Raw genomic sequence first — 143228 nt, forward strand, 5'->3', positions numbered from 1 at the left:
ACTTTGCTGGCTTTCCATAGTTGTGATTGATCGGATCAATCGTACTCTTTGTACAACGGGGCCCAATGATCTCACTTAAAATCACAAAAAAAAAAATGAATTACCCTTTCCAATTAAACTACAAATCTATGAATCAGAGTAAAGTTTAATAAACCTTAAAAATATATACCGGTACACGTTTAATTGAAAGATGTGAATAATCTGTTGTTCTGTTTTTTCTCAAAAGAAAATTGAAACATTTTTAGTTATCTTTTGCAATGGATCAAATCAACCACAACTATGGAAGGCCAGCAATTGAAAAATTTAAAATATATCTATTCAAAGGGTTTCTTACATAAGATATATATATAACCATACATCCATCATTGTACTGGAAAATCAATGTACTCCTCTTAGTATTTCAAGAGGACATTGTTTTTGAAGAATTATGACATCGATGGGTTTCTTAACTTAAGATTCATCAGATCAATTGCAACTCATTACATGACCCAGGGCCCTTCTTACAAATAGTTGCAATTGCTCCGATCAATCGCAACCATGGAAAGCCAGCAAATTCAACATATAAAAATGCATGTTTGTTCAAAAAAAATTCTGGATATGAATGTATATCCATGAATTCATTGATTTCTTGACAATATGGTGTGTTCTCCTTTGTTTACAAAGGACATTTTGCAAATTTCCTTCAGAAAAAATTATGAAACTGATGGATTTCCATAGAGTTACAATTGATTGGATCAATCGTAACTCTTTGTAAGGCGGGGCCCTGGTCTCAAAACTACAAAATCTGGAACTGAGTGAAGATATTAAAACCTGTGTTCAGAAGCATTTGTAACTTTTTTATTAGATGCTCATTTTCACAATGTATGTATTGCAAAAGAATAGATGAGAATGAAGGATAGATTAGTTTTCCTTTTAGAGTGCTGGAAGCCAGAATTGAGGAATCATGGAAGCATTGTGCAATTAATAGCATTTATTCATAATTGCAGTATGGGGTATGGTTATTATCATTGTTTTTAGTTGCTTGTTTTTTTTACTGTTCTTTTATATTTCAGTTCGTTTCATCATATTCACAATATTTGTGTAGGTGCAGTATATCACCTATAGAAATAACTTTTTATTACTTTTGTTGTATAACTGATCTAATCAAGATTTTGAATTATACAGATTGCATGTTCGGATATTGATTAGGAATTTTATTATTTTTTTTGAAGTATTTTTAAGTATGATGCTATGATATCGTTTGTCTTCCTCATGTCTGATTTGTTTATTGGAAAGTGAAGATCATTTATGAGCTTGCATATAATGATGCAATAACTATTCTGCCACAAATGATTTATTAAAGATTTATTATTTTATTTAATCAATATTCCATTGCTCTCAAACTTTTTTGGGGGAAGGGGGAGTTGAAGGGATGATGGGGGGGGGTGGGGAATGTAGATGGATCTAAGAAAATCAAGATATGTAACCCCATAACTTAGGATAACCATTTGTATCTATCCAGAATAATTGCCCCCCTCCCTTGCTAAATAATAGATAAAGCTACATATAATGTTTACAGTGCTAATCTAGCATATGGATGTTTTTGTGAGGGGTTATAAAGTTCAAAATGTTTTTATTCAAGAAAACATGATAATTGACATACCATGATGTGGACAATATACACAAACATATGCACAGTAAAGGCGACCGCACACCTTACGATTGGTCTGCGACCCGATTTCAGAATAAAATGTAGTAGAATTTGATGCTGATAATGAGACTTGGAATATTTTACTGTGTAATGTTCTAAATCATCGTACGAATACCTATGTTCAAATATGTGACTATGCTATCATCCTTCTTAGAATAAAAGCAAATTTAATATCTAGTCGTAATGACGTCATAGCAGTCGTACGATTGGCTACGATTTGAAACTAATTTGGCCTTTACTCCAAAATAAAGGCTTGCAATTTTTCAAAATGGTTATATCAGTATTCTTTCAATTAATTTTAACCTCAAATAAAATGATATGTTCCATTCACATTTTCAAAATCTGATCGCGAACAGTCGTAAGGTGTGCGGTGGCCTTAATAAATTCATTGATCAATTGATTAAAGAGTGAGATGATTAAAAAAAAATGTGAGGAGTATAATCACGTTGCTGGAACTTGTGAAAGATATAGCTTACATGCTCCCCATGGAGTAGGTAATGTGTATAATAACAAATTAATTAATCTGGTAATTAAACAGGGTGATGATGATGCGAATACAGCTGCTGTAATAAGAGAAAAATACAACTATCCTACTCCCCATGGAGTGGGTAATGTATACTACATTGACCAGGATAACATAAACATAATGTGATTTGAGAATGTAACAATAATGGAATGTAAGAAATAAGATTTATTTAATTTTTGGATTCTTGAAAATGTAGCTTACATGTATTTGCTCCCCATGGAGTGGATGATCAGCGCAACTTGGCAGAATATGAAGAATAGCTTATACTCTGATTGCTTTATTCATGGGTAATGGTATGTAAAGTGTTATGATCAGAATTGATCTTGTCATGTGATAAATGTCTGTAGTGTACTGTATGTAACATTAAACTAATACATTCCTTATGTGGCTTAAACTTATTCATTGCTTGTTTCACAACACTGCCACAATGATGAACAAATCTTTATAAACCATGTATTGTGGGCGCTCTTTTCTTCAAAATGTAAAAATTGACAACATTTCCAAGTTTGTAGCCGCTTTGTAGCCTTATCATGTTAAGTTGACAAAATTTGTGCTTTTTATGCTGGTTTTCAAATGAGCTCAAAACAGCTGTAAAAGTGGAGAGAAAAGAGCAAGGGAAAAGGGCTAAAAATGGCCGCATGCTCATTGCGAACTTTGGTGTGTTTCTCTTTCTCTCCTGAACAAAACGTAGCAATGCATATCTTATGACTTATGTCTTACCTGCAACTCAATTAATTGTCATCATATTATAGTAAGGAGAATAATGAATTGTGTAGAGCTTAAGATGTACATTTTGACTCTCACTGAATTAAAATTGCAATGTGACTTTTTATTATTATCATAATTTTCCAGCCCCAAACAGAGGATCTAGAAGAAATATTATATTCCATGAATTTTTATTTGTGCATGTAAAACCCAAAGTATGTCCCAATAAAGTCCGCAACATGCCATGATTTGCACAATATCAATTGAAGAGTTGTGTTGATATCCTTATTGTTGTGCAGGATGAAATTGACCCAGGAAGAGTTGGAATCAGTTATGAAGAGGAGGACAACATAGGGAGTAGGGGAGATGAAGAGGATGGAAGGATAACTGAAATGTGTTGGTGATGATGATAATGATGATGATGATGATGATAATGATGATGATTATGATGATGATGATTATGATGATTATGATGATGATAATGATGATGATGATGATAATGGTGGTGATGATAATGGTGGTGGTGGTGGTGGTATGATTATGATGGTGATGATGATTATGATGATGATAATGATGATGATGATGGTGGTGGTGTCATGATTATGATGGTGATGCTGATTGATGATAATGATGATGATTATGATGATGATAATGACGATGATGATGGTGATGACGATGATGATGGTGGTGGTGTTATGGTTATGATGGTGATGCTGATTGATGATAATGATGATGATTATGATGATGATAATGACGATGATGATAATGATGACGTTGATGATGGATGATGATGATGAAGATGATGAGGATGATGAGGATGATGATGATGATGATGATGATGACTGTGATGGTAATGAAAGTGATGAGGAGGAGGAGGGTGAAACTTTTATACATTCAGCTTCCTCGTTTGCATGCTGACCCGGACGTATAACTGTTTTGTACAAATAGCAAATCTGAATATGCCACCAAAGTCGTATTTAACATCCTATTTTTATTTTTCAGAGCTATACTAGTCTCATATTCTTCATTTGTTCAAATAAACTTTTTTTTTGGACTTGCATGACCTGCCCTTATAACTTGGGCTTGACGGGGTTCAGGGCAAATTTCAAGTCGGCCTATTAGCTAATACTGAGGTATTTACAGAATAGCCTCCCCTAAATCATTGAGCCGGTCCCTGGGTAAAGATTATTGACAATCCAAAACATCCTCAAATAATTTCTAGTCAGCTTTTAACAGTTTAACATGTTCGGGAGATAGATTGATGAGAGAGGATTAGCAGATAATCTCCACTCTTCGTCAATTACAATTTGGACTTGCCCCTATTAATAGTTCAGCCGGAAATATGTATTTTTTTGTAAACATTTCGTGGAAAAGGGTCTTAAATATGATTCGGATTTCATATAATGGATATGTTTTTGTTGAAGCGAATAAGAGGATATATATATAACTTCTACTGGCAAGATTATAAGGGAGGATGGGAGCTATTTGAAATCAGAGTAGAAGAATCCGACCGATGTAAGCCTTATCACAACTAAATCAAATAGTTTTGACGATAGAGATTCAACAAAGAAAGAATACAATTTATATTTGAGAATATCTATGCAGAGTAGAGGTTCAAGGCCAAATATTGAATTGAATTTGAATTGAATATTATTACCAAATATCACTGTCAGGTACAATTACAAGAAATAGTACATCACATATAAACAAAACATTTGGTAATTGGAGCTAACATAATAGCAAGATGCTAATCGAGGTTAGCCCCAAATAATGTCATTATCATAGTTTAAACAATAAATTTAACTAAATCTCAATATTGTACATCAAATTCAGTACTAATTCTACTTATTACTGTTGCAGAAAATTTTGATCATTTTCAGTGAACATGTTTACACTATTTACAAGAAAAAATATCTTGATTATTCACAAAATCTTTATATAGAATTATTTGTTTTCAGGCAGCATTTTACCATACCAAATTAATTACAATCTTCCAGTAGCATTAATTTTAACGATTTGCTAAATATCTTACGACTGGGGTGTTTCTAATATTACTTGGCAAATGATTCCATAAAGTAGGACCAGAAAATGAAATTGATTGTTTTCCCAAATTGGTATTATTTTTGTCAAGATTAACATTTCGCTTTTCTCTATTTCTTGTATTGTAAGGATGGTCTATAAATGAAAAATAATCAATAAAACTATGCGGTAACCGAATATTCATTAAATCGTGCATAAATACTCCTAACAAATATTGGTATTGGGATTGAAAATATCGAGAATATTTAGATCATGAAATAAAGGAGCAGAGTGATAAGTATGATGGTTGAACGTCATTATTCTAGCTATTCGTTTTTGAAATAATAATATAGGGTTCAGGGTTGTTTTGAAATATACACCCCCCCCCCCCGATAGAATCCGAGGACAACCACCCTTATGGAAAGTACCACTCGGACAAGTGGCCCAGACACGTACCACGGGGAATTACCCCCTCTCGGAACAGTACCCGGACAAGTTCTTCATAGGAAACATGCATCTGAGCAAAAAAATACCCACGGACAAGTGCCACAAACATCCACCTTCTTTCACGACTTCTGCCCAGCTACCCCAGTGTAACTAATAATGATAATCACCATTACAAAGGCTGTTTAATATTTTGTTTTACCTATTAAGATATCGTTTACAGATAGAAAAAAATGTAAAATCCAGAAAACCATGTATTTCCCTCCAGAAATGGAGGCAAATGTTAGCACTGTGAATATATTTTGTTTGATGAATAAAGAAGACCAGCAATGGTTATTTTACCCCCCAAAAAACAAAAAAACATTACGATATGATCAGCGTTACTTTGTCCGACTGGATGGACAGCTTATGTATTTTTAGATTAAAAAGGAGAATAATTATTTCAAGTTAAACATAAAAAACGGCGCGAAGCTTTATAGTAACTATTTAAATTTTACGTTCAATTTGATGGTAATGATGATGAGGATAATGATGTTGATGATTTATTGATTGATTGATTTATTCATTCATTCATTTATTTATTATATATTTATTTATTATATATTTATTCATTATATATTTATTCATTAATTTATTGGTTTTCTTTATTTTATACCGCAGGGTAGGCCTGTCCAGTTATGCGAAACTGCTTTCCAAAGGCGCCCTGCAGTTTAACAAATAACTTAACATCATAGCAATTCAATGTATGTAACGTATAATAAAGTAAAAAACAGAATACAATATATGATGACCATTATGATGGGAATATGATGATAGTGGTGGCCTGGTGGGGGTGTGATGGTGATAATGGTGATGTTGTAGTGGTGGTGGTGGTGGTAGTGGCGGTGGCGGCGGTGGCGGCGGTGGTGGTGGCGGTGGCGGCGGTGGCGCGGCGGTGGTGGTGGTGGTGGTGATGGTAGTAATGGCGTTGAAGTGGTGATGGTGGTTGTGATTGTGGTAATTGTGACGATGGTGATGGTGATGAAATAATTAAAGCAGGCCTACAAAAATAAGAAATAAGAAAACACTAAATAAGATGTTGAAGAAGTGGAAGAGTGGGGAGTGGGACAATGTGGCGTATAGCCCTTCATTGGCAGGGATGTACATCAATGTAGACACAAGAAATAATACAAAATCGATTAAAGGAGTGATTCGATAACAGGAAACTGATCTAATTAAATTCATCGATCAACTGACACGCCTTACTTGCCTTAGTCAATAAATGTACACTCTCGCAACAAAAGTTTTCGTTTGTTGAAATGCGCTTGCTTTAAAGAAGATATTAAAATGTGTAAACTATAGGTTTTACACAAGATGGGACGATGCACGCGCCACTTCGCATCATTAGTGAAAGTCAGTCTGGCGTTCGCGCCTTTTTGTTGCTTCGCATTCCTTTAACTTTTCAAATGACATCTAATTAATCCCTCTATTTGGTCCGATTGACGTCATATAGAGATGGCGTTGCCGAGTAGGCAGGTAGGGGATCGTGATAAGTGCTTTTAATTAACCCCCTTCAAATGAGCTAAGTACAGAAAAGTACAAATCGTTTTATTGAAATCATGTTTGGCCCACCGCGTATTACTGTTACGTCATTTCGCGATAATATGAAGGCCATTATATACGGAAATAATTTTTAAAAGTCTCTTAATAAAAGCAGAAGTCATTAACATGATTAAGATAATTGGAAAGGGTGTTTTGTGTTAGTTTTATAACCACAACCCTCAATATTTTGTTTGTTGTTTATTAAACATGATAAAAAATGGAGGAATAGATTTTAAACAAATGCACCAAATAGATTAGTAACACCTAAAATACACTTAAAATTAAAATGATTTATTGTTAATGAACATAAAGATTTGATCATCCCCCGCCCACACACACCCTACAAATATCACGGTCTCACATCTTTGATAAAAAATAGTAAATATAGTGATAAATTTCTTCAATACATTTCATTATTTGAAGTTATAATAAGATCGCCGTCCTTGGATTCATCTAACATATCTTCTCCTAATATTTTCAGCTTTGCGCAAATATATTTGTTCTCTTTGTGTATAGGGCAAAGTGACCTTTAACGTGATGATATTAGAAGTATTATTTTTATTCATTTTATTAAATCTGCTCTTACCGGTCATAATAAATTAAGTGATCCTTGACTTATTGCCACATTTTCATACGTGGCAAAGCTTAATGGGTTTACATGACCTGAAAATTAAGAAACTATAATGTTCTAACCTTACCAACATTAAAAGAAACAAGGAATTATTATATTTCAAGTGGTTGACTAGCTTTCTAATTAATCTATCTAAACTCTATATCTTACTAATTATGATGAAACAAATTGCACTTGATCCACCATGTAAAATCCATACAATACTTCCACCGTATCTGCTCTGTTAATGTAATATTTCTTGGTTTATTGTTTACCTGTTGGATTATTATTTTAATGTTTCATGTTTCAATTCACAGTTGTGATTATAAACCACAATTTTGGTGATTCCATGCTAGAAAAATCAGTCATTTTCACAACACTTTTCAACCTGCTGTCCAAACAAATGAGGAACCTCAGTTTGTTTTGAGGTAATAATAAAGTGCTACTGGGTAGTCATGTAAAAAAAAAGACAACCAACAAAAATATGTTGACCATGGGTGAACTAGAGGTGAAAATGTTGCGTGTCGTACGGGACATTTCAAAATGTTGTCGAAATGTCCAGTACGACACGGAATCGCCCATTTACTAATATAATCATATACAAGATAAAAATGATGAAAACGATAATCAAAATAAATTAAAACATTGAAAACTACTTTATGTTAACAAGATGCACTTATAGAATACTTCCCACGCGAGCCCCGCCCCTCTTCCTTTAACACTTGTTTCACTGCATCTGTTGTTTCTGCTTCATATTTCAAAATCTACTATAACTTGAACCCATATGGCTCCAACTCTGCCCATGAAATTTGTCTCTATCAATATTGATCGCAAAAGACGAATATGACTCGGTGTATACATGCAGCTGCTATATGTAGTAGAGATATACTCAGTAGATAAGTAAAGACGGGTGGATATATTTTAGTGCCAAACATACTCATGACAATCTAAAACGTGTCGCTGCTAAGCCCATGACTTTCCGATTTTAACACCAATTGCTCATTTGTTAAACAGGGAGGGTCTATGCATGGAGCTATTACAGTAATAGTTATAGCTCCATGGTCTATGGTTGTTCGCGGGTCGGCCCCTCCTACACGTACAAACCATGGATAATTATAATCCCTGTCAAAATCCTTATTATACGAGTGTGTTTGATCATTTTCCCAATGATTTTTTCTTTCAAGATTGGGATGTGTAAGTTGCTGGACAAGTTGGTATGAAATCAGGTAAAGAAAGAGAGAGAGAGAGTCAAAATATCGTATGTGGCTCTTTTTTATCTTTGACTTAAAAACCTCTAAGTTAATAGCGAGTTTTCGCAACCAGTAGGCAGACAAGTTATGGAACGTTGAGAATATATTGAAAATCACAAGGTAAAGGCTTTGAGGTTTTTGTCGAAAACTGGTGATCCGGGACAGCAGATCGTCCTAAGATTCAGAGATCGAAGAATTGCAATTAATGTCGTTTGTCCAGAGTTCAGGAGGACACTGCTGTTTAAATTCACCGATTTTCGACAAAGGCTTCCTTGTTATGAAGGGCTTTTGACAATAGATTCTCAACGTTCCAGAAAGTGTCTGCGTAGTGTTGCGTAATTTCTCTGTACCGGCCGCACAGAAACGTTGTTAGCGCTATATAACACAGCACTAATAGTAAGCCCAGTTACATCTTTTGGATTGCGATGTCAAACGTTGATCACACACGATGTGACATTGAGCATCGCTGTGAATTAGGTGTAAAAAGCTTCTTCAAGCTTCTTCGAGGGATCCAATTGCATAAAAAGATATATATATATATATATCCTCCTATGTGACATTCGAAGGTTACAATTTTTAATCAAGCGTATAGGAAGCGCTTCGCGCGCTAAAATAAGGTTAGTCGCACTTAATATTCGTACACTAAGCCTGCTCACAATCGCATTTCCAAGAATCCATGACTATACGGGTGCTCAACTTTTGGATGACATCTAATTTGTTTAATGGCACAAACAAAACTAGCACCTCAAAAGTTATTTCAAGCATGTAAATGTTCTGCATATACGACTGAAATGCCAGATTAGCTCCGTTGAGAAGTTAGCTACTGACATAGAATTAAATGACCTCTCGTCCCCCTGTTATTTTGTTGAGTCATTTTCACATTGAACGGAAGCAAGATGAACTCTGAACGTCATGTTGTCATCATCACCGCAATGTATTCATTTTGTTGCTCACTATGCTTGCTATTAACCCAAGCTATAACCTCATATCATATCGTGTAGATCCGTGACCGCTCCAAACCCTCTTCCCCTGGCATAACCCAGCTCCCCTAACAGAGTGTATTAGCGACCGGGCGGATTTGGGATTTTCGAGGGAGTACTCTCATCGAAGTAAAATAGGATTAACAAAACAAGTAAGGGAAATGGAAATTGCCCCCAACATGACCGCCCAATGAGAAAGCCGAAGAATGATGAATGAAAAAATAAACGAAAGAAAAAGTCCCTTACCCCCTACCCCCCCAAAAAAAAATAGCAGGAAGGGAGAGAAAAGATCGAGAATGTTATGTATTTTTGTGTTATCAAAGCAAAAGAGGGTTGCCGGCACCAATAAGAGGGCCCGAAGCAGACATGGGGCTAAAACAATGACCCACAGAATACAAGGGCCGACCGCCCCGTTTTGGATACGCCATTGATTAGGGCAGCAGGCTGCCATAGGCTTTAGTCATTCAATCGGTTAACTCTGAATTAGTTTTGACGCCATTCATGTAACTCCAGACCCGGGTGTTTTCTGAGATCATTCCTAAAAGTCAAAGAGAGGAAGAGAGAGAGGGATAGAGAGAAAGAGGGAGACACCTTGCTGAACGCGCTTCAAACCAACCAATAGACCATATCTTTGCGATATTGACCAAACGACAATTGTCGGCAACTGGTTTTTAATGACATATTATCGTTCCCTCCTCTTCATTCAGCACGCTCTATCGATTGCATTCCGTCGTGTTTGACGTGACATCCATCGCTCAATCTTCTGGGGATATTTCAGCGGCATGCCTGGTGCCGTACCAACCGTGTCCTGCCTTTTCTATTTCGTTTAATTGAATGGGAAGTCTTGTTTCGAATCGACAGTCAATCAACCAACAAACGCAACAATTACATTCCGCGATAATCACTGATGCTACGAAACTGTATTTACGTTGTTCCACCCTCCTGTTCTCCGGGCTAAAATAACTCATTTGGCGTAATGCAGATTTTAGGAATTAATATACTTGGGATATTACTTCACGTTGCGGCGTTGGCAAACTCACAAAATGTTGGTAAGTTCATATTTCATTAATCTATATTCCATATTCCTTATTTTCTTATGAAACCCCAGGGGTTATAGCATGCTTTCTAAATAAAAATTCAATCATCTAAAATCGTTATCCCCGCAATATCATATTTTACATGTTTTTTACAACTTATAAAAAACTATATAGGCCCTATTAAAGTTTTCCATGAAGGGAAAGGTTTTTTCATAGTTATTCTATTTTCAATACTCGGAAAACTATTAGAGAAATTTGAAGAGATACAGTAAATTAGTTGACTGTATTACAAACAAAATGATATAATAGTATCACTATCCTTTTGCTTATATAATCATAAATACAGTGCTATATCTTTATTTGGTCAGTTTGATAAAACATTTCATTTCAAAATAGTTCATGGCGGGAAGTTATCATGGGCGTTCCTCAGGGTTCTGTCTTTGGACCCCCTTTTTAAATCAACAATTATTTCCTAAGGCTAAGAATTAATCACATTAAGACATTCATAAAGGTAACTGGGGTGATAACTCTGAAAGCAAAGCTTGTAGAAAGTGCACCATACAGTGCATATAAAAAAAAAACATTTTATATGGTTTTAACCAACATTACTGTATCCATAAGTTACAATTTGAAATGCTGAGTAAGAGGGGGCACAATAGTGTTTAGTGTTTTATATATTCGGATGCTCGTGCTTTGTAAGCTTATTGCTCCAAGTGAGCATGTAATTACTCGGGGATTAAGAAACTTTAAAATGGGATACCCCTTTAATTGTTAAACGTTTCCCATTATGATGACTGTGATGCTTCATAGCGTTGTAACGACTCTTTTTTATTTTTTATTATTAATTATCATATCACATTTTATGATCTTCATGGACTATATACTGTCCATGAATCTCGTATGTAATAAAAAAAAATAAGGCCAACGTGAATGCAAAATATGTGAATATGTATCCGCATGATTAGTAACTATAACATCATTGTTCTTGTCTATAAAATGAAAACGAAAGGAATTTGAAATATTTGGTTTGATATACAGTATATTACAATTAATATAAATTAATATTTATGATTGCAAATGTCATAATTGAATATTGTAAATACATTGCCTTTTCAGATGATGTGCCGCGTTCATAGTAATATATACACTAAATATAACTAAAGATATCCCGGGAGTTATTTTACCTTATCAGAGGGCAGTTGATATAATTCTCATTTAAAGAAAAAGACAAATTCTTGTAAAAAATAGATTCCATTCATTTAAGAGAATGAATGAAAGTGTATTTTTTATTACCATTGTCGTTACCATTATCAATCCTAAAAAATGTACATCATTATTGTTTTATTGTGGTTAAAATAATATTTTTATTATGATATCAGATTATTATTATCATCATCATTGATACGATAAGCGATCACCACTTTTGCTACTGGTATTTTTCAATAGGCATCGCTGTTAATAGTCAACTATCATTTCAATCATATTAAACACACTGACTCGTGCAGCTTATGCTGCTGGTCAGTCTTTAGATAACATTACATTAATGAATTGATGGATTGATAAGTAGATAAATAAATAAATAAATAAATGAATGAATAAATAAATGAAATATGTTTCCATATATATTTATATATATATATATATATATATACTATATAAAACATGAATTAATAAATAAACAAACCAAAAATCAATGAATATCTAATTCAATAAATACAATATAATAAATAATCAAAACAAACAAATAAATAAATAAATTGCTTATTGTTTCATTATTTATTATTTCTTTTATTACCATGTCACCCTTGTGGTGTCACGAATGTGGGCGCATCGGGGTATTTTACCCCCCCCCCCCGAAATTTTGTAAACTGAAAAAAAGAATGTATAGTAAATGCTTCTTACTCAAGCTGTAAAGTGTTCCAAGATAGCATTTTCACTCATTCATTTTTTGTAATTTTCTCATCGAGTCACTGCATGTTGGCACAAATTTTTCAAGTTATTATATAAAATTTAAAATTTCGCTCGCGCTTCGCGCTCGCAGTGGCTGTTGGTTGAGATAAATAAATGATTTGTTCAATAGGATAACATGGTCCTTAAAAATTCAGTGTTCGAATCAGTATGAAAAAAATATTCTCGTGATTTGAGTTTTCATTATCTTGTTTTAGCGAGATACACATCCCGCATGTTCATAGTTGCAAAATAGTGATGAAAATTGTCAGCTTCCACTACGCGCTCGCATAATAAATGATAATAATACAAACAATATAAACCGTTGCTTTATACAGAGTTTCAAAGTGCTATGAAAGAAAGAATAATATACAAGATATCCAGGTAAAAGAATCTGAAAGTGAAGATACCATTCCTGTTCATGGTTAAAAAGGGTGCTTATAGCTTTCAGTTCTCAGTTATCATCTCAGGATATCGCATTATTTATTTGGTGACTTATCATCTTCCTGAGTAACTGCAAGCACTCCTTAATATGTCCCTTTTCAAGTCAGTCGGGTCTTTATTAGAAAATTTAGCCCACTCTTCGCTCTCAATTTTGTGAGACAGGCAAAAATATTTCGTGTCCGCATTTGCCCCTCCCCAAAAATGTTGTTTTACCCCCCCCCCCACACACACCCATTAAAAAATTCCGGTGTCGCCACTGGTCATGATTATTTTTATCTTCATTAGTAGTTGAAGGCTTAGTTTGAATTATAATTAGCACTCTATTGATCAGTAGTCTGTCGCTATAGTATGACACAATTATGGTTACATGTCTCATGACAATGTGCTGTCAAGAGATATGATTACGTAATACAGTAACTGATAGGTTCTCATGTGAGCAGTTGAAGAATCACAGTCGGACGGTCGGGTAATGGGCGTCGGGTGCGGTCGGCGCGGCAGGCGCTTAGTCTATACCAGGGGCCACGAGTTCATCAATCGTCAAAAACCTGAACAATCGTCTTCTTCTTTTATTTGAACGCTTAACCCAACAAAAGTTGATTTGAATAAAAAGAGAAAAATCCAACAAGCATAATTCTGAAAATTTCATCAAAATCGGATGTAAAATAAGAAAGTTATGACATTTTAAAGTTTCGCTTAATTTCGCAAAACAGTTATATGCACATCCTGGTCGGTATGCAAATGAGGAATCTGATGACGTCATCCACTCACTATTTATTTTGTATTTCATTATATGAAATATGAAATATACTCATGTTCTCTTCATTGTCAAGTGAAAACATGTGGAATTAGTATTGTTTAATATTATATGGTTCAGTCAAGTTGGTCCTTATTGTCAAATCTGTAAAAAATGAAATATTGTATAATTCAAACAATAAAAACGAAAGAAATGGTGAGTGAAGGACATCATCGACTGTCTCATTTGCATGTCACTGAGTTGTGCATATCAATGTTTTGTGAAAAATAAGCGAAACTTTAAAATATATTATTTTGATTTTTCTCTATTTATTAAAATCAACATTTTTCTAGGGTGGACTTGATCTTTAACAAAGTTAAATTTCTTAGATATGAACGATCATGGACCTGTTAGAGATGAACAATCATCGAATTGTTAATGAATTCACTAACATGTGACCGTCATTGTGCTCTGAATGACATTCTCTTCATATTTGTCTACTTTGATCCTACCGTGTTCCGCCGTCAATTCGGCCATGAGTTGAAAGAAGCAGTTCGTGATTAGACATTGATATTGCACAAACTGTATGCGCAGAAGATGATAAACCACTTAAATCCTGGAAAATCGATGTGCAGTTCTGGTTACCTTTGACTATCCTAGTTCCATGTGTTTTATTTGGGAAAATGTATGCATATTTTAAGATAGAGGCAATATTGTGTTTGATTGTCTTTTATTTATAATCCAATTTTTCAAATTTTCCTCCTAATATTCTAGAGATACATGGCTCAAGAGCGTTTATCTCTTAATGTTGTTGAGGTCATTTTGTGCGTGCGGAAGTGTGCGGATTAATGATAACATTTTATGTCACAAAATCGTCTGCTTCTTAATTTTGCTGCTTCAAAACTAAAGCATGTTGATTGAAAAACATTTTCTAACACAGGGCATCAGCCAACAAAACCAAAACCAGGAAAGCTGTGCCTTTGTAAATAATCAGATATACGCCTTGATAGTCGCTATTGTCAAAACACCTCTCTGTTCTCATGCACATAATCACTAGGCTGCGGATCTCGTTCGATCAAATAAATGATAGTGTTGAATGTCCATCCCTAATAGGTCCATGGTACGATCAAGTTTTACTCCCATTGACTAGCATTAAGTGAATGTCCAAAAGAGTACTATGTTGCTTCAGGTTTTTAAGAAATAGAGTCATTGTTCAAAAGGACAACACTGTGCGCTTCGCGCTGGAGGGGGATATTTTTTCTCTTGTCCAATCTCTGCCCCCGTATTGGGTGGTCATTATGGATACATTTCTCACTGTTATTTTTCCCTAATTATATTCTGTCCTGGAGAGACTTAAAGGTCAAGTCCACCCCAGAAAAATGTTGATTTGAATCAATAGAGAAAAATCGGACAAGCATAATGCTGTAAAATTCATCAAAATCGGATGTAAAATAAGAAAGTTATGACATTTTAAAATTTCGCTTATTTTTCACAAATTAGATATATGCACAATTTAGTCACATGCAAAATGAGAAAATCGATGATGTCCCTCACTCACTATTTCTTTTGTTTTTTATTGTTTGAATTATACAATATTTCATTTTTTACAGATTTGACAATAAGGACCAACTTGACTGAACCATAGAATGTTAAACAATGGTAATTCCACATGTTCATGGAGAAATAAAATTTGTTTCACAGGACAATGAGGAAAAAATTAGAATATTTCATATTTCATGTAATAAAATACAAAACAAATAGTGAGTGAGTGATGTCATCAGTTTCCTCATTTGCATACCGACCGGGATGTGCATATAACTGTTTTGTGAAATTAAGCGAAACTTTAAATGTCATAACTTTTTTATTTTACATCCGATTTTGATGAAATTTTCACTGTTATGCTTGGAGGATTTTTCTTTTAATTCAAATCAACTTTTAGTTGGGGTGGACTTGTCCTTGTGGACTTACCTTTAATAGGGCATTTTAGTAATCACTTCGCACACGCTTTCTATTACGCAGGAAATCTTTTGTCAAAAGCCCTTCAATGACAAAACAGTCTTTGTCGAAAATCGGTGAGTCAAAACAGCAGTGTCGTTCTTGACTATGGACAAACGACATATTTGCAGTTTTTATCCGGTCCGAATCTTAAGACGATGAGCTGTCCCAGTCCACCAACATTCGACAATGACCCCTTATCTGTCCATTGTGATTTGACGGGTATTTTCAATAGATTCTCAATGTTGCAGAAAGTGTCTGAGAAGTGGTGCTAAAATATGCTAAACTCTCATTCACTTCGCCAAAGATCGATGGATTCGAAACTATTTCTGGCAACCATCGAGTATGAGTCATATAAATTGACATGAAAGATCGAACAATGTAATACACCCATCGACACATCTAGGGATTTACCCCAAACATTCAGGATATCGAATTGTAATTTGGCAGCAATTCCATATCCGTTTCGAATAAAGGAAATTGTTTGAGTGTATAACACATCTTTGCCGGAAACGATTCATTTGAGTTGGCCCCGGCAAGTCCTTCTTTATTTGACACCTGGTTGATGCAAGGAGTTTAAATGATTTAAAGGGATGGTCCAGGCTGGAAATATTTATATCTCAATAAATAGAGTAAACTTCACAAAGCAAAATGCTGAGAATTGAATCAAAGTCGGATGAAAAACAACAAAGTTATTGAAATTTACAGATTTGCATTATCCGGTGAAACAGTTCTTGGCATGTTTATATGAATATTCATTAGGTGGGCTGATGATGTCATATATACACTTGTTCTCTGGTATTTTAGTATATGAAATTAGGTTTATTCAAATTTGTCTACCAAGAATTCAAACAATTGGATTGACAACTGATCAAGTGCATTAGTTATTTATTGCCGCAACTTATTTCATCATAATGGAAACACATCATTTACACATGTATGAAAAAATGAAACATTTATGATTTCATGTAATAACATCAGAAAAAGGAAAGTAGGGATGTGACACCATCAGCCCACCTAATGAATATTCATGACGATGCGCATATAATTGTTTTCACAAAATATTGATAAACTTTAAAATTCAATAACTTCGTTATTTGTTACCCGATTTTGATGAAATTTTCAGCATTTTGCTCTAAATAATTTTTCTCTATTTATTTAGATATAAATATTTTCAGCTCGGACCATCCCTTTAATGCTTCCAAAAGTATTAACGTAGACATTTTTGTTAATGACCTTTGTGACAATGACAATTGTTGTTAACATGGGTCTAGGTTAACATGGTTTAGAAAAAGAAAGCCCCTCACTTTTAACACAAAAACCCATCTATCACCCACTCTGCATGACTCAGTGGTTAGAAAAATTGCCTCGTAATTGGAAGGACATTGGTTCGATTCCCGAATGATTCATATCAAAGATCCATGAAATGAGAATTTGTTCCTTCTTGACAAAAACATGTTATGTTGCGCAGGGTCTGTTTGAAGATTAACTAATAGCTGAGGTGGCAAGCTGGGTTGATATTAGTTATCATCAACAAATTACACATTTGGTATTATAGACAATCCTGCAAAGATGGTTGGTAATACGTAGGTAAGACTTAAAAAACAGGCTTTACTTTCACCCCTTTTCTCTCTGTCCACTATCCTCCCACCACCGGCTCTTAGAACATGATTCATAAGGGATAACAATTTGTAACCAAATGGGATTAAGAGATACAAATATACATCGAACGAAAGCATACACACTCATTGTGACGTAAACTACACCAAGGAGAAAGTAGTCACGTGATCTATGACGTAAACAATCTTAAATCCCAATTTATTTGATTATACCTGTACAAGTGATCTATAGATTTATTTAAATAATGTATGTTACTAATAGCACTGCACCTATAATCAACTGACGTAACAAAGTATTTTTATGTATACATTTGAGATGGTGCATATTATTAACATGTCCTTTATCATCCCCTCTCTCCTTCTCTCTCTCTCTCCCCTTCTGTAACTTTATCTCTCCCTCTGTCACTCTCTCTTTTGTCCCTCTCTCAAAATATCCTACTATTACCTTATCACTAGCCATGTATAAATTAATTGTATTGAATGTATTGTATAAACAAAAATTTGATTGATTGATTTTATTCGTAAAGAATATCATAGGATATAAGATACAATAAGTGAGAAGAATACCTTGACAGGATAACCCATGATAGCCGAGTGGCTTATGTCACCAAGAGGTTTTGAAGAAAAAAAATGTATTAATGGACCATATGCCCTATAAGAAAAGATAAGATAAAAGTAGAAAAATTAAGATGAGATAAGATGAGATGAGATAAGATAATAAGATAAGATAAGGTAAGGTAAGCTAAGTTCAGGTAAGATAAGATAAGATGAGATCAGATAAGATAACATAACATAAGAAAAATAAGATACAAGACAAAATAAGATAGATAAAATGTAATAAGATAAGGTAAGGTAAGGCAAGATAAGATAATATAATATAAGGTAAGGCAAGGTATGTTAGGTAAAATAAGATAAGATAAAATGAGATAAGATAAGAGAAAGATTTTAAGATATGATTCAACAATAAGACTGCTTGTAATAAGTAGGTTGGCATACGCTGGCCAAGTCGTCCAGGTGTGATAGCAATTTAACGACCAAAAAATGAAGAAAAACATCATGAGAGGGTGGGATAAAAAAGAAAAGGAGAACAAGATGACGAAGTGGGCAATAACTTTGTCAATTTCATTTTTTTAATATCTTTTTATATATATATATATATATAAATATATATATATAAGATAATATAATAAGGTAAGGTAAGATAAGTTAAGGTAAGATAAGATAAGATCAGATCAGATAAGATGAGATAAGATAAAATAACATAAGAAAAACAAGATACAAGACAAAACACGATATATAAGATGTAATAAGATAAGGTAAGGTAAGGCAAGGCAAGATAAGATAAGATAATATTAGGTAAGGTAAGGTTTGTTAGGTAAAATAAGATAAGATAAAATGAGATAAGATAAGAGAAAGATTTTAAAATATGATTTAACATTAAGACTGCTTGTAATAAATACGTTGGCATACGCTGGCCAAGTCGTCCAGGTGTGATAGCAATTTAACGACCAAAAAATGAAGAAAAACATCACGAGAGGGTGGGATAAAAAAGAAAAGGAGAACAAGATGACGAAGTGGGCAATAACTTTGTCAATTTCATTTTTTTAATATCTTTTTATATATATATATATATATATATATATAAGATAATATAATAAGGTAAGGTAAGATAAGTTAAGGTAAGATAAGATAAGATCAGATCAGATAAGATGAGATAAGATAAAATAACATAAGAAAAACAAGATACAAGACAAAACACGATATATAAGATGTAATAAGATAAGGTAAGGTAAGGCAAGGCAAGATAAGATAAGATAATATTAGGTAAGGTAAGGTTTGTTAGGTAAAATAAGATAAGATAAAATGAGATAAGATAAGAGAAAGATTTTAAAATATGATTTAACAATAAGACTGCTTGTAGTAAGTAGGTTGGCATACGCTGGCCAAGTCGTCCAGGTGTGATAGCAATTTAACGACCAAAAAATGAAGAAAAACATCATGAGAGGGTGGGATAAAAAAGAAAAGGAGAACAAGATGACGAAGTGGGCAATAACTTTGTCAATTTCATTTTCTTAATATATGTTCATATATATGCATAAGATAATATAATAAGGTAAGGTAAGATAAGTTAAGGTAAGATAAGATAAGATAAGATAAGATAAGATGAGATAAGATAGGATAACATAAGAAAAACAAGATACAAGACAAAACACGATAGATAAGATATAATAAGATAAGCTAAGCTAAGGTAAGGCAAGATGCAAGATAAGATAAGATAATATAAGGTAAGGTAAGGCAAGGTATGTTAGGTGAAATAAGATAAGATAAGATAAGATAAGATAAAAGGAGATAAGATAAGAGAAATGTTTTAAAATATGATTCAGCATTAAGACTGCTTGTAATAAATACGTTGGCATACGCTGGCCAAGTCGTCCAGGTGTGATAGCAATTTAACGACAAAAAAATGAAGAAAACACATCATGAGAGGGTGGGATAAAAAAGAAGAACAAAATGACGAAGTGGGCAATAACATTGTCAATTATTTTCCCAATATATGTATATGTATATGTATATATATATATATATATATATATATATATATATATAAATATTTATATATATATTATATAATATATAAATGGGTGTGGGTGGGTGGTTGGGTGCGTATGCGTGTGTGTGTAAATCAAGCAAAGGGCAATTATCCCTCTTTGTATTAACCTCCAAAACAAAATCCATTTGATTCCAAAATATTATTTTAAATTATCCGCCTTATCCCTCTCCAATGTACCTTTCTAAAATTAGATTTAATTAATCAATTTTGTTGTCATAAGTGGCAATGGCAAGTCGCTTTTAGCACCGGTTTATTTTTAAATGTTAACTTGTCGCCTCCTCTAATTTGGGATTGATTCATTTGCAATCAAATCAAACAAACTACTCCATGTCGGCAAATATATGTAATATTATTAAAAGGTAAACAGTGATTTCATGACGCAAACACGATATTGATGCTTAAAATGTTCGTGTCGTAAAATGGAAATCGCACTTTGAAGTCGGGCTATTTTAGGAGACGGCAAATATGTGACTCAATTACCCCAAATGTTGCATATTATGAATCCATTAAACCAAATGAATTGGAATTTGAGTGGATGTTGTTGTTAGATTGTTCACTCTCCAAAACAAAATTGTTGCTACATGTTTGCATGGTTTAAATCCTGCCGTCAATAAACTTTGAGCCTTCATTTAAAAAAAAAAAAAAACATGTTTTGAAGATTTTTTTTATTTGCCGGAGGCCATCCCATTTCGTTCTTCTTATTCGAAACCAATGTATCCGATACATTTATGTGACGACAACATAAAATTGGGTTAACAACTGACTTGATTAAAATAAACAATTCAACGTGGACTATTCTACCTTAAGTTGGACAGTTTAGTTTTGACTGATACAGATTTTTCATGCACTTAATATCTCAAAAGTGATCTCTAAACTAAAATGGGGCACCTGTCTGCCTGTCTTTAACAAATGTACGTGTGTGGTGAGACATCAAACGTAAATAGGTGAAAAGATTATTATTCTACATTATTCAACCTCAGAACGCCCTTTTATATAATTTGCTTCCGGTTATGTATGTTTTATCGTGGGGTCCCAAAATGGGTTAAAAAGCTTACTTTTCATAAAGAGATGTTTTACTTTTTCAGACCGCGAAAAGTTGCATAGGCTAAACCTTAATCAAAGAAGATTAATTCCCAAAATTTCTTGTCTTATTAATTGTGAGATTGATTTTGTAAAACTATTTTTAAAGGAGGTGTATTCGTGACACCATGCACCCTTGCCCTTGACAAATTGTTGTTATCACTTTATCAGGCAATCGTTACCTTTGTTTTGTTCCCGTTGCATCGTTGTCCTCATGTTTTTCTTATTTTTTTTCTACTTCTTCTTCTTCTTCTAATTACTGTTCTTTTTGTAAAGCGAACGCTTTATGCAGTATATGTATTTATATAAATCTCCTTATTCTCATTCATTTCTTTCTTTCTTACTTACTTTCTCAACAGCAGACGATGGTAATGTTGGAAATGAACTCATAAACCTTGATAATCAGTACAATTATGGAGAAAACCTCCACTTACAAGAAAACCATGCAAGAAGAAAGAGGACAATGGCCGATGAGCCGCCATTTTTACAAAACACTCCATCTCACGCATCGTCGCCGTTAGCATTCCTGACGTCGTCGTCAACGTCGTCGTCGTCGAGGTCAAATTCTCCGTCGTCGACGACCAAGAACAGTAGAAATCCCGCTTTTAGTGAAGTATTGGCGCAGTTGTTGGAGAGTTCGCGGGATGGGGATGGTTCCCCGCCAGCAAGAGTGCCTCCGGAGAGGTTAGCTCTTTCGTCGTCATCGTTGTCGCTGTCATCGTCGATTCCGTCGGTACCGTCATCGATATCACGTGTAGCTTGTGGCTACTGTGTTCGGAGACCGCGGCAGGAAACAATCGGCTACGGTAAGCTCAACATTCTTCAATAATTTCTAAAGTGACGTAATATGTCTCCTTTCACACCTTTATTTTTTTTAATACAACGCTGTAATGTGTATTTTGTTTCTCTTCTATTGGTTGCTGCAGATAACTACATTATATTTGTGGGATTTTCTTTCAATCTTAAATATATAGTTTAATTTTTGGAGTTGACCGATATGGGGGAGGGTGGTGAAGTGCGTCATGCAAATATTAACTATTAAATGTTCATGATTTTTCACATATTTTGTACACGTTACTACCAAAAAAACGGGGGGTGCAGCCCATCAACCCCTCCCGCAGTTCCCCGGCTATATGCTATACTAGTATGCTAACCATCTTGGTAATCTAATTTACTTGGCGTTCCATAACACCTGTATTATGACTTGTGAGCGGAATCGCAAAGATGTTCTAGACCGACTTTTTAAGCATTTTTTTTTTCAAATAAATGCTTAAAGTATTGTTTTTGTATGATACCATTATACATGTTGTGATTTATTTAATGATCATTGTTGTACATAGAGATTGTTTGATCAATACAAAGTTTGTGAAGAAGATAAAAAAGCTTGATTTTTCGCAAAGAACGCTTTTGTAAACAATTATTTGAATCATATATGTCAATAGCATAATTATAAATCAGCTTGTTGCAAACCCCTAAAAAAACCATTCCATTAATGAAAAAATTACATATTTGCATTTGATTTTGTTACTTCATATGAAGTAAAAAAAAAAAAAAAAAAATGTTTCTAGTTATCGAGTTATTTCAAATTATATATGTCTACTTAACCTTATGGTAATGACATCTGTTCCGGTTTTGCTCTATATTTTACATAATTATTTTAATGTGTGTATTAGTGGTGTACCTAGGATTTTCCAAAGGGGGGGGGGGCAAATTCGTCCGCCAAAAAAAAGTCTTCAACCGCAAGTAAAGGACATTTCGCACCAGAAAAAATAAAGTGACAAGAAAAAAAAAAGGTCATCAAGTTCAAAGGAGGGGCCCACTTAGCTCGTCGGGGATCAGTTTTGACTCGTCAGGGGGGGGGGGGGGGCAGAGATACGTCCCTTGCATGTGTTGTGACTCGTCAGGTGGGGCAGTCTGCCCCCCCCCCCCTTAGGTACGCTATGATGTGTATGATGCTTCGAGACATATCATGGAGCGCGGATTAACATCAGAGGTCGTGCAACCTCTTCACAGGTGAACAAAAAGTTCGAATAGAACGATTAAACTCCTCTTCACACTCGTGTCATTCTGTATCAAAGTCATTCTGTATCATAGTACATGAGTAAAGGCGGTGAGCCAGAGACGATTCTCCCCGAGTCAAGCATAGCTGTCTAGGGTTTTCCCCGAAAATGAAAGGCGCGCGCAGCTGCCCATTTTCGTTTTTGTTCAACGGAGAAAGTGTGTTTCCCTTTTTTTTCTGGCGTTCTGGCATGATGTTGAAGCAATCACTTCCAAACCGCCAATATTGGTCAGCATCAATTATCAGTCTGTCATATAACAGACGCCAGACAGGGCTCAGTCCAGGGCTTGAATTATGACGAAGAGCCCATTCATGCACTATTACTCCAACTCCCATAGCATTAGCATAATTTTATAAGTCTATTGAAATCAATTACGAAAAAAATCCGAACAGAACATATTTCGTGTATCTTTCTTTTAATCACTGAGGCTTTCATAGGGTTTCAGTCTAGATCTGGATGTGTGTGACTACTATGTATTGATAGCTGGATGCAGGCTAGAGAATAATATCATACATCCAGATCTAGACTTAGTTTTATGTTCATAAACACAAGTTGTGTATTTTCTTTGATATTTTTAGTTACATTATAATTATTGTATATTAAGGTTGATGTTATTGTTATGATTGATGAACAATTTTACTGTCTTTTTCTTTATTAATATTTTTTTAATTCATAATTGTAGAGCGCACATAGAACCGAACACTAGTTATGAAGCGTACACCATCTATTAATAATAACTACACACACACATCTTAACATTTGTACCCATATAAACTGCGAATCATCGTGTACTCATTTTAAAGTTAAACAAGCATTTTCCGCTTTCCGCATCCGAATCCGATATTATGTTTTCCAGATTAATTTATGCAAGCATTCATTCATGGCACCAGGCATTGATACGTCGTTTGGGTTTAAAAATGTAATCATGATTAGTTTAGTTTAAGCCCGTTTCACAATATTGGTGCATGGTGCTACTTCTTTCACCCGTTGCGATTGTGTGCAACAAAATTGTGGCCAAATGATCGTAAACGTTTGCACGATCGATTGTGAAGCCCCTGTATGAATAAGTCATGGGCAGTCGAGATCGTGCAAACATTACTAGGATATGCAAGAATTGGTTGTGATGTCGTTCCGATGTGAAAAACACTGAATAAAAATAGAATGTTGTTATAATTATAACTACAACCTTTATTTTTTCATATTTTTTTTTCAAAAGAAATATTTTTGAGGGGGCCAGATGTAGCGTATCGGGCAACATTTTAGAAATTACAAAGATCCAGATTTTGTGATAGATTTCGACATAATATTAAAAAAAACTGTTACCCTTCTCTATTTCTTTTTTTTTTTCTTTTCTCTTTTTTTCTTGGTCATGACAAACTTGAGGGCAAGTGCCCAAAGCCCCCCCCCCCCTGTATACGCCACTTGTACAAAAGTAGATGATACATTTTTAAGTCCTAGATTTGGTATACAAGCTAATGGTCTACTCCTCAGATAGTCTAATACAACATGGACCAAGCTCATTTGGTCTAATTGTCGTTTGGACTGGGCTTTACTTGGTCTAATACTATTGTTTAGTCCAATGCCCAATTAATCGAATTTTCACTCCGTCTTCTTATAATTTTCACTTTGTCAAATGAAAAATTCGTTCATGAACAGTTCATCAGATCATATATATATATATATATATAATATGTGAAGAGCTCAGTTGCAAAAGGGGTTAGGTCAATTTTTCATCAAATTTGAATTTTTTGTCTCAATTTATATATTTTTAGTAGCTCTATAAGATGATACCAAAGAAAAGTTGAAATTCCCATTAAAAAAGTGAACAAAAATGGCAAAGAAATATCATATATATTTATATTCAGTTGATTAGTGTATGGAATTTAGAGCGGAGCAACTGTCGCCAGAGCAAATGTCATGGAATCGGTTGCTCGTAGGTGACCGCCGCCGAGGCAACAAGCTTGGTCTGAAAGGAGAGTGTGGTCATTTAAATAATGAATCATAGAACGGCATTCTAAGCCTCAACAGGTGTGGAAATAATCTATTATTTAAAATCGCGTCACATGCTTCTTGATATATGACAATTAGTCCATATCACCGACCCTCCATCCAGGAGACTGCTCCAGGGTCTACATCTTCAATTGTTCATAGGGGTTACAATGACTCAGCAGTATTTAAAATGTGCACAATGTGGTACTGATAATGCCAATATCATTTCGTTTATTCAATGCATGATAAGAAATTAATTTTGATGCCTTGTTCCGGGGCAGATCGGAATCAGTTGCCTTTTTACTATTTTAAATCTAGATTGAATAATTCCAACCTTCGCTGATGTTGTTTACGGTACACCATGTGGAGTGTTATAGAAACAGTGGATAGAAGAAGAGAAGAAGACGGACAGTCAACCTGTCCGAAACGTCGAGTCTCTCTACTACTCATCATCTCTACTCGCCGACTCAAGCCAGCATCTCCTCATCAGCTCTACTACTCAAGCTGTTCTCAACTCATCAATCTTTCCTGGTTTACAGTCCTTTTCAGGACTACTTTCAAGAAAGAATACTCTACTCTCAAATCTCCACTTTCTCGCCTATCCATTTCTTCTCTTCTTCTATCCACTGTTTCTATAACACTCCACATGGTGTACCGTAAACCACATCAGCGATTGTACAAGCCACCATGCAAACCTATAAACAACATCTGACTTCCAACCTTATCGAACATTCATGATTTAACATAATGATTTTGTCGTACCTCCACTTTTTGATTATTTTGTTCATGTTATTATTCATATTCATATCTCAAGTCCTATTTTGCTTCAGTATTACTATCTTTATGATAGTACTATCTTCAGTATCACTATCTTCAGTATTACTATCTTCATGATATTACTATCTTCAGTATCACTATCTTCAGTATTACTATCTTTATGAAAGTACTATCTTCAGTATCACTATCTTCAGTATTACTATCTTCATGATATTACTATCTTCAGTATCACTATCTTCAGTATTACTATCTTTATGATAGTACTATCTTCAGTATCACTATCTTCAGTATTACTATCTTCATGATATTACTATCTTCAGTATCACTATCTTCGGTATTACTATCTTCATGATATTACTATCTTCAGTATCACTATCTTCAGTATCACTATCTTCATGATATTACTATCTTCAGTATTACTATCTTCAGTATTACTATCTTCATGATATTACTATCTTCAGTATTACTATCTTCAGTATTACTATCTTCATGATATTACTATCTTCAGTATTACTATCTTCAGTATTACTATCTTCATGATATTACTATCTTCAGTATCACTATCTTCAGTATCACTATCTTCATGATATTACTATCTTCAGTATTACTATCTTCAGTATTACTATCTTCATGATATTACTATCTTCAGTATTACTATCTTCAGTATCACTATCTTCATGATATTACTATCTTCAGTATCACTATCTTCAGTATTACTATCTTCATGATATTACTATCTTCATGATATTACTATCTTCAGTATCACTATCTTCATGATATTACTATCTTCAGTATCACTATCTTCAGTATCACTATCTTCATGATATTACTATCTTCAGTATTACTATCTTCAGTATCACTATCTTCATGATATTACTATCTTCAGTATCACTATCTTCAGTATTACTATCTTCATGATATTACTATCTTCAGTATTACTATCTTCAGTATTACTATCTTCATGATATTACTATCTTCAGTATCACTATCTTCATGATATTACTATCTTCAGTATCACTATCTTCAGTCTTACTATCTTCATGATATTACTATCTTCAGTATTACTATCTTCATGATAGTACTATCTTCATGATAGTACTATCTTCAGTATCACTATCTTCAGTATTACTATCTTCTTTAATCTTGAATGATTTTAACTTTTATTTTCGTAAAGTGGTTTGTTTGTTTAGGTTTTGTTTTTGTTATGTTGTTCAATTTTGCTGCGATAATTTGCTTTATTTGTACTATTTTTAAGACGTTCATAATAATACTATCGATGTAAATGTTATGAAAGCTAGACATTTGACTCAATGTGTCATTACACATATTATCTTGAAACGGGTTTGCAACTTATTTTAAAAAAAACCCGAATATCTCTTCGTTGGTATAAAAATATCATGGATGAATTTGAAATGAAACTGACATATTAATGATATTGAGGAGGCGCGATAGCTCAGTCGGTAGAGCGGGCGTTTTGGATTCTGGTGACCATTCTGATGACCCGGGTTCGATTCCCACTTGGTGCGCTAGTGCCATTTGGTAAGGCAGTAATCCTCATTACCAGGTCCCACAGAGAGGACCTTAAGCCGTTGGTCCTCTGGTTGCCTGCTTACCAGCACTCATGCTTTCTTAGCAATCAGGTCAAAAATCATCACCACCATATCCAAAACATATGTTTGCAAAGCAAAGAATACAAAAGAAATCGAAATATATTCTTAGAATTCATAAAATCCTTGATAACTTTAATTTATGTAAATGCTATGTAATATTTATATTGTATTAAGTATTTAAGTAAAGTCCCGTGATTTAAGGAGGAAAAATAAAGAATTTTCAATGATTTTCTCTTCTACCCCATCAGATACAAATGGCAATGAAATTAATCTCGATGTCGGCACCTGTCGGAAAAGAATTCGAAAGAAATTTCGAAGCCTTGATTCGTCTCGGCATCGGGTGAGTACATTATATCCAATATGATTTCTTTTTTAAATATTACATTTCTAATGAAAGCAAACAATAAAGGAAATAGGAATGTGATTTTGTTTTTATATAGAAAGTGTAGAAAAAACGAGTGTAATGTCGAGTCGACAAATACAGAGCACTATGGCCTTTTAAACTTTGATGCATTACTTGAAAAATGCAGGATAAGAAAAAGGGGATAAATGATACCTTAATAACTTGAACTATTTATGGGACTGAATAAAGTTAATATACTAAATAGGTTCATTATTGCGGATTTAAATAATCGCTAGAGGGTATTCATTTGTCTCGCAATCTACTATGGTCAACAAGGAAATTCGTGATCACTCTCGCAAAAAGTGTTCACTGGCTTTCTAGGAAATTCGTGATCACTCTCGCAAAAAGTGTTCACTAGCTTACAAGTTCACGAGCTTTCGAGTGCCGCTGCAACTCTTTATCAAGTGACGAAAATTATCTGATAAATAGAGTACGTTTTCAGATAATTTTCGTCACTTGATAAAGAGTTGCAGCGGCACTCGAAAGCTCGTGAACTTGTAAGCTAGTGAACACTTTTGCGAGAGTGATCACGAATTTCCTAGAAAGCCAGTGAACACTTTTTGCGAGAGTGATCACGAATTTCCTTGTTGACCATAGTAGATTGCGAGACAAATGAATACCCTCTAGCGATTAAAGTTAATATAATTTGACATCGGGAATGTCTTTTGATACCAGGGCAATTTTTCATGGAGCTGTTCCCCCTTTTTGCTTTGGCATGCCGAAATTTTTTCGATGACATGATGACAGTTGAACCAACAACATTTACCAGAGTAATTTTCCGACGACATGTGAATTTCGGATGATACGCGTAAAATCTCTTACAACGATTACTTAAATAACATTTGTGCCAACAACAAACAGCAGAATCATTCCAGAAATCATGGACGTAGTGGTGATTGACGTCGGAAATTTTATGGTTGAACCAATTATCGTTGGCATTTTCGCTGTTGAGTAGTCTGTCATCGGAAAATGTTGTCGTTGGACATGTTGGAGCATAAATCACACTCCTTCTCTTATACCTCTTATCCAGTGTTCAACGTGTAGTCAGTCATTCATGTGCGTACCAAGCAGTAGCCGCTTGGAGAGGCTTCATCTACCGACTGGTAGCAGCGAACACCGGGTCATTGATGAATGCACATGTCGAGAGCGAAGTCCGCCTCGATGCGTGAGGCGACCACATGTCGTCGTCTTCTCGCCGAATTCACGCTACGAAACGGCCATCGACGTCGGGACATGTGAAGGCACATGTCAGGGAGGTGAGGATTTTCGCTCATTGTACATTCGAATGACAAACATGGTTTACGATAGATGATTTACGAGATAATTGGGAGGGATGCAACGTGCAAGAATAGATGGTGTCGAGAGGGGAAGGGATGTGACGAGAATGAGAGGGTGAGGAGTGTAATTCGGAAGGTGTTGGGAGCAGGATGGTGTCGAGATGGGTAGAGCTCTGACAAGAATGAGAGGGTGACGGGGTGGTTTAGAAGGTGTGGAAGGTGTTGGAAGGTGTGGGGTGCATAGAAGGGTAGAGCTCTGACAAGAATGAAAGGGTGACGAGGGTAATTTGGAAAGCGTTGGAGTGGGATGGTGTCTATAACAATGGAGCTCTGACAAGAATGAGAGGTTGGCGAGGGTGGTTTGGGAGGTGTTGGAAGTGGTATCGTGTCGAGATAAGTGGGGCAGTGACGAGAGTGGTTTGAACAGTATTAAGAGTGGGGTGGTATTGGAAGTTTGACGGTGTCGAGTTGAGGTAGGTCTGTGATGAGGGTGAGGGTGAGGAGGTTTGATATGTATTGAGAGTTGGATGGTGTTGAGATGGGTGGGACTCTGACGAAAGTGAGTGGGTGACGAGAGTTGTTTGAAAGGTGTTGGGGATGGGATAGTGTCGAAAAGGTCGGGCAGTGACGAGAATGAGAGGGCGACGGGAGTGCTTTGAAAGGAGTTGAGAATGGGATAGTGTAAAAGAAGAGTGGGGAAGTGAAGAGTGTGAGGGGTGACGAAAGTGGTTTGGAAGGTATTGAGAATGATATAGTGTCGAGATGTGTGTGGCTGCTCCGAGAGTGAGAGAGTGACAAGCGAGGTTTGAAAGGAGTTGAGAGTGGGATGGTGTCGAAAATAAACATGATAAAGTATGACGAATTAAAAAGGATGAGATGCCGACATTTAAACATTAAAGGAGTTTGTTAGAAGAGTCGTTTGGAAGGTGACGAGAATGAGAGGGTGACGAGAGATTGTTTTATAAGATGTTGGGAATGGGATGGTGTCGAGAAAGGTGGGGCTGGGACGCAGATGAGGGGTGGCGAGAGTTGTTTGGAAGGTGTTTGAGAGTGGGATGGTGTCGAGAAGGTAAGGGCTGCGACGAGAGTGAGAGGATGGCGAGAGCGTGTTTTATAAGGTGTTGGGAGTAGGATGGTGTCGAGAAAGGTGGGGCTGAGACGAGGATGAGGGATAACGAGAGTGGTTTGGAAGGTGTTTGAGAGTGGGATGGTGTCGAGAAGGGAGGGGGCAGTGACGAGAATGAGGGGTGACGAGAGTGGTTTAAAATGGGGTGACGAGAGTGGTTTGAAATGCGAGGGTGGTACTGTGTAATCGGGTAGGGTATGACGACAATGTACGAGATGTCTTTGCGAGGTGTAAGAATGGTGTGAGATCGACATGATCGAGAGGGCTTAGGACTGTGATGACCATAAGATATGACGATATGTAGAAGTTTGTTAGGTTAGAAAACCTGAGGCCGCGACAACAATGACAAGGTGACAAGACTATTTTGTGGATTACCGGAAATGGCAGGGTGTTGTACTGGGATGCGATGGTGGGAAATAGTGAGTGGAATGGTGTCGAGAACACGAGTGTCGTATAAGGTGTCAGCTGTGTCGACCATGAGCGGGTGACGAGATGCTGAGAAAGGTACAACACCGATATCGTTCGGTATATGTATATATGGGTGATGGAAGGTGTTTGGTTTAGTGTTATGGATGGTGTCATGGGGGCGGTGTCTACATAAATGAATATAACACAGAATGAAGTGATGAATTTATATTGACCAACCTGTTTCAATATATATATAATTTTCGTGATTAATAATCATCAAACAGATGCTGATAGTCTTGGCTGCAGACCTGTCACCAACAAGACTGTGGCATTACGAGATCCGAATGGTAAATTCATGTTTCCTTTTTTCAATCATATCTATTTTCAAAAAGAGACATAATATGTGATGACATTGTCTTAGTACCACAACAGTATTTTTACCACAAAGTCCTGCCACGTAGAACGGCACATACACACACTCATGCATAGACATACACATTCCCTAATTAAACTTTCGATCATAATGCTGAATAATGTCATTGTGTTTTGGGGTTACTGTTTGAAATGTTTTCTTTCGAAGTGATAGGCGACAACTTTTGTTAACCGTTTTTTCTTCCTCAAATAACCATTTAGTTTCTTCCATTTTCACAAAATGTAATTTTTCAACATAATCTCTACAAAATCATTTGTCATAAAAGAGTATGAATATATAAAATATTGTTAACAGAAGAAGGCGTAATTTCCTTAAAGCATCACTTTCTTCCCCCACCCCTTGATTTTCTTGGCGAGTGCTTGATATTTTATTTTCCTTCATTATTGACAGGCGCCCGCACCGTGCAGACGATACAAGACTGTGCCTGCACATCCGGGTGTTTTCGAGCGACCCACATGGAATCTATCTACACCCTGAATACGACATGCAACCAAACACAAGTTGTCTCCGTGGTATGGCTTAATGTCAACATTTAAAATGAAAATATATTGTTCATAAGAACAAATGGAAAGGGCATGGGGAAGGGAGCAAAGACATAACGAATATAAGTCAAGGAAACTGACATTCCAGCCACTGATTCAAAATACATCTATATTTAACAGACATAAGAGTGAAAAATTCAATCAGAAATTCATAGGTTTGCAAGAATCGCTCAAATATCAACTCAAATTTTACTTTATGCTCTTGTATGGTTAGTTGTTACCCTGATTTAAAAAAACACGTATATTATATCCCAGATCTTAATATAAAAAAAAAATCTGTCTTCGTCTAAACCATTATTAGACAACACCCTGGGTTAGTTTTGTTCTAAACCATTCTCTATTAAATTCATCAAATAAATTGAATTTGACAATTAAATTAAAAAGTATAAAATGTACAATTTAAAGTACTGTATGCTGCATTAAATTTGTACAATAACATGAATGAATATTTATCTTTTTAATCGAAATATGACTAACAGATTTGTGTTTTTTTATTTCCTTTTCAGGATCTGGATGTTGGGAAATGTGTTGGGAAGTGTCCTCCGTCGGAGCATTGCGTCATACCGTAAGTTTGATGGTCTTCTTTACTAAGATGGTAAAGCGGAAGTTCCCCTGAAAAAAAGTTGTAAAATACCAGAAAAAAAAACAATAAAAAGTATTGGTGTGAAAGGTTTGAGTAAAATCTATCAAAGATTGAGAAAGTTATTTGAATGTTACTTTTTTGATTTGTGAGACGTTGTATACGAGCAGTTGCCTCATATTATGTTATGTACTATAAAGCGCATAGGTTTCAAAGTTTTAATGGTTGATCATTTATTTATTGATTTTCCTATTTTCCCATAATTTAGTTCAATTTTCCCATAATTTATTTCAATTTTTATTTCCTGCTTTATTGACTATACATGTAGTTTTCTTTTCATCTATGAATATATTTGATTAATATTACGTCTGTTATGTACCCATTATTTTATTTGAAATATGATCCTTTGCTTTTACTCAGTTGCACATGGTCTTATGTTTATTGAATTGCTAATAATATCAGTTATTTTGGTTATCTATTTATACATTTCAACCCTATTCTTAGTTCTGTAACTTTTTTTTTAAAGATTTAATTGCCCTTCTGGCTTCTGCCATGTCAACAGAGGCAACATAAACACTGACTTTTACTCTTTAACCTAAACCCTCAATCGATAATTTCTAAGTGAAAGTATTTAATGCTTAGTGAAATGTTTCACGCTCATTTATTTCTTTGTTATTTATTCGCCCATTTGCTTTTTTCCTTCGCAGGGGTGCAAATGGAACATGTAAAATGGCTCTAACTGTCCCATCAACATCCTGCCATGCCAAATCACGTCAGAAACACTCCTTCACCCTGCCCGATGGGCGCAAACGTAATATCTACTCCATCATCGACTGCGCATGCCCCGCGTCCACCAGGACATAGCCAATCAGAATGGTTGCTTGTCGTTTGCTTGCCGATGATTGGCGAATCAAAGGGGGATGCTGATGATCCGTACCCCACCCCCACCCCTTCCCCGCTCAAACCAGACGTCATTTTCACCTCTACGCGCGTGCGACCGATTGATTATGCACCATTCGGTCAAGATGTGACAAAGTTGCTGATTTATTGCTCGGACTTTTTTTTGACAAATCCAAGAGGCTGTTGTGGTGGCGCCGATTAATCAAACGTTATGGAAGCAAAATATCTTATGCTTGTTCTCCTAATTGACTAAAATGACAAATAAATTATAGATATTTTTGTCCGCTAATTCTAGGCTCCAGGGCGATTGCGAAAATAATTCGAGCAACGAACATTTTGTTCAGGGGAGGGTCAGTTGTGTCACCTCCATCCTTACTTGACGTTAGCGTGACGTCATTATCTATACCCGTGTGGTGCCTCCATGAGAAGGACATTTTCCCATTTTGACTGTATCACTTGCATGATAGAGGTGGTATCCAGTATCCACCTCTATGATCACGTGACATTGTATTGCCATTCCTCTCTCTTATTCATGGTATTGTGGTTAAGTGCGCCCTCTCAAGGTGACCAACAATATGAATGAAAAGGATTAGTGGCAACGAATTGTTAACTAGTATGTATTTCTGTGATTGGTGGAGCTCCAATGTCTCAATGGTGGAGCTATAGAAACTCATTCAGAGGGTCTACAGTCTTTGTTCAAATATGTGCTTGCCTGACAAAAAGGTTGAAAATATTGTCCGTTTTTTTAAGAACAGCACATGTGTGCTAATTCTATAAACAAAATACATTGAATGTTTACAAATTCCAAATTTTCACCGAATTTTCAAGGATTGAACGATCATGTTTACAAAACTTTTAGAAATTACAATTACACACTGCCAAGTCGCTTTTCAAGAACTATGAAACATCGGAAATAAGTGTGATGATACTTGAAAGGGGTTTTTGTTTGGAAATTAAACAATTGTGTCAGGCAACACGTCTCCGCTAATTTATGCGAATTCATTCATGATTTTCTTGGAATTCACAGTTTACAATTTGAAATACGAATTCTCATTAATTAAAGAGGAAAACAAATATTTCAGGTTAAAAACACATTCATAGTCCCTGTCTCTTAATAAAGAAATCTGACAAAAACATGATCTTGATACATACATTATGTTCTTTGGAAATGGGTTGCGCCCAAGGACCAAGAAGACGATTGCGTTCGGGTCAGAATCTGTATGGCCATTCGCAGTGGGGGGAAGGGGGCAGTTGAAAACTTACTTTTTTTTCTGAAAATGTTCTCTAATTTCACCAAAAGTACTCCCGAACTCCTGATCAATTTACCTTTGTAAGAGGCGAAAGCACCCAAATGAAAAGCTCGGTCACTTCGCGCATATGCTTTCCAATTTTTTTTTCGGAAAAGTTTATGCGTCCAGTCCCCCCCCCCTCCCCCTTTGCAAAAATGTTCTGCGTACGGCCATGGGAATCTGTAAGAAATTGAATTAATCTACTACAGTTTATTTACATCTAAATCAAATACTTAATGATGATTTTCTAAAAAATGTTATTCTATGATCATGATGATCTTCAATCCTAATATGTAATCTACAGGGATATGAAACTATTGTTGTGCAATTCTGTATTTTTTTTATGTGATTGGTGTGTTATATTGTGAGAACACGATAATTATTGTATAATATTGACAAGATATATTTATACATGTATATACTACTCATAAAATTTACATATTGATTTAATATCATAATGATATTATTTGCAATCGTATCTGCATGTGGCTGTAGAGATGTGTTTTTTTCATGTAGAGGATGAAATTGTTGAAAAGGCTTCAATCATTTTACAGTTTCCGAATTACTTTTTAGCTTAATAAATTTGTGTTTTACAATGAGGCGTATTGTCGAAACTAAAACATAGGCCTATTTCATAAGAATATACCTTTCTTGCGTTTTGGCTATCGTAATTCGATTTTCTGCCCTTGAGAGTTTATTTCATTGTAATTCTTACTTACAGCTGTTTCTCTTGTTTCTTTCCATTTTTTTACTTTGATGTAACACATTTTAGCTTTTATTTTACTGAAGTCGCCTCAACCGGAATCAGCTATTGTCGTTTAAAATTCATTCGATTCGAACCCTTTGTAAAATACATATACTTCTCTTTATCAGAATTACGTTTCTTATAAGAAATTCTGTCGAAATACCTCTATCACGTCTATATAGTCTTTTCGTCCAATTCATTACTAAATACCTCATTTTTGTAGCTGTAGTACAAAAAACTATCAGGGAATTAGTTTTACCTGCATTGTATTATTTATGTCATTATTCATAGAGCTAAAGATATTCAATAAGGCTCTGAAAAATAATTTTGTTTTGCTTATCGCACAAAATGATGATCATTTTTTTATGATCGAAAAAGAAAATGTGTATACGGTAAAATAACATTGTGTGAGAGCTTAGCTTACAATTTATAGCTGATATTCTCTTTAAAGCCACAATGTTCTATATTTTACAAATTATGTTTACACCTTACACTGCAAAAAATACCGGTGTTGTTTTAACACCAGCCCGGTATGTATATCGGAAAACACCAGGGAAGTGTTGAAAATAACACCAGTTAAGAATCAAACCGATGTTGGTTTAACACTGATTAGTGTTGTTTAAACGCGTATCTGGTGTTAGCCTAAAGCCGAAGTGGTGCGTGTTTCAACACCTCTCTGGTGTTCTCCTATTTAGATACCAAGCTGGTGTTAAATTAACACCGGTATTTTTGCAGTGTATTTAGTAAGTACTGAATCCAATGTATTCTTTTTTCTTAGTTGAATACTTGTGTGTCTTTTCTTCATTCTTGAGGATTAGGTTGCGCCTGTGTGGTATGTAATACTCATGCACAAATAATGTACCATGCCGTAATTATAATAACAGAATTATGTACTATACTGTATTACAGAGTGTGGATAGAATAATTAAGTATATGTGAAGTGTATCTCCATGCATGGGTTGTTTACAAAATATGAATAATATTTTACTTTCATTGGAATGACCATTGACTGAGATTATGATTGCGGGGGGGAAAAAGAAAAGAAAACATGTTGATTGTGATGAATAATATTATTTCATGCATTGTGTAGTTGAAGTTTACTGTACCTTTCGACTCTAGTATATCATGTATCATGTATTATGTCGCATACATTTACGATTATTAATGCTTTATGTATATATAAAAAAACGATATCATGTGTATTTAAATTATTAATCTGCCGTTGTGAATTAGCAGTGCAGTAGTACAAATAAAATGTATTATAATTGACTTGATGGTTGTGTTAGTCTGAGATAATTTCGTCGTTCTTTCAATGGTAATAGGAATAATTATTTTAACAATAATGATGCTATACTACTAGTTGTAGTAATGATATCAATGATAGTGTTGGTAAAATATCAATGGTTATAATAATTATAATGTTGATGATGTTAATTTTAATAATTGAATTATTGAATGATAATGATAATAAATATTATATTGATTGTGATGGAAAATGATGATGATGATAATGATGATGATAATGACGATGATGATGGTGACGACGATGACGATGATGATGATGATGAAGATGATGATGATGATGATGATGATGATAACAGTAACAATAATCATGATGATGATAACATTAATAATGTAAATGGTAATGATGATGATGATGATGAAGATGATGATGATGATGATGATGAAGATGATGATGGTGAAGGTGATGATGATGATGGTGAAGATGATGATGATGGTGAAGTTGATGATGATGGTGAAGATGATGATGATGATGATGGTGAAGATGATGATGATGATGACGATGATGATGATGAAGATGATGATGATGATGGTGAAGATGATAATGATGATGATGATGATGATGAAGATGATGATGATGATGATGGTGAAGATGATGATGATAGTAATGATGATGATGATGGTGAAGATGATGATGATGATGATGATGATGATAACAGTAACAATTATCATGATGATGATAACATTAATAATGTAAATGGTAATGATGATGATGATGATGAAGATGATAATGATGATGGTGATGATGATGATGATGGTGGTGGTGGTGCATGACGAATATGATGATGCTGATTGAGAAGGAGGATGATGGAGAAAGATGATGATGATGATGATGAAGATTATGATGATGATGCTGATTGAGAAGGAGAATGATGGAGAAAGATGATGATGATGATGCTGATGATGACGAAGATGATGATGATGATGAAGATGGTGATGATGATGATGATGATGGTGGTGGTGGTGGTGGTGGTAGTGGTGCATGACGACTATGATGATGCTGATTGAGAAGGAGGATTATGATGATGATGACGAAGATAATGATGATGATGATGATGGAGGAGGATGATAATTGTGAAGATGATGATGATGATGATGATGGTGAAGATGATGATGGTGAAGATGATGATGATGACGATGATGATGATGAAGATGATGATGATGATGGTGAAGATGATAATGATGATGATTATGATGATGAAGATGATGATGATGATGATGGTGAAGATGATGATGATAATAATGATGATGATGATGGTGAAGATGATGATGATGATGGTGTAGATGATGATCAAGATGATGATGATGGTGAAAATGATGATAATGATGATGATGATAATGATAATGATGAAGACGACGATTACAATCATCATGACTGCGGTAAAATGACATCAAGAATTTCAAAGTCAGCGATGAAAATAAGCAAATTTTTGTGAAGTATTGAAAATAACATTTGATAATATATAAATCACCAATAAAATAGGTAAACTTCGATCACAATAAGGACTAAATGATTAAATCGTGACATTGCGAATGACTGTTCGACTATAGTATCCTGAACAAATTAAGAATAAAAATGATTCAACAACCAAACAAGGGTATGATAATTTTTTGGTTTGATGATTAACCACATGGGTTAATTTGACCGAGGTCTTTTTATTATATTACGACCTTGGCCTTCACGAAATTGTCAGCGGCGTAACATGGGTCGATGGCCAGGAGGGGGGGGGGGCAAGAGCCAAAAATTTCCCGGTCATATCATGGTATGAACAGACGTAATGGTGTAATGAGGCGACGATTTTGAGAGGGCCAGATATTGCGTATCGGGCGGAATTTATCTTTTAAAAAAAGTTGCGAGTGAGCGAAGCGAGCGAGGAAAAAGTTTGACATTTTTAATACAAAAATCTAATTGTGTGATAGACTTTAACATGATATCCAGAAAATAATATATTTCACTCTTCTCTCTTTCCATTCCTTTTTTGTGTGGTCTGTACGCCACTGTGAACATAATTCTTTGCGACAGTAGCGTGAAGAGTTAAAAAAAAAACCAAGGGCGCAGTATGGTGTATGTGCTAAAAAGCTGTTTAATATAAGTCCCGAGCGAACGAAGCGAGCGAGAAAAAAAATCACATTTTCATGAGAATCTAACTATATAATATATTTTTTGACATTATATTTATATCCTACACTTTTCCTTTGCTTTTCTTTACTCCTTTTTTTGTTCTTAAACAATTGTTTGTAGAACTTTTGGGGGCCATGGCCCAACCCTTCCATACTCATATACGGCAGTGCTATGCGGTTGGGGTCCGGGGCGGAGCCCCCGGAACTTTTTGATATCAAAGCCATTTAAACCTCGCAGAATGCCGCTTTTTTAATCAAATCGCGAGTATACAGAATATAGCTTTTAGACAACATTTTATTCAACCCAGTTGCGTAATGAACCAAATATTTTGAGGGGAAAAACATAGTAATGTGGGAAAATTTGTAGAAAGTCTCCAGCGAGCAAAGCGAGCTGGAAAAAAACTTGCCTATTGAAATTAAATTCTAATTATGTGATAGATTTTTCCATTATATTCAGCAATTAATACATTTCATTGGGTCCATTCATTTCATTACACGTTGTCTCCTATAATTTATTTTATTTCCTCTTGATTATGGAACCAAGACCCCCCCCCCCCCCCCGCGCTTGTACGCCAGTGATTGAACGTAAAGCTTAATATAGGAAGGGTCCCTACAGGGGGCGTTATAGAGCCATTTGAAGGTTATAGATGAAGAGCCCCTACTGCATGGGGTCTGGGACAAAGCCCCGGTAGCTTATTTGCATAAAAATAGCACAATGTTATATGCTGTCCATCTTTCTTCCCGTTTTTTTATTTTCAATCCTCGGCAGCCCGGTCGTGTAATTAAGTTTTTTTGCTGTCCCTTTTATTTGTTTTCCAGTTTAGCTTTTGACTCCATTCTACCTTCGTTTCCCGCTATTGTTTGCCACCTTGTCATCTTTTAATTTATTTCCCATCATGCTATTGCATTACATAGGCCTACTTCAGAATGATTTGTTCTTTCTCAAATGTTCTTCTTTCGTTCCTTTTCCCGCTTTCGTTCCTTTTCCATTACAAAAAAAAATTATTCGTTTTCTTTTCACTTTTCCCTTTCCCTTTCCTTTTCCCCTTTCCTTTTCCCCTTTCCTTCCCCTTTCCCTTTCTTTCTCCCTCCCTTTTCTCTGTTTCCCGTTTTGTTTCTGTTACGCCACTGGTCGATTTGAGTCACTTGTTAATTTAGAATATCCCACCCCTCGCAAAAATAAAATTTTAAGCGATTGAGAATGGTATTTTAAAGTTGTCCATGTACAGATGTACCTATTGTATTACGGACATCCTGATATGATTAATTGCATTTTTCAAAACAAGAGGTAATTTTTATTAGACTTGACTTTTATTTCATTCCTTACCGAATATTTTCAAATATTTAAGGCTATTGACATTGTTATGAAAGCAGGAGAAATGTTTGCTGCTCTGCATATTCCGATGTAGTGGTGCAGTTAGATTTTGAGTAAGGTTAAGGCTCCTAATCACATTCGATCAAGAATTCTGTTTCAAAGTCGACTGTTAGGAGTATAACGAGCAATAATTTTTGCATTTTATATCTGATTTGTTGAAATAAAATATTAACAATAACAACATCAACAAGCACGCAGAAATGACCAAAACCGTCGTAGAAAGAGATTTCGTGAAATTTTGAATTGAAAAGCAGATACGAGTTTTCGGGTCCTATAACGGAAGAAAAACTTGCAATAAATTGTGAAGTGTTTTTGGAAAAGCCGATGAAAGCCTGGAGAATACCTGCTATGATACCAATGCCCTAGTTACATTGACCAAACGAGCTTCAGATCGACCAAATCCATTACGTTTTTTCCAATGACATACCACAGTTCGGTACGGAGTTTGGGTTTCGCCGGTGTAAATGTAGCATAACTCCACACCTGCATAAAACACTCCATTCTTCAAAGAGCCCTTTTCCCGAAGCAAACTTCAAGTTTCAAGTTGTCCTTCTGGAAATTCAAAAGATAGATTAAGAGATTTTCGAGGTATTTATGAATGCTATCCATCCACACCTTAGCGTTAGAGCAAACTGAGAAACAAAAAAGTATTTTAATCCCTTCGTAAGTCGACATATCACATTCCATTGAAAAGAGTGGTATGTTTAAAGCACTAATTTGAACTGCGACACCTGGAACCTGAGAGTACGTATTCGCAGTGTCTTATAAACAGGATAAAGCAGTAAATAAGTCAGTGCGACAGGTGTCTTTAAGAACACTGAGCTTGAAATTATGAAATATCAAATGAGAATCTTGAATATTTTCATGCTTTAGCAAAAATACACAACCGTAAGACGTAAAAAAATATATATACACTGTTAAAAATCACAAAAAATAATAAAAACGGAAGGTTTTACGAACAAAAAGAATAATTTCTGTAAATTGTTCTAACAGGAAATTTTCTGCAATGTAACAGAACATGTCTGTTTAAAAAAAGGAAAAGGATTTAATTACAGGAAATTTGTTAAGTTACATACACCATATCAATTTTCTGTAATTTTACACAGTGCATTAAGGTTACAGCTGTTCTCGAGACTCTGCTGCAAGAATTTTTGGGGGTTTGATAATGAGATTTTTTCTCAAGAGAAAGAGTAGAGTAACAAATAGTAATATACGAATTATTGAGAAAAAAATACATTATTTGGTAAAATTACCCTACACATATATTTTGGATTGAATATCACATTCTGCTACCTAAATTTCCATATACTACAAGTTGATATCATATGGACTTTAGGCCTACACCACCAACTTCTTAATTGTTGACATAATTATTCGTTTATGGTCTTATAATTATGGTCTTGCTACAAAGATACAATTATGATATCGTTTTCAAATTTCTTAATCAGCATTGCGTGTAATACTAGGACGGCGCCCTAATATTTTAATAGGGGTAAGCAAGACAACAGAAATGTGACGTCAGTTCTTTTCTCAATTGAAAAACAGGAGAATGTTATACGGCCTGTACTATGCATTCATTTCATTGTTTTATTTCCTTCTCTCTTCCCTTTCCTTCCCAATTTCACCTTTTCCTAATTTATTCTTCACTAATTGAAAATATAGAGGCGACCGCCTCTGTTCCATGTAGAGCTACCTGCCTGCATTTTAACATTATTTACCATGACCTTGGTTGATTGAGATTTAATACTAATATCGATATTACTCATGTCCAGTGATTCTGACGAATTACAGATAAAATGACGAGGAATTAAAATTAAATTAATCTCAATAATATACACTTTTTTCTTTATGACACATTCGACAGAAATATTAGAACCAAGGGCATACATGTACTTCTTGATATGTGTATGCAGGCGCGGTAAATGATATAGAAATAACGTTTTTATATTCATGGGAATTAAATTGAGATTACTTTTGTTGCAAACATTAAAAAGGGTTTTAGATTTGGGGGCCATTAGAACATTAGAAAGTCTTGAGAAGAATAACACTCGATGGCAATTTTTTTTTGGGGGGAGGGGCTGGAGATCTTAACATTTTCACAAAATCCTATTTTAGGGTGAAATCTTCATATTCTCTATAATCACAATTTTCATTAAAATTTCTTAAATGTCTAGGTGATTTTTCTTGTTCAATTCAAGATCAGCCCCAGATCATGTACATTGTTGCCTCATTCACGGAACTGATAACATTGATACCATTGAAATGTATTATTGATGCCCTTTCTACTATGAATGCACCCGCCCTTGATTTTTTTTTTAGTTCATACCTATGTTCGAGCATGATTGTGCATTCCTCTCTGATCAGACGAATTCACGATGACGTTTATGTTGAGGTAACAATATTTGTATATTGTGTCTTATTCCCTAGTAAACGGTATTTCATTCTCATTTCTATACATGAATATTTGCGTAATGGCAGTGACTATGTGAGATATCCAACAATATCCAACAACCACCCCAAACATCACATTCACAGTAACAGTGGGTAAATAACGCTTTTGCACATTATCGATAAGCCACAATAAAAAAAAATCTTCCGTGAGGATATGGTGAATAAATTCTTTACTGATTTGATGGGAAAATCGTCTTACTGAAATTACCATCCGCCGTGTAACCGAATAAAAATACTTCAGGGATCTTGTCCCAGTGGCGGATCCTATAGGCGGTAAAGTTATGATTGTAATCATTTTTTTTTGGTTAAGAATAATGTAAAGATAAGGATTAGAGTTTATTTAGATTGAAGGTCATGTTTAAGGTTTGGCTTAACGCGCAAATTTTCCATCGGAGCAAAATAACGTTGCAGGACCATATGTCATGGAGCCGTAAAAATGGTATAAAAGTGATTTTGATAAGGAACAAAACTGCCTCTATAATATGACGAGTCTTTTGTCTCAATCGAAAGATATAGGTATTATCAGAAAAGTTTTCGTTAATGTTGTTGTTTCAAGAACAGCCTTCACCCCCCCCCCCCCACACACACACATACACACACCTATTGAGTGACCCCTGTGGTTTAGCAACGTCAGGTGTGGACATTCCTTTGAAATAAAAACACCTGCCCTTGTTAAATTAATCTCATAGTACAAAGCACTCGGCAAAGTGTGAAATATCGTCAGAGGGTTGGAAGCAAAGTGTCAATTGATGAGAAATAACAACAGACTGAAAGCCATTGTGATGTGTACTCAATAATGACGTGCCAATCACACGTCCCCCAATAAAAAGTGTTCAATTTGAAATGTGAAGTGCATGTTGTATGATGGCGTTTGTTTAGGTCTGGGATACTAATCCACGTCGGAGAAACTCTTTTCAAAGTTTTGATATAAGGTAATTTTAGCGCCAATAAAAAACGAAATAAACAACGGTACACTTTCACCGTTACTCCTGTCTGTAGTAGACAATCGAAAAAAGGGGGGGGGGTGCAGATTTTTTAGCCTTGTCAACTTTTTTACCCTGTCTCGTTTCAGACTTTCCTAACGAAAAGTATGAAATATATCGTATCGAATTACACTGTATCTCCATCCGAAATCATACTGATGATTGAATATGAATGAATTCAATTATGTTGCTAGTTCATGAAATAATGTTGTTAAAACGTTCTCATGGCTTTAAATAAATTCCTTGGATATATCTGACTATGTTTTGCACAAACTTTAAGCGCATCTACACTTTTGTTTTAACAACGATCTTTTCATGTTTGAAGGGTGCCCACATGCTCAGTGTCCATATAATTGCTAATGCGCTTCGCGCACTGAAAAAAAATCTTAATTTTTTTCTCGCCCCCATACCCGTGTTGGTCCTATGGTTAGCAGAATTACTAATGGACGTACAAATACAAAATCATTATAAAATTATGTTTGGACTTCTATCCAGAAATTATTTAGTTTTATTGTAATCTCATTTGCAAAGGTGTCATTATCTCAGAAACAGTGAAATAGACCTCCCAATAAACAAAAATGGAATCCAAACTAAGGCATCCCATATATTGTATATTAAAAAAACGTAGAAGTGTATCGATCCAGCAGTCAACATGTTTTTCTTTATTTTTCTAGGTTTTTCAAGGCTTCGCATGCTACTATTTTCCTCTTTATTATCGCTAGCAGTCAAACATTTCACCAAATCAAATTTGATGGAAGTCGTAGATTTTCACGCGCATGCAGACGTGAATACACCGCGGGTCTTCGCACTTCGTGCCTGGCAGGAAAACCATGTTCTCCCTCTATTTTTCATCATAATTAAACGTTCCAGTGGGTCTCCAATCACCCATTTTCAGCCCTGTTGGCTGAAAGCATGTATTGTTGATGTTGGTATGGTCTTTACACGTGTTCCACTTGTCCGAACAATACTGTATTGTTTCGAGCGGTGAAGTGTCAGTGATTGACGGCCCAGGTACGGGGGACGCAGGTGCAGGCGCCGCTGAGTCTCCGCAAAATGGCATTACAGGTGGGCCGGAGACATTTCCAGTTGAGTAATTTTTTACTTTAAAGCTACACTGTCCCCTTTGGCAAATGTATGAGAGATTCTGTGTAACTTTTCATCAGAATTATTGTTTGATGAGAGAAGAGAATTGAGCCGATATAGTCCATGATATAGTTCCTCCTATAACTCTGGCAGATTCGTAAATGATAGATAACAAAATGTTTATCTGAATCGCATGTTATCCTAATTTAATGGTTACCTATACAAATACGTTTATCGGACTTATAGGGCCTGCTATGAAAACAACATTTACTGATTTAGATTGAGGAAGAATATTTTTCTGCGTGATACCCAATCTATTGAACTTCGATCAAGTTAGATTGTTTTCCATCTGTAAAATATAAACTCAGTACCAGATTTTTTTTTTTACAAAAATGTCATTATCTTAAGGACATTAAGATCATTCAGAGTTTTCGAAAACTGTTTTCATGAGGTGTGTTCACAAAGACAGGGTAAGAGAAAGGTTCATGATGAATTGAAAAATATGACAGAACTACATTGATTGGTTCCTGGTCAGTATTTTTAACATAGTGCACATTCAACAAAGATTTTGATTGGTCATTGGCTATTAGCGATTTTATCGCAAACCTTTATGTTGCAGAACCCAGATCTGTGATAGAGGAAAAGGCGCCAAAGTTAAAAAAAAAAGATGGATGAGCGGAGTGCAACTTTAACCATGCAGGTGTACCTGTCTGAGGGCCTGACAGGAAAGTGGGAAAATAAATTGAAAAGAAAGCACATCGAAGTTTTTAAGGAAAAAAACCCCGACAAATCGAGTGATGAAAAGAGTAAAAACCAAGGTCCTTTTGATGTATCAACACACGTCAAACAAATTACCTTTAACTGTTCGATAAACAATGAAATCTTCAAACTTGATAGGCGATGGGCCGTGAACAGCCGCAATAACAACATAATGCATGCTCCTCCCCCTTCTCTTCCCCCTCTCTATCTCTCTCTTATTTTTTCTCTCTTCTTTCTCACTCTTTCATTTCCTCTTATCTTCCACCCTTCCTTATTCTGACAATTTCTTTCTCTCCTTTTTTCCCCTCAACTATTTCGAACCCTCACGTGGTCTTTTCGTGATCGTTTTATGATAACCACCATTATTTCTTAAGGAGTCAATACTCAGAATTCGAATGACGGTGCCGTAAAAAAATATAATAATAATTATACAAAAGCTTCATACTCCATCCCTCCATCTCATCTTTAAAAAAAATCAACAAAACAATCTTCAAAACATTCTATTTCCTCTTCTCTTTCTTTTTCTACCACACCTGTACGCTCCAGACTCCTCCCTCGCTCCTTCGTTTCTCATTTCCATATGAATGGCGCTCTATCCAGGGGCGTCTTTTCATCCACCAGTACAGATTGGCTACCCCCTACTCGTTTAAATACCCCCATCCTCCGCGCACCCCCGGAGCATATCGTCTTTGGTCTTCTGGTAACTGGTTTATCTCATTGCATCTCCACCACCTGCCACTCTGACTTCACAACTGCTACCCCCTAGAAGGATCGGAATAAGATCGAAAAAGAATATTGAAAATCTATATAGATTTGGCTGGAGTAAAATAGTATCAAATCTCGAAAGGACTCTTTTATAGCTGCTGTTTTTTGTCAATGAAATGTCTTGTTTGGTTTGCTAACCAGTTTTGAGGAATATATGCAGTGACGTTGAACATCTTCAAGGCGATTTGTTTATTCTTGTGACTTTACTTCGTACCGGTTTCGGATTTTGGTGGTACGAAATGGTTTGAAGCTTCGATTGTCCACTAGACGAAAGCGAAACTGTCAATTCTTAATACAAGAACCTGCTCTTAAAAGGGTTTATCAATCGTTTCGAATAACGATTGAACATTTTCTTGTTGTGTTAAAAGAAAGCGAACATTATTCTTAATTTAGTGACTAACATTATTTTTGATTTATTTCCTTTCTCGTATCGGCGCCCCGAAATTCATCTCCAAACTTGCCAATTAATTACCGGAGAAAACCAAATATGAAATTTAATTCGGTTTGCTTTGTCTTCATCTGTTTGGCATTCGTGGTCAACGCCTTCCCATACAATCAGGAAGCAGCTGCTAGAATATCACCTTACGTACCGGATGTCGATTCCGCGCCCCAAAGACAGCAGGAGGAAACGGTAGGCTCGATGGAGGCCAACGAACTCCTGCAAATTTTGGGTTTAAGCAAGGAACCAATTTCGTTACCAACTAGGGAGTCGACATCGCTTTCGTCGTCGTCATCGGAGAGGAACCACTTCGCCCACCCGTTCATGGTCAACCTTTACAACTCCTTGGTGGATCCGATGTCGGGATTGACGTTTGGGCGAAGACCATACAATGCCACTAAGATAAGAGCCGTGCCTGAAGCAGGTGAGTAGATGATATTGTCCTTTGAAGCACCGAGAATATCTATAGATACTTGAAGTGTGCAAAATAAATTGGGTATGATAAAGTGTAAGATTTACCCCCCCCCCCCTATATGTGAGTCACATGGAACAAAGGCCGAAGACTTTTTTTCTGTTATTAAACCAACTCAAATTTACCAAAGCATCTTGGTCACCAATAAACATATTAAAAGATAGTTCTCTTTCTATGCATCCACGTGGCGTTCTGTTTGAAAAAGAGGAAAGTTGTTTCATCAGCGGTAGGGTGTGTCTCAAAGTTGACAATTTGGAATTCATATTCTAGATTGTGAAATATTTTGTTGATATCTTAATATTTTTTCACACTAAAGATTATAATTATAGGAACACACATAACAAAGCGAAAAACTCGACAGCAACATCGAAGGAAAGGATAAAGAGGGAGAAAGGGTGAGAGAGGGAAAGAGAAGGGCGGGGAAGAGAGACATATACAGACATTCATGTTATAAATCTTCTTCAGGGTTGTCTGCATGCTGCTGCTTTTAGCGTGGGGGTCCACACTAAAACAATGATTGACCTATGTGGCTTTTAAAACAGACTACAGCTAAACCCAAAGAAATAAAGAAACGATTGGATACAATCGATCTTAGCGCCTGTCAAATTTAGAAATAGTTTCCAAACGCCAAGCCGATGAGTAATTTTGGCAGGGTTTTCACACATGTTGCAGCATCTGCCGGATGGCGTTGCGCCGAGCCAGTCGTCCTGTCTCGGTGCTTCAGTATAGAGTCATGGATCGACAACACTGTGGCACGGACCGATCCGTGGTTGTCTGCCCCACTAATTAGGTCTTTAATCATCGCAGAAACTTTCATGATTCGAAGAGAATCACACATGTCAAAGTAAAGTAACATAAGTTTGACAATCAACCCCCCCCCCCAAAAAAAAAAAAAATGGAGGGTGCGGTGTCACCACGATCAATCAATATGGAAAGAAAAAAGTTTTATTAGATCAGATAATTTTTCTTTTTATGATTGAATATAAACAGGTTGGCCCGTATTCTGAAGTCAGTTTTAAAGTTGTGGTTTTATAGTATGGATAGCCAATTGTTACATAAATCACTAACAGTAGAGATATCATATTTCAGCTCATTTGGCTCTCAAATCACTCATAATTATTTAGGAAGTATAAATAGATTATTGTCTTCACCATCGATGAATCAGGAAAGAGCACAGCAAACATAAGAAACATACAACTTAATAAAAACTTTGACACTATTGGCTTCCCATAATTTTAGCACAGAGTTAGACCATTGTCTAAGTTAAACCTGACTTCAGAATACGGGCCGTTGAGTTAAGAATAAAAGCATTTGGTTATGCAGATGACTTGACACTGCTGTCACCTAGCGTGACTGCTCTTCAAGAAATGATTAAAACTTGTTTAGATTATGCCATTAAATTTGATATTCTGTTTAACCCTGAAAAGAGTCAGTTAATAGTTTTCAGCTGTAATGGTAAACCAGTTATGGATCCAGGAATCACGATAAACGGAAGACATATTGATATTGCATCAAAAGTAACTCATCTAGGGAATGATATTTCTAAGAATATAAATGATTTTGATATCTCAAAGTGTGTTGGAGATTTCAATCGACAATGTAATATGTTTTTGTTTAATTTCAAATATGCTAACTCTCACATAAGAAATATATTGTTTCATAAATATTGTTCGAGTTTCTATGGCTCACAGTTATATCCTCTGTTTGATAAATGTTTTGATAATATTTGTAGACAATGGCGGGTTGCAATAAGAAGGGTTTGGAAAATTCCATGACAGACACACTGTCATCTTTTGCCTTATTTAGCAGGTGTTATAGATCCAGAGTTATGGTTTGCAAAAAGATGTTTATCTTTTGTTGTGAAAGCTATGAATTCCAAAAATTATACAGTGGCACATATAGCAGGAATGGCCAGGTATGGAGCTCATTCTGTGTTGGGAGGTAACATAAGATTCTTGAATGATAAGTACTTCATGGATAACAATGAAATTCAAAAGCAGTGGGCTGTGCAATGCCAAGTGAATGATGAGACAATACGCATAGTTGAACAAGTAAAGGAATTGATCAACTCGAGGGATGATTATTTATGTAAGGGTTTCCTTAACCGAGAGGAGTGCGAGGAAATTATCTCGTATTTATGCACACTCTGATCTTACCCTGTTATACATGTATTTTGTTGTTTATGTTTTTTTTTTTTTTGTCTTTACATATATTGTGAATGTGCCTATTTGTAGAATATATTGTATATATATATATATATATATATATATTTTTTTTTTTTTTTTTTTTTTTTTTATATGTGCTTTTTAAAGCGAATAAAGAACTCTTGAATTGAATAATGAGCATACTTATACTTACTGATATACTATAATATAGATATATAAAATGGATATTCGAGATGTTTATGAAATGGAGGGGGATCGGATCGATATTTTTGGGATGAAATACATTCTCCCGAATGTGCTAAATGATGCAAACACGAAGAAATATCAAAAGGAAGTATTTGTCTTATTTTAGTTACAAACTATAATGAAAATACACATACATAATTTTTTTAATATTAGAGCAATAAAAAGTATCTACTTTTCATGTTCAAGAATAAATGGTTTGAGAAAGTTCACGAAAGTGCCCAAAAACTTGCCAACAATATTAATATTATCAAAGCCTTTAACATAGACGTTGACGCCCATACGTGGACGTGGACATGATGGAAGCCAAATATCTCCAACAAAAGACAAATATATGACCGCACAGATCTTTTTTTTTTTACATCTCAGTAACAAATTAATTTAAAAGAATCAATTGGCAGTTGTCAGAAAAAAATGCAGTTGGTTTAATGGATTCCGATCTTGACGCTTTCTTTGTCCTTTGTCCCTCATATTCATGATCATTGTTCGTTAAATATTATGGCATAATTATTTTTCAATATTTCAAGTATTCCATTCTCTTTTCTTTACTTTCTGTCAATGTTTTAGTCTTTCGTCTCATTCTTGTTTAAATGTCAGTTCTTTCCTCAACATACCATTTTCAGTAATAGGATAAGATACTTACTTTTTTTATCAATCTGTTTACAAGAATACGTGTCTTCTTTAGATTCAGTAGTTTCCTTTCAACATGGACTATGTGTTTTCGACTCCATATAGTGGAGCACATTAATCTTATACATTGACCATTGGTCATGTTAAGAATATTTCGAAATTATTGTTGTGTCTTACGTGACTACACGAATGTTGACGAAGTTGTCCATGGTTATAGTCAGATATACTGGCGTATAGAGGGAGGGGGGAGATGGTAGATTGGGGATACCCCCTCCCCCGCAGTTTAAGTTGCAGATGTGAAAATTGAGGGGGTGTATATTCGTTTTTATTTATTTATTTATTTCACATCTTTATACAGGGTAACCCATTCAGCTATACACGATAAAAACAGTAACAAAGATAAAAAGCTGGTTTGCAATCGGGCCCTGTTAATCAAAATACATACAAATTATAAAGTACATAATATGCAAAATATACAAGAAATAAATCTTTAAAAATCCCAACCCTCTGTGCCGTCATCAGATTGGGTATCAGTTGGATGGGCATTGAACTTGAACAGGTGTCATGATCAACGGTCTTTCTTACCCCCCCCCCCTTCCTTCCTCCCTCCTTCCAGGCCGAGGTGGTCGACTGAGCTTCCATTTTAATCTCTCTCTTGTGGAATCGAATGTGGCCCTCCTCCAAGCTGAATTTCATCTCTACCGGATAAGACCCCGATGGACTTCATCTCAAGATACAAGAAGACCAAACTACTTTCAGGTAACCATGACAACTTTATGCATATTCTACGAACATGAAACGAAATCTATGTAATGTATAGGGCCCACACCAGGTCAATATATCCTATAAAATTCATGGTTTTGTGCTATTTACGAGGACTTCGAATCGACGTAAGAATTCCGGTATAAAAAATAAATACAAATTCCAAAACGTTATGTTTCAATGATTTAAGTGGGCCTATTCCATTACAATTTTTGCTATGTCAGGCAATCAGGGATGTTTGCTGGAGGAAGAAAAGGGGCGACCACCACTATGGTTTTTTAATACACTTGTACCAGCCCTTCAGACAAGAATCTAACAAGTTCTCGGGTTATAAAGAACAACCATTGAAATATGTTTTTGTATGTTTAAATGTAATAACATTTGATTTAACCGATCCCTGGGGTTTTCTATTCAGACTTCACCGATAAAGGCGAAACTCTCTATTTACCTGTAACTAACGAATTATCAAAATCAATGTGGTCTTGTTGGACAAATGTCAGTGATATTTTTAAAGCAAAAAGATTTTTAAAAAAATAATCACATTCTGGAAATCTATTTGGAGAAAAGTCTAAATTTTGAAGAAAGTGAAAAAGAAAGCATACGAAATATTAGCATGACAACCCCTTCTCTTTTTCCGGATCAAAAACTTTCTGTAATACCTTTTGGTTATCATTGGGACAATCACGAACATCCATTTAGAACCAGGGCATGGGTATAGTCATTATACATTGCTCAGAATATGAATAAATTGATAAAGAAATAATACAATACCCCCTCCTCGTTCACAATCTATAATTTATTGGATGCTGTAATTTTGAAATCTCTGAGGTGTGTTAAAACAAAAGGCATTTTGTCGCCTGACCCAAAAGGTTTTGACCTAGTCGTTCCGACTCCTGGATGGTCTGATTTTACTGCTTAAGTTTAAATAAGAGTAGTTCTATACTAGACTGGATCATCTTAGTTGAATGCTTCTCATCTAACACAGCAAATTTAAAGGAATCTCCTAATTTTATTAGCGAATTCCCGCTCACTTCTTTGCTCCACAGTATAGTAAAAAAAACTACCGGGAATCTAATTTTTCCATCAACAAAAATCTGCAAATATTGTAAATATTCCTCAGATTTTTTATAAATTTAAGAGGTTTAATTTCAGTGTGAATATTATTTGAAGCTCTGATTTAATATATGATAACAAAAAAGTTTGATTCCGACATTTTAAAGCAGTTATGAATGCGACCAGTCATTATTAGGGGCATATAATGGATTCTTCAAAACCTTACAATTTTTGCCCCCCCCCTCGCTATAATATTCCTGGACGGAATAAGTAGGGGAACAGCATACAGGAAAACATCTTAACCATGATTTATAACAAAGGTTACTTAATGAATGTTTTTGCAAGAGTTTCCTCGATAACGTGAAAACATCTTTCCAAGCGCACAAACGATATAAATTAAAGCATTTAGGATGACACTCCCAAAAATGTCGAGGACACAATCATGACGACGATCACCCCCGGCAATATGACCAGACGAAAATAATAAATTATCGATCTATTTTACATTTTTCAAATCTACACGGACTGTCAACCTGAATGAAATCTGAATTCCTTGTTTAAAAGATGCATCAAAAGAAGATCTCCCAAGACATGACTTGCTAGCGAGAAGTAAATTCCCTAAAGATCCGAGCCTTCGAGAGAGATTGGAATGCTTTTTAAACCATTGATGAAGACTTATAAGGGTTTGGGAGGCCTGCATCCCCCGAAAATTCAAATGATAAATATTTACCATGTTTACAGTGTCAGAAACTGCACCTGATATATGTAAACCTGGAGGAAATGAAATGATTGATTGGGTACGTCTGAAGGAAACTGTAGTTAGATTCTTTCTTTGTCTTTTGAAGGAGAGACTGTAGAGGGGGCTGAGAGTGCAGTAGATGGTGCAGTTTGACACGTACAGCCAATATTTTTTTTATTTATGCATTTGAATGAATTATTATTTTTTGTTTCAAAATTAGTTTTTCTTTTCTCTTTCTGCTATTCGTTCGTTTTTTTCTTATCTCTCTTCCACGTATATTTTTCATTTCTTTCTTTTTCTTTCTTTCTTTCTTTCTTTCTTTCTTTCTATTTCTTTCTTTCTTAATATATTATTTGATTTTTTTTCTCTTTTTTCTTTATTTTCTTTATGTATGACCGTGTTTACTCATCTTTCTCGCTCGTTTGTTTCTTCTCTTTTTTCTTTGGCTACCATCATTCCACCAAACCATTGTTAACTCTCTTCCACGTATATTTTTCATTTCTTTTTCTTTCTTCCTTTCTTTCTTTCTTCCTTCCTTCCTTCCTTCCTTTCTTTCTTTCTTTCTTTCTGTCTTTCTTCCTTTCTTACTTACTTTCTTTCTTTCTATTTCTTTCTTTCTTAATATATTATTTGATTTTTTTTCTATTTTTTCTTTATTTTGTTTATGTATGACCGTGTTTACTCATCTTTCTCGCTCGTTTGTTTCTTCTCTTTTTTCTTTGGCTACCATCATTCCACCAAACCATTGCATCTGTTTTGCTTACCTTGTTCTTCTTTATTTCCCATTCTTAATCGAATCGTTGGTTTGTTTTCGTAGTAGTGGGTTGACATTATAGCAATATTCTGCAAACATTTCGACGTTGGAAAATATAATTTAATCACCGTTTTCCAACGAAGCTGTATAATTATGTTACTTGAGCGTGTTGTATATTCCACTTAGAAATATCCCTCCTCTCTTAATTAAAATTTCCCCTTTTGTTCATTATTTTGTGTCAATCGATAAACAGGTCCACGTCTACCAACTCAAATCATCTGACACGTCGTCGTTGGAGGGCGCCAAACTAGTTGGATTGAGGCTGATGTCTGCCAAAGGAACTGGATGGGAAGTGTTCAATATTCGAGACAGTAAGTTGTTAAGTAAAAAAAAAACCTGCAATATATCAAGAGGTGACAGTATTCTAAGGCAACACTGTTACATCACTGTATAAAAAAAATCAGACTACATTGCGATATATAAGTGTATAAGACATAACCTTTTTTATAGGTTGTACAGGGTAAATGAAAAATAGTCACAGTGTATATTTATCTAGGTGATGTCATTAGAATTCATATATGAATAATTTTCAAATTTTACAGTACATAGGTGTCTTGCTGGAAAAGAAATAGATTACGGTCGGAAATCGTTTCAAGTGGCGAAAATGATAATTTCAGAGGCAAGATTCGCATGTTAAGTGGCAATGACATGAATCATCATTATTTGATCATTACGTTTCACACACTTGTACTCTATTTCCTTATTTCTTTTATAGCTGTTCAAGAATGGCTGAACAATAAGACTTCCAACTTTGGGCTCTACATCACTGTGACGTCACTCTCTGGCCAGCCTCTCCCTGACAACATGCTTCGGTTTGCGAAGAAAGCACGCCATGATAACGGTCGTCAACCAATACTCGTGCTTTTCACACAAGGTGGGTGTGTGTCACGTGACAAATATTGCTCGTATTAATAACAATCACATTCCATCCTGATGACTGTAATTTCCCTTATTTCAACTATGACATCGGCCGCCGATGACAATGATGACGAAGACGATGACAGCGGTAATTTCGTCGTGCATAATCACGCTAGATTTCCTTCTATTACGGTACTAAGCTAGAAATATGTATTTTGAATTAAATGAATTTAGGTCGTATTATTCATTAGCACGCTCTCGAATATCGGGTCTTATTGCTTTTAAATTTCGCCATGAGTCCACCCGTACACACACGATTTTTTTTTAATTTATTCTTTATTTTTTAAACAGAGAGTCTGGATCGGAAAAACGGGAAAAGAAACATATCCCAATCCAACGATGACGAATCGCCTCCTCCTGCCCTTTCAACAATGGCATTTCACCATGTACCAAGTTCTTCAGAACTCCAACGCCGAAAGCGCTCATTGGCTAAACATCGAGCTTACGTCCAGGATTTAGAACAATCAGAAAACACTACACGGTCGGGAGGTTGTCTCCGAAAGAACATGTATGTAAGCTTCGAAGCGATTGGTTGGTCGCCTTGGATCATCGCCCCCAAGGGATATGACGCGTACAGATGCAACGGTGGGTGCCCACTCAATTCGAAATCGACGGAGGATGAAACGTGGTCCAACCATGCTAAAGTAAAGGCAATCATGACCCGGAGGAAGCGAGGGGTGTCACCCCCGTGCTGTGTCCCATCAGAGTTCCACCCACTTGGTCTTGCAATTCTTTACCTTGAACCTGAAACCAGAAACATTGTATTGACAGAACTCCCGGATATGATTGTGGCAAAATGTGGATGTCGTTGAGCCAAATTTATACATATTCAAAAACAATAAAAACATTTTATAACCGGTCAAAATCCCACCAGCCAACACCTCTCCCTGAAAGACGATACGAGTATAAATTTTGACGAAGTATATTTTTATGCCTGAATAGACTTTGAGAAATCAGTGTGTAGCAACAAACATGATGGATTTAAAAAATTGTATTAACAGTAGAAATCGAAATGAATATCTTTAATCCTCCTTCTTATCAAGACAAACTTAGGACTTTAAGGATGCAGCAAAAAAAAAACTGTCCACGCAATTAATTAGAAGCCAATTGTGTATACATGCCCAATCCTATGCTTGCAATGTAAAACATATTTCTTGCAAGCAGGATACTAAAGTAATCTTGGTCTGTGTAGCCACATTATGTTAGAGAGCTTGAAATTCCTTATCTTTGATGCAAAATTAAAAATATATTTTGGGGGAAATTAGCCATGTATAAGGTAGTCTATTCTGCGTCGCCAATCATTTCACAACCGTTTTCAGGCAATTTTACGTTTGTTGTTGTTGAATATGATGGCGCTCTTCAATCTCTCCAGATTATACGCGCCAGTCGCTTTCGTAAGTAGGACGTCGTCGGCAAAGGTGATCCATACGACGTTAAACCAATGGTGACGATTATATGACATATTAATATAGATTAGTCACCCATCCACCTATTATATTAGTAGGTCCTACAAGATTAAACATCTTCGAGGAATAACACTTTAATACTGATAGTAAATTCTGATCTTTGTGCCAAATACGCTGTGCGGCAAGTTTGATGGCGCCGTCATATCAGTACTTCAAGTTCTTTGTCAATTTGCGTTGCGTTGGTCTCCCCTCTAAAAGAGTATGAGGGGAGGGTTAGAGGGGAAATCAGAGCTTCCAACATGTGTAACATGATATAAAACAAGAGTATTGTGGATGTGGAATAAGGATGAGAACGTAGCGTTATAGGGGAAAGAAGACACCGTGTCATGATGATCTCGGTTGTGATATAAAAAAACGAAAAACACCTCCCCTATTCACATATCCATGTGCATGATAGAGAGAACCAACGCTGTTGTTGTGTGAATGATGCCATGAAAGCCATTGAGATGGAGTGCGGTAGCATTCTACGTGAATAAGGAGGGGGTATTGATTGGGTTGGTCTGTGAGCGCAATTCAGAAATGTTACCGTCGTAATTCGTAAATCTTACAACACGTTCCAGAGAAGACAACCAATAGCGCCGCTTAGCACTTATTCAGTACTTTGACATTGTTCATATCTGTACATTTATATGAATAGTAATTTTGAAACGCGCATAACGGTGTAAATACAAGCTTTATCATTGAGTTTGACATTGGTGGCTATATTATACTGTAACGACTCGAACCATGCTTTTCTGCCGACTTAAAACAATAGTTATTTTTAACTTTGTGCTACTAAAGCTCATATATTGACAAGTTATCACTACGTATGTGACTAATAATTCATTTCATATAAGAGTATAAGAATGTACAGCGGGGTTCCTCTATCTGGTATTTCGTATCTATACGGTGGTGTTTGATGTTATATCAAACCATGCAAAGGTATTTTTTTTTTTTTTACAGAAAGTAACTTTTAAGCAATTTTCGATCAGTTAATTCACCTCTCCGGAAAGGAAGGTGTTTGTTTCATGAGATGTCTTGGATAATTCTTATAGTAACGTGTTTTATATATTGTTTCTTTAGGATGTCTTGAACGTCAAGAGTTCCAACAGCCTTGTGAAAAGGAGTCCTTCGGTCTACACAAAAGAGTATACAGCTCGTTCATATACAAATTATCTCAAAAGCGGGCGCTCTGTTCGTCATTACCATGACTACAATTGATTTCAGCATTGTATTATGACAATTTTGGGGTTTCTTTTTCTTTCTGGGGGGTCATTAGCGGCGGAAGTAAAAAAATTTAGGGGGACCACCAAAATTTGTTGACAAGCAAAAAAAAAAAGTTATATATCAACCACAATTTTAGGGGGAGGCCGACAAAAAATTTTGACAAGCAAAAAAAAAAAAAAAAAAGGTCAACGAAAAATTTAGGGAGGGACACGTCCCCCCGCTTCGGCCGCCTATGGGGGGGGGGGGGTGATATGGAAATAAACTCATGTTGTTGTTGTTTTTTCTTTATCGTCATGGATCACATCACAAGTGCGGTATAAAAACCTAATAAATATCGTACATTGATGATGTATGGTCTTGGGTTCATAATACTCAATTCATGGCCCTGTCCTCATAATTCCACATATCGTGAATAAAAATGGATCACGGAGATAAAATTCAGAATTTTCTTTTATATCCATGTACGGATAAAATTTATAAATAGAGTACTAGTATCATCGGATTTGGTTTATCCACTGTTCGTTATCAAATTAATATGTATTTGTGTATAATAGGTAATATTATTTTGTGTTCTAAATTTTGTGTTGAATCACTGCCATTATAATGAAAAAGATATTGTGACAATGTAAATAAAAGCGATATATATCATTCATTACAATGCTAATTGGAATTCGTTTATTTGTTTTCACGATAATGAGCAGGGGGTGTGGTAAAAAGGGAAGAAAGGGGAGAAAGAGCAAGGGTTAACAGAATAAAGAGGGATATAAGATAGAGAAATAGAGAAGAGAGAGGAAAGCGCGAAAGAAAGATAGATAGAAAAGATGAGAAGAGCGAGACCAGAAGATGGTGCCATGATTTTCAGGCAGTCAGATGGAGAGGGTCTAATTTTGAAAAAATAAAAAAAGACCCCCCTCCCAACATTCAAACATCCCTGTTTGTCGATATAAACAAAATGAAATGATGAACTAATAAAAAAAAGGGATGGGGAAAGGATGGCATTAGTTTCACATTATATTTCTCCCGTTCTCTTAATTCATCTTTCTGATCACCCACTTCGGTGTTTCATCTCTTTTATCGGAACTTCTCATCGATTTCTCTTTAATTACTAGTACTTCCTTTTTCTACTCATCTCCCTTTATCTATAATCTCATTATATTTCACCCTTTTCCTGGTTTTTCACTCTCTCCCCATTTTTTTGTATTTATTTCCTTTTCCATCCCCTTTATTTTCTGTACCTTGTTTTTCTTCTCCATGCTGTCCGATTCTTTTTGTTCTACTCAGTACCCTTTCTCTCCGTCTCTGTTTCTTTTCTCACTCTTGTTTTCGTATGATCATATCCCTTTCAGTTTCTATTCACTTTTCTATACAACTAGCCTATATATTTCCCTTCTTCATAAACATTCTTCTCATCGGAATATCCCCTTTCCACCCTCCATACCTACTTCTCCTACCTTGCTTTTCACTTTAATTTCTTCCTTGTTCTGTCTTACCTCATCAGTCTTCTATCATTTTCTCAATCTTACTCACACGTCATTCTCTTTTCCCACTATATCTCATCCCTGCCTCATAATCTTAATTTCTTACCCTCTTTCATGTCATTATTCCTTAAAGGGGGAGTGAATTGTGCGTGTCTCTTATTGACTGTGTGTTATAAATACGTAGTCTTAAAATAGATGTTTCCAGACATTTCTACAGAGAATAAATTGACCTATAATTTTTTGTATAAACTGAAATGTTTTGAGAGGAAAGGTATTGGTTTTGCTACTTGGTCACATAATTATTGTGGTATAAATGTATTGAGTAGTTTAATTAGCATGTTATCATTCAAGTAGGTCTATATTACTAGACTACACTAGCATTGTGGGTTAGGAAACTGGCCAGGTATGAGTAGTTGAGGACTCGAGATGGCGCTATTCATTCGTATCTGCTTTAAATACATTCTTTCCCTCCCACCCTTCCTTCACCTCTCTATTGGTAGTAAAGATTCAATGATGTTATTTTCTTTTGATTTATGTCACATGCTATTCTCCCAATTCCGCCAAATAGTAGAGACTAGTGACCATCATTTCACCTTTCATTCACTGACCTTTTATGAAAATTTTACATTTGGCACCCCCAGAAAAACATTCATATTCATTCTTTGGGCAAACCCACTTTTTTATATAAGACCCTTTCATCATGAGTTTACCCATATGTATAAAATATCAGGCAATCATGGAATATTTTCTATAATATTCTTCCTAATTACATGTATGAAACGAATTTGAAAGCTTTAATTTTCTATTGAAAACTGACAATTGGATCTCCAAGTACATCCAAGAAGAATCAACTCAACTAATGCAAAGTTGACTCTATTCAGAAAAGAATTATTTCTTTCAGCAGCAAAACCATGTCAGAAGTGAAGGAGTTGAAGGAGTTGAGATAAAAAAATAAAGGCAATAATGAACAAAAAATACCTTGTTTGAAAGAGCAAAATTATATAATTTCATATCATGGACAAGTTCAATCTCTCATTAGAATAGTGGCATCCCCTCCCTGTGATATACATTAAAAATACAAAGTATCAATTCAACCATAGTTGCCATATTAATATTGCCATTTCAAAAATACACTAAAACACAGGATAAATTGCTTAAACAAATCAAATTCAAGTTCCAAAACAAAGACAATGTGATGGGTCTAGGAATCGGTGGTTTCCAAATCCACCAATGGAGCACTCTTTACTGTCAGGCTGTCATACCACAAAGTCGTCTCTGAAGGTCATTTGCATTCACAGGGCAGAGTCTTTGGCTCAGAACAAGTCTATAACACTTCATATTATATATCGATTCTCAGTGTCTGCTGTTTCTCTCTATAAATCCATTACCATTCTGGTCATGCATCATCATCAACCTATATTGGCAGCTGCTGCGCAAACCAATCCAGCAAATATGGGATAGACAGAATGGAAACATCACCTGGGGAGCGTTTCATCAATATTTTCATCCGACAAGGTGTCAGATCTGACATCTTTCCATGATTTTGATTGGCAGAGAGGCACTGTTCCTATGGTAACTGTCGGATAAAATGGGACTTGTCGGATAAAACGTCCGACAAGTCCTTTCATGAAACGCCCCCCTGCTTGTGAGGAGAGGATCTGACTAAACAGCATCTCCTAGCCTTGAGACATCTATTGAGACATTGGATGATTGGACACAAGAAGATCTTAAAGTTCCGATCCCCTGCTGACAAGATGGCCAATGCAATGCATCTAACAGTGCAAAGGAACTTCTAATCTCGATGCATAGCACCTTGATACTGTTGTAATTGTTTTGTATTTCTTCGCATATTGAGCCCTTCCTCATTTTTCCTTGGGAAGGGGGTACTTCCATAAGAGTTCATTGATCTGTTTGCTCGAAAGTCTCTTGGCTGATCCTGTTTTCCCTGCTTGAGTCGCTTCCCTCTTTAAAAGCTGTCAAAGAAATGAAATGAGATGCACTGTTTATGGTCAAATTCTTGGATTTCAAATAAATTCAAAATGGAAAAGCGATCTATATGTTTCTCAACCCTGGTATTTAAACAATAATTTGATTCAAATTATTTTTGCATAATCATGACAAGGAGAGAGAAGAGTATGGCATAAAGACGTGCAATGTACATTGTACACTTTATCTAATCTGTTTGCATGTCACACTACCTTAACAATTAAAAAATAAACCATTGCTTTGTTAACATTGACATGATGAACCCGGGGGGGGGGGGGGGGCACTCAGTATATAATGCATAGTGGGTATGTGCCACGGAGGGGACCCCCATTTTTACACTCAAATTTCCGTTCCAGGGCATAGCATTTTCATCTCATTTTATAAAAAGAACTAAGAAAGCCGCTCCGAAGCATAGCATTTTCTTCTTATTGAGAAAAAGGAAGAAAGAAATCTGCTCCAAAGCTTCGCATATTTTTCGTTAAGCCGTTCCAGTCGCATTGATCCACCACAATGAGCTGCAATTTTGGTGAAAAGCGGCAGCAGAGCGCTGTCCGACCATCGCCTCTTCGCGAGCGCACCCGGTGCCCATGCCACTGGGCTAGCTGCATACATGTATGCCCGTTCCAAAGGGATGCACACACAGGCGACCCGTTCCAAGGACCCCTGTTTACACAAACATTTGTATTTCCGAAGCCCGTTCCGAGGACCCTCCTTTTTACAATAAGTCCGCTCCAAGGCCCCCGGTTTTTGTCTCGCCCGCGGCACATACCTTCCACTTTTTTGGTCGAGTGCCCCCCCCCCCCCCCCCCCCCCCCCGGGTGATGAACTTACATAATTCTAAACTTGGTAAGATTTCGCAAATAACTTCAATATGAGAAGATAACTACCCGTCACACTTTTAAAAAAGCTTCATAATTCACAAATATACATGTATATATATTTTTATTTCAACTACTTCAAATTTATTCAGAGGAGCAAAAGAAACAAGCACAAAACATGGACACTCAGTTCATAACTACATGTTGATTTACATTAAATCCATTTATTGGCAATTCAAAAACTTGTTTTAGTTAAAAGTATGCAATTTCTAACTTTTTAACAAAACTTCCGTCCATGGAGGTAAATTTTCAAGAAAGATCACAAAATCTATCCAATAAACTACATTTTATTTTGTATCATCCACATAAACTGCTTTAGGGAATTCATTTTCATATTATCTATTGTTCCCAATTGTGGTGTACTCAACCCAGGTGGGGTGAATGGTTTCCTGGCAGGAATAAAATTCTTGAAATGTCTGTGCGCTGTAAAGAGACCGCCAGGCTTAGATTTGGGGAGATTTACCAATATCAAAATAAATAGACTTTAACTCCTCATGAAAGCATTCCCTCTTCTTCCAAAGATCATGTAATATTTTACTGGATTAAAAAAATAATTACCTCAGCATCTGCTAGACACTTGTTGAATAGACTGATCTCTTCTGAACAGTCTGCATCACTGAATTCATGTTGCTTCCAACATGACATTAATACTGCCATCTCAGTAATACAAGTCGCAGCTGAAATACAATGAAAATGTACAAGGCAAAATAAAAACTTTGTTAAAAGAAAACATTTTCTCTAGCACACCAAAAATCAGGAATTAGCTTAATGCCTAAATCTAATATGTCATCTCAACGGAATTAATCTATCATGAACAAAATTTCCCATCAACAGTTCAACACCAACCATTTCAAATTATCTGAACCACAAATCAGGAATTAGCTTATTTAGCCTATATTATAATATGAAATTTGTCTATCAATATCATGAACAAAATATTCCAATAACACCATTTCAAATTATTTGAACCAGGCATTTAAAGATACTTTAATATTATCGGTATCAGCGAACCTCGCATTTATGACTAATGTGACTGTGAGTCTGTGTCAGTGATGACGACTATCAGCCGGCATTTTAAAAAGGCCTAACTTTAGTAACTAGTTAGTACATTAGAGCAAATTTTTACTGCTAAGTTCAATCAGCCTCATGTGCAGTGACAACACAGCTCCGCTCGGCCTCAGAGTCAGAATTTGACTCATATGAGTCACTACCTCAAGCAATGTTCGTGCAGGCTCCACTCCACACACAGCCGATTTCAAAACATCGCATGCGATCGGTCGCCGATCGCATGCGATGTTTTTAAATCGGCCGTGAATAATAGTACGTGTGAGGAAAAAGATACTGGCCCAAAATCACCAATTTTGAGGATAACCGGAGGATGGACACGGAGTGAAATACGGGTGTAGAGTAAGATATTAAGTCATTCATATCCCTCGTTATATTTTTTTTCTTTAATTTTTACGATAACCATGATTGCCATCCCACCTTTTATGACTCGGAATATCCGATCTAGTTCACTGTCCCGATGTTCGGGTAGGTGGAGCGTAGTGTAGCGGTAGTGAAGTGGAGCCTGCACGAACATCAGGCCGAGGTAGTGAGTCACCAGAGCAGAGCAAGCATGACAGTCAGGCACGTACACGTAGCCTGGAGGCGTCTGGGGAGTGAAAGTAATATACTGTACGTATGGTCACTCCCCTAACGCCTGGCATTGTGATGTATAGGCTCCTACGTACCAAGGGAAAAGGCAACTATAAAAATGCGCCAAACTGCTAGTTATGTTTAGAATCTGAGGTCACGACTGCTGTACATGGGTAACAATATTGGTTGGCATAAATACGTGGAAGTCGTGTACACCCAAGCAAAACATCGCCGGCGAACTCAATAAGTCACGTGACCGCCACCATTTTGCTAGGTCAATTGTTCGAGAACGCGCCGTAGAAGGCAAGATGCAATATGTTTTCTCTATGTATTTCTAGTTCAGTGGTTGAAGCGGGACATTTTAGCACTTTTTAATCTAGCACCGCTCATGATTTTGCCGCCCTCTATACGCGTCACGTAACTAGGTTGCATTAACAAAGGATCAAAGATGGCGATGTCAACAAGTGTAAGTAAACTCTCTTCTAGTTCTACTTTTATTACTTCATATAATTTATTCGTCATTTTGTAACCATTACTATCCATTTTTTGCCAAACGTTGCCAACCAAGGCAATAGTTACCCATGTACAGCAGTCGTGACCTCAGATTCTAAACATAACTAGCAGTTTGGCGCATTTTTATAGTTGCCTTTTCCCTCGGTACGTAGGAGCCTATACATCACAATGCCAGGCGTTAGGGGAGTGACCATACGTACAGTATATTTTACTTTCACTCCCCAGACGCGCGACGCCTCCAGGCTACGTACACGTGCCGAAATGTCTACTGCCCCGTCGCCGGAGTTGCGGGGCAGAGAAAGACCTAGGAGTAGGAGACCGGCGCGGTGGCGGTGAAGTCAAGAAGGATGTTTTCACTTACCCTCGGGTTTTGCCTTCTTAAGTGATACTCTGTCTCTAAGCGCCAGTGGTTTGGACATATTTATATACTCAGTTGGCTTATAATGATTTCGTAAAATGATTTCCTTCAGTCGTTTCGACATGATTGATTTATTTGATTATCAAAAATGCTGACAAGAAAATTACAATTGCACAACACGTTACGGAGAAAGAATCTATCGGCACAATATAAGTGACAATAAAAAGTATGGTATTGCTAATGTTAAAAAAAAAAAAGAGGAAATCATCAAGTGACATAACGAGAACACAGCCGTTTCTATAAGCAATGGTCATTCTGGAAAAGGACTACATGAAACCTTCCACAAGATTATCAGACATACATGTATAATACATGTTCATTAAAAATTATTCATTAACTAAGTGGAAATGCTTATCGTGTTCACATGAATATATAATCATTGTAATAAGTATCATCATCACTCAGTATCATCATCATCATCACCCGGCATCATCATCATCATCATTATGGTAATCATCGTCGTCGTTAGTATTACTATCGCTATTATATATTTAATTAAATGGATATAGAAATGAAATAAACAATTAAAATTCAAATTCAAATATTACTGTCATTAACATTATTATTATTATTATTTCCATTGTCCACAACTTGATGTTCTGTTGGTATATTAAACAGCAACCGGACTTCTTCCAGAAATCTAGGGTTATTGTTCTATATTCTATCAAATGGGTCCTCTTCTCATTGTTCACTTCTCTTTCTAATTCAAGACCTTCCGTAGGATATGAGCAGTTCCAAGCAAGCTTGCCTTCTGCATCGTTTCAAAGGACACCTCGACTCCTAAAACAGCCAGAAAGCTTCTGTGTCTTGTTGTCACTGTTCCTAGGGCTCCGATGACTATTGGTACCACCTTCGTCTTCACCTTCCAAATCCTTCTCAGCCCCCATGCCAGATCGTTATACTTCTGCATCTTTTCCTCCTCTTTACGCCAAGCTCTGCAGTCTCCCGGAATCGCAATATCTATGATGAGACATTCCTTATCCTTCTTCTTTAAGAAAACGATGTCTGGTCGTCTAGCTTCAATGACCTTGTCTGTCTGGATATAAAAATCCCATAAGAGTTTTACATCGTCGTTCTCTACTACAGGCTCTGCCCGATGTTCGTACCATTTTTATGCATGGGGTAAGTGGTACTTCTTGGCCAGACCCCAATGAACTGCAGCTGCTACTTTGTCGTGCCTTCCTTTGTACTCAGTCTGTGCCATTTTGCTGCATTCACTCACCAGATGAGACACCGCTTCGTCTTTGTCATGACACATTCTACATGAGGGAGATGTATGCTCCTTTTAAACTTTGGCTCTTCGGTATTTTGTTCTAATTGCTTGGTCCTGAGCAGCAACTAGCATACTTTCCGTCTCCTTCTTTAAACTTCCTCGTTTCAGCCACTGCCAACTCTCTGGTCCAGCAAACTCCTCTGTCTGTCTTAAATGCTGTCCGTGCATCACCTTCTCTTTCCATCCTTCCAGTCTCATTTTCCTTTGATCAGCCTTCAGCTGTTTCGCTATCATACCCTTTACTTTCCTCATCGACTCTTTCAGTTGACTGCCTTCATGATAGTATCCACCTGGCCTTCAATATAGCAGTATAGGCTTTGTTCCTCATGTCTTACAGTCTCCTCTATTCCATCCAGACCACGTCCTCCCTTCTCTCTTGACACATAAAGTCTATCTACATCAGACTTTGGGTGAAACATCCCATGCATAGTTAGCAACTTCCTTGTCTTCCTGTCCAAGTGTTCGAGTTCAACCTTGTTCCATTCAACTATGCCAGCAGCATATCTCACTCGGGATCTCACTAGGGCTACTGCTCAAGTGTTAACAACCTTCACCATGTTTCCAGCATTTAGTTTGGATTTGAGCACCTTCCGAATTCTCCTGATATACTCTGCCTCAATCTTCTTCTTCATTTCTTGATGTTTCAACTGATCTGCCTCTAGTATTCCGAGATATTTTTAGCTACCACCGTCTTCGATTGATCTGATCTCTTCTCCGTTCGGCATTTGGAAGCTGTTGTCATTGGCTGGCTTACCTCTCTTGAGAGTAATCATTGCACATTTATCCAACCCAAACTGCACACCGATGTCTTCGCTGAAGATCCGCACAGTGTTGATGAGAGACTCCAAGTCATTTTGTGTCTTACCAAATAGCTTCAAATCGTCCATGTATAATAGATGGTTGATTTTTGCCTTGCTCTTGAACTCATATCCTAGCCTGGATCTTCTGAGCACCTTAGTTAATGGTGTCATTGCCATCACAAACAGCAATGGAGATAGACTATCTCCCTGAAAGATTCCTCTCTTGATACCAACCTCTCCAAGCACTTCACCATTACTTTCCAACTTAGTTCTCCATCTCGCCATACTTGTAATGAGGAACCTTCTGATATTGTCTGCTACCCCTAACATTTCCATAGACTCGATGATCCAAGAGTGCGGAACCATGTCGCATGCTTTCTTGTAGTCAATCCATGCCATTATTATCATTATTATTATTATTATCATCATTATAGTAGTAGCAGCAGTAGTAGTAGTAGTAGTAGTAGCAGTAGCAGTAACAGTAGTAGCAGCAGCAGCAGTAGTAGTAGTAGCAGTAGTAGTAGTAGTAGTAGTAGTAGTAGTAGTAGTAGTAGTAACAGTAGCAGTAACAGTAGTAGTAGTAGAAGTAGTAGTATTAGTAGTAGTAGTAGTAGTAGTAATAGTAAGATTTAGTAGTTGCATGAGTGGTAGTAGTAGTAGTAGTGAATATCGGTTGGAATAGGTATATATGGTATATCACACTATATTGTCAAACTCCCAAAATGGTTTTGAAATCATTTTAATTAATGATCATATCCCTTTCGATTTACAGCAAAAAGCGAATATAGAGTAAAGTATATATAACACAGTATACCTGGCTAATCTGATCTCACTTTCCTCTAATAGCTAGTCATTGAAGCGATAATCGGTAACCATAAATGCTCATTTTAACCTATAGTAATTGAAATCAAATTAATTCATATGATATGTTTTTAACAGAATCAAAATTTCGTGAAAAGACAATCGGTTCTGAAAAACCACTACATTTTAATTTAAGGATTGTTATTTCTGAAATTTAATAGTAAGGGATAACAGTTCTTAATACGGAATACGTTTTAAAGGAAAATGGAAGCCTCATGGACCCTTTCCTATAAATGAAATGTTATCAAAAAGCTTTACTAATGGCAAATCAGAAACTAAAACGTTGTAACAAACATATACAGATTTTATAAACAAAACGTGATTTATACGGCATATTCGATTCCATATTACTGCTTGATTACAAATTCAGCTTTGTGAGAGAACAAAATCTATTAACGTAAACAGTCATCAATCATGCTCTCAAATTGAATCATTAAATTCTGTTTTTAATTCAACCAAATTTCCATTTGTTGATGAGAGGGTATCCTTGGTTAATAACAGTTTACAATAAATGACCAATCACTCATCAAAATCCCTCACAAAGTACAGCGCTTATAATTAAGCTAGCTTCAAATCAATTCGGAACTATTTGCGGTGGATCGAAATATGAAGTACGGGGTAGGTTTATAAATTTTTTAACAGAGCGGTCATCTCAAAATCGATGGCGTTTCGAATGGAAGGTGACAGAAGGGGTGAGTGCATGCATCCCTACATTTACCTCCGTAATTGTTAACTTTGCCATAAAAGAATATTTTTTTTTTCATTCTCTGTTCATGTGACCTAAGTGTATAATGGTTCACAACAAGTTTCTTAGTATGTCTGGTAGCTGTAAATATCGGTAGGAATATTATCCAACATGTGTAGATTTCGATCAATCAATTTTGAAACTTAATTTAAGGGCAGAACAAGGCGCATGGGAGGGGGGGGGGGTCTCTCCCCCCTCTCCCCGGCCCCTATCTGTAGGCTAGTGTTCTGCGGTGACTTTTTTTGGGTGATATAAAACGTGCATTCATGTCTGAAATATTTGTTTGCCCCCTTGAACATGATGTTTTCCTCACACTGCCTCCCCCTCTATTTGAACATCATGGCACTGCCACAAGACTGGACCAATGAACGCCTCATAAGCTCAGGTGTGAAGTTGTAGTATAATGTACAAGGATTCATGGTGTCAACGACATTAATCTTCATGCCGCATATCAGATAACACACTCGCTCACTCAAAAAGGTTTCATCAACTCTTCATTCAACATGGACATGGGAAAGGTTGAAAGCATCGAAATGGAAAAAGTAGATACATCAAATGAAGATGAATCTCAGGAGGCGGAGGAGGAGTCTTCAATATCTGAAGATTTTGAGAGGGCGCTATTTGGAGCAATTGAAGTTGGTGACGTGACGACAGTTGGAGGAATCTTACAAGAAATTAAAATGAAACAAATTAAGAAGGACTTTCAGGATGAAATTGGAAGGTCAACATATGACTACGTGATCGAAGGTGGATTCTTGCGTAAGAAATAACTCAGTCTTTTACATGTATTATGATAAATAATTATCTTTTATTACTCATCCAACAATTCAACATGTGCAGTGGATAAAGTGAAACATTTATTTTGCTTATTTTATGTCAACGATTTGAAGATTTTGATTTTGCGACTGAATAATGGGCAACGACATGAGACAAACTTGATCTTAAATCATGTTCAATGAATATTAATATTCAAAATTCAAATAATTACCAAAAATGATGTAGAATGAACAAACACACTCTAAAGGCATGAAAAAAAATTTCGGATGCCAAATTGAGTGAATCGATGTTTGTAAACGATTTTTAATGTTATTTCAATAAACCATACTTTCTTGTGCAGTTCGCGTTTATCATCACATTATATTACCGTTCTGTATATTTCATACTAGCAATGCTGGAGGGTTTAATGGATGCGAATATCCCGATAGGAGATGCTCTTTTGAGGTCGATCGCGATATCGTGGCACGAAGGGAGTGTTCTTATTTGCAACTACGCCATGACTCTCCCTCCTGAAGTAAGTGAAATTCTTTTGGTAACCTAATGTCTGCTATATTAATTAAAAGGCATGGGAAATGATTAAAGCATTGTTTTATTGTGATATATATCGAACTGTTTCCAATTAAGGACGTTAATCATGTTAATAGTTGTGCTTAAATGCATTGTTTAAATGAAGCTTTTCAAAGTAACCAGACATAATTGTGGGAAATGTCAGCAACTGAATGAGAGGCCTAAACTAAATAAACATATGAAAAATGGTAATGTAACTTTTATTTCATTTGTAAAACTGATCAAGTAAAAAGTTATAAAAAAAAAACAGGCGATCACTTCGGGGGCACGGGGTTTTAAATTGGTCGTTGTTTTGGCAAAATCAATATTTTTTTTTACACAGAATGTCCCATTTTTTAAGCCAGTTGACTTGACTGCGGAGACTTTCTGTTAAAGGTGGGAAGCTCTACCAAAAAAGCCATTAAGAGTGACGCAAGTCAGCGTAAAAGTAGAAGTACACCCTCAGGTGTTAACAATACATCCCAATGTTAAAATAAGACTGTATGATATACTAGTTAACACCACTGTGGTGTTAACTAGTATATCATACAGTCGTCACCACTGGGTATTGATTCAACACCTGAATTTAACACCGGTACTAAATGCTTGAGACGGTTAACTTTTTACACCAGTGCTGTAACTAGTGTAGCCCTTTTGCTCAAAAGATAAGAATCATAACTGCACCTGTTTTTATTCATTTAGGAGAAGGAGTCCATTTTGGAATGTCGGAGCAAAAATGATGATTTTCATCCAGAAATGTCTCCATTGAAACTCTCCGGTATGAAAAATAACTTCCAAATCGTCGAGGTTAGTTTTGAATCCACTTATTATCTTATTTTTAAAAGCATCCTATAAGTGATAAGATCAATGCATATAACCGAGAAATAAGATAATTGGGGAAATGGGTTAGAAAAAAGTTTGTGCATAGTTTGTTTTATTACAGCCATGCAGCCTGAGCTAACCGCAAGCAAAAGGGAAATTATTCGCATTACTTAGGAGTAATTCAAGTACGTTTAAATTACACGATGTACACACCATGGCAAAATACCTCAACTTTATTTCTGTCGATAACCTCATCAACTCCATTATCATGATTATACGAAGAAATATTGAATTCAATATTTCACTCTAAGCGGTTTATTAAGATTTAAAGATAAAGGATTTTCCCTAAATCGAATTATGCCAAAATGATATTACACAACGTTATTCTGTTATTTGTGACATAGCATAAAGTATTTTACTAAGCATTGTTAAAGTATGGTTCTTAATATCGAAACTTAACAGAGTCTTCTTAAAGCCGGTGTGTCACCCTTAACCAAGCCAAAAGCTAGTCAGAAATCAACTGCAACCCTTACTGATGTCGTGTGTCTGCTAGACTATTATCGAGCCGTTTCATCGGAAGCTTATCTTGGCCTTGTCCATCCTGACCCCCTTGATAACGCGTTTAGATTGAGTCAAGAGCTGAGAGAGCTGGGAAACGACTGGGAAGAGTTTAACGCCGAATTCTTCGGCATGGCGGAGAAAGTCGAACGATTTTCAGCAACATTATTAAATCATCTCGAATCTTCTGTTGAGGTAATTATCACAAAATGCAGTGATTGTACTCTCGACTTAAAATCATGAATGTGAATTGCAATACCAATTTTCACGACAATAATGTTGACTCCTGTCATATCTGAGCCAAAACGAAAAACCTAGGTCTATTGCGAACATTTAGGCCTATAATTTTTGTCGACGAATGTGTTTCTTGATGAAAAAGTCATCGACTATTCGGGAATAATGGTGACGATTTATTTTCACCATCGCTCTAAGTTGATCTTTCGTAATATGCCGTTTCATGAACGATTTTGAAAATGACATAAAAATTGACATCCTATCCATAGTCCTTTTCTACCCTCAAAAAAGCCTATCAGACAGGTGCGGTAAAGGTTATCGAATAATTCGGTATAATAAGTCGAATAAGTCGTTAACACTTTGTCTTATTTGCAAATTCCATTGTGACGCACTTCCTTTACGATGACCGTTAATAAACAAATTTTATTTCATGTTCATATTTACCCCAGCTTCAAACTCTTTTCACTCAAAGCGGGACCCCATCAAAGAACCCGATGTCCAAGGTCGAGACAGCTATCAGATATCAGCAGAAAGACGTAATGCATTTAGGTTTTTTTTTAGTCATTCAATATCTCGTTAACAAAACAGATCAGATTTTCTCACGAATAAAGTTTAAAATAATAAAAAGACTTAGAAAGAAATAATAAAAGCTAAGTGAAGCAATATCTAATCTTCATGAGGTACATAAATGAAATTTTCAATTTTATTTTTAGATTTCTCATTTCATTAAGTTTAATCAGTAACAAACCACCTATCCTCTTCCCCTCTTTTACCATCTCTCTCTCTACCTTTCTTTCTTTCTGCTCTCCTCTCTCTCCCTCCTCTGCCCCATCTCTCGTAATTTCTTCTCTCTCTTTTAATTACACGTCTTAGTTTGTCGCGCATGCGTATTCTCAGAAAGCAATGTCTTTCGCGTTCTACCAAGTCTTTGCCTCGACATCAAACCTTCGAATGTTTCTCATGACAGCGCTTCTCGTGATCGCCTACCCTTTCATCAGCGTGATCTTCCTTGCGTATCAGGGAGATTTCTTGACTAGGCTTCTCGAAACACCGTAAGTTATGAAATTCTTTGATAATAATTGTTTGTATATTGTATATTGCCTATAACAATATCGACGAGAATAATAAAGACAATCATGATGACAGTACCGACTACACCGACAACAACATGACCATGTGGTCTGACAATAATTGATGCGTAATTTTCAAACTCAAATATTGACGGACTTTTAAAAAAGTTAAAAGTTTTTTTAATGATCGAATTCCAATACGTCAGTAAAAAATTTGTCAAAGTGAAAATAATTTTCAACTGTGGAAACTTCCACAGTAAAAGTGTTCACAGTATTTTCATATGCTTATATTTATGAATCTCATAATTAAACATTTTATCATTATGAAGATGATTTCACATTGTGGTTCACATTGCGAACACACTTTTGGACAATGTGTTCTTTTTAGAGGGTGTGGATAATTATGTGTGCACGATCATATAGGGTCAATCTGGGTCCCTTCTTACGAAGAGTTACAATTGATCCAATCAATCACAACTATGGAAAGCCAGCAACGTCAACATCTAAAACACATGTTTGTTCAAAATATATTCTAGATATGATGTATATTTATACATTCATAGTTTTCTTGAAAATTCAGTCTGCTTCTTTTTGTTTACAAAGGACATCGTGCAAATTTCCTGAAGAAAAAATTATGACGTCAATGGATTTCCATATACTTGAGGTTGATCGGATCAATCGTAACTCTTTGTAAGACGAGAGCCTCCTGATTTTCTTAAAACTTGATTCCCAGGCACATTAAACTCTGGATGTTGTTTGGTTCTAATGTAACGCTCCTGATCTTCGTATTTATGAACTCTTATTTGGATCAGCAAGATCATTCGTATCCAATCTACTGCGTACATGTTCTCATCGCGGTGCATTGCGTAGGTAAGTAATAGACTTTAAAGGCCGTTGAATAATAATAATAATCATCATCATCAATATCACATCCACCATCTTCACCACTTTCATTATCATCACCACCAACCACCACATCATTATCATTGTTATCATCATCAACATCATCATCATTATCATCGTCGTCGTCGTCATCATCATCATCATCACCATCATCATCATCACCATCCTCATCATCCTCTTCATTTACATTATCATCACAACCACCTTCTTCATCATGGTCATCATCATCGTCGCTATTATCATCCTTTCCATCACTATTACCACCACCCCATCATTTTCAATTCTGGCTATTTTTATTCTTGATTTTATAGGTATGGTCTGGAAGCACGTACAAGAAATTTTCTCCCGTGGTTTCATAAAGTTCATCAAGTATGAGATGAACGTGGCCGAGGTTATCATCATAACTCTGTGCTTTGCTTTCGTCGCCAGCGACTGGATTGGACGTGTGCAAGTAATATTATGTCATTTCTTTACGTGCTTTGTTCCAAAGTTCTTTCTTTCTTATAATCATATTCTATTAACATGAAATCTTACTTTCTGCTACGCGTTGGCTAGTCACGACCGCGTTAGTGAATGAGATTATATTATGTTAAATTAAATGATATTCATCATTCTTCTTCATTCGTGTGTGTGTGTGTGGGGGGGGGTCGTGTGGTGTGTGGGTGTAGATGTGTGTGATCTTTAGATTTTTGTTTTCATTTTTCATTTCATTTATTTATTCCAAATTCTCATTAAAAAACATACAACATACAAATCAAAGAATATACAAATAAAGATACAAAAATAGAAATACATTTAACAAGAGAATAAATGAGAATATGAGGGAGCCAGCATAGGCAAATGGCCTTTCTAAGGCTGGGCTCCCGAGACCATAATATAATCATAATAATCATAATAATAGATGGGGAGGTAAATTAGGGAAATGTGGCAACTTGTGTGAGGGGAGTTTTGATTATACCTATTTGACAAAGTACCATGCCAAGTCACTAATGGTGTGGTGTCAATTAAGCTAATAAATTTAATAACCTCTCTTTTGTGGTTTAATGATCTGCTAAATTACCGACTTATTAAGCTGTAATAGCTTCATTAATCAAACCAACGTAATAGATGAGGTATTTATATCAACATAATTGCATTGTTGGCTTGTTATTAAAGTGAACATAATCTCGAATAGGGTATCTCAAAGCCTGTGTTCTTAGACTGTTAGATTAACTCAAATATATTTATTAACACGTTCCACTTTATGCATTCAAGGCTGCTTCTGCTTACGTTTTGGAAGCAAAATAATGTTTTCTTAACCATAAAGATATATGAAAATTAGTATAATCTCTATGTTCTAAACACAATGTATAGTTTGAAAACACATTTCGTGGCATAGGTCTTCCATGCTCAAACATGTCAAAAGAAGTCGATTTCACAAACGTACATTGCGCATAATTATGTTCTATCTTCCTAAGATAGCGACACAGAGTTACATACTGTGTATACTCAGTGGATAGCTCACGATTTGCAAAAGTGGCTTTTGTATTTCTTTTTCACGAATACGACGCTTTGTTTCCAGCAAAAATTAAACTAATATTGAATATAAAATGCATATGTTTTAGAAGAGGGAAAACGTTAAAAGTTATGAAATTTTCATTAGACCTAGTAGCATAGCATTCATGGCTATATTTTAGCATAAGTTTATGTCAGTTTTACATCATAAAATGTGCCTATTCCAATTACGAGTTGGCGTATGGTGATAACACGTAAATTACGAGTGTGAACTCTCAGAATATAGTATGATTGCAAGTGAATTCATGAAAACAATATTGTGTTTCAACTTATCTATTCGTAGGGTGACGCACCCGGCAAGTTACACCAGTCAGTTGTCGAATCCAATATGGCGTTGCAATGCACATCTTGGAGTTGCGCGGAATGGAATCACCCAGTCATCATATCAAATGCTTTGTGTGGTGAGTTATACTTTCCTAACAATATTTTCATTGAATTCATCTACTGATGCAAATTTACATTAGGAGCATTGATTTCCACCGTGGATACCCCATGGGCATCCTTGACTTCGACTGGTTGAAAGGCATCACGGGTAATCTGAAAATTTGTGACTACGGATCTTAATGCGATAACCACTGATGATGGGGCCACACCAAGTGTCAGCAGTGTACCCAGGATTTTCCAAAAGGGGAGCCAATTTTTTGGAGGATATTTCGTCCGCGAACAAATTTGACAAGCCCCCCCCCCCCCCCCCAAAAAAAAGGGTCTTCAACCACAAATAAAGGATTTCGTACCAGAAAAAAAAATTACAAAGCAAAAAAAAAAAAAGGTCTTCAACCGCAAATAAAGGACATTTCGTTAACAAGAGGGGGCACACGTCTGTTTCCATTGCATTTTTACATTACAAATGATTAAATTTGCATCTCAAAAGGGGGGCACGTCCCCTGGATCAGTTGTGACTCGTCAGGGGGCAGGGGTACGTCCCCTGCATGAGTTGTGACTCGTCATCGGGGGGCAGTCTGCCCCCCCCCCCCCTTAGATACGCTAGTGCCAAGTGTGCATATTACCCTTGGGCCTCGCTATTTATGTCAATAGGGAGTTTTCGCTTCACGGCAGACGACGGATTCAAGGACATAGAAACTGCACTGTCAATGCCCTTCATGACGATCAAAACTAGATTTTGGGCAAACGACGTATTTGCAATTTTTCGTCAGCTCTGAAACTGCTGTTCCGGTTCACCAATTTTCGACAAAGTCTTCCCAGCTGTTCTTTGTCATTTGACGGATATTTTCAAAGCATTTACTGTGTTATTAAATCCGTTCTGCGTCACTGTGCGAAGACTCCCTATTAATGGACCGAAAGAAACGTTGCCTTTTTTGTCTTAATAATTCAATGAAAACCAATAAGACAAATTCGGTACTGGTAACTTTCTCGCATGGCAGTACCTAATGGGCAATCGATTTGGTCGTTTGAATGTGTAATGTTTTCTCATATCAGTTGTCAGAAAGATTCATGTGCTCTTTTGATCCTCTACATATCTGGCGATTGAGAAGATAGTTTGGCCTAGGCCTATGTTACCTTAGTAGTTGTCCATTTGATAAGCCATTCATTACAATAATCATGGTCATACGGAGTTACTTTTTATTACAAACTAAGCGCCAATAAAACTCATATTCCACTAAAAATATGCAAAATATCTTGAAACTTTCATTGCAGGTATTGTAGTGGTATTGTGCGTGTTTAGAACATTCCATTCAGTCGTCACAAGCTGCCACGCCATCTTCGTCATCTGGAAGTCTACGATCGGAGCCATTCGGGACCTCGTGAGATTCTCGGCAATACTCGGCGTACTCCTCGTATCAGTAGCAGTGGGAATGAACGCAATGTCTCTTTCCGAAGTAAGCCGATTTCGCAAAATATTTCTGTACTCTAGTGAGTCTGTAGCAAAATGAAGGCTCATTCGGGGCCTTGTTTTCGTGTGTCGCTAAACACTCTGCGTCCTATATATATTCGACTTTTCGACGACAGGAAAAGGCCTAACGACTGTGGATAAACTACGTCATACAAAATGTATTTCCATCCGTGTGTCTGCCAGTCCTGTAATCATTTCTCAGAAAGTATAACTGTGAAATTCCCTTTTTTGAGCAGAATTGTCTTCAACTTCAATTTTCGATCTGATCCTATATACATCTTTACAAAAATGAAATCAGACCTCGATTTTCATTGTTTATAGAGAAAAGGTTTAGAACTAAAATTGTTATTGTGCGTTTATACCACTTCCACAGTTCTATGCTCATCCGTCGCAATCATGTCTAAATGATTTATCTGCGGAACCTTGTAATATCTTGGGCAAGAGATTCATTTCGTAAGTGATATCATTTATTATCGTTTATAATTCATTAGGCTTAATTCTGATTTCATACATTTTTTTCATAATGTCAACTTTGGAAATAATATACCGGACGCAATCAATGCTGATTCCTAAAATCGGAAATTCATTGACATGATTTTTTTAATCATAATTATGCATGACTGAAGAAGGGCGTCATATCATAGCCTAAAATGGACTCAATTAAGTCTGCATAATCTATGACTGAATACTCATAAATCAAGAAAGTCTAATGATTTCGTTGATTGCTTGTTGAGAAATGCCAAAAGTACCTTAATTTCACCATTCTTTAGATTAAAAAGTATTATAAAGCATCAAGTAAGTGGCGTTAACAGATGAACATACTTGTCGGCTTGCTCCCAGAACATAAGATGTCAGATTTTCAGTACCGTGCAGTAGTCGATTAAGCCGGAAAAAAATCATCGTCATGCTGCTTCGATCATGGAACGTTACCCGCTTTCTCATCATTCTTGAGGAGCCATACAACAAAATGTTGAGTGATTTTCAATGTCAAATTATTATCCTCTAAGCAACGATTTTGGTAGCTTATAACAATATTCATTGAAAATCAATAACTAATCTGTTTCAAGTAATGCTCCCTTATCTCGACACAGTATTCCCAAGTCGATGTTGACTCTTTATTGGGCACTCTTTGCGGTGCGAGGGCAATCGTACGTTCGGACATCATCCGATGGTGATACGATCTTCGTTCGTGTCTACTACGTCTTCTTCGCAGCGTACTTCATCCTCGCTGTCGTCATCGGTCTCAACCTCTTCATCGCCCTTCTTACCACACAGCTCACAAAGGTTCAGGTAGGCCTACACTCCTAATTCTTCGGAGTCAAATTTTACTTGGAATGGCGCAATATGCGAGTCAACTCTATTCCGAGTCAAAGTGACTCGGATAACAATTTAACATTTTGACTCGAAATGGTGTGGCATCGGCTGAAAATCACTTCGAGGAATTCAAAGTAAATCGAAAAAACGAGTCACTTTGACTCGGAATAGAGTTGACTCCCATCTTGCGTCATTCCGAGTCAAATTTGATAAGTAGACTTATACATATAAATATCTTTTTTTGGGGGGGGAGGCGTTGATTATGATTGTAAGAAAACTATGTCATCGACTTCGTAAGAAATTTATTCTTTAAATTCTATAAGCAATAATTTGTCCATCTGTTTGAAATTCTTCGGGCCCCTCAAAATCATTAACCCTGTGCATACTAAACTATTAGATGGCAATTATAATTCCGGGGCCTAAGTAGATAAAGAGTTATTTGCGTCCATATACGTAAGTATGTAGGCCTACCAATCGCATGTTATTTGTGTAGCATTTAGATGATAAATATATGAGAAAGTAAAAGCGAGGAGAAAATTTAAGGTTATTTAAACATGATTGTTTGTATTCCTTTCATCATTAACAGAGGAACAGTGATATGGAATGGAAATTTGGCAGAGCTCAGTTGTGGCTTCGTGTCATCGAAGCAAAGACTGATCTTCCACCTCCATTCAACCTTATCCCCAAATCAGGGACGGTACTGCGCATGATCAAGAGGTGCGTTGGAAAGACGCCGCGGAGCTCGGAAGAAGTACGTAAAAATGAAATAGAGATAGATTCATTTGCATCATAAAGGAGTTTTAGCACCGCGATGCAGAACGGATTCCAGAACACAGTATTGAAAATGCCCGTCAAATGACAAAAAACATCCATCTGGGTGGTCTTTGGTTAACCAGAACAGCGTTTTCGTCCTAAGTTTCAAAGCTGACGAACAATTGCAAATGAATTTATGTCGTTTTTCCAGAGTCCAGGACGAAACTGCTGTTTGGATTCACCAATTTTCGACAAAGACCACCCAGCTGGGTGTTTTTTGTCATTTGACGGGTATTTTCAATACTGTGTTCTTGAACCCGTTCTGTGTCGGGATGCGAGAAGTCGCTATTGAAGGGTTTGGGAACTTAAAGTTCAAGTCGACCCCAACAAAAAGTTGATTTGAATGAAAAGATAAAAATCCAACAAGCATAACACTGAAAATTTCATCAAAATCGGATGTAAAATTAGAAAGTTATGACATTTTAAAGTTTCGCTTAATTTCACAAAACAGTTACATGCACATCCAAGCTGGTATGCAAATGAGGAGACTATGACGTAATCCACTCACTATTTCTTTTGTATTTTATTAAAATATATGAAATATTCTAATTTCCTCCTCATTGTCAAGTGATTGATTCCTCCCTGAACATGTGGAATCGGCATTGTTTAATACTATATGGTTCAGTCAAGTTGGTCCTTATTGTCAAATCTATAAAAAAATGAAATATTTTATAATTCAAACAATAAAGAACGAAAGAAATAGTGAGTGATGGACATCATCGACTCACTCACCTAGTTGTGCATATCACTGTTTTGTGAAAAATAAGCGAAACTTTAAAATGTCATAACTTATTATACATCCAATTTTGATCAAATTTCAGCACTATGCTAGTTTGATTTTTCTCTATTTATTCAAGTCAGCATTTTCCTGGGGTGGACTTGACCTTTAAATATAGCACCAGCATACGAGGTTACTTTGAAATACATGTATACAGACAATGTAAAACGGCTGCAGAAAAAGTTGCAAGCAAACGCAACTTGACTTTCAATCACTCAGGCTGTCAGAAGTGCTTATTTTGGACTTGTAGCTGATTTTTTTGAGTTGCGCTCAAACTCATTTTTCTGTAACGGTCCCGAACTATGAACCAATCAGGTGAACGTTCAGAGTACCTCGTAATTTCTCGTAATGATCGTTCAAACCAGTGAAACATAAATAACTGACACACGTGACACGTACGTAGGTCTATAGTTGTGTCCGCAGTTTCACGATGACCTTTAAAAGGGCACCAAGATGACGAGATGGGCACTGATTAATAGAAAAAGTGAGAGACGACGATCAAGAATATTAATAGACAAGGCGTTAATTCTCTTAAATCCCGTCAAGTCGACTTGAATGATGTAAACGAGAAGTTAAGTAAACACCCAATGTTTTGTCTCCATGCCTTTTTTCTGAAAAATCGACTAGACGAGATTTTTCAGAAAAAACGAATGATGTTCTTATTGCTCTATTCTAGTCAATGACATATTTTTCCCTTTTTCACATTCCGTATATCCAGTATTTATTTCATTATCATTTATCTTTATAAAGGATGAAGATAGATCTGAAGACGGCGAAAGGACGCGAAAGGTAACTGTTATCCCATGTTATGTTTTACGACTGTAAGATCAGCAGCAGCAGCAACAACAACAACAACTCCTACTCAGTGGCGTACCGTGGGTCAGGGTATTGGGGGCACCGATAACATTTTTTACTCACTTAGTTGGCGCGCGAAGCGCACTCAATCACCAGATATTGACATAATAGAGTCATTTTAAGGACTATGCCATTAAACGGATATGTATCTTACTAATCAAATAATGCGAGAGTGGAGCGTGAGCTGAGCATTTTTGATATTCAGACGTAAAAATTGATATAATAAGCAAATATATGTAATCATAATTACACACCCGTCTCACTAAACAGCGCGAAGCACGAGCTGAATTCTTTTTTTTTATATAATGACCCCAAACAGGGACACTTTGATATCTAATCCATTAAGAGTATACATATCTCACCATAGTCATCTAATGTGAGCGCGAAGCGCTTGCTTATTTTGTTAGAATTACACTTCCTTTAGTCATTGTAATAATGAACATTATATGTATCCCACTAATCAAATATTCTTACTGCCACTTACTACTACTCTAACTACCGCTATGACTACAACTACTCTAACTACCTCTACGACTTCTACTCTTACAACTACTCTAACTACTACTATTATATTTTTTTCACCATGCATAACAAAAAAAAATGGAAAGAATATAATGTTACATTGATAATAATTATACATAGTAGGAACTAAGCAGTAGACTTATCAGAAGACTTTTTATTTTACTTTTAAAGCTTCATCCGAATTACCATCATCATCATCATCATCACCGTTATCATTATCATCATTACCACCACTATCACCATTACTGTAATCATCATTATCATAATCATAATTGAATTAACCTCTCTCTGTCTTCATTGTTCGTTATCAGGACGTTATTCGCAAATTATTAGAGCGTTACCAGGATCAGAGACGCACATCGACGCCATCTTCTGGCATTACCATGGAAGATTTCCGGATTCTAAAAGAAGACTTCCGGTCTCTTCGGTCAGTTATTGCATCATTATTAGCTAGATTTCGCACCGCTTAGCAGAAAGAATTTTAGAACGCAGTAAATGTATTGTCAAACGCACTTCATGAAAAGAGCACCCAAGAAGCCTTCGTCAAAAATTGGTGAATCAAAACAGCAATTTCGTCCTGGATTCTGGGCAAACGAAGAATTTGCAATTTTTCGTCAGCTCTGAAACTGCTGTTCCTGTTCGCCAATTTTCGACAAAGACCTCCTAGCTATTCTTTGTCATTTGACTGGCGTTCTGTGTAGCGGTGTGAAAACTCCCTCTTATTATTCATTATCATCATAATCATCTATCTTTTATATATTTTCATTTCTGAATAGAGAATCGAAAAAAGGGAATCAGATGGATCAACGCTCAAAACTATTTCTTTATTTTTAATTTTGTAAACAGGAACCACATCTCGAAAATCCTTCGCTTGGTCGAAATGAGCATCGTATCGCTCGAAGACATCGTTCAGGGGCTCAACCTCCGAATCGACGAGCTCGAAGACACGGACACCCAACTGGACGGCATCGACCGCAATCGGGTCCAGATCGAAAATGACGACATCGATCAGCTGATCGAGGACGTCACAATTTTTGAGAAGTGCGTGCGTCGCGCCATGGCCCGTCTTCAGAGTACGAGCCTGATAACCAAGATGGCAGAGATGTACACACAAGGGCGAACGGTTGTCAATGATGAGGAAATGAGAGGCAAGTTGGAGTCATACCGGAAGGACTTTGAAAGCTACGAAAAGAACCTCTACGCATGATCTGATGAAATTTGCTTCTTCGTATTTGACGGCCAAACACTGGCGTTCTGTTCCTAAACGAGTAATCACGATGAAATTATTCAAAATATATATCTAATGATTAAGTGTTTTTCTAACACTTTGCATTAATTTTGAAATTATAAAGCTCATTGCTGTGTTTTCTTATCATACTGAATAGGTCTTCACTGTCATGATTGAAATATGTCATCATTTTTATGATTACATCAGGGGCCGCGGAACCGGGGGGGGGGCTGGGGGGGCTTCAGCCCCCCCCCCCACTTTTTTCCAAAACCGTGTACAAAAACGTAAAATTGACCATATGATTGTGATTTTTAGCATGGTCAGCCCCCCCACACTTTTGGCTCAGCCCCCCCACTTTGAAAACCGTTCCGCGGCCCCTGTACATTATGAAAACAATGCAAATATTACAAAAACCATCAAATCATGTAAAAAGTCAGCTCGTGCTTTGCACTTGCAATAATCATTTATCGAGATTTATATCTTGTTATTTCTTTAAAGTGCTTTAATATTGACCCATTCTTCGGGTCGGAATATCAATAAATTTTAGCGTGTGTTTCGCGTTTGCTTTAATTGTCCCATTATCCAGTTCATGGTTACAAAAGTTCCTTAAAAGATAACGAGCCACCTTATCTGGTTTGTAAGAATAAAGCTAAAATGTATTCAAAATTTCAGTCTTTAGTTAGAACTACCCCTCAAAAGACCGCCAACAAAAATCAGCTTCTATAGCGGCCAAAACGGGAAAAATGTGGATGAACTTTTTTCCGCCCCCCTCCTTCCAGTGGCGAATGGTGGTGGTGATTTTACCTGATTGCTAAGAAAGCATGAATGCTTGTAAGCAAGAAACCAGAGGACCGACGGCTTAGGGTAATCTCCGAGGGACCTGGTAATGAGGATAAATGCCTTACCAAACGGCACTAGCGCACCAAAAGGGAATTGAACCCGGGTCACCGGAATCCGAAACCCCCGCTCTACCGACTGAGCTATCGCGCCTCCAAAATGCAAATACTGGATTTTCCCCTGGATATGACGAAAGAAAACGTGATTGATGAGAAGGTAGAAAACTACCATAACCATGAGTAATGGCCATTGACATTACACGTTAAATACTGGCCATAGGACGTCGGTAATCGGCACCAACATATGTCGGTAATCTAGGGCCTCCACCTCTCCCCCCAGGAAAATGCCTAGCTATACGGCCCTGAGATTATTGTTGTAATGTCCAATGCAACCAATTTAGCTTTTGTTCTTGATATGAAATTGTATATTCAAACACACTTATTATAGATAAGTTAACTTCTGTATATTCGATTTCCTACGAATACCGGTCTATATTACATCTTTCTTTTCAATATTCATTTTTCACTTTTTGTCCCCTATTTACCTGAAATATTCAGTGTTTGTGTGCATATATTTTTCTTCTGGTGTTTTGTAGTTCACACATTTCTCAAATATTTTTAACATTGAATAAAATATTATACCGCCTTCATCCTAAATGAACATATTTTTCATTTATCATTGTTTTTTTAACGGTGTATAATGTCACAAATTCTGACAAGTAAAAAAACTTATGCTTCTTGGATTTGCTGGAAGTTAGAAGTCAGCATGAGCTAATGAACGAGGAATGTTTGAAAGAGTGGATGATGAATAAATCGTAATCGATATATTTTTGTATGAAATAACTGTTAATTACCAAGGTAAACGAAATCAACAATCTCTTTAAGTTTTTTACCCTAAATTCAAACTAAAAAAAAGAGAAAATATTGTACGTACCACCAACAAATTGTGCGTATACCACCAATCCTTCAATATTTGGTGGTGGTCGATTGCCCTCTTGGTCGATTAATGAAAAGTTTGAAAACTTTGTTCGCAGAGAACAAGCGAGCGAGCGAGCTCGGCCAGATTTGGGTTACCGAAAATAAACAATGATTAAACACGTTTTCTTAAGACCCGCACGGGTGCTAACAAGGACAGAGGCGTATCGTCTGCCTAAAGTTTGAGTAGAGCCTGTATCTTCCTTTTTTGACCGACGTTTTCAGCAGAAAACGTAGCTGATAGTTATTTAGCAGTAATGGCTCACCAGACTGACGACGCAATCTCCGAAATGGGCGATTTTGCGGAAGAAAATGAAGAATCGCCGTCGATTGTTGACGACAACTGTGGCTCCAACTCGGACGAGTCCGATAGCGGGCCAGGCATGGATGCCTCCCCAGGAGAGCCGGCGGAGGATGAGGTAGAGATTGACCCAGACCGCGTGGAGGAGCGATTTCGTGTGGATCGTCGAAAGCTGGAGCAAATGCTTCAAGGTAACTGAAAATTTCTTAAATGATTTATTTCAGCATGTCTTTGACTTTATTTCTTTGTGTAGGCTGTAGGCATTTTGTAATTTTTTGTATAGGGTATTCCGTATTGTAACACGATCTAATCTAGTTTCTACTTGAACTTACTTATGGAAAACTCTAAAATAAATAATTACTGTTTTGCTAATTGAATAGATCTTAGTGACTATGTGTTTACAAAATAATATTCACATATAATGATTCTTAATTATTTTTTCCTTTCTGAATAAGATTATTTTCATCATGATTTCCTGCATTCATGATCAGCATCACCAATCGCTATCTCCACCTCCACTATGACCGTCACCATCATCATCACACCAACATTGCCACCACCACCCATATCATCTTTACCATGACCACCATTTCCATCCATCCCAACCTTTAATACCATCTCAATCAACATGACTATTGATATACAGCACCACCATTGGCTCCATCTCCACCACCACCTTTACCAGTTTACCACCACCACCACCATCATCAACAACACCACTACCAGTCACCACCATCACCACAAGTAAAAAAAAACACTACCACCACCACTACCACCACCACCAACATACCACTACCACCAACTTCACCACCACTACCATCACCAACACCACCACCAACATACCAGTACCACCAACTTCACCACCACTACCATCGCCAACACCACCACCAACATACCACTACCACCAACTCCACCACCACTACCATCACCAACACCACCACCAACATACCACTACCACCAACTCCACCACCACTACCATCACCAACACCACCACCAACATACCACTACCACCACCTTCATCACCACCAACACCACCACCAACACACCAACACCACACCATCACATACATCACCACCACCCTACTATCACCATCATTCATTCATTCATCATCAATCATTACCAACATAATCAGATAATCACTATTGATCACCAACAGGTTTATGGGCATGGTTCCATTATGACTTCAATATTGAGTTTACTCACTGGGCTCAAATTTGTAATAATTGTGAAATAAATATTAGATTTTAACAATTAATTCAATCATAAATATTTCAGTCACAAAAAGGCTTGTCTTGACTCTTGTGTCAAGTCGGCATATGCAGGCTTGCTGGAGGCTTCTCCACCAACTTTTGATTAAACATTGTAAAACTTTTAAAAGTCACAGTGGCATGAAGGATGAGTAAAGACTCTTCCTTTCTGGTACGGTAAATTTTATTTCTTGTAATTCATGTTGTTGGTGTTTCTTTCTCTTTTCATAATCTCACAAATTTGTTTCCTGGCAGTTAAATGGGTTTTTTTTTTGCTCTGAAATATAAGATAAAACATACATGACAGCCTATTACAAAAGTATTTTTATAATAGAAAAAGAACCTGAATTCACCAGTGTACATTAAATCTTCAAAGAGAGATAATGAATGTATCAGACATTGGTAAAAAAAGTGGGGATACTGATAAAAAGAAAGGTAAAAAAGGCAGCAAATAAGAAGTAGGCCTACATAGTTTGTAAATAAATCTTAAAAGGAAGATAACTTCTGTGAAACATTGGTAAAGAAAGTAGAGATTAGAAAAAGAAAGGTAGAAAAGGGCAGAACATGAAGAAACACTTGAAAAAATATAAACAATCTTTTAAAAAAGATATCTATACGAGACATTGATAAAAAAAGTATAGAGAGTGATAACCCCATGTTACTATAGAGCATGTAGAATGCCCACACCTTGCCACTGTATCTCTGTAGTGATGACCCGCGGTCTCCCATGACCCCAAGCTATCTATCAATGACGGCTCTACTAATGATTATACTCCACATGATCCTTTCATTCATGCATTAGGGAGTTTATGAGTTTCCTAGGAGAAATTGACCCTGGCTATTCCCCCTCCCTGTTTCCCACCCATGAAGGGACCCCCACTCTGTATGCCAGGTTTTAGGCCTACTTTTTTTTAACCACTTTTTTGTTAAATTGTTACTTAAATGAATGTCAAGATATTAGAGATACTTTGATCCATACTACCCCTCTTACCTATAAAAGTAGCCTACCAATTGTGTACATTATTTTCTCAAGTCTATTAATTTTCTATATTTGTGTTAAATTATTATTTGTAACTTGTAAGAATGTTCAGATAATCCTATCTAGTTTCAAAGTATTTGGGAGTAAGTCCAGAAATTTTGAATTTTATTTTCATAAATTTAATAAAGAAACTATTCATATCTCAAATCTATTAAAAGCATTTAACGATGTTGAAAACTTCTGTTTTCATTGAAATTAGATCTTAATCTGTGTTTCTGTTAAAAGCCTTATAAATGGACGTTGTAGTTTGTAGGCTGTCTATGAAGTACCTTAAGTTTTGAGAGGTTTTGCTTGATGCCCACATTTCCAAGAATTCTGATTTTCTTTTGTCTGACTTGTAGGACTCATATTTCCAGGAGTTTCAGCCTAGAACTCCTGATTACTTTACCAGGAAATTGTACTGAAAAACAATCACTGGCATATAGGGGGGTAGCAGTGAATAAAGTGATCTATTTGTGCATTTTTTATCATTTCACCCTGTCTTTTTGAAAGAAGAAGAGATAACTGATTCATAAAAATTATACACAATTTTAGGTGGATCGCAATATAAATAATATTTGGTTACATACTTTTTTTCTTGTTTGGTTTTCACTTGAGGCTATTATGCTTGTATTATTTCTATATTTGTAATATTTGCATTTAAATTGTTGAGATAGTTAATTTATTATTAATTATTGTTTCAATAAAGTCTCTTGTATCTTTCCTAATTTCTGCTCATTCACTTTATAGAGTAGATAAACTTTAAAACATGCCAAAGTTGCAATTTTGTACTTCATAACCCATATAAATCACAATGAAAAGCATCTTCCATGCCTTGCTCAAGTGAAGTTCCCTTTAAAAGAAAATTGGTCCGCTGGGACGTGGACTTGACCTGTGAATTTATGAGAGAGTGTGTAAACCAACAAGTGGATGTGGAGATACTATTGAGAAAAAAAACTTTCAAAATATTGAAGGAAAAAAATGAGGGATAATTTAGTGATGACAACTTGACAAGTGGATTTGTACAAGAGGATGATGCTTGGTTGTGAAACAAAATAGGAGCGTTGAGCAAAATGTTTAGAAAAGGGAGGAAAATTGGCATGGTAAAGTCTCAACAGTCTGCATCTGTGAAATTGATCGCATATTTTCGTTGTTATGGTTTTGAAATTGCTGGTGAAATATGCATGCCTCTGGCAAATTTGTGCATTGTGGTTGTTGAATTCATTCTGTGAAAGAAATAATTGTTGCTTTCAGAATGTGGATAATCACTTCAGACAGAATTGAAGTATGATATTGTTCGTAGTATTGATATTCTCACTAGTGTGATGCCAGTATGACAAATTTCAAAACAAAAATCCAATAATAGATTACCATTTATTTCCATTTGATAACATTCCAGTAATAATTAGGGTTGATGAGCAAAGGGTGTTATTATTATTTTAAAAAAAATTGAAAATATACAAATTTTTTATTTTCCGTTTTTCATCCTTTAGTGAACCTTTTTTTAATTTGTAACTTCATAGATTTTTGAACTTCGAAAATAGTTAAATTCAATGTTTCTCCAAAGAACCCTTTTAATTCCTGAAGCTCATAAAGGAATGCAATGTTCTCTTCAAAGCCTTAAGTAAATTACATAGATATTTTTTTTACATTTTTTGTGTTTTCACTATACTTCAAAGATAACAATAGGTAATGAAAAACATACATGTATGAACAATCTAATATTTGCTCCTTAATTCAATTCAGTTTGTCTTTTATTTGCAGTAACTCTGTTCTTTGAGACTGATCTCATGAATAGACATGTCTTCAAGTACAAGTTACAACTATTCTCAGCAAAAAAAGTGTACCCCAATTGCAAATAAAATGACTTGTGCCTTAAGTGAAATATCACTCACAAGATTAGGACTATTAACATTCATTATTCGTCACGATTGGAAATAGGTCATGATATTGTAGAAGATTCTCAATTAAATCTCCCTTACATCTCTCCAAATTGGGGTCCATTGCAAAACAGTTATACTATCATACTAAGCTTGCCAGCCAATGATATGGAATCCCTGATTCTGATTGGCTGTTAAGAATCGTTGCCATAGTAGTTACAAATGGATGGTAAAGTTACCATAATTTTAACTTTTATGCAATGGGCTCTGTATATTTCAAAATTACTGCTGTACCAATGTTATTTTGGTCAAAACTTCTCTCTAGAAGCTTATGGAATTCTATGTTTGAATACATGTAGGCCTATAATATAAACTAATAGTGTGCAGACACAATCATTCTAGAATATCATTTTTATATCATTGTATCACATTATAAAGCACATCTCCAATGAATGGGAATGGGAAGAAATTTTCTGGGATTAGGTTTTTGGAATTGTGTTCTAAGATAAACCAAGCTTTCATGTTAGTTTGTATAGAACCTGTACTGTTTGGAACATAGCAGATTTAATGGACTACTGCACAACAATACTGCCGAAGACTAAAGCTGGATTTTGGTGTGATAAAATCTTGCAACAGCAGAATGAAGTTTCTGAGCCATTAAATCCTCAAGTCGGCTCTTTTCCTTTTCCGAATGGAATCTAGCATAACATGTAATTTGATATTGATTGTTGTGGAATGGAATATTATTTTTTAATTTAAGAAAATTGTAGAAGTAGTATTTTGATTCTAAAATCATATGATTTAAAGCCCCCCCACCCCAAAAATATTTCTTTTAGAACTTAATTTTATTAGGTCAAATACGTGTAACTGCAATCCAATCCAAATACGTGTAATATGCTCAACAGCTCAAGAGTTGTGCCTTATTATAATAATGGGATTGATTATGTGTATAATTGGATCTGTTTAATAGTGTTTTCTTTATTGTTAATATCTTAGTATGTGAATGATATTATTTTAATTTTTATCTCTCAGAATAAGAGATTTGTTGGTAAGGACTTTCAATTAAACCAGCGTTATACAGCCGCCGTCATACTCTATTCAAATTCCATTCAGGTATTGGAGAGATGTCTTTTGGATATATTATAGTTACACTGCCCTTCATTTTAAACATGATTACAGTTACCATCATTGTTTTGATATGTTAATGAGGAAGTAATACCTACGGTATTCATTCTACAATGACTCATATTGTTTTCAGAATTTGAATATGGTTATTAGGAAAGCATTCCTAATTTCAAGTGTGTAATTAGAAACCCTGAAGAAACCCATGTAGGATCATGCAATTTTGACAGTGTCTCAACAAAGCTATTCACACTAGAAGAAATAGTTGTTTACCAACATATTGGAATCATTATCAATGGTATTAAAACATCATTGTTTTTAGAACCACATTTTTTAAAAGATTGTTGGACAAAAATGTAATAGTCGACATATCAACATTTAAAGTATTGACTATTCAATTAAGATGGCAAGTTAATTCACCTTCGTGCAGGCCCAAGCTGTCACAAGAAAGTTTAAATTTGGTGTTTTGTACATTTTGACAACTTTGTGAAGAACTTCTTTTATTTTGATATTTTCAAGTTTGCTCAGACTTTCTCCTACCTGATCATGAGGCATGCGTATGTGATTTTTCTGAATTTGTAAGACCATAGAGCTAGATCAACATACAACATTTTGCTCATTGGAACATTGTATACACTCCTTTGACTGCGATTGTCAATGACTTTTTTATATTGACTTTAAAATGTTAAAATAATAGTGAAGTTCTATATCATACTTACATTCTATCACTGAAGATGTTTGTTTTAATAGTGGTATAGTGCAGATTCTTGGCCTTCTTCAACTTTATTCAGAACAGTTTGAGTATGAAATAAATCACTTTGGGGTGGCATGACACCAATGCATTGTTATTCTTAGGGTGTGTTCAATGTTGGTTTCAAAATTTAAACGGCAACATGAAACGTGATTGAAAATGTGATTACAAAACGTGGATATAATGAGAAACAAAGGATGTGTTCAATGTCCTCCATTCCCGGTTGTAAAAGTAAATGTCTTTCAAATAATGATTCCGAAGAAAATTTAAACATCGAAAAAGATGCGTTTGTAAACGAGATCAGCTCAAATTTTACGACCTTGAGCATTATGAATGCAACATTGAACACAATTGCGTTTTGAAACGTCTTTAAATTTGCTCTCGCAGTGGAAGCCTACACAAACAGGTGCCAGAACTGACCTTTCTTGTGATGGGTCAAACTGCGCACTAAACCTGCGCTAACGAAAGCGGGAAATTTAAAGACAATCAACATATAAACGGCTTTATATTTCCGACACTGAACGGTGCACCGCTGATCATGTTTGCGTTCGTATTTTGTAATTGAGTTTTTAATCATGATTCATGTTGCTGTTTAAATTTGAAAATCGACATTGAACACACCCTTATAATACAATGAAACCATTTTGCAAAATAGAACATGCGAACATGTCATTTATGTTTTTAGAAATTAGATGAGAAAATTTAGGGTGCCATCTTCAAAACTTGTCAATTCAAGAGACTTTTTGAGTGGTAAATGAAACAGTTTCATAGAGTATATAAATTGTGTTTTGTGTGATCAAGATTCAAGGATGTCTGTCCAAATTTGCTGCTCGGCTGCATTCTTAATATTAAACAAAGTCATTCAGATCTTGGTACTCCGCTGATATTCTATAAAACTTGTTGCATGAATGTCCTCTTTTTGGAGCACACCACATTATAAAAGAACATTATCTCCAAATAAGTTTTAGCACTGCTCAATTACAATGAGCAGTGAATGAATAGACTATAAGTCTTTGATTGGAGCATATATTATTGTGCCTCTAAATTTGACATACTTGGCTCTTATAAGGAGTATTCAGACTGCCTTGATCACAAGAATACCTGTTGAATTACAAGAACTTGTTCAGGCTCAAATATACCTGATAATTATTTTCCCATTCATACCGACCCTTTCTTGGTATGTTCTTGAAGTTATGAGCATGTGCAGTATGGTTTGATTAGCATTCAAAATCGCTAGCTTAGTATCCGTCTGGCGCCTGCACCAAACTTCTCGCTGAGTTCAGAAAGTTCTTGTAAATTGCTTTTACACTACCTGCGACCTTGTAAAAATCCCTGCGAAAGTTCTCATAATTTTTACAAATACCTACTTTTTAGCTGTATTTTATTTGGGGGATATTATGAGTATTCTCCTTTCACATTGGCAAAAATGCCTGGTATTTTCTGATCAGTGTAGATCTGGGCAAATTTCCCGATCAGAGAATCCCTCTTAGGCCTATTCTTAAATTTTGAGGCAGTCTGAATAAGCCTATTGTGTGGGATTTGGCACATCTCTTCCAGCCTTGCCCCTCCAAAAGTATTAGATGCCCTGTATTCGTCATCTATAGTTTTCGTACAATGAGTAACCTTAAATATATTGATAGGAATAAAACTTTCCAAGTACCTAATGATGGCCATTAGCTCCACAACTCTGCCTGCATTAAATGCATGGTGGCAAAATAAGTCCTTGCAACATATGGCTTACAAATACATGTAGCAGTAACATCAATGACATGGACTGGTAGGATCCATGTTATATTCAACCTATCCTGAAAGAAGTATTATTATGATTATAGCAGATACGGGTCAGTGGTTGTGATTATTTTATGGTAAACTATGTTCCAATTCAATTTAATTCATTTTATTTTAATGTATTGTCTATACTTCATGTATATTTTATTATCATTGTACAAATATAGGCTGCATAGTATGTAGAAACAAAATAATTTTACATGATGATTGATACTACACATGAATTCAAATTCTTCAAAATTTTCCTTTTTCATTTATTTGCATATTTTTTAGAACACAAATAAATGGAAAGTGAATAATTGAATGTTCAAGTGTTATGATATTGATCGATTACATTATCAGCTATATTATATGTTTGGTTATAATTCAATGTCCAATTGCCAATGACTTATTATATATTCTTATAAAAGTAAAGTTCAACTATAAACAAGCAGTAGTTGGCATATCCTGTTCACAATACTTCTGTTTGTAGGGATCTGTCTTCTCAACAAGTTTGCATTAAATTAATAAAAAATCATGAGGGAAGAAAGAACTGTTTTGAAAATAAAAATGTCAATTTAAATTGAAGCGAATTAGTAGTATGTAGAACCCGGTAGTAGGCCACTGTAGGAAATCCAGAAATATCACAAACATGTCATTAAATTTCATTGAAAAGAATATTATTATGAGGGTGAAAAGTTGGTAGAATCACTCAAATGCCAAAATGATTACTGAATATTTGCTGCCTTTAAGAAAGACAAGGTCCCTCTTTTCAAGCTGACATCACTGTTCTGAAGTGTCAAGAACAAATCTCTTTCAGGATAAAAATACAATGATACAACAACCTTACATTGATGGTAGGCCTACTATGAGTTTTGTTGCCTAGTGTTGCCATAGAAACCGTTCCTGGAGAGATTTTTTTTTTATTGTGCATGTTCTTTTGTGAGTAGGTTGAAATGTAACATATTCAGTGATACCTAGTCCTGAATGTTCTGAATATAAAAAAAGATTAATTTGTATGATGAAATTAATGATTATAAAGACGCATCAATAGATGGATGCAAAGGAAAGTCCCATATGATATGAAGTAAAAGGAAATTGTGTCAGTCAGTTTAATATTTGATTAATAGAATGCAATAACTCATCCCTGATGAACTCATTATGTCACAACTTCACAAGAAAGAATATATACATACAGGCAAGCATCTTATTTCATGTCAGTGAAGTATACATGTATTGACTTCTAGTTTTATTACATCTAAAAAAACAATTTTTTTATCTTTCTCATCTTTGAATAAATTTGATTCAGATATAAATGGTCAGATCATTTGTTCATGAAAATGTGCTAATTCATGATTTTATTGCACCATAAAATAGAAGCAATGATTCAGTGTGTTTTTAATGTGTCAGAAGTCACATTTCATTTATTCATTATAACTGCCAACTCGTGACTTAATTGCATCGTAAAATAGGAGCAGTACTTCAGTGTGGTTTTAATTTGTCAGAAGTCACAAATGTACCAAAAAGGATGCAAATGAAACAGCTCTTGGGGAAACAACAACTTAAAATTTTCACACCTGCATGTACAAAAGCACTTGATTTGAAGGTCGGTGGTTCAAAACCCATAGCCTTTAGTATAAGAAAAAATTGGTATCCACATTTGATATGAGAATTGGCCTGTCAGTGATCTTAAAGTACTAGCTGAAGGGAACCAGGCTGTCTTCAGACTTTTAAGTCTTTACGATGAAGTATGAAGCAGAGGGTATCAAGAAAATTAAAGTCTTTACTCAGTGTCATAGTTTTCTTAAAGGGAATTTACTTTTGAAGAAAAAAACATTTTCAGTGAAGTGTTTAGTGAATATTGATTAGAAATACAAACCCTAATTTATGAATCTTTAAGTTGTAGTTGAGTAACTTGAGTTAACTAAAATTGGCAACATATGATTTATTTTGCAAGCTAACTTTCTTCCAGGGTAAGGGTTGCTTCATTGTATGAAAAAAATAAGAAAAATATATTTTTACTTGAAAGAAATATTCAACCATTCATAAAAATATTTGAAATATATGTTATCTTCAACCCTGAATGAAAATATTACATTTCTTCATTAGAAACTAGGATGAACATTGCTAAAATTAAAAGTGAAAATAAAAGGCATGATCATATGACAAGTCAAAGTTTTACCAATTCAGTGTTCGATTGATTACAATTGCAACTTTGAAAAGTCGTTATTCCTGTACTATTCAGAGACTTGTTCCTTATTTTTGATGGGCTATTTGTTCAGAGGAAATTTATTTCCTTCGCACATCAATAATAATCACAACTAATTGGTAGTCAGAATTAGCTAAAGCTTTCACTCTAATGTTCATGTCATTTTAAGGATCTTCTCATATAAACTATGTTTATTATCGACTTTCCCTTTAATTGGTCATCAAATGGAATTCTACATACTACATAGAAAAGTTATAAAAAGTACCGGTAAGTAATGGAATTGTTTGTGAATCAAACAGTGGCATGCCTCTGACATACTGGTAAACACAAGAACAATAGTCGGCTTGCAATAAACAGTTACAGAGCACTTTAAACCAGTAACACCTCAGTAACACCTCTTTGAATGGATACCTGTTAAGAGATCGACAGCAATGTTTCATAAAGATTTTTTAAAGTAAAATTTCTCTTTGCTTCTTGGTACCAAGGAGAAATTTGTTGGTATACCACCTGGGTATACTGTACAGAACACAGTTGTAGAAGCATCACTACTTCGGTGAGATTGTGCTCAGGGGATGTGTCCTACTGCATTTTCATAGATGAGATATACTTATTAAGTCCTGCACATATCATTATGTGAACTTAAGCGTTTAAACCTGACACTTAATGTTAGCTTAAGCAGGATTAATTACATATTTACATACACATTTAGTCCTGCACACATCATCATGTCAACTTAAGCACTCAAACCTGACTTAAGTCACACTTAATGTCAGCTTAAACAGGATTAATTACATATTTCATACATATTCACTATTCAGTCCTGCACATATCATTATGTGAACTTAAGCGTTTAAACCTGACACTTAATGTTAGCTTAAGCAGGATTAATTACATATTTACATACACATTTAGTCCTGCACACATCATCATGTCAACTTAAGCACTCAAACCTGACTTAAGTCACACTTAATGTTAGCTTAAACAGGATTAATTACATATTACATACACATTCAGTCCTGCACACATCACCATGTCAACTTTAATGTTTAAACCTGACTTAAATCACACTTAATGTTGGCTTAAACAGGATTAATTACATATTACATACACATTCAGTCCTGCACTTATCATCATGTGAACTTAAGCGCTTAAACCTGACTTAAGTCACACTTAATGTTAGCTTAAACAGGATTAATTAGTTCACACTGTGATTCAAATAGAGGTTTTTGTAACATCATGGCTGTGCAGGTGAATTGATATATCACAGCTCACAGGAAATAAGAGGTAGGCCTACATGTACCTACTAAAAAAAAAACATGGATAATAATAAGACAATCTCTCAAGATGTATTAAAAATGAAAATGTATAAATGTTGTAAACAGTGAGACAAATTCTTGCCACATTTAATGAAATTTAACCAGGTTTTAAGTCTTACTTTAAAATATTTTCACAGTGTAAATGGTTCTTAGAGGGGAAGGTGTGTAGTGGATGAAAAAAGGTGTGTTTTGTGGTCAGTTTGATACCAAACTCTATGGGTAGCACTCACTGTTTGTGTTTTGTAAGGGATTATCAGAACGTGATACCCACAATTAGAACTGTCCTTTGTGGAGCTACTCTTGTCAAATTACCAGTTATTTTAAGTCTCCAGAATTAAAGATGCACGCTGTAATTATGGGCTTTTAATTTTGCAGCTACATGACTTGTATATATACTTGCAAAATATGAATTTTCCACATTGAGTTTGTAAAAATAGAGGACACAAAATCCTCATCAGTAACATTGGCAAATTCAAAGACTTGAAATATGTACAGGTGTATGCATTAGTTAAACAGAGAAAACATTTAAAAAAGATGTTTAAGCAAAATACATTACAGATGAGAAAAATGTTTGAAAAAATTTAATAATAATTTCTGAGACACTAACATGTTTTCTTACATCATGAGTACCTTACATATTTCTCAGATTTAAATACCATTATAAAAGTGTGATATACATGTTGTACTTTAAATGTGTATAGTTGTTACAGGTTTATTTGGGAGATTTTTTGACATACTCTTGTGATGTTTTTAATGATGGGGGTTTGTTTTCTAACCCTAAAGCAGATGATACATGTATATGTACCTGTTAAAAGAGAAAACTAAATCAGCTTGGGGGAAAGTGCTGTGTCATCAAAAATAATTTTTATGTATGGAATTGTGTTGAAATTAAGTTTTTTCATTATGGAATTGTATCAAAATTCACAGGTTTCTTAAACACCTTTTTGTTCTCCTGGGGGTGTTTCACAGAGATTTAATAATGACTGATAATAATGCTCTGACGCACACATGATATGTAATGCACAATCTTGTTAATATGCAGTAGTGTGCATCCTCGTAGTAAGATTTGACCAATGGGGTGATGTCTTTTTATACCGCACGTAACTTCAAATTTAAGTGTGACTCTATTGTCACACTTAACTCTTGGTAAAACACCCTCAGGTCTTGTGGTTAATGATTTGCTTTACATCACAAGGTAAGGAGTTCAAATCCAACTATGTCCAATTGGTTGGACATTGAACTATAATTGTCACTTTCTACCCAGGTTCAGTAAAGAGAGTGCCTTGTATAAATTTGTGAAATACTGCAGCTCATTAATAGAAAATGCACTAATGATTCATTTTTAAAGTGCTGAATTAAGTCTGAGGCAATAATAACATGGAGTTTATAGAGAAACTGCTATCTCCATGATAATAATAGCAATTGTTCTTTTCACTGTAAAAACGCTGTTTAAAATATTAAGCACGTTGTTTAAGCCTGTCACTCTAACAACAACTGCTAAAACTTTTTAAACAGCTGTTTCAACTTTTTTAACAGCTGCTTAACTTTTTAGACAGCTGTTTAAACTTTTTAAACAGGTTGTTTAAAAAGTTTAAACAATTACAAAAAGTTTAAACAACATGTTGTTAGAGTGAGAGGCTTAAACAACTTGCTATTTTTTTTTACTGTGTTGGCTGTTTGTTATTGCTTTTAAATGCCACCCTCGTTGCACAAATCACAGTCAACAGATCTTTAAACAATTGCTGTGAGAGTGACGGGCTTAACAGCCTGCTTAAAAACCTGCTTGAAATTTTTAAACAACACAATGTACTGGTCATTAATTATTACCAAATTTCCTATGTACTATCAATTTGTTAACCCTTCAAACTCAACATTGAAGGAGGAAACAAATTATTTTGATCATTGAATTTAAAGTAGAAATGTGCAAATATACAGCTTCCAGTGCCAAGGGTTATTTGTATCAGAATATCGACACTGAAAAGAACAAATGCTAGGAATATCTTGAATAGAGCAGAACATGCAGATATTTGTTTTTTAAGTTTCTCTTTGAGCCTTCACCACCAGACTCTATAGTAGTGCCTATCATCATGAAATGAGATTACTTCTAGATAATTCCAAGATCCGTTGCCTTTTTGTGAAGATGCTCATGTGTTTTATTCTTTTCCCTAAATCTCTATTCAATCTTATCTTTTAGTTTTTGAACATTTAAATCTTGATTTGTTGCCACCCGGTGTCTGGGATTCGGCACGCATGAAATAGACGATGAAACCTTGAGTGAATTATGCTTTCAGTAAAAGGGGGCTTCTGCCTTATCCTCAATAATCATGCATTTTTACGTTTTCCACATTCATCTTCATTCCATGAAAGATCCATGCTTTATTTGCATTGAAGGAATTTGGTGAGGAACGTAGCCCCAAGAAATATCAGATTAATTGAATTGCACATGTTTGTTTAATTTCTTTTTCACAGAATTTGTGTTAAATTGAAAGGCCCTTTTAATATATTTTTACGGAAGGAACTCAAAGTGGAGCTATCTACTTGATAGTACATACTATGAGGAAGTTGGAAACACAACAACATTTTGTTGTGTTTCTAACTTCCCTTAATTAAAGAAAAATTTATCACAACTTTTCTTTATTGAATTTATTCATTTATTTTTGTTATTATTACATAGAGGAAACCTTCATGAAGCAAAAGAAAATGAGTAGGTATTAGAATTAGAGTTTGAAAATGTAGAAGTTGGAAGAGTTTGAAATCCCAATTATAGAAAACTTTAGTTTCTTTTATTTGTGAGCTGTCTCTAAAAATAATAAATTGACAACTATATGTTAGGTAACATGCTTACTCAATGTAATTGTTGTATGGGTGTATGTAATTTTATCATCTTTTCATATGATGAGAGTAGGGGACATGTTTTTCTGTTTGCAGGGAAGATATTTGCAAAATTGCATACATGATGAAATATTTTCTCAAGGAAAAAAATGTTAAACAGAAAAAAATCATACTGTTTTCACAATAATGCCAATATCTCTATCATCTATTTTGCTCATATTTTCATTCACCCACTTGATTTTGCTTTCATTATAAACAAATTATCACAGACTGGACTGGAGTCACTGGACAGACTGGACTCCAATACCATACCAAAAACTACATTTTTGTGCGCTTATCATTCCCCATCTGTGTAACTTTGATTTCTAATCAATTTCCACTGATAATGTAAAAATCTCATTAGTATATCAACCTATAGTAAACTTTGAAGATTTGAGCAGTTTTTCTCCTTTTCAAAAAGTGTGCTTTGAAGATTATTTCATTACAAGAATTGATAGAATCCTTGTAGCAATCAGGTTCACACAATAGGAATCTAACAATTAAAGCAGTTGCCATGAAATCATTTAGTTCAGCTCCGACAGGCTTTACAAAAAAGCCGGTGTGATGAGAAAGTATTGCATATGTTGCATCAATAGTTAATTCATCCCACTTTATTGCTACTTTTATTGAATGGAATCTTGAATTGACAATATGTCCTAATCTAGCTGTTTCAAAAGTGAATTCCCCCTTTTCTCTCTCTCTCTCCCATCCCCCCCCCCCACGTTTCTTCCAAAAATCAAATGTTGGTCTTTAAAAGTTAAGGTGAATACTTTCCTATGCTTGGAACAAGTTTTCTTATTCAGACACAAAGTCAAGACAAATTTACTACTGATGCACATATAACTACATGCAAACTCTCAAGTATTTTTTTAATCATGAAAACATGTACATGGTTAAAACTATCTGTACAATTTTATCATATTTTTATTGCTGTACAACATTTATTTTGCTCCTGATAATATGGATAGCTTTTAATCAAGCAGTAATAACTCTCAGGGAGATTGTTCTTAGGGTGCGTTTATCCGCCACTTTTTTACCCTATAATCATGATTCCAATCATGATTCAAATCACGATTCTGCAGAATCACGATTGCGTTTAGTCGAAATTGAATATAATCATGATTAGAATCACAAACATGAACTACGAAAAAAAGGGCGTTTGGAAAGACGTTTCTGCAGAATCACGTACGAAAATGTTCGGATAAACGATATCGTGATTTGAATCATGATTATATGACGTCATTGTGTCGAGCTATTTCCGGTTCTTGCCAAGGCGGGCGCCCCACGTTGTCACATCACATGTACGTCGCCGACCTCCAATTAAGTGTCCAACGTTGACCTATACTTCCTGGGTCAAACTGCGCACTGTGATGCGCACTGGATCGGTCCGAATCCGAGGAGAAACAGCGTTGGAACGAAGGTCGTCTAAACCCTGATTCTGTAGTAATTGTGATTCATGTTTGTGATTTGAATCATGATTCCAATCATGATTCAAATCACGATTCTGGCTTGAGGTCGGATAAACGCAGCCTTAGAAGCGTTGAGTTTCACATAAAAATTCAAGCTCTGACAGTTGTATGTGTATACAAATCGATTCACAGAAATGGGCTTCTAATTAATACTTCTATGGATTCAATTAGATGACATCTTTACATGTGCATCACAAAAGCATCTTGGGAATTGTCGGATATTTTAATACAACACACAATTCTAAATGACCAGTTCCTGTGACCTCTGCAGTAACATAAAGAAACCAATTGGTGTAATGGTCTATATATTCATTTTACCTTCTCATTGGTTTGTTTATTTAACAGTATTGGTTATTTTTCTTGAAGTTAGAGCAAAGAAAGGGATGTGTTATAATGTTTGGCCCTTGGTGGATTAGATAATTGGACATATTTACCCAAATATTTGTAGTCACAATTAACCATCGATTATCCAATCTGGATAACTTCAGGTAATATAATCAAGACAAGTGGTCAATTTGCATCTGCAAATGTATGACAGTTTAGCTTGAATTTGGTGCCGTTTGCCGTCATGAGTGATTGAACATTTGCAGGGCTGCCAATTCACATTCTCTTGCAAATTCAATTCAATTCAAAATGGTTTATTAAAATACTTTTCTTTGCAGCAAAATTACCAAAGTTTTTATAGGATTTCTCATGCTGATTCCCAAAAGTAGAAAGTACAAACTTAACATTATTTACAATGGAAATTCTTCCCCCCCCAAAAAAAAAAAAAACAAATAGAATAAACAAATTTTTTGAAAATAATCATGATAACGAAATAAAATTGGAAATAATAGATAAAATGAAATTAAATGAAATAAATATTCCTTGAATGCCTGATTTGCTTGATGCAGTTTGTTATGGGGGAAGGGGGAGGGGTGAATGCTTTCTATCTACCCTATAACATAGTCATGTAGGCCTATTTGGCAAAATGGCCACCCTCTATAAGAATCCAAACAAAATGATAAAATTGTTGTTATAACTTCCACCTTTGGAGGTCCCTTGTGGTGTGTAGAGAATCTTAGAGAATCAAAGAAAAATTCCCTTCAAAACGGTTGAAATGTAAACAGTCAGTGTGTACTGATACCATATGAGTTTTTCTGATAGTTCTAGTATTCTCAAGAGAATTGAAGAAAAGTCTAGATAGAAGTGGGCATATAAGAGCGTAAATCTGGCTGGCGACATGAAGAAGTCTTTGAACATTCATTGTGTTATTTGGTAAAATTAGACTCAATCTTAAACTGAAGAGGCGGAGGAAATGACCATTCTAGTAAACCTGTTGCGTTGTGACGTTTAAGGAACAAATCTCGGAGGAAGGACACCCCTTCAATGAAAATATGTCCCCCAGGCCTACCCCTGCCTCTTAATCCCGTTTTAATCCATCAGCTTTGAGGGGATATGGGGGACCATAATCAGGGATAATTATCACACGGGACTTGTAAGGTATAATTGGAATATTTGCTTTCACAGATTTGCTACTAATAGAACATGTTTGGATGGTATTTTTTGTTGAAAGACTTGCAAGGTGTGTAACCAATTCTTTTCTGAGACATGCATACTGTGATTGTAGGAAGAGGTTGCCAAAAAAATGAAGACCCCCCAAACCCCCCACAAAAACAAGAAAAGAAAGAACAGCAACAAACGAACAAACAAACAGAAATTGGGAAAAGAAGTGTAATTGTAAACTGTGCTTTCTGGATGATGGTGGTTTTTAGGGAGGTCGTATATTCTTTTGTTGTCTTATTGATTACAAGAAAGATCAGGTTTTTTTTTTCAAAGTTTCAAAAAAGAGATAGTAAGGAAATGGAACTAGTGGTTATTATAGGCTTAATCATTTTTAGATGTATAAAGGAATCAATAATGGAAACAACAAGATCAGTGCAACCACCCACCCAAAAGTCCATATAATACAAAATTTAATGGTAAGAAAGGAAACATGCATGAAATTTTGATAATGAGGCCAAGAAAGATATTTGTGTCTTTTTAAAAGATCTTACAGTCGGAAACACTATTTAAGTGAAGCATCCAATGTTCTTTCTGCATTCGTCTCCTGTCTACGTAGCAGAAGTGTGACAGGCTTGCGCATGCTTGGGGACTTTGAATTCCTGTGTGACTGGCATTATGGCGTTAGCTCAAGCATGCGCAAAGTTACAGTAGAGTTTTGTCGAAACATGGATCGAACCAAGAGGAACGGGAACTGAAGTATTTGTAAATCCTAATGTCCTGCAAGCCAGGTAATGACTTGCACATAGAAAGAAACTTTCAATGAAGAAATACTTGTTTACTGATTTATGAGTTAGGATAGGTATGATTCTCAGAGATTCAGTATTTATCCTACCTTGCTTTAGAATGCTTGCGGCTTGTTTCATTGAAAACCCTGCCAAACTTAGTTAGATGGAGAAAAATATGAAAGAAATCTTACTTCCAGTTTGAAAATGGGGCATTTCAAAGCTCCTAATCTGTATCCTTTCATTTTTATGCTTTCCCCCTTTAAGGGCATTTAAAAGTCTATTCATGTTATTCCAAAGCAGTGGAATTAACTGTTTTTCATCTAATTTTAATAACATAGGGTGTTTTAAATGATATGGTAGTGCCTTTTAAAGTTCTGTGAATGCATACATGTACTTCTTTCTTTAGCATCAAAGTTGAGATTCCTTTTTTTTCTTTTTCCCCCCTTTGGATGTGTAGAGTTGGTGTTAATATAGGTGGTTATATACTCAACTTGATATGGACTTGGTATACAGTCAGTAACGAGCTTCTGTAAGAATTAATGTTGATTCTCTGTGGAATTGGTGTAAAAATTTGTTTACTATGATCAGTTTGGGGTCTGCATGGAATTGGTGTTTGCTTGATGCAAGCTTGTCACATAGAACAATTCTACAATGTTCTATGTTAATTTAAATGAAAGGGCTAAATTATCTCATTTTGTAGGTTTTGACATGAAGTTCAGCATGAAATAGGTTAAACTTGTGTATTTTGCTAATAATGAAAGATGACACCTTGAGGTTTACACAGGCAATTGTGGTCAGTGTTGCTTTGGTGTATATTTTGGTGTATATATGTATCAGTGGTATTACTCAAGTATTACATGGGTATCCTTAAGAATAGGAGATTAGTGTTATTTTAGAAGGTCTCATCCTCTTTACTTTAACACCTGCCTTGGGGTCATACAAGACAAGGGGAATACTTGAAAAGAGTTTACCTCCTTGTCACACCCAATTAGGGGTAATGTTTGAACATAAGGAGTGTAAAAGGGAGGGAGGGGTCCCAATAACACCCCATTCTCATTACGCTTTCTAAAACTTGTTTTCTGGAAACTGGTTCAGGAAACCAGTTTGGAAGATCACATTGCCAGCGTTCCCATTTTGATCGTACAGAAGTGGTTTTTTAAAAATCACTTCACATAATGCGATCTTGTTGCTATGGGAATGCTCTCAGTGGGGTGACACGTTTCGCACGAAATTCGAAACTGCAGCGTAGGCATTCTACGCACAGTTTGTGGACTAGCTCGCTCAAAATGTGCGAAGATCGCTTCCCGAAGAACGGTTGTGTCCTCACTAAAACCAGTTTAATGAGGCAAAGCAATCTTGAAAACTACATCGCGAGGTGGTTTTATGAAATGGTTTGGAAGATCGCTCCAACCGTTCTCATTACACATTAAACTAGTTTCCACTAAACTAGTTTTAAGAAGGTAGTGACTAGTGAGAATGGTGTCTAAATGGTCCTGATCAGGCATGTCTTATGCTGGTAATTTTGTATAATTTGAGATGGTAGAGAGTGTGAATTGAGCTTTTGATTAATCAAGGTACACATGATTGGAATCTAGTTTCATTATATCAACCTGCATTTTTATATATAAAAATATATATATTCCAGTAGATAGCTATTATAATATACAAATAGCATATAAATATGAAATAGACATTGCAAGAAGGTGAAGATTTCCATAATGAAAAGCATTGTGAGCATTGGGCATTGGGGCAGCATTGGGGCTGTGTACAAGGGGCATCAAATGTCTTTCAAAGAAATATATTCTAATCTATTAAATTGTATATATTTTATTTGCATCATAGAGTAGAAATAAATGACCCCACATACTGAACAGTTCAAAAAGAACATTGTGCTGACTTGTTCTGTTAGCACATTTTTTTTTAAATATGAATTTATCCCAATGACCCTGAGGATGAGTTTTATATATAATCCCAAGACAGAAGTTGCATTGAATAAATGAGCTTCTTGATAAAATTTGTCATGGAGATTGAAACTTTTTTTCCAAAGAAGCTCTAAAAGTTACATTAAGAATAACTTGAGTTGATGTCTCTGTCTCCTCATCATGTCTACTGAACAACTTTCTGATAAAAACATAGAGAAGTTGAAATATAAACCATTTTTGGAAATTCACCATAGATATGCTCAGTAACTGTCACCACGAACATTATCCGTCAATTTGAAATCTCCGTAAATTCCATGTGGATTTAAACTGTCCGATCTAATTGGCATTTACAACCCGATATCCTCAAACATAGAGTATCAGATGACAACTCTGGCACAAATATTACATTCATTGATTTGTATTTTATTTTGATGGATGGATATATGTGAACTCCCATCTCCCTAATCACAATGGGTTATTGAGTATCAATGTGAACAAGATATCACTTGGTCATGTGGTTGGGTAACTGGATTTTAAGTCACAAATGACAGGTTCGAATCCCAGTTCATTTCTTTTATTATCTTTGGAAAAGATGTTTTATCTCCATCTACTAATCTTAACCCACCTGTTGGATAGGATGAAATGGACCTATCTGTGATATATATTTTTTTAACCTTGTGAGATAGCCTACACATAACTGCAAAAATTAATGACTCACTTATTTCATATTGAAGATATAGTGCAAACCATGTATTTACCATGGAGCAATTTTTGTTAAGCAATGTTGAAGCTAGAAATTGTGATCATTTGGTCATTCAACATCAGAATATATTGTTTCCTAAGATCCCTTTTGAAAATTAAATTACTGGTGTCTTTTCAACAAGAATTGGTCAGATATGTTTTATTATTTGGTTATTGCAAATAAAGCAAGTCACTGGCATGTGAAGTAAACAAATTTGACTACATGTTTGTGCAGTAGCATGAATGATTTCTTATTAAATGTTTATTTGTCAATATATTTGTTTAAGTTGTTTTATTTGTAGTGACCAGATCAAATAATTTCACTCTTTTACAGAATAATGATACATGTAGGTATAGTTTATTGTTTTGAAATGGGTCTATTCTGAACGATAGAGCTATTCCAGAAAGATTTGAAAGTGTTTGTGGGGGAGTTTCTTTGTGTGCAGTGCTATGACACATGGGACTGATCAATATTGATTTTAATTCAAGAAGTCTTCACAAAAGATTGTTTCTTGGATTTTAAGGAAAGTAACTTGTTTACACGTGAAGAGGTAATTTGGAAAATGTGGGGAGGGGATGGATATACTTGTTATGTAGTTATTAAAGAGATAGAATTTGTAAACGAGATATTTTTTTCAATTCTGATTTGATTGCAGTGATTCTTAGAGCACCTCTATTATATCTACCATATTTTTTAAAATTTCAGCTTGTATGTAGAGACAGACCTATCCATGTTATACAATAAATTTGTACAAATGTTGATATTTTGATTTCACTGCTTATTTGAAACATGGTAGTCAACATTCATTATCCTTTTCATGAATATTTTGATTGCAGTATAGCAGTCCAAGAAACTGTTTACTGCTGTTATTGCTTGTTGAGATGAATTTCTGTTTTAGTTTATGAAGAAGTTGCATTCTCCTTGATAATATTAACTTCAGGTAAAGAAAGGCATTGACTTACAAATTTCAGTGTGGAAAGGGAAAATACTAGTAACTATAGTTCACAGTCACAAAGAAATATTGAAGACATTGGTTTTACAGTAATTGACCACAAAGTTGTTTACAAAGTGCTAATTTGTTGACCAATGGTTACAAATCTTCGCCCCCATCAATTTACATTTAAACAAGACAAGTGGGAAAAGTAAATTGCATCACCAAACATGGAAACACTAGACTTGTTTTTAGCAAACAGTAGAATCCAACTGTACCAAAGACTGATGGACGTAAAGTCATTAACTTGTGGATTTAGTAGGAATAGCTCTTCTTTTCCTCTTGAGCAAAAAAAGATTGTGCTGTTTTGTCCATATTTTTGCAAATTAATTGATGGACCTGCCAACCATCCTTATTTTGATTTTTGGTTTAAGATATTGCCATGTTATTGAATCAATATTTTATTATTATTATGTCAACCACTGTGTCCATTTTTTGTGAAACCACAGTACTAATGTATAGGAAACTTTGCAATGTCCTTACTTTCTGCCTCTGTTTCCCCATTTGTCCCAATTTCTTTGGTTCTGAATTTGGCAGGTATTAATTAGAGAAGGTAATTCAAAATATTGTTTATTTCAAAGTTTTTTACCTGAAATATGTTTCATTTTTTCTTGTAACTATGGGCATTGATACTGAAGGAAAGCAGGCCAACATAGTATACACTCTTACTACTAGCTACTTAAAGCGATATTTCCTTTCTATAATGTATCAAACGCTTAATCCATCCTCAATTAAACTCTTGAAAAGAAGTGAAGGGGAATTTCTTTTCTTGTTCTCTCATTGGGTTTTATTGTGATTGTCTGCAGATCAAGATCTATAAATGAAACTCCAATTGATATGTCATTGAAAGAATGTACCCGTCTTTCAATTTGTCCTGACACATTATTTGCACGAGTTTTCACTTCATTTTATTTACCGAGGACTCTCCTCATGATTCTTCCAATGATTTAGCGCTAAGGGGGTTTGCGGGAGAACACTCTTGGATGGATTTCAAGTGACCCTCTTTGCTCTACCAGCTATGATTGTATTGTCGATGCTGCTGAGTGTATGTCGCCCCCTCTTAGCCCCTCTTTTAGCCCCCTTCACCTCTTTGATGTATTTGTTATGAAGTATTTTTACACTGAGTTGTAATAAAGTTAAATCCCTGAGTTTTTAGAATTGGTATAATCAAGAATTTGTTTGAAAAAGCTGCCGATTCATTCAATCATTCAATTAAATCATGGCTGTGTTGATATCTCAATGCAGTTTGCTGTTGTTTTGTTGTTATCTGACGTGTGGGGGTAGAAAAAAAAAGCTCACAGAAAATAGGGGCCTTGATTTCGCGAGATGGGTTATAGTTGGGGGCTTTTCTTGTTGCAATAGGTTTCCTCAACTATCCTGAGATTACAAATAATGTGTCGTGATCCATTAATCCAAAAGACGGGTTAATCCATGCAAGGATTAGAAAGAAATAAAAGAAAGGTGTGAAATGTTTGGGATTGCAAGGTAATGGAAAAGGTAAGGAGAAATAAGGATGGACATCGGTTGAAAAGAGACAAGAAAAGAAAGAACTAAATTGTAAGATTTTATGAGAAAAAGAAACTTAGTTGATACATGTGGAGAAATCCTGGGTGGTGTTTCACAAAGAATTAAGAGTGACTTATAAATCAATTATGAAATTAAATGGCATCACTGCATTTGTCAAGTGCCTGTTTCATAAAACTTCATAATAACAAACAGTTAAAAGCTACTGAAATCCTTCTATGTGATTGGCTGATTGTAAATATGTTATAGAAATTGTGCATGTGTTACTATAAAGAGTTTTTACAAATCGAGATCCAGATCATGATCAGAGGATACGCACTTCATTTTATTCATCAACATGATATAAATTATGTATACATTATAATGGCGCTTGGGAACGACTTTGAATCACATTTAACTCTTTGTGAAACAGTCCCTGGGAGGGATACAGAGAGTGAAAAGAAAGAAGAAAAAGTGAGATGTAGAGAGAGAGAAAAAAAAATCAAGTTCAATGAGTTTTAGGAACCTCAGCAAGATATCTAAATTCCAGTAAGAATTTAAGAAGAAGGGTGATAAGAGAAGAGAGATAGAGAAGAGAAATATAGAAAGAGAGAGAAGTTGTTTAAGGACAAGTCCACCCTAACAAAAAGTTGATTTGAATAAAAAGAGAAAAATCCAACAAGCATAACACTGAAAATTTCATTAAAATCGGATGTAAAATAAGAAAGTTATGACATTTTAAAGTTTCGCTTAATTTCACAAAACAGTTATATGCACATCCCGGTCAGTATGCAAATGAGGGAACTGATGACATCACTCTCTCTCACTATTTCTTTTGTATTTTATTACATGAAATATTCTAATGTTCTCCTCATTGTCCGTCCTGTGAAACAACGTTTTATTTCTCCCTGAACATGTTGAATTTCTCAACATTATGTGGTTCATTCAAGTTGGTCCTCATTGTCAAATCTGCAAAAATTGAAATAATGTATAATTCGAACAATAAAAAACAAAAAAAATAGTGAGTGAGGGGCGTCATCGATTCTCTGGTTTGCATGTGACTAAATTGTGCATATAACTATTTTGTTAAAAATGAGCTAAACTTCAAAATGTCATAACTTTCTTTTTTTACATCTGATTTTGATGAAATTTTCAGCATTATGCTTGTCTGATTTTTCTCTATTGATTAAAATCAACATTTTCCTGAGGTGGACTTGACCTTTTAGAAAGAGGTGGATGGGGTGGTGGTAAGAAAGAGCAGGATAGATGGAGTGCATCCAGGTTGGAAATGTATTTGCATACTTTCTGAAATGGAGATAGAAAGAAAGATGGAGATAGACAGATGAGCAAGGAGCAAGATGTTATGTTGCCATGGATACTGGATGCCACCATCCTCTATTATGCTATTGCCTTGAAGTATGTAGCACGTGTAGAAGGTTTACTCTATACCAGTGAAATGTTGTTCTGTTATTATTGTTTGCGTAGAGGATCAACCACCCCTGTTCTTTATATCTTCCCTCTTTCTTTCACTTCTAGATAAACTCCTGTTATGTTTGCTCTGAGGATCTCTCTTGGGGGGTTCTTGTGATCGACTTCTCTTGTAACTTTCTTCCCTCTTCTACATTTATTCATGGGTCTGTCCTGGTTTAGGAATCTTACAAAAATATATATATTCTTAGACTTTAGATTAGATGGTACTATTGATAAATAGAGCTTTCCCATAAAAAGTGTATTCAGACTTGAAGCTACCTTGTATAAAAAAATAAGTAAGTAAATAAAGATTAAAAGACAGGTATTTTAAGCATCCTAGTAATGATTTTTTTTTGCATTGAAAATATTGGATGACTTGGCACAAATAGTGCAAATATGCTTGGATTTAGATGTAATTTTTCTGAAATCAAGTTTCATAAAACCATGTTTCAGGCTGCGGTACATGTGGTGATGCATCAGATTATAAGAGATTTCAACATTAATTGTGATTCTGTAACTCATTTGCATAAAAAGTGAAGAACCTCAATATTTAATGTATTTGATTTATTTCGCTCCTGAAACTTTGATTAGGAATTGAGGTTGCAAACTTTCCTGTTTGTGAACAAAGAAGCGGAATTCCACGAAGACTGCTTTCTGAAACAAACCAAATGTTAAAGTATTTATAAATTATTACCCAGTAAATTTGAGGTCTTTAATAACCTTTGTAAACTGTGCCAGTCAGCTTTGATATTCACTATTGGAGTGCATCTAATGCTTCTTCGTATATCATGAATTGTGGCTGAATGATGAAAAAAGAATCCAGTTGATTAAGAAAAAAAACACCTTCATATTTTCTAGGGTTGGCTGAGAAATTGATTACTGTGTGGGTAAGAGATGTCGCAATTGGTCAAAGCAAGAAGGATTTAAACCGCAGCCTAACTTTCACTTACTTTCACCGCCCTCAACCCCCCTTCTCTTTGATATGTGGTTGTAAACAAGCGGCAGCAATGACGCCCTGAAGTTTCAGCGCAAACCGCAATACATCGATATGCTATTTGTAACCTGTGTCACGAAACGTTCGTCCACCCCAGTAAACTGTTATGGGGCCGGGTTGTGTGGGCTAGCTACTTTATGATCAATACTTTCTGTGATCTTTCATTTGGCAGTCTGAAGAAATCAATAAATTTTTCTGCTTCTCCTTATTTTCTATTGTCCATCAGTGATCCTCTCTGTCCTCGAGGTCACTTCACATTTTAAAATTAAAATTAAAGAGACGATTCTGATATATGCAGGACAATTAACGTGCGGAAAAGATATTGATAAGTAATGTGCTTTTGTCTAACATTTCAACTTTAATTAAATGATTAACCATTTGAATATCATCATAGAGCTATTCTGTGTTTAATAGCTCCATGATATCATTATCAAGGACTCAGTGAAACCAATATACTGTAGTTTCACTGATGATTGTCACATTGAACGTTTTGTCATTTTTTTTTCAATTTACTTTCCAAGACCAATTAACAGAGTTCAATAATCAATATTGCTTGTAATAAATCATTTATAATGACAGTTTTTTAAACAGAAGGACATACAATTGATCTTTTTCAATTACTGTTAACGTTTAATGTATTATGGTTTTAAGATCGAATGAAACTTCTGCAAGAATGACTAAGCTTTTTGAGTTTTCTTTAAAATCCCTAAGATGTCATATTAAGGTTATGTATCAAATTAAAGAAAGTATTGATTTTGACATACACACACACACACAATATATATCGTACATGTAATATGTCCGAGATAAAGACTGATTCTTTCAGCCTTTTATAACACTCTGCATTCCATATTTTTGTAAAACTGATTATACTTTTAAACATCCTTGGAAGTAAATGTTAATTGTAAATAAATATTAAAAAATGGATTGAGAAATGTAATAGTAATATAGAAAAAGGTTATGAACAAAGTATTTTTTATCTAGGGGGAAAGGCAGGTTTGATTTGTTAATCTATAAAGAATTCATATGAACCAATGGAGTATCAAATAGTGCTCAATTCGAATAGGGACAACACAATTCACTTTTTCATTTATGTCTTTTCCTCTAGCTTGTGGCAGGTAAATTGGACATTTTCTCTTTCATTTGTCAAAAATACCTGACTAATATTGACGATTATCAATTATGTAAACCCCAATGCTTCTCATTTGCATTCATATTGGCATTGTATCTTCAAGGTTGAACAATTTGTGGATTATCAACTTTCTGTCTTTGCTTTACAAATCAAATGTGCCCCCTGGGAGATTAAAATGAATTTAGTTTTCAAGTGTGAATAGGTGCTACCTTGACACAAGAATAGAGAGTGAAAAGATCAAGACAGGTTTATAACTGGGAACAGTAATATGCAAAGCAGGGTGATTACAAAGCAAGTTATAAGATGTGAATAGGATGGATGGAAGCAGAGAGAAAGGGATGGGTGATTAAAAGGTGAAGGGGGACAAAGAATAGAAAGGGGTAAATACCAAGTCTGCAGGGGTGTAATTGATTGGTGATAAAGGGGTATTGATGAGGGCCTGTTTGGGTTGTTTTGGGGACCAGGTCTGATCATGGACCTACCATAAAGGTTTGATGGAACTGATATGTTGTTGTTAACTTTAGCTTTGCTTCTTGGTTTTTAGTTAAATTTGACACCTCTTTATTGGTTCATTGCTTTTCAATATTTCTAATTTCCATTATTCATTTATTTGTGGTTTATTATGATTATAACTGACTTACTTAAATGAGATACCAACATAAAGGGTTGTATCTGAATCCAATGTGCCAAAGCAAAATGTTAATTTGCTAACCATTCAAGGTTTGCGGTATCACTTAAAGTCCTAAATAACCTGCAATCTTTTGTGAGTAATGTTAAGCTCTTTAAAGAATTGTTTCAATTTTAACTCTAGTTAACTCTCTCTGGTTTTCATCAAGATATTAAGGGCATTTCTTTAGCAAAATACACCCCCCAAAAGAGAAAATAATAAAAATTTATAAAAATGAAATAACATGTAATCAGTAACTCACAAGGTATGTTCTTCCCATGCAGGGTCCTTGATTGACCAATAAGTCGGCATCTATCAAATGTGTTGCTTATTCCCCAAAGATGCACCCCAAATCTCTCTACCAATTAATTTCTTTGCTTTTTGAGGCACCATTGTCAATATTTAAGTACTTATTGATCACTGAATGATAGCAGATCAAAGGGATATCAACCAATTAAGATTTTTCAATTATATGTTCTCAAAGCATAAATAGCTGGAAAGGGTTTTTATCTGATCTGTTTATGAAGGTCTTAAAAACCAACAAAAGAAATGATCAGCATGTGGGGTATTGAAACATGATGGTGGTTAACCTCTTGCCTACCAAGATTTGGCAGGTACTGTGTTAAGCATATGTGGATTAGGGTATTTGATAGTTAGTGGGTTAACCAAAAAAAATCCTTTAAAGCTTTTGCTCCTTGAGGAGTACAGTAATTATCAAATGAGCCGAGGTTGTACACTGTAGGACATTGATGAAATGACACACGCGTATCTGTTTACTCAACAAGTTAGCAATTGAATTCTGCATCATGTGTTTAACAGGAATTTTTTAGGATTCATTTACTTAATATCCTGGGATATGTATAAGGAATACCAGTGTTCCTTTTTGGAGATTTGAAAAAAAATGATTTAAGGTGCTTCAGATATGGTGAGTTATTCTCGAAATATAACATGGTTCGTTTTGTGTAGAGCCTGGTGTGGGGGTATTATCAAAGAGGTGAGTTTCGATAAGCTTCTTGCTGAAAATGATTATGACTGTAATATGGGCCATTCCGGTTAAGGAGAGAAAACGGCAAGGTCAAAATCGAGCCCCTCCCCCCAAAATATGTATCAACATAAGAAATTTGTAGTGAGTGAATTATTATTCACCAGTCCTGTAGAGATAGCAGTGATAACTTCAAGACGGAAATTTTTTTCATTGTTGAGAATTTTACGATTTAAGTATGAATTTCTCCCAAAAAATGTACTGAAAATTTGGACAAACAGAATATATACTTAAACAAACTGGAATAAAACAAAATTAAAGACAAACGTGATGGAGTTGGATTACCATAAAGAAGTCTGATGTGTATGTTTGTTGATAATTCCAACTAAATTGTTGACATGTTTTACGTTTCAGAAATATTGCCGTTTGAAAAACTAGTATTGAGACGTTACCATGTCCGTCCCCTGATATTAGATTCATTAATCTCTTATTATATCGAGCCTGTAAATCATCTTGTCTTTCTTAACCTTATCATATTATACACTCATGAGGACTCTTTCAATCCCATATGGTATGATCAGATATTCCATGCACGAGAGATATGAAAATGTACTTTCAAAAATCTGAAATTTTTGTCCGTCCCCTTCGTAACGTCCCAACTTTCAAGTTTCTACCACACACACGATACGAGATTCATCTCAAAAGTTCTTGAGCACGTGCGCCGGTCAACCCTGTTCATACACATACAAAATTTTCCATGTGTGTTTTCAGTCACGTAGTCCCAGGGAGAAAAAAAGCATGTCCGTCCCTTCAATATGTTTGCCGTAACGTCTAAACTTTCGTGCTTTGTCTTGGGTGATTGTTATGTTTTGGTGTTGATTTCTCGTATTTTGCCGCGGTGTGTTGATTGATTAGTGATATTTTTCCGTACTACCATCATTTCTAAACGTATTTGTAAAGATATCCAATGATTTTCTTTCTTTATTAGAATATAATTGGCATTTACTTGAATATATGTTATCAAATTACGACGACCTAAATATTGATGATTATTACAAATATTAAGGAAAAATATTAAGGAAAAATCTACGTAATTCTAAAAATGGCCGGGAATGTAGTAATCAAGAGATGTAGTCTTGTTGGGAGTTTCATTCTGAACAAACAAATAAAAAAATTATATATAGGTAAGGAGATAATCCGGAAAATTATATAGATATCATGACGACGTTACTCATTTGATGTGGACATGATTTGAGGGTGTCCACCGTCGCGTCTCAAACTAAAAAAGTTTACTTACATGCATAATCGATACTTTTATTTAATTCTGATCTACAATCATATCTAGTTGGCAAGATTATCGAATTCTTATTCTTCATAATGCTGCAAAATAAAGCAAGAAGTTTTCTTACCTTTTTGCCATGCTTCACCTTCGCTAGGACGTTATTCTGAATCACAAAGACATATCCAATATTTTATCCAATGACGTCCAAATTGTAAAAACGGCACATCGTACATTATCTACTCTTTTATAGATAAAATGTGTATTTCCATAATAAATCTTACGACTGCCCATACCTTCCGAGACACTTAAAAAGGTTTTATCAATTTTACATGTAAACAAAATGATGTAAAAGGCACTAGAACAGACTAGACGTTATGATCTCCATGAGGACACTGTAGAATTAAATGTCCGCAATAACGTCCTCGTAACAATTATGTATTTTACCGTATTTAGTTTTATATTTATTTCAAAAACATATCAAAATCTTCTAATCGTTCTCAGAAAAAACGTTTAAATCACAATCAGGCTTTACGTTTATAAAGTGATCACCGTACGTGATGTTTATGGCTGCTCTCTTTACTTCAGACGTTATGATTTTTAAAGACAATGTCTTCCGTAACGTCGCACGACTTTTACACCATAATTTGTTGCTGGTGATTCTTTAGATTTAGGTGGTTGTTTTATTTACATGAATTCATGAAATAGTGCTTTCAAGCAACTTTGATTTTCTGTTCTAGAATAAAAAAAAACAATCGAAAGATATAAAAACTACAAATTAGACGTTACGACTTTGACGATGGACATTGCCAAAAATGTGTCGCATATATAATTTTAATAATGTTTGAAATTGTCTTTATTTTCATTTGTTTTACCTCGCAATAAACTAGTATTCAAGAGTTGAAAAAAAATGTTAATTTAGGCATACAGTATCAAGCGATGCACGATGTGACAAGTGTCCTTTTAAGACGTTATTTATGCTTTTTAATATTCCACAATGTCTCATATAAAATCCAGGATTTTTGGAAATTGGCGGCTAAATTTTTTGACATCGAGGGCTGCGAAACGGGATGAAAGTCGGGGGGGGGGGTCGACCATGCAAAAAAAAATCAAAATCAGATGTTTTTTTCTGATGGGATAAAGCCATCCCAGCGCCCCCCCCCCCCCCGTTCTGGGACCCCTGGTATCAGCGGCGGTTTGGATTTAGGTGCCCAAATTATGTCAATGTTGTGTGGCCAATGTTGTAATTCGAATTGTGACAGAATTCCATTTTCTTCTCTTTTGACAATAAAATTATAATCTTGCTTTAATCAAATGTATTTTATTTTATTTTATTTTGGATTCTGAAACAAATGTATTGAATAAACATATTTTAATGGTTCGCTACCTAAAAAGATATTTTATACGGTTTTATTTGTTCCTGAATGTACCATGCGGCGGATCCGGATATGACAAGGGGCTCAAACTGATGACTTCCCAACAAAATTGATATTTTTTAATGTTCTAAAACTATTCAAGTTGGTTTTTGGACGTTTTGTGTAAACATTTTATGGACGTCAAAATGTGGTAGGTTTTAGACGTTTTAAACACCTTTTTTTTAACGTCAAAATAACCCCCTCCCCCAAAAAAAACATTTAAAAAACTTTCGGAAGTTCGATGAGATGATGATGGTGATGATAATGATGATTGATGGTGATGATGATGATAATGACAATGAAGGTAACAATTTTGCACAATGGAGATCCGATTAATGGTCGTAATGACAAGAATGATGTGAAATCATTTTAACAAGCTTTCTGCCTTTTTATTGCATCCCCGATTTCCTATCAATTATCTTTCAATTTGTATAAAATACGTGCCAACAAATAATATCACTTTTGTTTAAATTTATTAGATTTTTATTCTCATTGTTATATTCTCGATCTTTGTCTGATGATTACTTTATCACCCAGTACTTTTAATGAATTTGAAATAAATGCTGAATTGATATTGACAACTCATTGTAGCATGAATAATCATCATTATAGGCCTACGCAATAAAAAAGATGGTTCATTGAGGGCAGAAATTCTGTCAAAGGATGCATTTATAAACGATACAAGACACAAAATTATTTTTTTAAAGACACATCACGCGAGACTTTTTACCTTTTATTATTTTCTTCTCCAATTTCATTCAAGGATTTCATCACGAAATTGTTATTAAAAAAAAAGACACATCACGCGAGACTTTTTTCCTTTTATTATTCTCTTTTCCATAATTTCATCACAGCATCAATCAATCAAAACATTCACAACCTAATAATGATAAAAAAATAAAAATAAAAATAATTCTTATCAGGCACTTTTCCAAAAGTTGAAAGCTATACATCAGCCATTAAAAACAAATTGATTGCATGGATGTAACCACGTTATTTTGATATTGTTCCTATTTTCAATCAAATTTATTTGTTTATTCTATACATTATATTTCATTAGTTACTTTTAGTTCTTTCGTTAGAATTTATCTATTTCAATTTTACGATTATCAATTCTCCCCCCCCGTAATGTTACCGTGTCATTAATTTGTGTTGAAACAGTCACATCGTTTGTAAAGCCGAGAAAATTTCCTTTTCTTTTTTTTTTGAAAATTTGTTCCTTCATTAGCACCGTAACGTCTCAACTGGGGACACGCGAATTGTCTTCGCCACAGCGAAGAATTGCTGCACAAAACTTGATGTTTCTGTCTTTTATTTACTGGTATTTCATCAAATATCAGAGATGTTTGTCATTTAAAGGCACTTTCAAGTCATATTTTGGAATTATGCAATTTATTTCGATATCGCTTAGAGTAACGTCCCAACATACCGGCGTATCGAAGATTGCGCTTGCTACTGAGCTTGGCAGCGCAAACTAGTGCTTCGATCACCTCCGAGTTTCTTCTATGATCGACTTTATGCGTAAAAACAACGAAAATTTTCCTTATTTATTCATTTTTATGCATGTCCACTCGGGAAGAGTAACGTCCCAACATTTTTAGAAATCAGGTGATATTGTGAAATAGACATGCCAGCTTATCTTTTCCTTATCTGAACCAGTTTACCGATGTGTTGGCCTATCTAAAACACATGAAAAACCAAGCCTAGCGAGTACTTTATTTTTCGACCCCTTTGTCCAAGTCTTAACCGGAATGGCCCATATCTCCCCAAAGTTGTTGGTAAATAAAAATATGCTGTTTTCTGATCCTCAAAACTTGAATTCAATCATTCATCCATTATGACAAAAATATTGCAGATGTTTAGGAGTCAATCAATTATTGAACAGGGATGTTGTATTGAGAAGAAATCAAAGTCAGGTACAGGTAATTGACTGAATCACAAGCCACAAAAATGAAGTTGAATCCCAGCTGGCCCTAGAGCCTAAATAAGGTTTTCTGAGAGTAATGTGAAATACCTATCATACGAAAATAAGCGATTCTCAGATGAATCTCTAAAGTCTACTTATGAATTTTTATCATTTTTTCCCTTCTAATTCTACAGCTGCTGAAGACGGAAAGGCCGAGAGTTGTGAAGACTTCTTCCAGCGGGTAAGACAATATACTTCTTTGATTTTTCAATAAAACGTAAATTAAAAACAACAATTAAAACAACATTCTCCTTGTGTTGTACCATTCTTAAAGGGGAGTGTAGTCTGAAATTACATTAATTACTTAGGTCTTACTTATTTGGAAAATAAGTACAAATGAATGTATTTTAAAAATTTGCAAGCAATGTCACAAAATCAAAACTCTCATTGATATCTTTTTTTCATTTTATTTCATTTTGCATCAAGACCAATTTGACTCTAAAATGCACTTCTTAAAAAACACTAATGTAAATTTGCCATGAAAACAAAAATATTTTCACTCAAGTGTTTGTACTTTCAGAATAAAACAAAAACATTATTTTTTGTTAGTCTGATAATTTGCTAAATATTGGCACCATTCCATTTTATTTTCCTTCATATTGATTTCTAGTAATTTGTCAAAGAAAGTGAAAAAAATATTCAAGTCTTCATCTGAATTTCAACTATCATTGAAATCTTCTTGACTGCATGTTTAGTGTTACATGTATCAGAAGAAGTGTTTTCACAATCCTGCCCAACTTTGGCAAAAGGAAGTAAGTGACACATCAGTCAAATTTGAGTTATTGTTGTTTCTGAAACACCCTTTGTATGTTGCACGTTCAGGCAAAATTTGGGGAAGAAATTATCATTCTATGGAAAGATATTGAAAAAAATATGCTGTTAAATTGCATTGACGCCTATGTAAATGACAACACACATTGCTCATTTACAACAAGTGATACTTTTGTACAACAAGTTTTGTAACTTCCTAACTTTTGCCAAAGTACGGCAGAATATTTGTACAGGACTTCTACTTACCACTTATCTCATACTCCCAGAGCAGTGATTTTGTGGAAATGTTTACCTCAGAAGTTGGAAGAAAAACATCTTGTTACTCAAAAGAATGGTTTTGATACTAATTAATGAGGAGGGGGCGGTGATGATTTTTCTTGGAACCCCACACCCATGACTAACACAGGTTTCCCTCTGCACAGTTCAAATCCAATCTTTTCAAGGTCTGGGGATGGTCATGGTTTTGAGTCTTAGTCTGGATTTTCTGCCCCCTTTTTACAAGTTTTATAAATGTTACAAAAAGGCCTAGAGTTGCTACATGACTAAAGCACCATAATGTTGTATGTTTTTGTACTCTTGCTAGCCAATTTCACCTTCAGCTTGTAACAATTGTATTGTCATTTACATTATTTGTTAGTTTCTTTTATAAAAGGAAAAACTTTTAAAGTATTAATTTAGATTTTTTTAAAATCTGACACTTTATAATTTGAAAGTACACATGTAGAAGGTTTTCATTCAGTTACTTTAGTAATATTCTCCAGAATATCATTAGTAAACGAAAATGTTATAGGCCTAAGTTTTATTTTCTCAATGATGACCATATAGCATGTCAACAAAGTAGTAGTAGTAGTAGTAGTGGCCAGTAATGCATCGCGTATGTGTCAGATCCCCCCTCACACGTTCTTATCATTGTAAAAACTTTATAACAATATACTGTATTGCTCAAATATTCTCTGTGGGTCTGAGCATGGCAACTACACAATTCACTACTTGGTTTAGAGGTCATCGAACTCCCAGCGGTTGGCATGCATAATGACATCAGAATACCCCAATGGCACTGTTTTCATTTCACTATCTTCTCTGAATACATAAGGTGGTTTCAGACCGCCTCGAAGTTCGCCAGTTCCAGGTATTCTCTGATCGGGAAATTTACCCCGATCAGAAAATACCAGGTATTTTGGCGGTGTGAAAGCAAACTACGCGTAATATCCCCGAAAGAAAATACCCGATAAATAGTAGGTACTTGGCGAAATTACGAGAACTTTCGCGGGGATTTTTCCAAGGTCGTGGGTATTTTGGCGGTCTGAAAGCAAATTACGAGAACTTTTAGCCCAGCGTGTCGTTGGGTGCGGCGCCGTGCATGGGTTGCTGCTGGGCTAGTGATTTTGAATTTCGCGCCTTGCTGCTTATCAGACCATACTGCGCATGCTCGTAACTTCAGGAACTTATCCCGAAGGGTATGTTTCAGGGCGGTGTGAATGCAGGAATAATTAATGGGTATTTTTCAGCCTAAAAAAGTTCTCGTAATTTAACGGGGATTCTTGTGATCGAGGCGGTTTGAAACCACCTATATTTATTTGATCCATCCCTTAATCCCCAATATTGCCTGTTTAAATATCATTTATCTTGACTTGGTCATTCGTTTGTTCAGTTTCTTTTCCTTTCTGACCCCAGTTGTCCCTCGAAGAGTGAAAAAAATTCTTTGAATTCTGGTTGGAGTTAGTGTGACTCATATGATTTTTGGAGGACAGGATATTATAGTTGTTATGTTGTCATGTTTGTTTTATTTGTTTGCCCATGCATTGTGTTGTAAATACTTTTGTTTAATGTTAGTTTGAAAGGAAATCATTTGCTCACTCACTTCAGCTGTCTTTTTGTTTTCCATTAGAAATGATTTTTACTTATAAATTTGTCATGTTTATTTGTTTTATTTCATATGGAGTGAAAAACATTAACAAATTGCCCTACAGTGCAATCAAGGTACACATGGATAAGTCGTTTTTTCTGTTTCTTGCATGAAGAACAAAAAACAGAACTTTGCTTGGTTACTTCACTTTGAAAACGCAAAAAAAAAATTGTTTTAGTATGGTTTCCTCTCTGTGATGTTGTTTTTAAACTGCGAACACCAAAATTGATGTCTCTCTAATTTCTGAAAACGTTTTCTTACTAACTACTTTACCTTCTTATTAGCGGGTATTTTGTTTAAAAAAAAATTACAAGTAGTTTGCTTTTCATTGGCAGAATACCTGTTATGAAATATCTGGGGACCGTTTCATCAACATTTTTGTCCGACAAGTTGTCAGGTCTGACATCTTTCCTTGATTTGGATTGGCTGAGAAGCACTGTTCCTATGGTGACTGTCGGATAAAATGGGACTTGTCGGATAAAACGTCCGACAAGTCCTTTCATGAAACACTCCCCTGATATGGGTAGATCATAAATGATTTCTTGATCAGAGCATACCAAGTATTTTGGTTTTCTAGTTGGTCTGAAAGAACTTGATAAAGTCTTTCATGTGAAGTTTACTCATCTTATTTCCTCTTCTTATCACCTGAATTTATGTTTGTTTGTTTGTGTGTAATTTATCTTATACCTGTGATTGCAAGTCCAATAGCTCTTTGTGTTTGCTACTGCTTCTGTTATGATCGTCAATTGTTATAACCTCTTCGGTAAGGATGTAAGGATACGCATGTTTTGTCCTGACGTTTGTTTGTATTTATCTTCCTATCTTAAAATTTGTGATACTTGTTTGTAGTTTGTCCTATTATGTGATAGGCTGATAACAAATTCAATGCTTCTTTTGTTTGATACTGCATCTGTGTTTGAAATAGGTGTCTCTTTAATGATAGATTTGGTAGGCTAGGACAGGTAATTTGTTTTCTAGACAATGTTTCTTCCTTGGTATTTGTCTCATTTTGATTGTTTAACATCCTTGTGAGTGTTTGAAACTTTGAATTACTTGTTTAATGCTTTAGTTGTAGACTTCTCATGGATAAGTAGAGGAACTGGTGGTTTCTTTATTGAACCTTTGAGAATATGAATATAATATAGGTCCTTATTATAGTCATCCCTTTCTTAATATTGTCACGAGGGGGACCGAACAGGGGAAATTCAGACTGACAATAAATTGGTTTTTATGGCAGCAGAAAAATTATGAAAAAATTTAGGGGAAGGATTGGTGAAAATCTGTTTAAGAATAACAGAGTTATGAGTTAAAAAAAACAGTTTTGGTTCATGACGTCACAGACGAGCAGCTTCTCCATATGCCATGTGATATAAATTATCAAAATCATTTAAAGGGGAATCCAGCCTTGGCCATAAAATGTTGTGTTGGGAAGGAGAAAAATAAATTAAACAGAATGGTGAAAGTTTGAAAGAAATCGGACAAGCAATAAGAAAGTTATAGCTGCTTTAAAATTGAGATCATTAATAGTATGTAGATTTCAAATTGGCAACTGGGTAAGTAAATTATGACAAGAGGCAAGGACAACTTTCCCATAGGCCATGTACTTTATTATCAGGGATTTGTGGTTTTCCATTAAGTACCCATTCCTCTGGGGCAGTAATCTAAATATAACCCAGGTAGTATATTGTTTTATGTCCCCATGAAAGAAAAATATGATTTGAAATAAAACTTTGGGGAAAAATGACATTTTAGTCATAATATGTATTGGAGTACATGGAAGAGTAGTCCTTGCCTTACATCACTATGACATCCCGTATGCGGCCAATTTGAAGTCTCCATGGGTATAGTGATTACCAATATTTACAACTTTGAAAAATTCATAACTTTCTTGTTGTTTGTCCAATATTGTTCAAACTTTCACCTATCATTTTGTCTGATTTTTCTTTTTCTTCTAAAAACAAGTGTTTATTTGGGTTGGATTCCCCTTTAAAAACAAGAGAGTTGGATAACTATCTTCATAATTATGTATGTTCATGTTACTAGTATCACTCATGGATAAAAAAACATTGGCATATATAATGAAGGCCTCTGTAACGTGAATTAGAAAGGAAAAGAAAATGATTTCAGAAAAAAATCAGTATGAAAACATTTAGATATCTGTAGTTTCAAATAAACAACATCGAGGTCAAGTTGATTTTTCGAAGCCTGTGCTAAAGTACACAGCCTAGGCCTATATGTTTTAAGAGGAATCTCAATAAATTACTAGTTTCAGGTGCTCAAAACCATGCCAAGTTCATAGTTGAAAGTCATCTGGTATTGTTGAACAGGTGTTCAATGCAGGGAATCCATTGATGACCTTTGACACGAGACACTTTCCTGTTTCCTTTCACCATCTTGGGATTCAATCCTTTTCAGATAAATAGATATTTGCTGAATTTGCCTGAAAATGGGAAGAAAATTATGTAGATCGAAATGTATATTCCTGCATGGCACTCAAATTTGTTTTTTGTTTTTCAATATGAAATTGCTGTTGTTGGTGGTGATAATAATAAAGATGATTATGGATATAGTGATGATGATGATTATGATTATGAAGATGATGTGATGATGATGAATGATGGTGATGATGATGGTGGTGGTGGTGGTGGTGATGATGATGAGGAGGATGATGATGATGATGATGATGATGAATAGGATTATGATTGTGATTGTCCTGATGATCACGATAATGATGATCATAATGATAACAACAAAAGCCACACTATCAACTCACTGAACTACAACAAATGTAGTGTTTATACCCACAAAATCTAATGTTAAAACTCATCTGTAGCCGTGTCCACTCCAGAAACGTGTATGGTCAAACAACAGATCAATTTTTTGTAATACTGTTAGGATTTTTGGATTGTTGTTGGGGGGGGGGGGGTGGGGGCTTGGGTGATAGAAGATCTATTCACCATTAGCTCTCAGTTTCTTGAAATTGCCAGAAATCCATCTTACTCAGATTACCATTAACATGTATTCATGTAAACTTAACTTTCATACTTTTTTTCTGGGAACAGTTTACTGACTCACAAAGATGACTTGGCAACACAACCAATATCTCTTGTAATTTTGAAGACAATTATTAATGTATATTTCATGGAGTTAATAGAGTGATTCCCCAAGAGAGGTTTTTCTTATATACATCTACATCCCAATCTATCTACCCTTTTATTTTTTAATTGGTCAAATATGAAACTAAAACCGCATTCTTTATTGGTCAGTAAATCAGATATTTTCCTTCAGGTGGTTTCACTTGTCCTCTATGTAGATGAACTTAGATGTCTATTTAATAGTCCAAGATGAAAAACAAATCTCAATGATTTTCATCATTCTTTGTACTCTGAAAATATTAACATATTAATGGTAAAGTATTAAAAAGAAGAAGATGGATAACATTTTGCAAGAAAAATGCTTTGCTTCATCATAGGATGATGCTGAGAAGCCCAATTACTGTTAAATACCATGAAATTTAAGAATTGGACCCAAGCCTCTCGCAAGCTTTCAGATTTTGTAGGAATAATTTTTTAAGTATGCCTACAAAAATGGAGTATATCTTTTTTTTTTTAAATATCAGTATATTTTATCATCATGTGCTGAAATGTGACATATTTTCTTACCGGTTTCAAAAGTTGTCAATGTGTTTTTGCTTTTTGTTGATATGATAAAAAAATCTTTATTTATGATCACTTTGAATGAATAGCATATAGGTTTTTTGTGTGTTTTATCCAACATCTAAATCCATGCTGTGAGATACAAGTTTTAATATTCTAATTACTGAAATTGTTTTGTACCCGGTTCATGTCTAATGTCTTTTTTCTTTTTTATTCTTTCAGATAATGCGGGAGACAGACACAGCAATCACATGGCCTTCGAAATTAAAAATAGGTGCAAAGTCAAAGAAAGGTAAGTCATTTCATAAACTTGTCAGCACTTCCACATGGAGTGGATAATGTGCATAAATCATCTCGGACCAAGACTTAAGAAGATCACCAAACTGATAATATATCTCTCAAGAGCACTTACAGTGCATTATAATATCTTAATTCTTTAAATTAAACTTTTAATACACACTTCAATTTAAAAAAGATATATACATCATATATGATTTTGAGGCCCTCGACTTAAATGAACCTAACTTTTTCATAGAACGTTCTTGGAAATCTTGGAACAAGGATGTTCTTGTGTCCATGAAATGAAATAATTCAGTTATCGCATTTAGAACGGGATACACTTTTTACTTATTGACTACAGATGGCAGCAGAGTAGATATTGAGTAGGCCTTGCTCAGCAGTCATCGGGAATAAGTATTTCAAGACTGAAATCAAAACTGTAACCAGTACTAACAAAACCACTTTCATTCTGGTTTTTGTGATTGTGCAAGATAATGTTGGGGACAATGGAAACAACAAGATTGTGGGGATGGGGTTTGGTGGTTGTAGGGGTAGAGGGGGGGGGGGGCGTGGGCAAGCTAGCTTACCTACCTTTCTTCATTTAAAATTATTGTACATTTTTATTGACTTTATTTATTCAAATCTACTTGTCGTTTCAGGTTGTTGTTTGGTAGACTTGGTTTTTATTTCTTCATTGATTTCTCATGCCATCAGAATTAAAGTTCAATAATTATTCGCATCTCAAATTTGGTTCTGTCCAATGCAACTTTTTTCAAAATGGTGATGAATTTAAAGGTCGAGTCCACCTCAGAAAAATGTTGATTTGTATCAAGAGCGAAAAATCAGACAAGCACAATGCTGAAAATTTCATCAAAATCGGATGTAAAATAAGAAAGTTATGACATTTCAAAGTTTCGCTTATTTTTAACAAAATAGTTATATGAACGAGCCAGTTACATCCAAATGAGAGAGTCAATGATGTCACTCACTCACTATTTCTTTTGTTTTTTATTGTTTTAATTATACAATATTTCAATTTTTACGAATTTGGTGATTAGGACCTCCTTGCCTGAAGCACAAAATGTTAAAATAATGGAATTCCACGTGTTCAGGGAGGAATGAAACTTCATTTCACATGACAATGACGAGAAAATCAAAATATTTCATATAATAAAATACAAAAGAAATAGTGAGTAAGTGATGTCATCAGTTCCCTCATTTGCATGCCGACCGAGATGTGCATATAACTGTTTTGTGAAATGAAGCGAAACTTTAAAATGTCATAACTTTCTTAGTTTACATCCGATTTTGATGAAATTTTCAGTGTTATGCTTGTTGAATTTTTCTCTTTTTATTCAAATCAAGTTTTTGTTGGGGTGGACTTGTCCTTTAATCTTGAACATACACTATAATCAATGAGGGTGTGAGGTGAAGTTTGATGTTTTGTATTTCATATAAAGTAGATTCCTTACACAACATTGACTTCATGAAATGAAGGTCTGTATTCATAATTTCCTGAATGCCTTAACAGGCCATCATAGCACTCAGTATATTTTTAAACCTGCCTTTGTTTCGTATTCTTTTGTTAAAATATAGTAAATATTTTGGTGGTAAAATTACTTTTTGTGTGTACTCTTATCTATTTCCTCCTTATTTTAGTGGTCATTTTTTTTTCTTGTTATTTTCCTTGAATTTTGTTTATATTTCCTTCTCACTCCTGCGAAATTGAACTTGAATGAGACAAAGAACATTTTGAAAGAGTGACCATTCCAAGAAACCAAAGTTTCCCTGGAAGAATAGACCATGTGCGATAATGTATTTTCAATCAAGAAAATATTACAATTTAAGAATACCCTAAAGTATTCTATGATGATGTCCCTACCCTATGTATGCTTCAAATATTTATGTTTCATGATAGAGTTGGAAAGTATACATTTACTTTTTCCTGATTTTGGCAATTTTGATACCCTTTTTGCTGTACATCGCCTAGCTGTGAACACATCCCTTTTTACATGGTTTTGTGTACTAGCTTAGGTCCATGGTACTAGCATGGTCTTCACCTTGTAATGACATTGCCCCCCCTCCCCTCCCTCCCTTAATGTCGGACAACAAACCTTGAATTTGTCTTTGTAGAATAATGACCTGTGTAGATTGCTGTGAGGTAGAACTCAAAGAACCCTCGCCTTGATGAATCATACTTTGCCTTTCTTGGAAGGGAGATGGGTGCGTCTGTCCGGTGTGCCTTTCACAAATTAAAGGAAGCAACCCCTACTGGGCCGAACCTCCAAGAAATGTTGGTTGTGGCTATTCTCCTGGATTACTCTGATTCTTGGGCTTAGTTCTAATTCTGTGGTGGGGTCAGGAGCAGTGCCGGTGGTACTGCAGGTTGTGTGACCACTAGTACGTGTGTGTGTGGGTGGGGGAGGGGGGTTTGTCTAGGGTTCTCTAGCCACTCCCCCTCCCTCTTTTCTTCCCCCCCCTTTCCCCTGCCTCTTCACTACCTTTCCCCTCCCTCTCCAACTCCATCCTTGATCCTCCCCTCCCATGTGTGTTTGGGTATAGTGTCCACTCCCTCCCTCTCCTCTCTCCTCCTCCCCTCCCCTCATCACCTCCCCTTCCCCTCCCATGTGTGTTTGGGTCTTGTGTCCCCTCCCTCTCCACTCCTTTCCCTCTCCCTTCACCCTCCTCTACCATGTGTGTTTGAATCTATGGCCCCGGGGGGGGGGGGGGCACTCAACCAAAAAAGTAGTAGGTATGTGCCGCCGGCGAGACAAAAAACGGGGGCCTTGGAGCGGGCTTATTGTAAAAAGGAGGGTCTTTGGAACTACAATGTTTGTGAAAACGGGGGGTCCTTGGAACGGGTTGCCTGCGTGTGAGTGCGTATGCATCTCTATGGAACGTGCATGCAGCTAGCCCGGCGGCACGGGCGCCGGGTGCGCTAGCGCAGAGGCGATGGTCGGACAGCGTTCTGCGGCCGCTTTTCACCAAAATTGCGGCTCATTGTAGCAGATCAACGTGGCCGGAACGGCGTAACGGAAAATATGCGAAGCTTTGGAGCGGATTTCTTTCTTCTTTTCTCTCCAAGAAGAAAATGCTATGCTTTGGAGCGGCTTTCTTTGTTCTTTTTCTCAATAAGACAAATTGCTATGCCTTGGAACGGAAATTTGAGTGTAAAAATGGGGGTCCCCTCCGCGGCACATACCCACTATGCATTATATACTGAGTGCCCCCCCCCCCGGGCTATGGCCCCCTCCATCTCTCCTCCCTTCCAAAGTGTGTTTGGATGTATGGTCTATGGTCCCATCCCTCTCTCTTCCTCCCTTCTCCTCTCCCATGTGTGTTGGATCTTGTATGGTCCCCTGACCCTTTCTCCTCCTCTCCTCCCTCTCCCCCCATGTGTGTTTGGATCTAGGGTCCACTCCCTCCCTCACTCCCTCTCCACTCCTTCCCTCCTCCCCTCCTCCCCTCCCTCTCCCCTCCCCCTCTCTCCTCCCATGTGTGTGCTGGATCTAGGGTCCCCTCCCTCTCCCCTCCTTCTCCTGTCTTATTTCCTCCTTCCAAAATGAAAGAAAAAATATAAGACCCTTTATCAGGAAATTGTTTTCATGTACCAGAAATCAACATTTCTATGAAAGAATAGAATTTATAAGATAATGTTATTCCAATCTGTAAAAAATATTACTTTATTTCCCAGATGTGATATAAAATCAGTTGATTCTTATTTTACTCATTCTCTCACTGTGAAAAAAATAGCAATTGATTGATTAAGAAGAAGATTAGCAGTCATTTACTGAATTGTGAAGTTTAGTGTTAGTCTTAAAAAAAAAGGCATGGATTTGTAATCCATGTAAATACCGAGGAAAAATAAATGCAATTGAGTAAAATCTGACAAACATGCATTTTCTTATGTAACCTCTGAATAGTATGCATTTTAGGGGAGCTTTCTCATAAAATCTGTGAGTTCTTAGTAAAGAAAAACTACCATCAAAGACATGCGCTTTTAGTTTGCATTTTTCAGGCATACAAATGTTACATTACAAGAAGAGAACAGATTATTTAAAAAAGAATGATAAAATTGTATCTTTTGATATGGAGGATGGGGAGAATTGCCAAATTGCAGATGAGAAGGTGTTTCAAGGATCTACGTGCTATTCAGCAATCGAGCCCTTTTATTTGAGCAATAAAAGATGATGAATTGTCACACCAGTAATTTCCGTGGATTAGGTTTCAAGAGGTGGATATTTCGATGATGCTATTCTAGGTGTTTCACTTGTAATTTCTAAAGAAAATTACACAAATGTGACCCAGATTTTGTGATAGTTCTGATTTATCCTTTTAAAGGGACAATCCAGCCTCCGAACGTTTGCCGATAAGTATTCAGGTAGCTATAATGTGAGTCCTGTGTGCTGAAAAGTCAAAATGATTTCACTAAACAAAGTTGGGAAAGGGATGGAGACAGGATTGCAACCTCTAATTTGGGCTCAAACTACCAAAAGAAAGATGTTCAAAAGAAATGTTCTTCCTACCACTGCCCCTTTTATGTAAGAGTGGACTTCTTAATGGGACATAAAACTATTTTAGTTTCTATTGTCAGCTGGTTAACATGAAGGAAACATTAAGTACATGCAGAAAACTTTTCCTTGGCTACTTGCCAGCAAGTTCTTGAGTGGATTAAAAACCATTATTTTTTATGATTTATTGTCATGACACTGGAGAGGAACATTGTTATTGTCTTTCTCCTGGTCCAAGTTCACCCTGGGGTTGAGGTATCTGGTCCCTGGAAGGTTGTTAATGTTCGCATACCAGGCCTTTGTCTTTGGACGGACCTGTTGATGTAGGGTTCGTAATGTTTCCTGTACGATGGCAGATGAAGCGTGTGCTGCGAGTCGTTGCTGCGTTTTATTCTACAAACTCGCAGAATGCTCTCTCGTCTGATGAAGGAAGCATCACTACCTGTAGCGTGTCATTTTTAAGGGAAACGCTGTGTGTTGATTAATCAAGGTGCATGTTTATTTCTTCTGGAGGAGAGTGTGAACCAAAGACTTGTTGGATAAACAATAGTTTCAATCTTAGGAGGAAGGTAGATAATTTTTGCCATCTTGTGACGATCGGTGACTTTATTGTCATCGGGCAGTTTGAGGAGTGTTAGGTCTTTGATAGCTGTTCAAGACTTTTTTGATGAAGTTTATATCTTAATGCTACTCATATCATCAGCTCTGGATTTTTTTTCCAGAGTCTTGCAAGAGGAATTAACAGAAAAAAGGGGCATTTTTAACATCAGTACAAATTCAAAGAAGAATTGAACTGTGCCTAATCTTCTGTAAGGAGCAGTGTGTGAGCTTGTATTTTCCATCTGGTAGAGAAAACTACACAAGTCTCCAGGATAGGATGTAAATTTATTCAGGTCTCCTATATGTTCAGCTAAAATAATCAATCTCATCCAAGTTGAAGAGTGAAAACAGGAATTCTACTCCCCAGGTGTTATTCAATATTTTATTAAACTCTTGCCCTGTGATAAATCATCGGCATCTACACATGGAGCTGTGATATGGGTGAGCAAAGATATTCCTCAATATTTTCTTTACATATGATTAAAATATAGGGGGTAGGGAGGGGCCTCATAATTTTCTCTATATTTCTTATTTGATCATACCCATAATGTTCCTTCTATCCTTACAGGAAATAATAAAAAAAAACAAAAACATATTTATTAGAAAGGATTTAGGAATTATGTTTAGTGTTGAACATTGAACTTGAGAAACAAAAAGTAAAATAGAAAATAAGTTTTCATATTTACTATTTGATATAGTTAATTTATACTATTTGCTTTTGAAACAATTGTGGCAGAAGGCTCCCCAGCTGTGTTTTGTCACATTTTTTAAAATTTCTTTACCAAAAATGTGATTTGAAATAGTGATGATGACATGTTTACTGACAATGTTTTAGTCTGATACAAAATAACCATTTGCCTTTTTATATCTCATATTTTGATTGAGTATGCTTTAATATTGTCATTTAAACTTAAAACCAGGGTATATTGTTTGCTAAAGCCGGGGTAATAATAACATCATGTTAAGCAGGGCACGCTGGTAGAACAGTTTTCAGAACTGAAGTGGCTTCCCTGGGTAAAATAAGACATTATTGTTATTATTATAAAAGATATGAGGATTAAAAAAGCAGCCACATGTTTCTAGTTTAATAAAACGATTCAAAACAAACATGAAATAATTTCTGAAAAAAGAATCATCAAGTTTTCATCATGCTACAGGTGTATTTAAACAAAATAATGGTTCCTTACTATGAAAAGTTAAGAATTCGCCCACTTAAAGTTTCCCCCAGAGTCAATTATAATATGTCATCTTCTGATGTCATCTGTGGTGGAAGGCTGTTCTTCATCACCATGAGTTTGCTATTTTTTTAAAAACATTTATCTCAAACTTGAGGAGACCTTTATCCATCAGACCAAATTGAAGATCATCCATTATTTGTAAAATGTTCTACATATAAAAAAAATGTGTGGAATGTTTTGATGGAGAATGGGCACTTGCAGCTCTAAGTATTTGAACATTAATTTGATTTGATTATCCACTCACCACAAGATGGACAAAGCTAAGCTTGTGTGATAATCCCCTCCAGATTGGAATTAAGACCACATAAATTAAAAAAGTATATATCAAACATGTAATTAATCAGAGTAATTATTCAGGGAATAAAAGGTCTTCTAATTATCATCATTACAAATAACCTCACGTTTGTTTTGTAATTGTTATTGTTATGCATTGTTTTAAGAGATGATTTGCTGGATCAAAAATAGTTGGATAAATTGACGATTTGGGCCGATACATACTGACCCCCAGAAGAGTTCTGTCAAGAAGGGTGACAATACAATGAATAATAGTCATAAATCATAATGCACCTCCAAAATATGGAAGTTACAGTATTCTCATCTGAATTTATGTTTATCATCATCATGGGAGTAGTCTTCTGTTGTTGCTATGGCGCTCTGGGCAGTATGTCTACCCTGGTAACAAATGTTCCTTCTTTTTTTTTGTCATGATCGATTACTCTATTCAACTATATTTGTCTGTTTATCATTTTCCTATGATGTATATATGATGTGGAGCGTTGTGGCCCAGTGGATTAGTCTTCGGACTTTGAAACAGAGGGTCGTGGGTTCGAATCCCAGCCATGGCGTAATTTCCTTCAGCAAGAAACTGATCCACAATGTGCTGCACTCAACCCAGGTGAGGTAAATGGGTACCGGTAGGAAGTAATTCCTTAAAAAGCTGTGTGCGCTATGAACGCCTAGCTTAGCCGGGTAATATAGGAGCGCCTTGAGCACCTAACAAGGTGGATATGTGCGCAATATAAATACCCTATATTATTATATATTTTTTTCAATGAAATAATTTCCTTTGGGTTTGGTTGTGCTATCTTTATTCTTTTTAAGATATAGTCCTAGGCCTATTGGTTCATGAATAATTGTTCAATAGAATCAGTTTCTCGGTTTACTTTTTTCTTTTTTTCATTATTTTTTTAATATCATTTTTTTCTTCCTTTTTCTGGATATCATGTTTTTCATTGAATAACCTCAGCATAAAGGTGTAATGTTTATTTTCTTCTTACGGATCAGGATTTAGTAATTAAGCTCAATTAGACTGACTTTTGATATAATAATAATCAACTCTGCTATTTCCCGAGTACTGCCTCATCATGTCACAGAGGAATATAATTGCAAAAAGAAAAGAAAAACAAGGTTTCTTGGGATATCTTTTTTTTACAGAGATGTGTCACACTGCTATCACCCTGTTGGCTAGCTCTACATTTGTGTGTGTGTGTGTGTGAGGGGGGGGGGGGGCATGGGGGTAATTGTTTGGAAAAAAGTACTAGCTTTATGATTATAAACAATTGAATAAAATCCTTGCTTCTGCTTTTAAAATACTATAATTTCTTCTATCCCCACTTTGTCTAAAGATCTATCTCCCTTACATGTTTTTTGTACAAGCATGATGTCCACCTTGTAATGGGAGTCTACCCATGTAAGGGCAGTAAATAACACAACATTGAAGCAAGTCTTGCATCTGATTGAATGATTTTCTTGGTCTAGGAAAGTCCTTTCAAAGTAGCCTGCATGTAATTTTGATATATTTGTTATATATTTGTTTTCAATCTGAGCTGCATTTCTCAGTGAAAGTAGCCTATCAATGTGTATTTTATTGTAATAGATTAACACTGCCCTCTGTGTTTCCTTGAGGAAAAATTCTGAAGAAGTTGTGCATTGTTTTATTACTCTGGACTCACCCTCTTTTTCTCTCTCTTTTAAAAATAATTTTTGTCTTCATCTTTTGTCACTCTCTCTTTTGGTATTTTGTTTCCCTCTTTATCCATTCAGGCAATTAGTTTAAAAGAAATACATTGCTCTTCCAATGAATAATCCTCTTCTGAATGTGGGAGAGCTAGAAGTTCATACAAAGAATTTGCAAATTTGAAACCAGAGGTTTGGGTATTGAATGGCAGATAAAATCATATGAATATTAAATATGCTTAGTTGTCATTGTTTTCCAGATGATGTTATTGTTTATTATGACTTCTCAGCAGCCATGTCCACCATACATATCATTTCAAAGATTTTCTCTGAAGTTCACTGACTTAATAACTCCTCTTTGACCTACATCCCGAGCAAGTTTGTAAACAAATTCTACAAATTGGCCCCAAATTTGGGTCTATTTTATCTAGAGGGCTCTGAACTTCACCTTAAGACCCTGTAATTGGATTTAAAGTGTGAGAAATTTCTACTTGATTGTCATGGATGATCTGTGGAATCTTTCCTACTCCCATCATGGAAAGTCCCCTGCAAGTTTGATTGAATTTAATTTATTTGCCATTTCCATCAGAAAAAATGCATCTGTGAATGATCTCCACAATACCGCTAGTTCTGAAATAATACAGGGAATGTCACCTGGTATGAATAAGACCAGAGTCTTGTGTAATAGTTTGGTGATTGAAGGGGTTGTAGAAATTGCTTTGCTTATAGAATGCAGCCCCAACTTAAAAAGGGGGCTGTAAAATTGGTAGAAAAGTGAAGCTCTGGAGGGCCAACTCTTGAATTTAATACAGAGTTTAGCACTCAAATATTGTGATTTAGAGATGATATTCTAAAAGTAAGCAGTCAATTTTAATTATAAAATGTGGTACTTTAGGTGACTTATGGAGTTAGATTATTCATTGATTTATTAATTTTATTAATCATTAAATGTATTAATTTGATTATTTATTTATTAATTGATTCATTGTTCATGCATTAGTTGAATCGTTCATTTGCTTATTGACTAATTGTTTTTTTGCAATTTTATGATTTAATAGTTATTTTTATTATTTTTTTCTTTAGATGTGTATTTATTAGCCTGTTTAGTCATCATATACAAATTGGCTTGATCAATGGTCTTGCATCACATTGTTATGTTAGAAGTCCCTTCATAGAGATTTGTACACAAAATATTTGTGTACTATTCCATACTACTCTTTCTCCCAACCAAAAAATACATGGAAGACACCAAAATAATAGACTACCCATCAAGTGAAGTTCAAAGGGCTTGCTGACATGTAAAGGAAATAAAAATTCCTTTGAGCCATTCACACCATGATACAAGATCCTGCGTGTTTGTTATCATTTCTCATTACTATCAATCTTAAGATGATTGTTGTATTGAGTAGAAACAGAGCATGGAACAATGTCATAATGATGTGATTTCATATATTCATGTGACATTAATGTGATGTGATGCCATCCTTGGTCCATGTGGCTTTGAAAAGTTGATCTTGCAAATTAGAACATTATTGTTTCGCTTTTGGGAGTGCATGTGCTGATTTAATCAGAAGCAATTGTTTCAAAGAATTTGCTAACTTAAGACACTTAGGATGCAGAATGGTGAGTATTTATTTCTGTGTGCTTTTTAAGATAAAACATTATCTTACATTGCATTATTATTACAAGTCCAGCTCTATAATTCTTTAGTTGTTTTCCATGATTTTTTTCATAAAATTGTTAAAATATGATAAAGGAAACAATTAAAGGAACACTTCAATGTATTAGGCCCTATCTAGAAAAGGAATCCTTTTGAAAATCTTGAAATTTTGATTTATGTTTCATTTCTTCAAGGTCTTTGCCCGTTTGCCTTGGACTTGAAGGTTTCATTAACTTCTACGCCCTTTGCAATCATAATCAAAACAAACTTGCCCCTATCAGCGATCTATATCTCACCCCATCTTAATACCACTTCAAAGGTGTGCCCCTATCCTAATAAAAATACATAAAATAAGGCCTCTTTTTACAATGACTGATTCTTAAAATGCAACTGCCCATTTCTGGGTGAAAAGACTTCTCAAGTACAGGCCTATTGTGAGTTATGAATAGGTCATAAAGACAAGTTTAATAGCTAGTTGACTTTGTAATACTTCAGGCTGTATGACTCAATGTAGGCACAATGGCTTGTTCTCTGTTTGTGGATAGATGTTGAATTCCCAGATAATTGGGACTATTGAAAATAGCAAATTGCAAAATGTATATTGATAGTGTTTGCTTCTTAACTGAGCTTCAAGATGAAAACAGTATGTTCATTCAAATGAATTTTCGTCCGTAAATGCTTTTCATTTGTAGGTCAATTTATTTCTTATTTCATTTTCTTGTACTTAATTTATCAAAAATGTTATACCTGAACAGCATATTTGTTACATAAAATCTAGATGAAGTATGAGATAACATAATTTATCCTACTTCTTGCCATTTGAAATCCCAGATGCATTACACATAAACTGAAAATTCTTGCACCTCTTTTTTGGTAATGGTGTGTTTAAATGACACTCTGGGTTTTCTCTTCTCAGCTCTCATCATACCTTCCCTTTTCCTATTCTATATTGCCCCTTCTCCACCTAGCTGAAGATTTTAGCAAGACTAAATTTTTTTTACCTGGCTAAAATCTATCCTACTGACATCATTCACAGTCGCACCTGAACCTTCTTTGCCCGGACCAAAGATTTGACCATGCAAACCATTTTGGCTGGTCAAAGGCTCTGGATGGGAAAGGGGTAGGCCCCATAGGCCTTCATGTCTCACTCCATCATGTTCCTCTGCCCCCCCCCCTTTCTTCAACCCCTCCCCCCTTTATTCCCTTTTCATACAACACACCCTTGCATAAACCCAAGAGCTATATTGACAGAAGTCAAGTCCTTGGTGTTTTATTCATGCAATTTTGGAGTCAACTAATCCATCCTTTCATGTCTCCCTGCCCACATAGGCTGTCCGTTGTCTCACATATTTGGTGAGGTTTTTGTCATTTACCTGGAATTTGGAATGATCTGTTTGATCAGAGCCCCCTACCCTATCCCGGGGGGGGGGGGGGGGGGGGCCACTTCCATTGACGAGTGGATACCATGCGCGACCAAGGGGTCTCGAAAAGCACCCTAAACACATATTTTCCATATTCTGAAAATGCACCCCTTAACACGTATTGGCGTCTGAAACCCTACCCTTAACAAGTATTGGAATCAAAACGATATTCTTGGCAAGTATTAACTGAAATGAACCCCTAAACAAGTACAGCGATATTTTATTGTTATGTCACGGGTCCGTCGGTCGTTGGTTTTACCTTTACAGTTTACATACCATTTGGTTTAGTACGGCCCCAGCTTCCACACCTCGCGCAAATCGGACTCTAAACGCGTAGTGTTGGGGTAAAAAGGACATCCTTTATAAAACATTTTAATTTTGTTTTATCATCCCCACAAATTTGACCCTAAACACGTAGCTTTCCTAACGAAATAGATACCCTTTTTCCATTATTTTTGTGTTTTTGACACCCTTATCACGTTACGTACGGTACGTAACGTGCCCTATCTTGAAAAAGACATCCTTTTTACGTGTTTTTTTGGTGGCGCATGGTATCCACTCGTCAATGTAAGTGGACCCCCGGGCCCTATCCATACCCTATCTCACCCCACAAATCCATCTCAATGATCCTGTCACTATTAGTGATTTCCATTTCTATAAAAATGGGGGATAGAGTGGGATGATGTGGCCACCCCCCAAAAAAAAAATTGTGCTCAATAGAAATGCTTTTGCTCAAAGTTACTTGGATATGTTGTTAGATTTCAGAGCTCCTTGACAGGCTTGGAAAATATAAAATTATGAATAAAACATGCTTTGAAAATATTTAAATGTCTTGTATTTTGATGATAGCAATTTTCAGATATGATTGAGTTAATGTTTAAAGATATTACTTAAAATTTCTAATGAGTGCTCCTTCCAAAGTGCGTGTTTGGGATTAATTTTTTCTCTGCGCCTATTCCGTCTTTTGATGACAGATGCAAACTGAATATGAACTAATGGTTTTTAATGAGCCCTACATCAATATAGTGTGTAGTATTCAATTCTTAAAAGTACAAACATCATTGCACATACGGTACTATTTTTTCATCTTCTTGTTTGATTGTGTATATTTTTCTCATTCTCTTGTGTCTGCTTGCATTTTATGTACATTTCTCCCAATCTCCTATTGTTTTTAAAATCTAATTTCTGTATCTCTTTTTCTATTGATCTTGTAGGGCCTTCTTCAAAGAATTCCACAATCTGCACCTTTATCCTCCCTATAGAGTGATGATAGAGTATTCAATTCTTAAAATAGCAGACATCATTGCACAGAAGTTTCAATTGTTTGGGAAAAAGAAGAAGAAATACTACTTGTACTTACAACCACTGTTACATAACAAGTATTTACCCCTGAAAAAAGTAAACAGTACAAGGGCTATTCAGAAGTTTGAGTCCAGAGAAAGTTGATTGTCCTGCATATACATGGGAGAACTCTTGTGCTTGGTTGGCCTCCAGAAAAAGATGCTCTAAAAAGTGCAGATCTGACCACAAGTTTGTGATTAAGCTTTTAATATATAGGCTTGATAAGTTTGTACTCGAAATTCCTTGATTCTTGTCAATTAATGTCGGAATACATGTTCTTAATCATTATCAATCATAGCAGTAAAAAAGACTGTCCATAAACTCTGGACTTGATGATCAGGAGCATATTTCAGAGATGTGATATTAACCATTGGATAAGTCTCCAGACTTTGAATCACAAGGTTCTGGGTTCAACTCCCGCCGCAGCGCTGGTGTCCTTTAGCAAGATGTTATTTGCCACTCTCCACCCAGGTGTAGTGAATCTGTAGAGGAATTGAGGCATGAGCTCCTGATCAGGGTAGCTAGGGTAATGCTATGCAGTGCTTAGAAACATTGAATCAACTGCTACATGAATGTTGCATAAAAAACTATTGTTATTTTGAAGAATAAGGTAACTTTTGGAAACATCGATATAAATTTACTGTTTCCAAAATGGTGCAGATTATCATTCATGAGCTCTTTATGAAATTTGCCCAGGAAGGTTATTGTTAAGTAACTATTAGGCATAATTTCAGGATAAATGTACTTTTTCCTTCTGATGAATACAGCTAGTTTTCATTATTTCACATTTGCATAACTTAAACTCTGATTACTTAAAGCCTGATTACTCTTAATCTATAATGATATAATTTGACAAATCATAATAATAAAAAAAAATTCTCACTGGGAGGACTAAAGTTTGACTTCATCATAGTTATGGATGTGGTTGTCCTGAGGTTTCCCCAAAAACTTTCTCCCCTATGGAGTTTATTGTAGTGAGGAGAAATTCAAATGATTTCTTTCTTATCATGTTTGATCTCCCGATCTTCAAGGACAAAGGAGACCAAACCTTGTAGGTAATTATACAGAATAAAAGATGCTCTCCTTGAGCTCTCAAAGAAATAACAGGAATGGGTCTTCATGCCCCATACATTATTGTGTGAGATTGACTCTCTATCTTTAGCAAGAGAATGTTCCAACAAGAATTGTTTGATTTTGTCTACTTTTACGAATAAAAACTACCTGTGCATATGAAGACAATTTTATTCCACTGGAAAAATAATAAAAATAGCTACCTTTATATAGTGCTTAATACTTCGCGTTTCTAAGCGCTTTATTTGAACTTGGTCATTGGATTCTGGCCTGTCCGCACACAATGTATGGGACCCATATTTTCAGAATTGATTTTCAGAGCCTCCCGAGACAATTTATGTTATTTGTATCCCTGTAAACAATATTCACATCTTGTCATTTATTGTGGAACCAAGACAAAATAATCGTCAATGTCTTGACTGTTTTACACACAGCAGCAAATTTTTATAACATGTTTTCCCTCACAATTCAAGTATTGCTTTTGCACATAAAGCACCCTTCCCTTCTTGTTTCTTTGGATGCCTTTCGCTGGCCCCTGTCCAATTCTCTTGCATACATCACCTTGGGAGGAGGGGGCGGACTGGGGGCATTTGTTCTGCTTCATTCATCCCATTCTTTCTCGACTTTATCATCCCTTCTTCTTGGTGAATAGCATCTATTTCTCTGGCTTCATCGCTCTCATTCTAAAGAGTGATAACTTAGTAATTACACAGGGTAGAGTAAGACATCAGATCAAGATTGTGTCCATTTCATTTTCTGTTCTCATTTTGATAAAAGAAATTATAATGATACATCTTTCATTTTCATACCAGGATATTTGTTTGTTTTTATGGTATCCATGACTCTATACTTGCACCTTTAGCTTTATAATTCTGTAGAGTGTAGTTCATAAAAAGTCATATGTATTTTACCTTATGAAGCAAAACTAAGCATTAGTCAGTTTCTGTTTGTGATTAATCAGGAAATGTAGTATTAATTATAACAATAATAATAATGATAATAGTGATAATTTTAATTGTGATAATGATATTGATGATGATGATAGTAATGGTGATAGTCATGATAATAATAGGTATAATAAACAACAATGATAATGCAATAAGTGCTCATATTCACTCTGTATTCAGCAAAATCACCTTCCAAAGTGCACTTTCTTTATTGATTTACATATATAACACTGTAAAAGACATTTACCTTCAAGAATGAGAAGAAAAAAATTGATTGAATACAAGAACAATAATTTGGTTTAAAATAAATGTCATGTCTTTGAAAACTGTGCTTCTAGGGTTAAAAAAATGGTGTCGATTGAACACAGCATATGAATGAATGGTTGCTTGCTTAGAACCCTTATTAGTGTTCAAACAGTTTTAGGGATTCCGATAAGTTTTCAACCAAATTAGATGAAAAACTAACAATTTGTTCAACTCAACACCCATGGGTTTTATCTAAGAAATTAAGTCTTACCAGTATAACCATCTGGTTTCATCTTTTGCATCCAAAGGTACGTCATGACTCTAGTGCAGAGAATAAGACAAATGTTTCAAGGAATAGTATTTAAAGGTCAAGTCCACCCCAGAAAAATGCTGACTGGAATAAATAGAAAAAAACTAGCATAGTGCTGAAAATTTCATCAAAATCGGATGAAAAATAAGAAAGTTATGACATTTTAAAGTTTCGCTTATTTTTCACAAAACAGTGATATGGACAACTAGGTGACTAAGTCGATGATGTCCATCACTCACTATTTCTTTTGTTTTTTATTGTTTGAATTATGCAATATTTCATTTTTCATATATTTGAAAATAAGGACCAACTTGACTGAACCATATAGTATTAAACTATGCTAAATCCACATGTTCAGGGAGGAATTAATTGTCTATTACTTGACAATGAGGAGAAAATTAGAATATTTCATATTTCATATAATAAAATACAAAAGAAATAGTGAGTGGATGACATCATAGTCTCCTCATTTGCATACCAGCCAGGATGTGCATATAACTGTTTTGTGAAATTAAGCAAAACTTTAAAATGTCATAACTTTCTTATTTTACATCCGATTTTGATGAAATTTTCAGTGTTATGCTTGTTGGATTTTTCCTTTTTTATTCAAACCAACTTTTTGTTGGGGTGGACTTGTCCTTTAACAGCCGTTGAATGTCCATGACTCAGTATTTTTTTTTACAATGAAAAATCAAGAAATGTAATCTCAGCCACGTACTATATGCATGCTCATGCAGCTCGATAGCAGGTAGATGCTTATCATTGGATATTATCCAGAGATGCAAAAGCTTTAAGAAACTGTATGCATCATATTGGATCCAGGAATTATGGGGGGGGGGGCCATAAAGAATGGCAAGCCAAAATTGAAATTTTGGTAGAGGGGTAGGGGCATCAAGTCTGCCCCCCCTGAATCCTTACATGGTCTCTATTTGCAAATACCCTGAGAATTTTTCTTTATTTCTTTTTAGTAACAAAAATCTTGAAATTTTAAGGGAAATGGTCAATAATTGTAGCAAGTGGACATTGACTTCCAGTATAAAAAAATGTTAATAGATATATTCAGTTATATCATGCAAATATCTTGAAGCTAATTCCGTATAATCCTGCTTCTCACAACAGATAAAGATACATTCTTTGACGTTGGAGCTGCTCATGTCTTGTGGATCAAATACAATTATAAAGCAATAGGTTATAGTGTTTAGGGAATAATATGGCTTTTGGCTTCTTTTGATATGGGTTGAATAGTAGGATAGTAGTCAGTGATAAGTGAGCATCAAAATAAGAGTTGTCATGGTTACAAATATAAACAAACATCACCAAACATGAAAGACAAAGCATTTGAAGGGTATGAATGATAAAAAAGTGAGTCATTACCTGGCGTAAATCCCCTTCCTTTTTCTCCTTTGTCCACCTACATTGGTCACTATGACTATGTGGTTTTTAATACCTAAGAATTCTTTTTTAGAGGTCTACAATTGCTTCATTGGTGTTATATAGAATATGGTTTGTGCTGACATCAATAAGAATGGCTCGTGAAATATCATGATAGTTAAGATACAAAGTTTTATTTGTTTTGCTTAGATATTAACTTGATATATATGTGACACCTTAAAAACAGCTAAATGTTATAAATAGTACAACATTTAATGTTTTGTAACAAATGAAAAAAAATTGTTTTTGTAAAGAACCATGGCAATTTAGTAAAATAAATAAATTTGGAGACTTATGCAATTTTATCTGATATTAAAAGTTTGGAGTTGTTGTTCGGAGGGTGGGGGAGTAGAAGAAAGAAAAGAAGGAAGGAAGGAAAGTTCAAAAGATCACGACTATCAGAACTTTCATTGTATTTATGCCCATTGTAATTCCACACCACTTCAATGGGGTAAAGCAAAAGAATTCCCTCAAGATCGACTGAAGTGGGTACGCCAAGAATGAATTCAAATTTGCTTCATTGCATCAATAGGTAGTTGTACTCATGAGTCATACACCTATTGGTTACCGCCCTCACTGAATAAAATAAAAACAAAACAAGTGCTCCCAAAGTGAATTTTTAAAAAGAAGAGAAGAGAAATCAACATTAATCTGTTTTTATGTTATTTGTTTATACAGTGCGTCCCAAAAAAAACTATACACTTTTGAAATGGCTGCCAAATAAAAAATGTAGCACTTTGGGGGAAAAGTCTTATAGATATGGAAAGCCAATAAAGTCAACTTTCAAATGACACCAAAAAGTTGGAAAACTATTCATGCTTGAGCGAGCACTGCCCACTGAAACAAAGGGTATGAAAATTAGGGTGGGCTGGAATTAGCCTTTCAATTTGTGTCAGTTTTTGAGAGGCAAATCCTTTTAAACTTGCAAAGTTAAGGGCGTTGTGATGAATTAATGATCAACCATGACCAGTTTTGGTTGCTTAAGCAAATTTTATAAATTATTAAATTGAACTTTAATGCATGAGGGAAGACAAATTATACTTTTGGGGCAGCATTTCAACTTTATCATTTGGATCTCTTTTTGGGCAGCATTTCAACTTAATCATATGGATCTCAGCAATGTGTTCATGGGAGTCGGGAGAATAGGGGGTGAGATAGGACTTAAGTGGGAGAAGTAGGTTGATGGAATAAGGGTCAACAGAACATTCAGCCCCCACCCCCTCCCTCTTTCCCACCCTCCCCTCCTGTTGAGAGACTGGTGGCTATTGTCATGTACGCGTGAAGTCCAGAGAAGAATGTTGATTTAATGATAAATTCTGAATTGGGGCATCAACTTTTTCCTATCAATCATTTAATCAACAATTTATTAGCAAATCAACTCATTCAATGTGCAATGTGATCAATCAAACATTCAGTTTTTTTCAATAAATTATTTCATTAATCATCATAATCATTAAATTTCTTGGTAATGATTCAATAAAAAAATCTGACCATCAGCCACCGGTAACTTGGCAGTTTAGTTTTAAATAGGCTACAATCCAGGAAGTGAGACAGAGAGAAAGAGGAGGGGGGGGGCTAGGAAATGGAGGTGGCGAAGGGAGGGTCCATATGACTTTTTTAATTTGTAAAACGACAAAACAAAGAGGAATTCCATTTTAACCAAGTCTTAGCGTATCTCGCCCTCTTGCTTGTAACAGGTACCATCACATTACTCTGACTCTCACGAACACACTTCTGAGGTCCACAAGATGAATATGCTCCACTAAAATTACAACTCCTCTTCACTCATGCGTTAAATTTCAAATTAGTAACTCGTGAAATTTGCTTAAGAAACCAAAACTTATCTCACTCATTAATTTAGCTTAACACCCTTAGCTTTGCAAGTTCCAAATGACTGACCACTCCAAAAAACTGTAAGGCTAATTCCTGCCCAGCCTAGCCGAGCTTAATCTCTCAGGAGGAGAGAAGTGGGGGTGGGGGTGAGATGGAGAGAGGGGTTGCTAAATGTTCTGTTGACCTTTATCCCATTAACGTACTTCACCTACCCAAGTCATATTACCCCCTCTTCTCCTGACTCTCATGAACACATTGTTGAGATCCACATGATAAAGACAAAATGCTGCACTAAAAATTGCAATTCATGATCACTCATGCATTGAATTTCAATTTAATAACGCATTAAATCGTCACAAACAACAAACTGATCACAACTGATCTTTAATTCACCAAATAACCCTCAACTTTGTATGTACCAAACAAAGAAACCTGAAAGAAATTGGAAGGCTAATTCCAGCCCACCCTAATTTTCATACCCTTTGTTTCAGTGGGCAGTGCTCGCTCAAGCATGAATAGTTTTCCAACTTTTTGGTGTCATTTAAAAGTTGACTTTATTGGCTTTCCATATCTATAAGACTCTTCCCCCAAAGTGCTACATTTTTTATTTGGCAGCCATTTCAAAAGTGTATAGTTTTTTTTGGGACGCACTGTACAATGTTTTTTTTTTGTATTCGGTATCTTGTGCTGGTATGATTTTAATCAGTTGTCAGTTTCTTCTGTATCATCATCACCACCACCATCTCCACCACCATCATCATCATCATCATCGTCATCATCATGATCATCATCATCTCCTTTACACACATCTGTTAGGGCATTGTTTAGTATGAAAGATTATTCTCTTCCATGAAGATTGTGTGATGTTTACATTGGAATAAATAACAAAGATTCGTTTCTCCTTCATGATGGTGACGTATCCATTCATGATATAATTGTAATCTGAATTGATGAGACATAAACCTTGGAGCTTTTAGGATGTACGTACTACGTAATATTCTAATCCTTATATCTTCCATTATGTTGCGCCATACTTTGTTAGCACTGCAATTCTGTATTAATATCACCAAAGATTTCCTCTTACATTTTTCACTATGTTTTGTCTTCCATCTGTATATAATCATATATTCTTTATTAATTCATTTGATCATTTATTTATCTCTGCACACACACATACACACACACACACTCGCACACAAACACATTTATTCATTAATTATTTAGCTATTCAAATAATTTCTGGCACAAATAGAGGAATATAGAAAAATGCCACTTACCATTATTCCGATAGCCAAAGGAAACTTGTTTTAACTTATATTAACATAAGTTAACTTGAAACATTAGTTAAAGGTCAATTCCACTCCAGCAAAATGTTGATTTGAAT

At 35.5% G+C, this 143228-nt stretch overlaps 5 protein-coding genes across 5 annotated transcripts; 3 read left to right on the forward strand and 2 right to left on the reverse strand.

The window, feature by feature from the left end:
* The first annotated feature begins 21635 nt into the window (after positions 1-21635).
* Positions 21636-34150, forward strand: LOC129281410 (uncharacterized). Its single transcript, XM_054917351.2, has 7 exons — positions 21636-22077; positions 27956-28047; positions 29141-29366; positions 31206-31268; positions 31745-31866; positions 32403-32461; positions 33184-34150. Exons 1-7 carry the CDS (start codon positions 21735-21737, stop codon positions 33338-33340), a joined length of 1062 nt encoding a protein of 353 aa, XP_054773326.2. The 5' UTR covers positions 21636-21734; the 3' UTR covers positions 33341-34150.
* Positions 34151-46159: 12009 nt separating this feature from the next.
* LOC129281348 (bone morphogenetic protein 2-B-like) lies at positions 46160-57821 on the forward strand. The gene is made up of 5 exons (XM_054917286.2): positions 46160-47112; positions 50815-50957; positions 53760-53877; positions 54282-54440; positions 54776-57821. The coding sequence occupies exons 1-5, from the start codon at positions 46737-46739 to the stop codon at positions 55294-55296; spliced, it is 1317 nt and encodes a 438-aa protein (XP_054773261.2). The 5' UTR covers positions 46160-46736; the 3' UTR covers positions 55297-57821.
* A 2583-nt stretch (positions 57822-60404) lies between these two features.
* On the reverse strand, positions 60405-64223 carry LOC129282243 (small ribosomal subunit protein mS37-like). The gene is made up of 3 exons (XM_054918171.2): positions 64011-64223; positions 62057-62175; positions 60405-60607 (listed from the first exon to the last, which is right to left on the reverse strand). Exons 1-3 carry the CDS (start codon positions 64129-64131, stop codon positions 60497-60499), a joined length of 351 nt encoding a protein of 116 aa, XP_054774146.1. The 5' UTR covers positions 64132-64223; the 3' UTR covers positions 60405-60496.
* A 544-nt stretch (positions 64224-64767) lies between these two features.
* LOC129282124 (uncharacterized) lies at positions 64768-65768 on the reverse strand. Its single transcript, XM_054918053.1, has 2 exons — positions 65676-65768; positions 64768-65103 (listed from the first exon to the last, which is right to left on the reverse strand). The coding sequence occupies exons 1-2, from the start codon at positions 65766-65768 to the stop codon at positions 64768-64770; spliced, it is 429 nt and encodes a 142-aa protein (XP_054774028.1).
* A 2412-nt stretch (positions 65769-68180) lies between these two features.
* LOC129282123 (short transient receptor potential channel 5-like) lies at positions 68181-83067 on the forward strand. Its single transcript, XM_064113338.1, has 17 exons — positions 68181-68505; positions 68913-69037; positions 69772-69876; positions 70354-70644; positions 71133-71219; positions 71557-71735; positions 72487-72623; positions 72968-73107; positions 74494-74611; positions 75867-76048; positions 76436-76515; positions 77154-77352; positions 77963-78127; positions 79718-79756; positions 80656-80771; positions 81191-81774; positions 81956-83067. The coding sequence occupies exons 1-16, from the start codon at positions 68250-68252 to the stop codon at positions 81549-81551; spliced, it is 2580 nt and encodes an 859-aa protein (XP_063969408.1). The 5' UTR covers positions 68181-68249; the 3' UTR covers positions 81552-81774; positions 81956-83067.
* The last annotated feature ends 60161 nt before the right edge of the window (positions 83068-143228 follow it).

Source organism: Lytechinus pictus, chromosome 18 (assembly GCF_037042905.1).
Source record: "Lytechinus pictus isolate F3 Inbred chromosome 18, Lp3.0, whole genome shotgun sequence".
NCBI classification, from domain to species: Eukaryota; Metazoa; Echinodermata; class Echinoidea; order Temnopleuroida; family Toxopneustidae; genus Lytechinus; species Lytechinus pictus.

Excerpts from the sequence above, each read along its gene's own strand:
- LOC129282124 (XM_054918053.1), bottom strand. The coding sequence starts at position 65,768 with ATGCATGGGATGTTTCACCCAAAGTCTGATGTAGATAGACTTTATGTG. Across the intron at positions 65,104-65,675 it reads TGGATGGAATAGAGGAGACT|ACAGACAAGGTCATTGAAGC; the intron begins GTAAGACATGAG and ends TTTTATATCCAG.
- LOC129282243 (XM_054918171.2), bottom strand. The coding sequence starts at position 64,131 with ATGTCGAAACGACTGAAGGAAATCATTTTACGAAATCATTATAAGCCA. Across the intron at positions 62,176-64,010 it reads TAAGAAGGCAAAACCCGAGG|CTGCGACTTGTATTACTGAG; the intron begins GTAAGTGAAAAC and ends ATTGTATTTCAG. Across the intron at positions 60,608-62,056 it reads AGTGTCTAGCAGATGCTGAG|CTTTTAAAGAGGGAAGCGAC; the intron begins GTAATTATTTTT and ends TTTCTTTGACAG.
- LOC129281348 (XM_054917286.2), top strand. The coding sequence starts at position 46,737 with ATGAAATTTAATTCGGTTTGCTTTGTCTTCATCTGTTTGGCATTCGTG. Across the intron at positions 50,958-53,759 it reads GAAGACCAAACTACTTTCAG|GTCCACGTCTACCAACTCAA; the intron begins GTAACCATGACA and ends ATCGATAAACAG. Across the intron at positions 54,441-54,775 it reads ACTCGTGCTTTTCACACAAG|AGAGTCTGGATCGGAAAAAC; the intron begins GTGGGTGTGTGT and ends TTTTTTAAACAG.
- LOC129282123 (XM_064113338.1), top strand. The coding sequence starts at position 68,250 with ATGGACATGGGAAAGGTTGAAAGCATCGAAATGGAAAAAGTAGATACA. Across the intron at positions 70,645-71,132 it reads ATCTCGAATCTTCTGTTGAG|CTTCAAACTCTTTTCACTCA; the intron begins GTAATTATCACA and ends TATTTACCCCAG. Across the intron at positions 76,049-76,435 it reads ACGCAATGTCTCTTTCCGAA|TTCTATGCTCATCCGTCGCA; the intron begins GTAAGCCGATTT and ends CCACTTCCACAG.
- LOC129281410 (XM_054917351.2), top strand. The coding sequence starts at position 21,735 with ATGGCCGATGAGCCGCCATTTTTACAAAACACTCCATCTCACGCATCG. Across the intron at positions 22,078-27,955 it reads GCAGGAAACAATCGGCTACG|ATACAAATGGCAATGAAATT; the intron begins GTAAGCTCAACA and ends CTACCCCATCAG. Across the intron at positions 28,048-29,140 it reads TTGATTCGTCTCGGCATCGG|TGTTCAACGTGTAGTCAGTC; the intron begins GTGAGTACATTA and ends CCTCTTATCCAG.